This window comes from Pan troglodytes, chromosome 7 (assembly GCF_028858775.2).
Source record: "Pan troglodytes isolate AG18354 chromosome 7, NHGRI_mPanTro3-v2.0_pri, whole genome shotgun sequence".
NCBI classification, from domain to species: Eukaryota; Metazoa; Chordata; class Mammalia; order Primates; family Hominidae; genus Pan; species Pan troglodytes.
In genome coordinates, this window is record NC_072405.2 from 20805895 (window position 1) to 20950073 (window position 144179).

At 44.8% G+C, this 144179-nt stretch overlaps 2 protein-coding genes, 1 non-coding gene and 2 pseudogenes across 6 annotated transcripts; 2 read left to right on the plus strand and 3 right to left on the minus strand.

Moving 5' to 3' along the window:
• The first annotated feature begins 10106 nt into the window (after positions 1–10106).
• LOC104008110 (small ribosomal subunit protein eS1-like) lies at positions 10107–12265 on the plus strand (annotated as a pseudogene).
• Positions 12266–14486: 2221 nt separating this feature from the next.
• LOC129135667 (RNA-binding motif protein, X chromosome-like) lies at positions 14487–114921 on the minus strand. 4 transcript variants are annotated; one of them, XM_063816164.1, is made up of 3 exons: positions 108795–114919; positions 48572–48652; positions 46669–47644 (listed from the first exon to the last, which is right to left on the minus strand). In XM_063816164.1, the coding sequence occupies exons 1-2, from the start codon at positions 109277–109279 to the stop codon at positions 48607–48609; spliced, it is 531 nt and encodes a 176-aa protein (XP_063672234.1). In that variant the 5' UTR covers positions 109280–114919; the 3' UTR covers positions 46669–47644; positions 48572–48606. The 4 variants fall into 4 exon arrangements, with proteins under 4 accessions (XP_054512537.2, XP_063672233.1, XP_063672234.1 ...); XM_054656562.2 differs by lacking the exons at positions 46669–47644; positions 48572–48652 and adding an exon at positions 14487–15518 and having other exon boundaries at positions 108795–114912; XM_063816163.1 differs by lacking the exons at positions 46669–47644; positions 48572–48652 and adding an exon at positions 40611–43838 and having other exon boundaries at positions 108795–114921.
• LOC100610056 (small ribosomal subunit protein eS1-like) lies at positions 79036–81469 on the minus strand (annotated as a pseudogene).
• On the plus strand, positions 87127–87274 carry MIR548I-5 (microRNA mir-548i-5). Its single transcript, NR_035889.1, has one exon. It is a non-coding gene; the product is annotated as a microRNA mir-548i-5 (primary transcript).
• Positions 114922–133048: 18127 nt separating the features above from the next.
• Positions 133049–136260, minus strand: LOC738829 (putative gustatory receptor clone PTE01). Its single transcript, XM_016960183.3, has 2 exons — positions 136137–136260; positions 133049–134303 (listed from the first exon to the last, which is right to left on the minus strand). Exons 1-2 carry the CDS (start codon positions 136258–136260, stop codon positions 133366–133368), a joined length of 1062 nt encoding a protein of 353 aa, XP_016815672.1. The 3' UTR covers positions 133049–133365.
• Positions 136261–144179: the final 7919 nt, after the last annotated feature.

The window sequence follows — 144179 nt, forward strand, 5'->3', positions numbered from 1 at the left end:
TGGCCAGGTTGGTCTTGAACTCAGGTGATCCACCTCGGCCTCCCAAAGTGCGGGGATTACAGGCATGAGCCACCATGCCTGGCTGGAATTCTGTGTCATTCTGGATACTTATCATGACTCCAAGCATCCAGGACTCTGTCCTGGGTATCCTGAGCCGGAGTTTTTATGTGTGTCCAGCTGGCTTGGAGGTTGTCTACAGGCAGGTTGAACTTGGCCTCTGAGTGCATGGCAGCCTCATGTGGGAAATACCACGAAGGAGCCTCATCGTGTGCTTTTAGGAGATAGTTTCTATTTAGTCATTGCTGAATCTGTTACAGACAGGGTCTCGATTTCTTGCAAGTCCTGTATGAGGTCGGTGCTGTGATTATCCCCATTTTCACTTGCTCTCTCTGGCCTCTTTCAGGCTCTTGCACTTCCTTTGTTCTTTTCCTGCCACAGGGTCTTTGCACATCCTGCTCTTTCTGCCTGGAAAAATTTTCCCTCTCCCTGCTTCTTCACCTGGTCACGGTCTCATCTGACACTGGAGTCACTACATCCTCAGGGACGTCTGGCCACACTGACTCAGTCACAGCAACCCCCTGTTATCTGCTTTCATGACACCAGGTGCCTCTCTGTGGTAGCCACTATCTCAGCTACGGCTTCCTATGTCTGTGCGTGTCATCCTTCCCCTTCAAGACTGTGGTCACCATAAGGGCCAGGGCCATGCCTGTTCTGATTCTCATTTGTGTCTCTGGTGTTTAGTATATGCTCACCTAGAATTTGATTAATGAATGACAACATACCCATTTTACAGATGAGAAAGTTGAGGTTCGGGAACATTATGTAACTTGCTCGGTATTAGATAGGGATGGTTTGTAGCCATCTGGCCGGTCGCTGGGTGCACACTCTTAACCACTTCACTGTGGTTCTTCTCTCATGGTAGTTCTCCAACAGCAGGAGTGAGAGACAACTTTAGGACAGGTGTAACCAGAATCCCAGGGGTTATCCTAGAAGGTGGTGTCAGGAACATACTTGCCTATGGGCCTTCTTACTGTATTGCATAAAATACCCAGTTTTTCTGACTCACCCTTAGTAAAGACCTTAGCAATATTTGAAGCACAGTTGTCAGTAGGAAAGGGTGGATGTTTATACTTTTTTAAAAAGGAGTCTGTATCATATTTATCTTGTGGTCTGCCATGCTCCCCGCTCTTCTTCAGCTTCAGTTATGCAAAATTCACACTTGTTCTCTTGACTGCCTCTCTCTTACCTGTTCAGTTTCTTTTCTGTGTTCGAGATTGCTTAGAATTTTTCCCCGTTACTACAGCCTGCTTCCCAACTGCATCCCCCACGCAGCTTGTTCTGGATTTTGTCAACAACAGTTCCAGCGTTTAGTGAGGGCTGGATTGAAGGAAAGCCTTGGAAAAGGCTGTGTGATGAAAGTTGAAGACACTTAATGGGCAGGCAGTCATCAGGGTTAATTCAAAGGCTGGAAGAAGGGCTGACCTGGAGGACTGGAAATGTCTTTGAGCTGAAGGTCATGTGCAGGTGGAACGAAGAGGGTTAGCCTTTTGGGGTGAACTGCAAGTATTTGATAATATCCCTGTCCCCATGGTTGGGGAAGTCTTGATAAGCATCCTTAATGTGATGGAGAGATTAAGGAACCCCTGGTTCTACCTGCCCAGCATGACAGTAATATGACAGAGCCAAATTATTGATTATTGGTTGCCCAGCTGTCATCAGCTCCACATCTTCTGTTAGTTATAGCTGCAATTTCCATTAGTTATCAATGCCAGTTTTGACTTTCCTAGTCAATAAAGTGTTCTGAGAGTGGTGACTAAGGCTGAGCACTACCTATAATCATGAGTATTACAGAGGCAAGCCCCCTTGCCCACTACCTGCAGGTGACGAGACACCCTAGGGAAATCACTCAATTCTTTGGAGGAACCCGAATAAATGCCCAAGTGTATCTGTTCATCTGTCCATCCATGCATCCACCCTTCCTTCCTTCCATCCGTCCATCCATCCATACAGACATGCGTACATCCACCCACCCACCCATCTATCTACCCACCCACCCATCTATCCATACAACCCACTCTCTTATACACCCAGCTATCATCCACCTACCCACCCACCAACCCATCTATCCATCCGCTCACCCATGCATCTATCCACCCGTTCACTCAACTAACCATCTATCCACCCACCCATCCATCCATTTATCCCTCCAACCCCTCACCCACTCATCCATTTCTCCACCCACTCAGCCATCCCTTCACTGACTCAACCATCCATTCATTCGTCCACCTGCCCGCCCACCCATTATCCACCCATCCACCTATGTATCCATCCATCTGTTGTCCTTCTGTTCATTTATTCCACAAAGACTCCTTAACCACCTGCTAGATTCTGGAGAGGTACCTGCTCTAGTAATTGAGAACATGACCTCTGGAATATGATTCCCTGGGCTCAAACTGAGCTGCCTCCTAGCTAGCTGCTTGGGTAAGTTATAGAAACTGTGCTTTGACTTTCTTATCTGAAACTTGGCTATTAATAGCTTCTACTTTTGCAGATATAGTGAGGATTAAATAAGATGTCACATTAAAAGTGCATCATCGACACTCAATAGAGATTAGGTTTTACCATTCATTATTATTCTTGGCAGATGCTGCAGATAACGTGGAGAGAATACGAAAGACACATGTTTGAACAAATAGTGACATACAGGTGCTAAGTTCTGCAGTAAGGGAAGGTCAGACAGCCATGGAGAGGGCCTGGCCCAATCCTGGAGCCTCAGAAAAATGTTCCCCCTTGAATTCCTGTTTTAGCTGAGACTTGTGGGATGGGTAGTAGTTGGAGATCCCAGACAGGATGTGACCGAGTTAGCCAGGGAAAAATTGGGTCCTGGCACCCATGGCAGAATTGATTGATCAGTTCTTCTGTTTCCTGTGTTTGGAAGTCCACTAGGTCTGGGAATGTCAAGTTGGGGGAGGGCGCTGACAATGATCATGACCTTCACCTGTCCTCACATATCCTCTGTGTATCTGCAAAGCCTCTGCCTCAGTCTTCTCTTTTGGAAAGTGGGATTGGAAACCACATCTGCTTCTCTCCCAGGACTGCTAGGAAGACAAGATTAGATGGCAGGTGAGAGCTCCTTGAAAATAAAAACATTCTACTATTTGAATGCAAAGTGTTCTTCTTTGCCTGTGATGTTTCCCAATCTGTGAAATCATACTGCACCTCGAAGCTGTCTATTAAAAAAATAGCAAAGTGGCTGGGCATGGTGGCTCATGCCTATAGTAGTTCTAGCACTTTGAGAGGCTGAGGGGGGGGTGGATCATTTGAGGCCAGGAGTTCGATACCAGCCTGGCCAATATGTGAAACCCCATCTCCACTAAAAATACAAAAATTAGCCAGGTGTGGTGGCATCTGCCTGTAGTCCCAGCTACTCGGGAGGCTGAGGCACAAGAATCATTTGAGCTCAGGATGCAGAGGTTGCAGTGAGCCAAAATTGCACCACTGCACTCCAGCCTGGGCAACAGAGTGAGGCTCTGTCTGAAACAAGAAAAAAAAAAGCAAAGTTAACACTTCCTCCATCTCTCCCCTGGAGGAGGCAATTTGTCAAAGATTGTTGTTGGATTTTACACAAAGGGAAATCTAAGGAAGGTGTGAAACCAGACCAGGACTCCAGACTCTCGTCTCCCTGTTTACAGAGTCTTAAAACGGGGAGCCACTTTGGGTTCTTTCCACAAGATTGCTTTGTTAAGAAAACAAGAAGCAAACAAACAAAACACTCAAAAAAAAAAAAAAACAGCCCTGACCTAAATATTCACAAGGGACCTTAGGCAATATCTGCAAACAAAAGTGAGTGATGGGTGGAATCTGTCGTCTTTACAACTAAGACAGCTCCAGAGTTGAAGCAAGTGGAAATATCTCTAGAGACAGAGATGTGGGCAGGTTTTGCCAGTTACAAGCTATGAGAACCTGGGCAGGTTTACCTCTCTGAGCTTCTGTGACCTTGTAAAATAGGCTGCATTGCGCTAAACTTGCAGGAGGAATCCCAGCATCCTCCTGTGCACAAGGCTGGTGCACAAGATTTTCCAGGTGGGTGTGGTTGAAGGCAGGGAAGAACGCGTTTAGGAGCACATTACAAGAAGGTGACTGTAAGGTCCAGGCTGCGCAGGAAGGTAAAGCAAGAAGGAGACATGAGGTTGTGAAGAGAAGTTTAGAGGGATGAGTAGGCAGGAGAGGTGAACAGTTACAGGATTTAGCTAGAGTGGTGATGTTAGATCTTGGGGCCAGAGAGCTTTTCAATGATGATGAAGATCAAAGGGCATTAGAATCAAGCTATAAAGAGCCACTGTTTGATGTTGGGATGTGAGGATGCTGCAGGTGGATGTCTGCACATTGATGTGAGAAGATGGTCATCCTGGCCCTGCTGGGTCTTTGCTAAAGAGACTGTGCTCTGTTTTTGGGGCCGTTTTCATCACCTGATTAGAGCAGTGGTCCCCAAATGGTGTTCTTTGGACCATCTGCATGAAATGTTCATAAGTCAAGGATAAAATGGAAAAACAGAGACAATGTCACAGAAATGTGCCCATTGTTGAAAGACCACCAGCTGTCCTTTTTGGAGGATTGTTCTTTATTCTAAAAATGTGTATATTCTATTCTATTACAACATTTTTTATTTGTAATTTTTTCTCTCTTATGAAATGCCATGGGGTAGAAATTTGTAATGTATCCAGTTCTCCTGTCTCCATGCATTGCAGTGTGGTGGGGGAGGGGGTGTGGCTAGTACTGGCCAACAGGCTGGGGGCAGAGGTGCAATGTGAGACTTCTGGCCTGGAGCATTTAATTCTTAGTACAAGGCTCTCTAGCATTCTTCTCCCTCTGTTTCCTGCTTGGTGATACTCGAGGTAATGCAACCCCCATTAGCCTTAGTCTTAGGGCAAGTTTGATGGAAAACAGAGCACCCCACACTTCCCTGCTGATGTAGCATGAGTGAGAAAAACAACTTCTGATGTTTGAAGTTACCAAGATTTAGGAGTTGTTTGTTACTGCAGCAAAACCTAACCTATTCTGACCAATCATGGTGGAATTTCTGTGTGTGTGTGTGTGTGTGTGTGTGTGTGTGTGTGTGTGTGTGTGTAACTGGTAGTTTAAAAAAGTTCCTTCTTACCAAAAAGAAAAAAAAAATAACAACCTTATGTTGGTTCTCAAATTTAAAAATAAATATTTTTACTTGTTTATAAAATAGAAAAATCTGAGAATCTGTAGCTTAGAGAACTCAGTGTGGGATGTCTGTAAAGACCAGGTTATTTTATCAGCTCCTGACACCACTTTATAGAAGCTTAGCCAAGACTTGGATTATTTCAGTCTTTCCCATTCCACATTCCATGGACTCTTGAAGAGACATTGATGAAACAGTGCAGCCATGAACCACCCTAACTCAATCCTAGTGGCAGAATCCCCCTTTTACTGCAGAATGAGCTTGTTGCTACAGTGATACTTGAACCCCTTAGATATATTCTGTACTGATTGTATGAAAACATGACCAATGCTTTTGCTTTGTTGTCCCCCAAATTAAACACCTTAATCATGAGAACCCAGATAATTGGATTTAGTGTGACTGATTCCCAACTTTCAGTAAGAGCATAATTAGATTATATTTTTCTCCAGTTCAAATAAAAGAAAATTGACAATAAAATGCTGATCAGTATGTATAGCTCAGGAGGTAGAGCCTGCTTTGAGATGCAGAAGTGTTTGTTTTTTTTAGATCTATATTCTTGAGTAAAGAAAAAATCCATCTCTCTTTCCTAGAGGGGAAGACTTTCAGAGCTGGGCTTGGCAACAGCCTATCAGAGGCTGAATTAAACCAATAGGTACCTCCCTGGAGTGAATAGTGCATTTCTCCTGTTCAGAAGACTGTGCTTTTATGGTGGAGTTTGCTTACTGTCTTGGTCTCCGGATGTGTGTATCTGTGGGTGGATGTCTGCATGTAAATGGCAGTGTATACCTGTGTGGGTGTGTACAAAATTCCCATGTGAATCTCAGCTTTGTGGGGATCTCCAGGTCTTGAGCCCAGCAGAAGCCATTTGAAGAAAAATCACTTGAAAATTAGACAGAAAGAATGGAAACTAAACCCTAGCTCTAAAGGCACCAGGCTGACGAAAAAAAAAAACTCTGGATTTTCTTTGTTTTGGACTCTACCTGCCTCCAAATGACATTTCTGTTTCCTATGCAATGATCAGAATGAAAGAGATCCTGAGCACGAAAGAGCAGATACTGTGTGATTCTGTGTATGTCAGCGTTTCAGCTGTGACACTTCTGACGTTTTGGCTCAGCAATTTCTCTTTTGTATGTGTGGGGGTTTCCTTTGCATTTTAGTATGTTGAGCGGCATCCCTGGATCCCTGGACTCACTGGATGCAGTAACACAACTCTCCCCAAGTAGACACAACCCCCAGTGTCTCCAGATATTGCCTAATGTCCCCAGGGGGCAAGATAGCCCCCAACTGAGAACTGCTGCTTTCATAAAGTACACTGTCAGGTGAAATAGGTGGAGGCTGTTTGTAGTCAGGGGATTGTAGAGATGGAAGAGACCCCAGGAATATCCTGGAAGGGGCTGTAATGTTCTGTTTCTTGAATTGGGTGTCGGTAATATGGATATGTTCAGGTTTTTTTTTTTTTTTTTTTTTTTTTTTTCCGAGGCAGGATCTTGCTCTGTCACCCAGGCTGGAGCACAGTGGCACCGTCATGGCTCACTGCAACCTCTGCCTCCTGGGCTCAGGCAATCTTTCCAGCTCAGCCCTCCCAAGTAGCTGGGACTACAAGCATGTGCCACCACTGTTGCCTAATTATTCATTTATTTTTTGTAGAGAGGTTTGTCTCACTATGTTGCCCATGCTGGTCTCAAGCTCCTGGGCTCAAGCAGTCTGCTCACCTCAGCCTCCCAAAGTGCTGGGATGACAGGCATGAGCCACTGCGTCTGGCCAGTATGTTCAGTTTGTAAGAAAAGCACTGTGTTGGCCTCTTCTATGTGCACATTTCTTTAAGTAATAATTCATTAAAGCCTTTAGAAAAATTGGTCATAATAGGAGTGATTTGTAGAGTGATTGGCATGAAAGCTGATCACCTTAATTTGAACTACTCTGAAATGAGCACCAGGGGCCACCAAGGAGAGCCTTTCAAGGTGTCATAGCCAAGGAGAGGAGTGTGTTGTGTACATCTCTGCATAAAGGATTTGCTGGTTACATGGAAGGATGAAGTCTCCTTCTGAGGACAGAGGCAGCAAGGCAAGTGGAAGCCCAAAGCATTGAGCTTTCCAAATGGACTTTGCTAAAATCTTGTGGATGACTCATGCTCTTAACATACACCCATGTACATATTGTCCATATAAACATTAATTCTGTAACAAGGCTCATACATAAGGGTTTTTTTTTTTTCTTTGGGCCAGTCTTGCTTTATTGCCCTGGCTAGAGTACAGTGGCATAATCTTGACTCACTGCAACCTCCGCCTCCTGGGTTCAAGCAATGCTTGTGGATCAGGCCCCCGAGTAGCTGGCACTACAGGTGCACAACACCATGCCTGGCTAATTTTTGTATTTTCAGTAGAGACGGGGTTTCACCATGTTGACCAGGCTGGTCGCAAACTCCTGACATCAAGTGATCTGCCCACCTCAGCCTCCTAAAGTGTTGGGATTACAGGTGTGAGCCACTGCGCCTGGGCCCACACATAAGGTTTGAGTTGAGATAGAGAAAACTCTGGCAGGACTGAGGGATTGGGCCACTGTCTCTGGGTAATATGCACAATTTCTGGAATCTTCTCTACTTCCAGAGTTCCCACTTTCTATCTGTCTCCTGTTTATTCAACAAATTTGTATCAAACCACAGTGTGTCTAGAACTTGCCAGGTGTGGAGGATAAAAAGATGATTGAGGTCGGGCATGGTGGCTTATGCCTGTAATCCCAGCACTTTGGGAGGCCAAGGCAGGGAGATCACCTGATGTCAGGAGTTTGAGGACAACCTGGCCAACATGATGAAACATCTCTACTAAAAATACAAAAATTAGGCAGACATGGTGGCATGCACATGTAGTCCTAGCTCCTTGGGAAGCTGAGGCAGGAGAATCGCTTGAACCCAAGAGGCAGATGTTGCAGTGAGCTGAGATCACACCGCTGCATTCCAGCCTGGGAGACAGAGCGAGATTCCATGTCAAAAAAAAAGATGACTGAGATACAGACTCCATCAAGGTTGACTCTAACACAAATTAGGTAAGAGCCCAAGGTCTGGCTGGGCAAGCAGCTGGATCGGCTTCATCCTGCAGCCTCTACTAGAATGAAGAACACTTTTTTCTTTATCCATGAAAATGTTTTGTGCTTCATACCTACAGGGGCAATTTGTGTTAATTCTGCAAAATTTGCCGCATAACTCTGCCTGTATTCTTAGCATTTTTCCTTTGAGAGATTTCTCAGTACATTATCTTTGGACTTTGAGGAATTGGAAATTTACTTAGAGTCAAAAACAAGTACTGGAAAGTCAGTCCTTAAGAGTTAAGTTTTCAAAGATAGTGGATAAAATAAAAAATTAGTACAGTCAAGATTATACATGCAAATCCCCTCATCATTCATAAAGTTTAGCAGTCAGTCTTACCGTGGCTCACCAGGTCCAATCCACACTTCTTCCTCCACGATTGGAGCAGAGGGTAATTTTTTTTATGAGCAACTGATGAAGTCATTTAGAGACCATTTGCAGTAGGAGCCCTGTGTACTAGAGACCAATCAATGTGCCCTCATGGCTCCATTTCTGCCTCTCTCCCTCTTTGTTCTTGCCAAGTACCCATAGTTCATTTTCCATAGATTAAAAGAGCCCAAGTTGGGCCTATACCTAGGAGTACAATTGCTGGGTCATTTGGTAACTCTATGTGGAATTGTTTGGGAAGTTTTCAACTGTTTCTCACAGTGGCTACACCATTTTAATTCCCACTAGCAGTGTATGAAGGTTCTAGTTTCTGTGCATCCTCAACACTTGCTATTTTCTGTATTTTTTTGTTTGTTTGTTTTTGAGACGAAGCCTTGCTCTGTCACCCAGGCTGGAGTGCAGTGGCACAATCTTGGCTCACTGCAACTTCTGCCTCCCAGATTCAAGTTACTCTCCTGCCTCAGCCTCCCGAGTAGCTGGGATTATAGGCACCCACCACCATGCCTGGCTAATTTTTGTATTTTTTTAGTAGAGACAGGGTTTCACCATGTTGGCCAGGCTGGTCTCAAACTTCTGGCCTCAGGTGATCCGCCTGCCGCGGTCTCCCAAAGTGCTGGGATTACAGGCATGAACTACCGCACCAGGCCAATTTTCTGTATCTTTGATTCCAGTCATCCTTATGGGTGTGAAGTGGTATCTCATTGTGGTTTTGATTTCTGTTACCCTGATGATGAATTTCATTGAGCATCTTTTCATGTGCTTATTGGCCACTTGTATGTCTTCCTTGAAGATGTGCCATATTTTCATATTCAAAAATGAAAGCACAGGTCCACACAAAAATTTGTACATGAATAATTACAGTAGCATCACTCCTAATAACCCAAAGATGGAATTAATCCAAATGCCCACACCAGATGAAGAGGTACACCGAATGTTGTCTACTCAAATGGTGGAATATTATTTGATCACAAAAAGGAGCAAAGTACATATGCTACAGCATGGATGAACCTTCAAAACAGATGAAAGATCACATTCTACATGATTTCATTCAGATGGTAATCTATAGAAATAGGAAGTCGATTAGTGGTTGCTTAGGGCTGGTAGGGGCATGGGAGGATGGGGGTCTTAGCTAAAGGGTATGAGGTTTCTTTTTGAGGTCATGAAATGTTCTAAAATTGACTGGTAATGTTTCTGTATATCTCTGAATATATTAAAAAACCATTGAAATGTAAAAAATGCAAAGAAAAAACAGCCCAAGTTGCAACTTTATTCAACACTTGATTGGCTTTAAAAATAGATTCCAGGCTGGGCATGGTGGCTCACACCTGAAATCCCAGTGCTTTGGGAGGCTGTGGTGGGAGGATTGCTTGAGGCCAGGAGTTCCAGGCCAGCCTTGGCAACATAGCAAGACCCTGTGTCTACAAAAAAAGAAAAAATAAATATCAGCTGGGTGCAGTAGCTCACACCTGTAATCCCAGCACTTTGGGAAGCTGAGGTGGGCAGATCACCTGACATCAGGAGTTCAAGACCAGCCTGGCCAACATAGTGAAACCCCATCTCTACCAAAAATATAAAATTTAGCCTTTTGGTTCTCTAAGCAGCACTATGGCGTTTGTTAAGAACAAGTGCCTTATGAAAGGTGGCAAAAAGGGAGTTAAGAAGAAAGTAGTTGATCCATTTTCTAAGAAAGATTAGTATGATGTGAAAGCACCTCCTATGTTCAATATAAGAAATATTGGAAAGACTTGGTCACCAGGACCCAAGGAACCCAAATTGCATCTGATGGTCTCAAGGGTCTTGTGTTTGAAGTGAGTCTTGCTGATTTGCAGAATAATGAAATTGCATTTAGAAAATTCAAGCTGATTACTGAAGATGTTCAGGGCAAAAACTGCCTGACTATCTTCTATGGCATGGGTCTTACCTGTGACAAAATATGTTCCATGGCTGAAAAATGTTCAACAATGATTGAAGCTCATGTTGATGTCAAGACTACGATGGTTACTTCTTTCATCTTGTTTTGTGTTGGTTTTACTAAAAAACGCAACAATCAGATATGGAAGACCTCTTATGCTCAGCACCAACAGTCTGCCAAATCCAGAAGAAAATGATGGAAATCATGACCTGAGAGGTGCAGACAAATGACTTGAAAGAAGTGGTCAATAAATTGATTCCACACAACATTAGAAAAGATGTAGAAAAGGCTTGCCAATTTATCCTCTCCATGATGTCTTCATTAGAAAAGTAAAAATGCTGGAAAACCCTGTGTTTCAAAGGCATGGAGATTCGTGGTGAAGGTAGTAGTTCTGGAAAACCCACTTGGGACGAGACACACGCTAAAGTTGAATGAGCTGATGGATATGAACCACCAGCCCAAGAATCTGTTTAAAGTTCAGACTTATAATAGTGGCAAATAAAAAGTCCTACTTGTGAAAAACAAACAATGAACAACAGTGAAAAAAGCAAAATTAGCCTGGTGTGGTGGTGCATGCCTGTGATCCTAGCTACTCAGGAGGCTGAGGCACAAGAATCACTTGAACCCGGAGGCAGAGGTTGCAGTGAGCCAAGATTGCACCATTGCACTCCTGCCTGGGAAACAGAGTGAGATTCTCTCCAAAAAGAAAAAAAAAAAAAAAGGATCTGGGCTTGGTGGCATTCACCTGTAGTCTCAGCTACTCTGAAGGCTGAGGTGGGAGGATGGCTTGAGGGCAGGAGTAATTTGAGGCTGCAGTGAACTATGATTGTGACACTGTACTCCAGCCTGGACTGCAGAGCAAGACCCTGTCTCTTATACATACTTACATACACACACACATGCATACATACCCAGGCTCTACCTCCAGTGATTCTGACTCAGTAGGGTGGGGTATCCCCTAGGGATCCTGCTGTTCAGCCTGGTCTGGGATCCACTTTTCATTGGGAACTGAGACACTGGCTGTGAGCCTTTCTGTCCTGTGACGTAGAGGTCATGGCGACGCAGGTTCAAGCTTAAGGAGAACTGACTGCTTTAGGTATTGTTCTGAACATCATCTCTTACTCTCACAGCAACATCCTTAGAAGGTCGATGTGTCCCCGCTCTACAGATGAGCAACTGAGCTTTCAGAGGAGTTTAGCTTGTTCAAAACTTATTCTTCCTATTGGAAACTTTGTATCCTTTGACCAGTGTCTCCTATCCCCTACCTTTCCTCCACCCTAGCCCCAGATAACCACTGTCCTACTCTCTATTTCTGTGAGTTCAACTTCTTTAGATTCCACATATAATAAAATCATGCAGTATTTGTCTTTCTGTGCCTGGCTTATTTCACTTAACACAATGTCTTTCAGATTCATCTATGTTGTTGAAAATGACAGGATTTCTTTTTTTTTTTAAGGGTTAATAGTATTTCCTTGTGTGTATATAGTACATTTGCTTTATCCTTTCATCCATTGATGGACACTTAGGTTGATTCTATATCTTGGGTATTGTGAATAGTGCTGCAGTGAACATAGGAATGTAGGGATCCCATCGACATATTGATTTCGATTTTTTTTTTTTTTTTTGTCTATACCCAGAATTTGGGTTGCTGGATTATATGCTTTGAAATCAATAGCACAGCAGTGTGACTATAGTCAATAATAATGTATCTTTCAAAATAACTAAGAGGGTACATTTCAAATGTCTCATCATAAAAATTGTCAGTAAATGAGGGGATGGACAAGTTAATTAGTTTGGTCTAATCATCCCACATTGTATACACATATCAAAACATCACATAAATGTGTACAATTATTATTTGTCAATTAAAATAACATTAGTTAAAAAAATAAGTAACTTGTTCAAAGCCCCAGTTGGGATTGATGGAGCCGGGACACGCACCAAGGTTGTTGCTCTCAGGCCCGCAGAGTCCTTGGTCCACGAATGTTGAAGCCCTACCTGAGATTTCTACTGAGATCAGCGTAGGGATTCAATGTCTCAGAATCATCCCATCCTCCAGGGCCCACAAGTCCATGACCGCTGCCTCTACCGCCGACCCTACTGACCTGAAATGTGGCCCCTGCTTTCATTTCCAGGAGCATACAACACTTACACCAAGCATTGATGGGTTTTGTTGACATCATTTGAGATGTGGGGCCATGGAGAGTGGAGAGGGTCCCATGATCCTTGCTTGGTGTTGGCCAACTCATTGACTTCTCTCATTTGACTTCACCCAGCCCATTTCTACTCACCACCTCTGTGATGGATTGCTCTGGGAATTCTGAGCCCTAGTTCCTTTATTTTGCAGATAACCTGCACTCTTCTCTGCAACGAATCCCAAAAGTATGTAGTTGAGCTGACTGCAAGGTGCTTGACACGCAAGAGATTCCACAAATGGGATTTGGCCTCTGGAAAGTGGTGGTAGTTCCAGATTTATGTGGATGTTACTTTGTATTTCCCTATAAAATATATTCTTTAAACTATCAAGCTCTTGGCTCCTGGATGCAGTCCTTTGCTGGTGGCAGTGGGCTGGGTACTGCCTCCGGGGAGAAATGCTGCCCACTTAGAGAAAGAGAAAATGGTTCTCTTTAAGAGGCAGAGGGAGGTTTCCAGTGCCAGTTTGTTTGGAGGCAAAATGGCTGTTGTATTAAAATTGCCCAAACTTGGGCTGGTGCCTTGTGTGTTTAGAGCTCAAAGCCACGATTGTTTTCATCTTTTTTTTTTTTTTTGGTCGGTTTTCCATCCTATTCCTTGGCAGGTTTCTGCTAATAGCTTCAACCTCAAGGGTGCCAATATACAGATACTAATATCACCTACTATGTGTCAGTCTGTAGTGCCTACTATGTGCCAGGTATTGGAGATAATATAATGATGAACAAGATAAACATGGCACTTGGAAAAGAGAGTCTAGTTCCCACTCTCAGCCCACCCCAAAGAGAGGCCAGAATTGGGCTTCCAAAGATCTCAGATGTCCTTGCATCATCTCCCTGAAAAGGGCGGGTGAAGCTTTGGTGTCTGAAGAGAATTTGGCTGGACAATCCCTCAGGTTTGGAACGATGGGAAGGAGCTGCCATCTGTGTTTAAGGTGAGAAGCAGAGGAGTGGCTGGATGTCAGAGGATGCCAAGATGAAGAGAAGGTTTTGTGAGTTCCTATGCATAGTGGAGACCTGTTACAGTGAGGGTCCCTGGGGCTGAGCCTGTGGGTCAGTGGAATGATGCTGTGAGGCAGGTCTTGTTATAGCAGATGGCCCAAAGGATGTTGACGGATCATGAGCAGCTGGAAGAATGGAGAGTTCGGGGGATGTAGTTCCTACCTGGCTTTCCAACAGTGTGTAAGCCCAGAATTCTTACATAAGCCCATGGAGAAGGGAAAGGAATGCTCGTAACGACAAGATTGCATTCTCCACCTGCCAGGCATCCAGGGACTCAGAGTAGATTTAACTGCAGTTACAGAGATAGGAATGTGACATTTCCTAAATTTGGGTGTGCTGGAGCAAAATGGATTCTCTCTCTAGTTTGTGGGGAAGGAGAATGCTAACAGACAAGACTCCAGGTTTTAGCTCTTAAACCTGGTGCCTAGAAATGCATTTTCTACTGAATGCAGACAGAAGCTCCATATAGACGTATTCATCGCTGCATCTCTCATGCCTTGTGTTCTCCTAATTTTCCCTTTTTAACCCACAGAGGAAGAAAGTTCCAGCATCACTTCTGGCCTCTCAAGACTGAGTTAGGTGGCCAGGTGGGGTTATTCATGCCTGTAATCTCATACTGAAGGGTTGGCCTGCCCGTCCACACCTGTGGGTATTTCTAGTCAGGTGGGATGAGAGACAGAAAAGAAATAAGACACAGAGACAAAGTATAGAGAAACAACAGTGAGCCCAGGGAACCGGCGCTCAGCATACCAAGGACCTGCACTGGGACCCGTCTCTGAGTTCCCTCAGTTTTTATTGATTATTATCTTCATTATTTCAGCAAAAGGGAATGTAGTAGGAGGGCAGGGTGATAATAAGGAGAAGGTCAGCAACAAATATGTGAGCAACAGAATCTATGTCATAATGAAGTTCAAGGGAAGGTACTGTGACTGGACAGGCACGTAAGCCAGATTTATGTTTCTCTCCACCCAGACATCTCAGTGGAGTAAAGAATAACAAGGCAGCATTGCCGTAAACATGTCTCGCCTCCCACCATAGGGCAGTTTCTCCCATCTCAGAATTGAACAAATGTACTTTTGGGTGTTATATAGAGACATTCAGTTCCCAGGGGCAGGCAGGAGACAGTGGTCTTCGTCTTTCTCAACTGCAAGAGGCTTTCCTCTTTGACTAATCCACCTCAGCACAGACCCTTTATGGGTGTTGGGCTGGAGGATGGTCAGGTCTTTCTCATCCCACGAGGCCCTATTTCAGACTATCACATTGGGAGAAACCTTGGACAATACCCAGCTTTCAAGGGCAGAGGTCCCTGTGGCTTTCCACAGTGCACTGTGCCCCGGGTTTATTGAGACTAGAGAATGGCGATGACTTTTACTAAATAAACTGCTTGCAAACATTTTGTTAACAACGCACGTCCTGCACAGCCCTACATCCCTTAAACCTTGATTTCATACAACACATGTTTTTGTGAGCTCCAGGTTGGGTCGAAGTGGTTGGGGCAAAGTGGCTGCAGCAAAGCTACAGATTAACAACATCTCAGCAAAGCAATTGTTTAAAGTACAGGTCTTTTTCAAAATGGAGTCTCTTATGTCTTCACTTTCTATGTAGACACAGTAACAGTCTGATCTCTCTTTCTTTTCCCTACATATCTCCCTTTTCGTTTGGACAAAACCACCATCATCATCATGGCCCCTTCTCGCTGGTCGCTGTCTCTCTGGAGCTGCTGGATATACCTGTAGACTAACAATAGAAAAGACAGACATACAAGGATTAATACGAAATTTGCAATAGTGGAATTTCCGGTAGTTTTAACCCAAGTGACAGTGGTCAAGAGGACGGTGTGGGTGCTGCGGCACCCGGGCAGTCTCCCACCTCCTTTGTGTCTTAGTTGCTGTTTCTCATAGTTTTCAGTCTTTCTCCTCACCTGCTGACTCGCGCCTTTTATCTCTTTGTCTCCCTTCTCTTATGGTCTCTCTCTCTCTCTTTTACACTCTCTCTCTCCCCAGTCTCACTTTCTATGTCTGTCTCTGTTCTCTGTCTCTTTTTCTTTCTATTCCTCACCCTGGCTCTCCACATGTGCCATTTTCTTGGTGGATGGCAACTTCATCGGTTCTGATATCACCATTTTGTTCGCCCTGCGAGTCGATGATGCTCGATTGCGGGTTTTCTGTCTCTACGAAGGCACTTTCATTTGCATCTCTGATGGGTTCATTGTAGAACTTCAAATGTCTAGTGGGTATCCAAACAGGAAGCTGATTTTCTCCAGGTGAAACAGAAGCAAAACCTCTCCCCCATGTTATCACTTTACCTATTTCCCACGTTTTGTTTTTGTTGTCTTTCCACCAAATCAGTTTTCCCTCATGTGGGCTATTCTTTTTACCAGTAAAATGTTCTGCAGAAGTAGTGGTCTGATTTCTATGTATGCCTAGAAAATCTAAAGTATAGAGTGTTAGATTAAGTTGCATCTGGGGAGTGTTATACTCCTTACTGTCTTTTTCCTTTTTTTGTTTAACCAATTGAGCTTTGAGTGTTCTAAGCAGGACAGGTAAGATCTGCATCTGGCACAGCCAGCCAGGTCTCCTTACCCTCTGCTTCCCTTTCTGCCTGTGACTGAATGGATATGTCAGGGTCTAGTAGAGGATCCAGGAAGAGGAAGCCTCATTAACTTCTATTCTGCAGCAATTGATGGCCACCCAACTTGAACAGTGAGGTTTTATCACCTCATGTACTAAGACCAGAGATAGCTGATGCCAAGCTTGGCTAAATTAGTAGCTTGAGATATTAGGTTTTTCTTTTGAGGTTTCTATGCTGCTATTGTCTTCTGCTCTTGGTCACAGAGGCTGCCACAATCCGCATGTCAAGTCCTCATGTGGCAATACCCAGAGACAGAAAGGAAGAGGTACAGTGTATTCCTGCATGTTTCTTAAAAAAATATTTTCGATAGAGAATAATTGTACACATTTTGGGGTTCCATGTGAGGTTCTGGTACATGCATGCAATGAGTAATGATCAAATCAGGGTCTTTAGGATATTAATCACCTCAAACATTGATCATTTCTTTGTGTTGGGAATATTTCAAATCTTATTGCTATTTAGAAATACACAGTAAATCTATTTATCAGGATACAAAATCCATGTACACATATCAGTAGCAGTGCTATACACCAACATCTACCAGGCTGAGAATCAAATCAAACCCTTTTATAATAGCTGTAAAAATAAAATACTTAGGAATATACCTAACCAAGGAGGTGAACGACCCCTACAAGGAAAACTACAAAACACTGTTGAAAGAAATCATAGATGACACAAACAAATGGAAACACATTCCATGCTCATGGATGGGTAGACTCAATATTGTGAAAATGACCATACTGCCAAAAGCAGTCTACAAATTCAATGCAATTCCTATCAATGTATCATCATCATTCTTTATAGAACTAGAAAAAAAATGCCAAAATTCATTTGGAACTAAAAGAGTCTGCAAAGCCAAAGCAAAACTAAGCAAAAAGAACCAATCTAGAGGCATCACATTACCCAACTTCAAACTATATTACAAAGCTATAGTCACCAAAACAGCATGGTGCTGGTATAAAAATAGGCACATGACCAATGGGACAGAGTAGAGAACCTAGAAATAAAGCCAAATACTCAACAGCCAACTGATCTTCGACAAAGTAAACAAAAACAAAGTAAGAAAAGTACACCCTATACAACAAATAGTGCTGGGATAATTGGCAAGCCACATGTAGAAGAATAAAACTGGATCCTTATCTCTCACCTTATACAAAAATCAACACAAGATGGATCAAAGACTTAAATCTAAGGTCTGAAACCATAAAAATTCTAGAAGATAACATTGGAAAATGCTTCTACACATTGGCTTAGGGAAAGAGTTTATGACCAAGAATCCAAAAGCAAATGCAACAGAAACAAAGATAAATAGATGGGACTTAATTAAACTAAAAGCCTACTGCACAGCATAGGAAGTAATCAGCAGAGTAAACAGATCACCCACAGAGTGGGAGAAAATTTTCAGAAACTGCATTTGACAAAGGACTAATGTCCAGAATCTACAGGGAACTCTAATCAGCAAGAAAAAAATAATCTCATCAAAAAAATGTGCCAAGGACATAAATAGACAATTCTCAAAAGAAGATATACAAATGGCCAACAAACATATGAAAAAATGCTCAACATCACTAATTACCAGGGAAATGCAAATCAAAACCACAATGCAATACCACGTGTAAAACAAACAAAAAGAGGGCCGGGCGCAGTGGCTCACACCTGTAGTCCTAGCACTTTGGGAGGCCAAGGTGGGTGGATCACAAGGTCAGGAGTTTGAGACCAGCCTGACCAATATGGTGAAACCCAGTCTCTACTGAAAATACAAAAATTACCCGGGCATGGTGGCAGTTGCCTGTAATCCCAGCTACTCAGGAGGCTGAGGCAGGAGAATTGCTTGAACCCGGGAGGCAGAGGTTGCAGTGAGCTGATATGGCACCATTGTACTCCAGCCTGGGCGACAGAGCCAGACTCCATCTCAAAAAAAAAAACAAAAACAAAAAAAGCAAAAATTGATGTTGGCACAGATGTGGTGAAAGAGAACGCTTTTACACTGATGGTGGGAATGTAAGCTAACACCACCACTATGGAAAGCAGTATGGAGATTCCTTAAAGAACTAAAAGTAGATCTATCATTTGATCCAGCAATCCCACTGCTAGGTATTTACCCAGAGGAAAAGAAGTCATTATATGAAAAAGATACTTTTGCACACATGTTTACAGCAGCAAAATTCACAGTTGCAAAACTATAGAACCAGCTCAAATGCCCACCAATGAATTAGTGGATAAAGAAAATGTGTTATATATGTATATATACACCATAGAATACTACTTAGCCTTAAAAAAGAATGAAATGTTGGCATTCATAGCAACCTGGATGGAGTTGGAGAACATTATTCTAAATGAACTAACTCAGGAATGGAAAACCAAACATTGCATGTTCTCACTCGTAAGTGGGAGCTAAGCTATGATGATGCAAACGCACAAGAATGAAACAGTGGACTTTGGGGGCTCAGGGGGAAGGTGGGAGGGGTTGAGAGATAAAACACTATACATTGGGTAAACTGCTTTGGTGATGGGTATGCCAAAATTTCAGAGATCACCACTAAGGAACTTATCCATGTAACCGAATACAACCTGTTCCCTAAAAACTATTGAAATTAAAAATATACATATACAATAAATTGTTATAGTCACTTTCTGTGATAATGAACACTAGATCTTATTCCTTCTATTATATATTTTTATACCCATTAATCAATCTTTTTTCAAACCCCTCCTATTCCCAGCCTCTGGTAACTATCATTCTACTCTTTATCTCCATGATATCAATTTTATATAGCTCCAGGGCACACAAGTGCATAACTACAGCCTCTATCCCTGACCCTACTCACCTGAAACATGGCCCCCTCTTTAATTTCCAGGAGCATAAACTGCTCATATAAGTGAGAACATGCAATAGTTTTCTTTCTGTGCATGGCCTAGTTCACCTAACATTATGACCTTTAATTCCATCCATTTAGCTGAAAATGACAGGATTTCATTCTTCTTTATGGCTGAATACTATTCTATTGTGCGTATATTCCCGTTTTCTTTATCCATTTATCCATTGATTGACACTTAGATTGATTCCATATCTTGGCTATTGTAAATAGTGCTGCAGTAAATATGGGGGTACAGGTATCCCGTTGATACACTGATATCCTTTTTTTTGGATGTATAGCCAGGAGTGGGATTGCTGCATCATATGGTAGATCTGTTCTTAGTTTTTTGAGAAATCTCTGTACTTTTTTTCATAATGGCTGTACCAATTTACATTCCCACCAACAATAAACAATAATTTTCTTTTCTTCACATGCTTGCCAGCATTTGTTGTGCTTTGTCTTTTTAATAATAGCCATTCTAAAAAGTGTGAGATGATATCTCATTGAGGTTTTGATTTGCATTTCCGTGATGATTAGTGATGTTGAATATTTTTTCATAAACTTGGTGATTTGTATATCCTCTTTTGAGAAATGTCTATTTTTTGATAGTTTCTTTTGCTGTGCAGAAGCTCTTCCATTTAATTAGATCCTATTTGTCAATTTTTGCTTTTGTGGCAATTGTGTTTGGCATCTTCACCATGAACTCTTTGCCCATCACTATGTACTGGGTGGTATTGCCTAGGTTGTCTTCCAGCGTTTTTATAGTTATGGGTTTTACATTTAAGTCTGTAGGCCATTTTGAGTTAATTTTTGTGTATGGTGTAAGGGAGGGGTGTTGTCTTTTCACTCTGTTGATTGTTTTATTTGACATGCAGAAGGTACTTAGTTTAATATAATCCCATTCGTCTGCTTTTGTTGCTTGTACTTTTTAAGTGTTAGCCATACAATGCTTGTTCTCCAACGTTTCTCCTGTGTTTACTTCTAGTAGTTTTATACTTGTGGCTGTTACATTTAAGTTTTTAATCTATTTTGAGTTTATTTTTGTAAGTGATGAGAGATAAGGGTCTAGTTTTATTCTTCTGTGTTTGGATATCTAGTTTTCCTGGCACCACTTAATGAAGAGGGTGTCCTTTTTTCAATGTATGTTCTTGACAGCTTTCTTGAAAATCAGTTAGCTGTAGATATGTGGATTTATTTCTGGGTTCTTTAGTCTGTTTCCTTTGTTTTCATGTCTGTTTTAATACCAATACACGCTGTTTTGGTTACTATCGCTTTGCAGTAAGTATATATGTATGTATGTATATATATATATATATATATATATATATTTTTTTTTTTTTTTTTTTTTTTTGAGACGGAGTCTCGCCTTGTCACTCAGGCTGGAGTGCAGTGGTGAAATCTCGGCTCATTGCAAGCTCCGCCTCCCAGGTTCATGCCGTTCTCCTGCCTCAGCCTCCCGAGTAGCTGGGACTACAGGTGCCCACCACCACGCCCGGCTGATTTTTTGGTTTTTTTTTTTTTTTAGTAGAGACGGGGTTTCACCATGTTAGCCAGGATGGTCTCGATCTCCTGACCTCGTGATCCAGCCACCTTGGCCTCCCCAAGTGCTGGGATTACAGGCGTGAGCCACCACGCCCAGCTGCTTTGCAGTATATTTTTAAATCAGGTAGTGTGAGGCTTCTAGCTTTGTTCTTTTTGCTCAGTATTGCTTTGGCTATTTGGGGTCTTCTGTGGTTCCATATGAATTTCAGGGTTTTATTTTTTTCCTGTTTCTGGGAAGAATGTAATTGATAGGGATTATACTGAATCTCTAGATTGCTTCGGGTAGTATGGTCATTTTAACAGTATTAGTTATTCCAACCCACGAGCAAGAGATGCCTTTCCATTTGTTTGTGTCTTCTCAATTTATTTTATCAGTGTTTTGTGGTTTTCATTGTAGAGGTTATTTTTTTCCCCCCATCCTTGGTTAAGTTTATTCCTAGGTATTTTATTTTTGTAGCTATTGTAAATGAATTTCTTCCTTGGTTTCTTTTTTAGCTAGTTTGTTACTGGTATATAGAAACATTACTGATTTTTGTATGTTGATTTTGTGTCCTGAAGCTTTACTGAATTATACATCTGTTTTTTTAAAAAATTTTTATCTTTAATTTTTTGAGATAGAGTCTCGCTCTGTTGCCCAGGCTGGAGTGCAGTGGTGCAATCTTGGCTCACTGCAACCTCCGCCTCTCAGTTTCAAGTGATTCTCCTGCTTCAACCTTCTAAGTAGCTGGGATTACAGGCACCTACCACTAATGCCTGGCTAATTGTATTTTTAATAGAGACAGGATTTCATCATCTTGGCCAGGCTGGTCTCAAACTCCCAACCTCAGGTGATCCGCCCATCTTGGCCTCCCAAAGTGCTGGGATAACAGGCACGAGCTACCATGCCCAGCCTAATTTATCCATTTTAAGAGTATTTTGGTGGAGTCTTCAGGTTTTTCTGTTTACAAGTACAAGATTATGTCATCTGCAAAGTGAGACAATTTGACTTCCTCTTGTCTAGTTTGGATGCCTTTTATTTCTTTATCTTGTCTGATCACTCTGGCTTCGATGTCCCATACTGTGTTGAATAAGAGTGGTGAAAGTGGGCATCCTTGTCTTGTTCCAGTTCTTAGATGAAAAGCTTTTCAATTTTTCCCAGTGAGTATGATGTTAGCTGTAGGTTTGTCATATATACCTTTTCTTAGGTTGAAGTGTTCCTTCTATGCATAATTTGTTGAGAGTTTTCATCATGAAGGAATGGTAAGTTTTACTGAGTGATTTTTCTGCATCTGCTGAGATGATCAGATAGTTTTTGCCTTTCACCTTGTTAATGTGATGTATCACATGTACTGATTTTGTGTATGTTGAGCCATCTTTGCATTCCTGGGATAAATCCCACTTGATCATGGTATATTATCTTTTTCATTCATCATTAGTTTTGGCTTGGTAGTATTATGTTGAGAATTTTTCCATCTGTGTTCATTAGGAATATTGCCCAATAGTTTTCTCTTTTTGTTGTGTCCTTGTCTTGATTGGATATCAGGGTAATGTTGGCCTTATACAATGAGTTAGGAAGAATTCCCTCCTCTTCAATTATTGGGAATAGTTTGAGAACAATTGGTGTTTGTTTTTCTTTATAAACTGTGTAGAAATCAGCATAAAAACGTAGTCTGGAGCTTTCCTCTTTGGGGAGACTTTTTGTTACTGATTCAAACCTGCTATTAATTTTGAGTCTGGTCAGGTTTTCTGTTTCTTCCTAGTTCAATCTTGGTAGGCTGTGTATGTCTGGGAATTTATCCCTTTCCTCTAAGTTTTCCAATTTGTTAGCATATGGTTGTTCATAGTAGCCTCTAATGATCCTTTTTATTTCTTTGGTAAAAGTTGTAATGTCTCCTTTTTCATTTCTGATTGTATTTATTTGGGTCTACTTTCTTTCTTTTTTTTTTTTTTTTTTTTTTTTTTTTGGTTAGCCTTACTAGTGGTTTATCAATTTTGTTTAACTTTTCAATAAACCAACTTTTCTCTTGTTGATTCTTTGCATTTCTTTTTTGTCTCTGTTGCATTTGGTTCTGCTGTTATTTTTCTTTCTTTCTACTACTTGTGTGTTTGGTTTTTTCTTGCTTTTTGAGTTCCTTGAGGTGCATTATTAGGTTGTTTATTTGAGATCCTTCTACTTTTTTGGTGTAGGCATTTATTGCTATAAACTTTCCTCCTAGTACTGCTTTTGCTGTATCCCATAGGTTTTGCATGATGTGTTTCCATTTTCTGTTTAAAAAATTTTTTTTGATTTCCATCTTAATTTCTTCATTGACCCAATGATCATTCAATAGCACATTTAATGTCCATGTATTTGTACAGTTTCCAAATTTCTTCTTGTTATTGATTTCAAGTTTTATTCCGTTGTGGTCTGAGAAGATACTTGATATGATTTTAATGTTTAAAATTTTGTTGAGCCTTGTTTTGTGTCCTAACATATGGTCTATCCTGGAGAATGTTCCGTGTGTTGATGAGATGATGGTGTATTCTGCTGCTGCTGGATGAAATATTCTGAAAATATCTGTTAGGTCCATTTGGTCTAAAGTGAAGCTTAAATCTAACGTTTCTTTGTTGATTTTATGTCTAGATGAACTGTCCAATGCTGACAGTAGGATATTGAAGTTCTCAACTATCATTGTACTGGACTCTATCTCTCCCTGTAGATTTAATATTTGCTATGTGTGTCTGCATGCACTTGTGTTGGTTGCATGCATATTTAGAATTGTTATAATGACCTTCTTTGTCCTTTTTACTATTTTTGACTTAAAGTCTGTTTTATCTGATGCAAGTTTAGCTACTCCTGATTACTTTTGATTTCTGTTTGTGTGGCATATCTTTTTCAATCCCTTCACTTTCAGTCTGCGTGTGTCTTTACAAGTGAAGTGAGTTTCTTGTAGACTTGTTGGGTCATTTTTTTATCCATTAAGCCTGTCTCTATCTTTTAGGTAGGTAATTTAACCCATATTCAAAGTTATTATTGATAGGTGAGGACTTATTCCTGTCATTTTGTTTATTGTTTTCTGGTTATTTTGTATATCCTTTTGATTTGGTTTGGCTGTGTCCCCACTCAGATCTCATCTTGAATTCCCATGTGTTATGGGAGGGACCCAGTGGGAAGTAGTTGAATCATGGGGGCAGGTATTTTCCATGCTATTCTTTTGATAGTGAGTAAGTCTCATGAGATCTGATGGTTTTAAAAGGACGAGTTTCCCTGCTCAAGCTCCTGTCTTTGCCTGCTGCCATCCCTGTAAGATATGACTTATCTCTCCTTGACTTCCGCAATGATTTAGAAGCCTCCCCAGCAATGTAGAAGTGTAAGTCCATTAAACCTCTTTCTTTTGTAAATTTCCCAGTCTTGTATGTGTCTTTATCAGCTGTGTGAAAATGGACTAATACAGTAAATTGGTACCAGAAGTGGGGTGTTGTTGCTAAAAGATACCTGAATATGTGGAAGTGACTTTGGAACTGGGAAACAGGCAGAGGTTGGAGGGCTCAGAAGGAGACAGGAAAATGTGGGAAAATTTGGAAGAGATTTCCTAGAGACTTGCCCAAAATGCTGATGGTTATATAGACAATAAAGTCTAGGCTGAGGTTGTCTCAGATGGAAATGAGGAACTTGCTGGGAACTGGCACAAAGGTGACTCCTGTTATGTTTTAGCAAAGAGACAGGTGGCATTTTGCCCCTGCTGTAGAGATTTGTGGAATTTTGAACTTGAGAGAGATGATTTAGGGTATCTGGTAGAAGAAATTTCTAAGCAGCAAAGCATTCAAGAGATGACTTGGGTACTGTCAAAGGCCCTCAGTTTTATAAGGGAAGCAGAGCATAAAAGTTTGGAAGATTTGTGCCTGACAATGCGATAGGAAACAAAATCCCATTTTCTCAAGAAAAATTTGATCTGGCTGCAGAAGTTTGTTTAAGTAACAAGGAGTCAAATGTGAATCCCCAAGACAATGGGGAAAATGTCTCCAGGGCACGTCACAGGTCTTCATGGCAGCCCCTCCCATCAAAGGCCCAGAAGCCTGGGAAGAAAAGATGGTTTTGTGGGCTGGGCCCAGGGCCCCCCTGCTGTGAGTGGCCTCGGGTGCCTGAGTCCTAGCCACTCCAGCTGCAGCTAAAAGGAGCCAAGGTACAACGTGGGCTGTAGCGTCAGAGGGTGCAAGCCCCAAGCCTTAGCAACTTCCACATTGTGTTGAGCCTATGGGTGCACAGAAGTCAAAAATCGAGGTTTGGGAACTGCTGCCTAGACTTCAGAAGGTGTGTGGAAATGCCTAGATGTCCAGGCAGAAGTTTGTTGCAGGGGCAAGGCACTCATGGAGAACCTGTACTAGGGCAGTGCAGAATGGAAACGTGGGGTCGGAGCCCCCACATAGAGTCTCTACTGTGGCACCACCTAGTGGAGCTGTGAGAAGAGGGCCACCATCCTCCAGACCCCAGAATGGTGGATTCACTGACAGCTTGCACTGTGTGCCTGGAAAAGCTGCAGACAATGCCAACCCATGAAAGGAGCCAGGAGGGGGTTTATACCCACAAAGCCACAGGAGTGGAGCTGTGGCCTTTTCTCTCCGAAAGCCATGGGAGCCCACCTCTTACGTCAGCATGACCTGCATGTGAGACATGGAGTCAAAGGAGATCATTTTGGAGCTTTGAGATTTCACTGCCTCACTGGATTTTGGGCTTGCATGGTGCCTGTAGCCCCTTTGTTTTGGCAATTTTCTCCCAATTGGAATGACTGTGTTTACCCAATGCCTATACCCCCATCATATCTAGGAAGTAACTAACTTGTTTTTGATTTTACATGCTCATCGGCGGAAGAGATTTGCCTTGTCTCACATGAGACTTTGGACTGTGGACTTTTGAGTTAATGCTGAACTTAGTTAAGACTTTGGGGGACTGTTGGGAAGGTGTAATTGGTTTTGAAATGAGATTTGGGAAGGGCCAGGGGCAGAATAATATGGTTTGGTTGTGTCCCCACCCAAATCTCATCTGGAATTCCCACATGTTGTGGGAGGGACCTGATGGGAAGTAATTGAGTCATGGGGGCAGGTCTTTCCTGTGCTGTTCTCATGATAGTGAATACGTCTCACAAGGTCTGATGGTTTTAAAAAGGGTAGTTTTCCTGCAGAAGCTCTCTCTTTGCCTGCTGCCATCCATGTGAGACATGACTTGCTTTTTCTTGCTTCCAACACGATTGTGAGGCTTCCTCGGCTATGTGGAAATGTAACTCCATTAAACCTCTTTCTTTTGTAAATTGCCCAGTCTCAGTCAGGTATGTCTTTATCAGCAGTGTGAAAACAGACTAATACACCTTTGTTCCTTTTTTCTCTCATTATTTATTGTTGCCGTTTGGTGGTTTTCTTTAGTGGTGACGTTTGAATCCTTTCTCCTTTGTGTGTCTGCCCTACAATGAGTTTTATACTTTCACGTGTTTTCATGATGGTAGATATTGTTCTTTTCTTCCGAATGTAGGACTCCCTTAAACATTTCTTGTAGGACCACAATAAACAAGACACAAACAGTGTTTTGCTTATCTGGGAAATATTTTTTTCTCTCTTTTTTTTTTTTTTTTAAGCAATGGAATCTCACTCTGTCACCCAGGCTGGAGTACAGTGGCATGATTATAGCTCACTGCAGCCTTGAACTCCTGGCTCAGATGATCCTCCTGCCTCAGCCTTCTGAGTCTCTGGAATTGCAGATGTGAGCCACTGTGCCAGTCTCCTTCATTTGTGAAGGATAGCTTTGCTGGGTATAGCAATTTTGCCTTACTTTTTTTTTTTTTTTTAACTTGTAGTATACATCCCCTTTTCTCCTAGCCTGTAAGGTTTCTGCTGAGAAATCCCCTGTTAGCCTAATGGAGATTCTCTTATAAGTGACTTGATGCTTTTCTCTTGCTGTTTTTAGCATTTTCTCTTTGTCTTTTGACAATTTTACCATAAAGTCCTTGGAGAAGACCTTTTTGAGTTGTGTTTATTTGGTAATCTTTGAGATTCCTTTATTTGGAAGCTTTCAGGAAGTGTTCAGTTATTATTTGATTAAATAGGTTTTCTATGCTTTTACCCATCTCATCTCCATCCAGAACTCCCAGAATTTCAGTTTTTGGTCACATATGTGTCCCATATGTCATCTAGCCTTGTTTCATTCTTTTTTCTTTCTTTTTGTCTGACTGGATTATTTTAAAAGACTAGTCTTCAGGTTCAGAAATTCTTTGTTTTGCTTGATCTAGTCTATTGTTAAAGCTGTCAATTGTCTTTTGTATTTCTTTCAATGATTTCATCTCTTCCAGGATTTGTGTTTGGTTCTTTGTTATGCTGTCTATCCCTGTTGAATTTCTCATTCAGATCATGAATTGTTTTCCTCATTTTTTTGTATTCATTATCTGTGCTCTCTTATATCTCCCTGAGTTTCTTTAATATCATTATTCTGATTTTTTTTCAGGCATTTCATAGATTTTCTTTTCATTGAAATCTGTTGCTGGAGAATTATTGTGCTTCTTTGGAGATCTTCTGTTTCCTTTTTCATATTTCTTGCGTCCTTATGTGACTATCTGTGCCTCTGACATAGCAGTCACTTCTTCCAATTTTCTGGGTTGGCTTTTATATGGGAAAGACCTTTTCTTATAGCTGTATCTACAGCGTTCATTGGATATGACACTTTGGCTTTGATTCTGGGTGGGTACAGTGGTATAGGCTGCATATGATTTCTTCAGCTGTAATTGGCATGAGTGGTGTCTGTGAGTTATTCAGTGGCTTAGACTGCAGTTTTTTTTGTTTGTGTGTTTGTGATTGAGATGGAGTCTAGCTCTGTCACCAGGCTGGAGTGCAGTGACACAATCTAAGCTCACTGCAACTTCTGCCTCCCAGGTTCAAGGGATTCTCCTGCCTCAGCCTCCTCAGTAGCTGGGACTACAGGCACCTGCCACCACGCCCAGCTAATTTTTGTATTTTTAGTAGAGACGGGGTTTCACCACGTTGGCCAGGCTGGTCTTGAACTCCTGACCTCGTGATCTACCTGCCTCAGCCTCTCAAAGTGCTGGGATTACAGGTGTGAGCCACTGCACCCAGCCAGACTGCAGTTGTTATTGGGGGCTGTGATGAGGCTTTGCTGAGGATGGGGATGCCTTGAAGTCTTGTCCTTCAGCATCAGTGGTAGTGGTTGTAGACCAGGTGTGTCAATACTAGGGACCATGGGCAGTGTATGTGGGCACTGATGATAGCCTGTCTGCATGGGCCAATCCCTGGGCCTCCAGGTGGCTTCTTTGGTTGCTGGCAGTGGCAGCACTGGGCCAGGTGGGCAGGTGCACCACTGGGCTCCTGGGTGGTGTGTGTGGCAGGCTGATCTCTAGTTCTCCAGGTGACCTATACAGGTTCTGGTGGTGGGTAGGCAGGTGTTTCCTCAGGCCTCTCAGTAGTAAGTGTGAGCGCTAGCTCTGGAGGCAGTGTGAGTCAATCTCCAGGTCCCCAGATGGTACATTCAGGCACCAGCATATTCCTATGCATTTCTAGATAAAAGTATTTTTCAGAAAACCTGAGCATATGTCCTATTAATACAACTTACCCTCATCAGCTCTGCATGAGAAGAAGGGAGATTTCTCTCAGTAGAACAGTCAGAATGGAATCACAGACTTGTTTTGAGCCAGTCACTGGTATGTGGGGGTAGGCTAAAATGATAAGCTCAGAATCTAAACCTTAGACTAGGAAATGGCTAACTTTTTCCATAAAGAAGCAAACGGTAATATTTTAGGCTTTTGGTCTAAATAACCTCTGTTGCAGTGACGCAGTGGTGCCATCGTAGTTTAAAACATATGTAGACAAGGCATAAATGAATGGACCTGGTTTTATTCTAGTAAAACTTAATTTATACAAAGAGTCAGAGGGCCAGATTTGGCCCTTGGTCTATAGTTTGCCAACCCTGTTTAGACCAGTCACAATTTATTCCCTGGGGCTGGGCCAATTTTTTCTAAAAAAAAAAAAAAAAAAAAAAAAAAAAAAAAAAGAAAGCAACCCACTGTCAGAATAAAATAGGGTTTCTATTTAAAAAGAAGAAGAGGCTGGGTGTGGTGGCCCATGCCTATAATCCTAGCACTTTGGGAGGGTGAGGAAGGAGGACTGCTTGAGGCCAGGAGTTTGAAACAAACTTGGGCAATATAGTGAGATCCTGTCTTTGCTAAGAATAAAAAAATTAGCCAGCCATGGTGGCACATGTCTGTAGTCTTAGCTATGCAGGAGGTTGAAGGGGAAGATCAGGGGAGCCCAGGATTTTGAGGTTACAGTGAGCTGTGACTGTGCCACTTGTACTCTAGCCTATGCAAAGAATAAGACTCCGTTTCAAAAAAAAAAAAAAAAATGGTTCGTTGGGGTGGGTTGGAGAAGAAAGGATTTCTGAATTTCTGGGTAGGTAACTGGTAGTGTCAGGGCAAACTAGCTCTACACTCTTATTCATTATAAATAAAGGCAACTAGAAGATCTCCATCTAGCTATTAAAAATTGGTTAAAATCTACAGAGATAAAGGATGGTGACCCTTGTATCAGTTAGTTATTGTCACAAAATGCTGCATACCAAGTCACTCCAAATCTCAGTGGCTTAATACAACAGTCATTTATTTTCATGGATCTATGGGTCAGCTGAGGATTGGTTAATCTACCATAAGCATGTCTGGGAAGCTCGACTTTGCTCTTGGTGTCTCTTATCTTCTGCTGGAAGCAGCAGGCTGGCCTGGGCTTGTTCTCATGGTGATAGCAGGAGTGAGTGAGCACAAATGAATTCACACTTTCCAAGTTTTTGGTCATGCAGATTAATATTCCAGTGGCCAAAGCTAGACACATGACTAAACCCAACATTAGGGGCTGGAGAAATATACTCTGATTCTTCAGTGGGAGGAACTGCAGAGACAAATGGCAAAGTCTTGGATACAGGGAGGACTTGGATCCATTAATGTACCTTAATCAACAACAACCTTCTAACCACCAATACAATTAAATAAGTATTTGTTGAATGCACCTGTGCCTGAATGCTTCTGGCTGCAGCCCAGGCAATGGGGGCCTGACTGGGGAGGGACCATGGCAGGGACTCGATGTCCTGCAGGTCTGCATGTAATTGTGTACAGCCGACTCCACATTGGTCATGGCTGATTTGCTTTGTCCTGCGACCCCAAGGGGCAACGATTGGCTGATTTTATTTCTGAACAGTTTTGACAAAGTTGTTTTCAGGAGCCCAGGAAGCAAATCAATTGTAGATTTGAATTTTGCAGGGGGTCAGAACTGTTTAATATATATATAGTCTTTTACATGCTGATAATTATTTCCATACCACAAAGAAGGCTAGCTATCAGGAGGTTGCTGTTCAGTTCCTTTGCCCCGTGAGCTCATGAGCTGTGTCTATGTGGGGGGCACTCACTTGTTAGAGATATTTCCCTTCAGAATAACATTAACCAATATTCTAAATAAATGCAGGAAATTAAATAGTCTTCCCCAGACAGGTACTTTGCCCTTCTAAACTGAATTACACATTCTAAAATAAAACACAGTCACATTAAAAAACCAAAAGGTCTTTGTGTTAGGTTGTTCTGGCATCAGCAAAGATATTTTCCTCCAGAGTAGAGGATCCTTGTAACGCATGATATTGCGTGTGGCAGCCCCACATCTCGTTTCCTTTTTTTTGTTGTTGTTGTTTTTAACTAAAAGAGTTGACAATTTTATTTTCACATTTCCCAATACAAATGAAAACTGCATCTTTTTTGGTCCCACTTCTCCCCTCCAAAACTATTCTCTTTGATAGGGCAAGGGAGCAAGTCTTCCTTATGCTGTTAAGAAAACCCGGCATCACAGCAGCATGATCTCCTGGTGAAGGGAGCAGGTAAATATAAAACTCATATAGGCCGGGTGCAGTGGCTCACACCTGTAATCCCAGCACTTTGGGAGGCTGAGGCGAGCGGGTCACGAGGCCAGGAGATTGAGACCATCCTGGCCAACATGGTGAAACCCTGTCTCTACTAAAACAACAAAAAAAAAATAGTCGGGCATGGTGCGCACGCCTGTAGTCCCAGCTACTCAGGAGGCTGAGGCAGGGGAATCACTTGAACGCGGGAGGTGGAGGTTTCAGTGAGCTGAGATCGTGCCACTGCACTCCAGCCTGGGCGACAGAGGAAGACTGTGTCTCAAAAACAAAACAAAACATTACAAACAAAGAAAACACAACAATAATAACAACAAAACAACACTGATGTAATGAGGCCTCCCCTCTATCCTTATCTGTCTGGTTGAGTCATTCTGGGCTGACTGGGCACCATCATGAGATGGGCAGGAGGTCTCATCATTGGGCACCCAGGCATCATGGGCATGTGGCCTTCCATGGGTGGCCTCATTCCAGGAGCAGGTCCCACTGGCATCATCCCAGGAGGAGGAGGGCCCATCATTGGCATCATGGGAGGGCCCCCCATATGGGGTGCTGCCATCATTCTGAGATGTGCTAGAAGTGTCAAATACACATTAGATTGTGAAGACTTAATATAAAAAGAAAGCAAAGTATTTTGTTAATGTTAAAATATTTTATACTTGTAGACCTGGTATTTCGGATAGATTTGTTTAAATCTGTGATATAATTCCAATTACCTTCACTTCTTTTGTTTTACTTTTTTAAATGTGGTTACTACAAAATGCAAAAGTAAATATGTGGCTTGCATCATATTTCATCACATTTAGTGTGGACCCTGAGGATCTAGGGGAGTTATGAGCCTTAAGTTGAGGGTGACCCAGGTCAACATGAATTGCTCTGAAAGAGAAGCAAAGGGCATAAAGAGAACGTATAAATGGAGAGAGGGAGTGAGGAAAGGCTTTCTTTCTTACACAGTCTGGCACTTCTTCAAAAGCTAAAACCCAGAGTTCTATGACCCAGCACTTCCACTCCAGTTTATGAAAGAAATGAAAATATATGTCCGTGCAGAAACTTGTACACAAATGCTCATAGCAGCATTATTCATAATAGCGCCAAAGTGAAAACAACACAAATGCTTGTCTACTGATGAGTGGAGAAATAGAACATGGTTTGACCATGCAATGGAATATTATTCAGTCATCAAAGGGAATGAAGTACTAACACGTGTTACAACACGGATGAACTATGAGAATATTATGCTAAGTAGAAGAAACCAGTCACAAAAGGTCACATATTAGATTTCATTTATATGAAATGTCCAGAACACGCAAATCTATGAAGACAGAAACCCTGTCTCTACTAAAAACACAAAATTAGATGGGCATGGTGGCATATTCCTGTAATCCCAGGTACTCGGGAGGCAGGAGAATTGCTTTAACCCCGGAGGCGGAGGTTGCAGTGAGCCGAGATTGTGCCACTGCACTCCAGCCTGTGACAGAGACTCTATCTCAAAAAAAAGTAGATTGTCAGCACTTAGTGGGAGGAGGAAATGGCAGGCACCTGCTCATGGATACAGGGTTTCTTTTGGAGTGATGAAAATGTTTTAAAATTGATCATGATGGTGGTTGCCGAGCTCTGTGAATGCACTGAAACTATTGATTTGTTTACTTTAAATTGGCAAAACATATGGTACCTGAATTATATTTTAATAGTTATATTAAAAAAGTAAAATCTTCCTTGAAGAGATGACACTTAAGGAGAGGCCTAGGGGGTGGAATGAGTTCACTATGTGGAGAAATGAGGAACAGCATTTCAGGGTGAGGAACGGCATAGTGAAGTCCCTGAGGTTGACAGGCATAGAGCAGATTTAAGGGACTTTTGTTTTTGAGACGGACTTTCACTCTTGACGCCCAGGCTTGGGTGGAGTGGTGTGATCCTGGCTCACTGCGACCTCTGCTTTCTGAGTTCAAGTGATTTTCCTGCCTCAGTCTCCCGAGTAGCTGGGATTACAGGTGCCATCCACCACACCTGGCTAATTTTGGGATATTTAGTAGAGATGGGGGTCCACCATGTTGACCAGGCTGGTCTCGAACTCCTGATCTCAGGTGATCCAGCCGCCTCAGCTTCCCAAAGTGCTGGGATTACAGGCGTGAGGCACTGCGCTCAGCCAGATTTAAGGGACTTTCAAGAAGTTTGTGTGGCTGAAACCTGCAGGGCAAGCGAGAGAATCAGGAAATGAGGCTGGAGAAAGAGAGGGGCTAGGTCATGGAGGGTCTCACATTAGGGTGTGGAAACTTCACACGAGTGGTCCCACCTTGGGCATCCCACCTAACTACTCTGTGTCCCAGCTTCCCCGCTGGTGAGATCAAGGGCTGATGTAGGGTTGGACTGAGGCAGTGTGTACTCAGTAGAGGTGACCTTTTATCATTGTTCTTTTTTTTTTTTTTGAGATGGAGTCTCACTCTGTCGCCCAGGCCGGAGTGCAGTGGCGCTATCTCGGCTCAGTGCAAGCTCCACCTCCCGAGTTCACGCCCGTCTCCTGCCTCAGCCTCCGGAGTAGCTGGGACTACAGGCGCCCGCCACCACGCCTGGCTAATTTTTTTGTATTTTTATTAGAGACGGGGTTTCATCGTGTTAGCGAGAAGAGTCTGAATCTCCTAACGTTGTGATCCGACCGCCTCGGCCTCCCAAAGTGCTGGGATTACAGGCGTGAGCCACTGCGCCCGGCCGAGCTTTTATCATTGTTAACCCACACAGCAGTGGGAGCCACGGAAAGTTGAGTGATCTGTTTGGATGCACCTTCTGAAGTGATTGCTTTGGTCCCTGTGAGGAGTGCAGATTGTCACAGGGCCAGGGAAAAGCAGAGGCCAGTCTGGAGGCATTTGCAGTCAAACAGCTGGAGGTGATGGTGGCTTGGTTTATGATGGTGTCAGGAGAGTGGCTGAGCAGTGAAGGATATGAGAAAGATTTAGGAGGTAAAACCCACGTGACTTGGTCACTGAATATGGCTTGTGTGGGCTGGAGGGAAGGTAAGAAAGAATGAGAAGAAAAACTTACTCAAGTTTTGTAGGCTGTACAGGGAGCATGACACTGACATCTGCTGAGGTTCTGTGGAGGCCTCAGAAAACTTACAATGATGGCAGAAACTGAAGTGGGAGCAAGAGAGTGACGAGGCAGGTGCTACACACTCGTAAACAACCAGATCTTGCAAGAACTCACTCACTTTTGCAAGGACAGGACCAAAAGGATGATGCTAAATCATTCATGAGAAATCCACCCCCATGATCCAATCTCTTCCCACCAGGCCCCACCTCTAACACTGGGGATTCCATTGCAACATGAGATTTGCGAAGGGACACATATTCAACCTGTCAGCTGCTTTCATTCTATGGGTGACAGAGCTGAGTAACTACTATAAGAGACTGTATGGCCCACGAAGTCTAAAATATTTACTATCTGATGCTTTCAAGTAAAAGCTTGCAAACCCTGATCTTGAAAAGGAAAGGAAGGAAGAGGAGAGGAGGAAGGCTGGAAGGAGCAGAAAGGGACACGGGGCTGTATTCAAACATCTGTTGTTAAGAAAGAGAAATTCAATTTATTTGGCATGGTCCAAGTTATCAAACTAGGAGCACTCCATTGAAGTTTCAGGACAAACACTGTGCTGAATATAAGGATGACCCCATCTGTAATGCCTAACCTCATTTTTATTAACTTTGTTCTTAGACTTTCCTTTTCTTTTAATCACTTAGCCTTGTTTCTACCTGAATTGACTTTCTTTTAGCTAAGAGAGCTAGACAGACTTTATCTTGGCTTTTTCACTGGCAGCCCCTTCCTCAAGGACTTAACTTGTGCAAGCTGACTCTTAGCACATCTAAGAGTGCAATTAACTGATAAGATACTGTGGCGAGCAATATCCACAGTTCCTAGGAATTTGTCCGATTGATAATGCCTAAAGCCCCACGTCTATCACTTTGTAATAGTCTTAAAGCCCTTAGACCTAGAACTGTTTACTTTCCTGTATCAATTTATCCTTTTAACTTTTTTGCCTACTTTACTTCTGTAAAATTTTTTTAACTAGACCCGTTTCCCCTTTCTAAGCTGAAGTATAAAAGAAAATCTAGCCCCTTCTTCGGGGCCACGAGAACTTTAAGAGTTAGCCATCTCTTGGCCGCCAGCTAAATAAACAGACTTAATTCATGTCAAAGTGTGGCATTTTCTCTAACTCGCTCAAGTACAACATTTGGAGGCCCGAATGAGAAACGCCACCAGGCAAGAGCCGGGCTCGCTCCGGGCTCCCCCGGAAGGACGGCCGGCTTGTGGGGGGGTGCCATCTGAAAAAAAATTGCAGGTCCCCGAAAGGTGACGGTCTTCCAGAGGAGAGCGGATCGACTACCGTGTGGATGATTAGGACAGTTTCTTCCTTTTTTTTTTTTTTTTTTTTTTTTAGACAGACAAAGGGAGGGGGTTCCTGTGATGGGATAAGTCAGATGCCTGCCTTGCTGCTCCCCCTGAGGGCACTTGGGCTCCTCTTAGCATTGGCAGGCCGGTATAAACTTCCAGCTCAGATCAAGCTATGCCTGATGCTGCCTTAAGCCTTATGAGGTCTCCACGGAACCGCAGGTGAGGGCCCACTTGAACTCCGTAGCTTTCGATGTGGAGCTACAAACTGCAGGACAAGCGCAAGCCCTTGTCCTCCCTCATTCATTCATTATTCACACAGAGTATATAACAGTTTTTTTTCTTTCTTGGAGAGTCTTCAAGAAACTTGAACAAGAGAAAGATCAGAGATGGAAAAAGAGAGAGAGAGTGACAGGTCTGCCAGAAACCAGGACTCAGTCCTCCAGCATCCTGGGATGTGAACTGAGTCAAGGGAGGGCCCCTGTCAGGGCCACTTCCCTCCTAGAAAGAGACACAGAGGTGCCTAACAGAAAACCAGGGCTCTACCTTCTAGCGTCCTAGAGAAACAGGCAGAGTCGAAAGAGGGACACCCTCATCAGAGCCGCTTCCCTCTTACTAGAACGGAAGTCAAATCTGACCTACCTGACCTCGGGGTCAGAAGTCGAGGACTCAGAGGTGGAATTTTTATGGGCACCCATATGGTAGTCGATCCGCTCTCCTCTGGAAGACGGTCACCTTTCGAGGACCTGAAGATTTTGTTTTAGGTGGCACCTCCCCAAAAGCTGGCCATCCTTCTGGGGGAGCCCGGCTCTCGCCTCATGGCGTTTCTCGCTGGGGCCTCCAAATGTTGTACTTGAATGAGTTAGAGAACATGCCACACTTTCACATGAATTAAGAGTCTGCTTATTTAGCTGGTGGCCAAGAAATGGCTAACTCTTAAAGTTCTCTTGGCCCCGAAGAAGGGGCTAGATTTTCTTTTATACTTCAGTTTAGAAAGGGGAAACGGGTCTAGTTAAAAGAATTTTACAGAAGTAAAGTAGGCAAAAAAGTTAAAAGGATAAATTGATGCAGGAAAGTAAACAGTTCTAGGTCTAAGGGCTTTAAGACTATTACAAAGTGATAGACGTGGGGCTTTAGGCATTACCAATCAGACAAATTCCTGGGAACTGTGGATATTGCTCGCCCCACAGTATCTTATCATTTAATTGCATTCTTTGATGTGCTAAGAGTCAGCTTGCACAAGTTAAGTCCTTGAGGAAGGGGCTGCCAGTGAAAAAGCCAAGATAAAAGCTGTCCCCAGTGTTAGAGGTGGGGCCTGGTGGGAAGAGATTGGATCATGGGGGTGGATTTCTCATGAATGATTTAGCATCATCCTTTTGGTCCTGTCCTTGCAATAGTGAGTGAGTTCTCGCAAGATCGGGTTGTTTACGAGTGTGTAGCACCTCCCTCCTTACTCTCTTGCTCCCGCTTCACCTTCTGCCATCATTGTAAGTTTCCTGAGGCCTCCACAGAACCTCAGCAGATGTCAGTGTCATGCTCCCTGTATAGCCTACAAAACTGCGAGCGAATTAAATCTCTTTTCTTTATATATTACCCAGTCTCAGGTATTTCTTTATAGCATGAGAGAACAGCCAAATCCAGCAGCCATAGACATTATGTAGCAAATGTGCATGGCTGTGTTTCAATAAAACTTTATTGACAAACACATGTGCAAGCAGGTCAGATTTGGCCCATGGGCCATAGTGTCCCAACGTCTGCTCTGGAATATTCTGTTCAGCCTGGATGGACATCTCTAGGTTGTAGTTGTTGTTTTTTTTTTTTTTGAGACAAAGTCTCATTGTTGCCCAGGCTGGAGTGCAGTGGTGCAATCTTTGCTCGCCACAACCTCTGCCTCCTGGATTCAAGCAATTCTCCTGACTCAGCCTCCCAAGTAGCTGGGATTACAGGCACCTGCCACCACACCTGTCTAATTTTTGTATTTTTTAATAGAAATAGGGTTTCACCATGTTGGCCAGGCTGGTCTCAAACTCCTGACATCAGGTGATCCACCCACCTCAGCCTCCCAAAATGCTGGGATTACAGATGCCCGCCACCACACCTGGCTAATTTTTGTATTTTTAGTAGAGATGTGGTTTCACTATGTTGCCCTGGCTGGTCTCGAACTCCTGATCTCAAGTGATCCACCTGCCTCGGCCTCCCAAAGTGCTGAGATTACACCTGTGAGCCACTGCAGCTGCCCTCTAGATTTTTTTTTTGACCTTTGCTTGTTTGGTTTGACTTTCATTTTCTTCCCCACTGTGGTAGCCATTTTCTGAATGCCTGTTAGTTTGTCCATCTCTCTCCTCTGTAGTCCCTAGAGTCAGATGAACTCCTCTGCAGGTGCAATGGTGTAACACCCTCTAGTGCTGAATTTTGAGCAGGAGAAAGAGAGCAAGAGTGACCAGTACCTTTGGAAACTCTGGCCTCCTGAGAATTTGGTGTCTCCTCTGCAAAGGTTGCAAACCTGTTAACCCACAGACAGGAGAGAGAGACAAGCCAGAAGCACGATCTGTTGAGCTTGAGTTTAATATTTGATGCACAGAGATCACTGAGTTTTTTGATAAGAATTAGAGGGGGAAGAAATGGCCACAGAGAACAATTTCTATCTCCAGGTGAGGATTCAGGAGATAATTCTGTGAACAGAACTTCCTGAGAACTGAGATGGGGAAATCGCTGGTATTAGAAGAGTGAAAAGGTCAGTAATTAAGGCTACGACTGTGCTCTTAGAGACAAAAGAAGAAAATGAGACTGCCAGGCATGAATAATGAGAAATCTTTGATGGAATTAGCCATGCAGAACAGATACTAAATGCATCCTCATTCTTCTCATAGTCAAAAGTTTTTGCTTAAGCTGGATGGGAAAAAGAGAATCCCATTTCATTAAGTATAAAAGAGGGGATTTTAGAGAAGGTCTCAGAAGAAAGAGATGTGGGGGTTTGGTGAAACTCACCAGAGGCTGAACCCTCTCCAGCATAACACAGGGATTGGGAGGAGTGGGGCGGCATTAGGCCAGGTGCATAGCCCAGTGCCGCTCTCTCTGGACTTTCTGCTCTCTCTAGACTTGTTTGCTAGCTGAGCTTATCCATTTGCATAATTTTCAGTGCCATTTCTCAGCTGATGAGTCCTGAACTTTTGTCTTGAGGCTAGACTTCTCCTTCAAACAGCAGTCTTAAACACTCAACTTCTTTCTTGTTTTTTCCACTTGTCAACTCATGAAGACCTCAACCTTGTTACATCCAAAGCCAAACTCATGGCTTGGAGTGGTAGGTGATGGCTGTAATCCCAGTGCTATGGGAGGCTGAGGTGGGAGGATTACTTGAGGCCAGGAGTTTGAAGCCAGCCTGGAAAACACAGTGAGACTCCCTATCTACAAAAAAAAAAAAAAAAAAAAAAAAAAAGCTAGGCATGGTGATGTGCATCTGTAGGATCTGTAGTCCTGCTACATGGCAGGCTGAGGCAGGAGGATCACTTGAGCCCAGGAGTTTGAGGCTGCAAAGAGCTATGATTGCACCAATGCACTCCATCCTGGGTGACACAGCCAGAGACCCTGTCTTAAAAAAAACACCCAAAGCCAAACTCTCTTTTTCCTCCTCCTTCTCCATGGGCTCTGTCCATGCCATCTCTGTTCTGTAAACGGCACCACCCCCTGCTGAGCTGCTCAAGGTGGTCATAACTCATGTGTTGTGCTAACTCTGCTTTTGCCCTCTTCCCCAGTCAGCAAGTCCTGTGATTCTAAACTTTATCCAACTTGTCCACTCTCTGTAGCTTCACTGTCATTATCTTTGCCTAGGACACTGCTATCTCAGCTGGGCTACAGCAGCCTCCTAACTGGTCTTAAGTGGTACTCTGCACCTGCTCTCCATGCTCAGCAATCCATTTCCTACCTGGCAGCTTCAGTGATCTTAAGGCGTCCATTGAGTCTCATCCCTGCTTTTCCTGCCCATGGTACATAGAATAAAATCGAGACCCCAAGTCTTCTGCCTGTTCCCGCCACCTCTCCAGCCGTCTCCTATCTCCTGCCCTTGGCCTACTCTATTTCAGCCACTATGGCCTTCTTTTGTTTTCTTGGACTTTCAAACCTTTTTCCACAACAGGGCCTTTGCACTTGCTGCTTCAGCCTGGAATGATTTTCCTCTACACCTCCCCAAATTAGACCATCCTTTAGGTGTCAGCTAAAATGGTGCTTCCACAGACAGCTCTTCCCTGACCCCTTTATAAAGTGGACTTCCCTGCTCTTCTCCACCTTAACGTCGTATTGTTTCTTGTTGTGGGAAGTCAGGGACCCCAAATGGAGAGGGACTGGCTGGAGCCATGGCAGAAGAACATAAATGGTGAAGATTTCATGGACAGTTATCAGTTCCCAAATAATACTTTTATAATTTCTTATGCCTGTCTTTAATCTCTTAATTCTGTTATATTCATAAGCTAAGGATGTACATCACCTCAGGACCACTGTGATAATTGTGTTCACTGTACAATTTGATTGTAAAACGTGTGTGTTTCAACAATATGAAATCAGTGCACCTTGAAAAAGAAGAGAATAACAGCAATTTTTAGGGAACAAAGGAAGACAACTATAAGGTCTGACTGCCTGCAGGGTTGGGCAAAAAGAGCCATATGTTTCTTCTTGCAGAGAGTCTATAAACGGATGTGCAAGTAGGAGAGATATGGCTAAATTCTTTTCCTAGCAAGGAATATTAATAGTAGTACCCTGGGAAAGGAATGCATTCCTGGGGGAAGTTCTATAAATGGCCGCTCTGGGAATGTCTGTCTTATGCGGTTGAGATAAGGACTGAGATACGCCCTGGTCTTCTGCAGTACCCAAAGGCTTGCTAGGGTGGAGAAAAACTCCGCCCTGATATATGTGTGGTCAGCCTGGTTCTCTGCTCTTAAACCCTGTTTTCTGTTGTTTAAGATGTTTATCAAGACAATACATGCGTGAATGAACATAGACCCTTATCAGTGGTTCTGCTTTTGCCCTTTGCTTTGTGTTCTTTGCTGGACACTTATCAGTAGTTCTGCTTTTGCCCTTTGTCCTGTTCCCTCAGAAGCATGTGATCTTTGTTAGACCCTTAGTAGTAGTTCTGCTTTTTACCCTTTGAAGCATGTGACCTTTGTACCTACTCCCTGTTCCTACACCCCCTTCCCTTTTGAAGCCCTTAATAAAAACTTGCTCATCTGAGACTCAGGGGGCATCACGGTCCTACTGATGTGTAATGTCACCCGCAGCAGCCCAGCTGTAAAATTCCTCTCTTTGTAGTGTCTCTCTTTATTTCTCAGCTGGCTGACACTTATGGAAAATAGAAAGAACCTACATTGAAATATTGGGGGCAGGTTCCACCTATACTTCTTTCATGGATTTACTTACTTTTTGTTTGTCCCCCTCTGTATCCTAGAAACTCCTGGAGGGCAGAGGCATGCCTGCCATCTTCATCATTGCATTACCACCACCCAACATTATCGGGGGACCTGCCCTGATAATCAGGTAGGTTCTTTTCTATTTTCCTAAGCGTCGACTGGCTTGAGAAATAAAAGGACAGAGTACAAAAGAGAGAAATTTTAAAGCTGGGTATCCGGGGGAGACATCACACATTGGTAGGATCCGTGATGCCCCACAAGCCACAAAACCCAGCAAGTTTGTATTAGGGAGTTTCAAAAGGGGAGGGAGCATATGAATAGGTGTGGGTGACAGACATCAAGTACTTAACAGGGTAATAGAATATCACAAGGCAAGTGGAGACAGGGTGAGATCACAGGACCACAGGACAGAAGTGAAATTAAAATTGCTAATAAAGTTTTGGCACCATTGTCATTGATAACATCTTATCAGGAAACAGGGTTTTGAGATCAACCCTTCTGACCAAAGTTTATTAGGCGGGAATTTTCTCTTCCTAATAAGCCTGGGAGTGCTATGGGAGACTGGAGTTTATTTCACCTCTGCAATCTCGACCATAAGAGACAGGTAGGCCCTGGGGGGCCAGTTCAGAGACCTACCCCTAGGTGCGCATTCTCTTTCTCAGGGACGTTCCATGCTGAGAAAAGGAATTCAGCGATATTTCTCCCATTTGCTTTTGAAAGAAGAGAAATATGGTTCTGTTCTGCCCGGCTCACCGGCGTTCAGAGTTTAAGGTTATCTCTCTTATTCCCTGAACAATTGCTGTTATCCTGTTCTTTTTTCAGGGTGCCCACATTTCATATTGCTCAAACACACATGCTGTACAATTTGTATAGTTAACGCAATTATTACAGGTCCTGAGACGATATACATCACTCTCGACTGACAGGATTAAGAGATTAAAGTGAAGACAGGCATAGGAAATCACAAAGGTATTGATTGGGGAAGTGATAAGTGTCCATGAAATCTTCACAATTTATGTTTAGAGATTGCAGTAAAGACAGGCATAAGAAATTACAAAAGTATTAATTTGGGGAACCAATAAATGTCCATAAAATCTTCATAATCCACGTTCTTCTGTCATGGCTTCAGCCGGTCCCTCCGTTTGGGGTCCTGACTTCCCGCAACATCTCTCCCTCTCTTTTTATATAAATGTGCCATGGCGATGAAGGCTTGTTCGTTCTCTCAATTTTGACACAGGATTATTTGACTGGTACAGCACACTAAAAGCAAGCCGGTTAAGCAGAGAAACATAATTCCAAAATTTACTACAGTGGAGCCCCCAAGAGACTTTATCCAAGTTGTGGGGTTTAATCCATAAAGATTTTCTGCCACCTGATCTAACGCCTGAGCTCCAGGAACGATGGATAAGTGAGCTTGGGAGGCTTCAAAAATTTGTTTTTTTAATTTAGTTGTTTTCAATGATAAATTATCTTTTCTACCTAGAAGGTGTCCTTTGACCATTTCCCATGAATGATCAGTCTCGTTATAGGAATAGGGGTGATGCAGAAATCCAAAGTATTCCAATCGCACTGCATTTGCATGCGATGTTCTAGACTCACTACCCGATCTCCAAGCCAAATAATAGACTGTCTTAAATCATTAATTTGATTTGCCAATTTTTGATCGATGCCTTGTTGAGAATTCCACATTTGGGTGGAATTGGCTTGCCAATCATTAACAAAATGAGCCGTTTGAATAGACTGGTGTAATGCCATTCCGGCAGTGGTGGCCATTGCAGTGACTGTAATTAGGCCCATGATAACAGCGATTAAAGTGAAAACAAGTATCTTAGGTCCTTTTAAAACTCGTTGTACCACTTCATTAATTAAATGTATTGAGGGGGAGGATTCCCAAGGTCTAGGTAAAGTTATCGGAATCCAGATTCCTTCTCGAGCTCGAACCAACATTACACTTTTCCTGGAGTCAAAATGGGAGTTAATACAAGTGTATAGATGACAATTGACGCATTGGACAGTTTGATTATTCATCCAAATTTTGATATTTCCTACCAATAGCATGTAAGGAGGCTTAACACAACTCTGTATGGGAACAGTCAGGTTGGAGGTAAGTAAAGCAGAATGTCTGGGTCTACGTTGATACTGAGAGAGTGGGACGGTAGTGGGAAAAACAGTCAAAATAGTTTTTCCTTCCCATACTCACAGTCCAGACATGGCAATAGCCAATTTCCAAAGTTCTGGGTGTTGTGGGCTCAGAATAGGGAGTATCATAGGAGGGTTGGGGGCGGGGTAATGCCTTTATCTTCCCATTTTAAGGGAAAGAATGAGCTGATCCTTATATGCAAAGTAGAATGATGATTCTCTTTCTCCTAATAAGAAATAAAATAAGTAGCCTCCAGGCATTCCCTTCCACAGAGGAGCAATTGTTTTTTAAATAGCCCTTTGGTGCCCAGTCTATTACTAAACCATATGAGTCATTTTTTAATATTACTGCATGTGAGTTAACACAGTCTTCCCAAATTAAAGTTTTAGATGGGCCCTCAAAATGTTTAGGGCATGGTTTTCCTGCAGGTTTATATTGAAAGTATGGGGTACCTCCCATTACTCCTCCTTTCATTTGTTGTAAAGGAGAAAGGGAGAGGCCAGAGACCAAATGTCCCATTTTATCTGTAGCTGATGTTTCTGAAAGATAAGCAGCCCAGAACTGAGTTTCTAGATGGATGCAACCAGGTGCATGTCCGAGGCACAGAGGGGAGTATTTATAACCCATGGTAACATTAAATGCAGTGCCTCCTTCTCCTGGTTGAGCAGGGCAAGGGTCGTCTATGGCTCCAGGCATCCACACACTATCGTTAGTGTAGATTTCTGCGGGAGCATCTATCCAGGTGAGAGGGCGAATAAGTGGAGGAAAAGGCACCTAAGCCCAAGAAGAATAATTATGTGTAGCAGGTAAATCAGTGTGAGAGGAAACTGGTGAGACAGAAAGTATAAGAAGGAGAATCATTAAATAAAACCGAGTGTAAGCGAGATGGAGTGCTGAAGGAGAAAGAGAAGAACAGAGGGATGTTATTTTCAGGCTAATAGAAATGGTGAGATATTTAGGTTTGTAAGGAGAAAAAGAAAGGTAATCAGGAGAAGTGTGATTAGTTAGATGGGTCTCCACTGTCATCAGGGAGGATTGATTTACACCCATTGTGATTTGGTGTGCCTGTTTCTGAGGAGTCGGCACAGATCTCACCACATCTGAAGGCAGTCTCTGACACAGACGTCTCTTCACTGTGGTTTTGATTGTCAGTATTCACAAGAAGCTTGAGTCTTCTGGTGGGTACCCAGACAGGGGATTGATGATCTCCTGGTGAAACACAAGCATATCCTCTTCCCCACGTTAAGTAGAATAAGAGACAATATTTAAAGGTTTGGGGAAATCCTGTAAGGCAGTAATCACAGCAATTAACTCCGCCTTTTGAACAGAAGTATAAGAGGTAGAAAGAAGTTTGTCTGCAGGACCCATATAGCCAGCATTGCCATTACTAGAGCCATCAGTGAATACTGTAACGGCCTCAGGAATGGGTTGATTTTTGGTTAATCGAGGAACCACCCAAGACGTTATTTTTATAAAATCAAACAATTTGTTTTTTTGGATAATGATCGTCAATAACACCAATAAAATCAGCCAAGTGAATTTGCCACAGTACAGAATGTTGAAAGGCAGGTTGAACTTTGAGCTGATTTAAAGGAACTACAATTACACTCGGATCAAATCCAGAAAATTGAAGTATTCTGCACTGAACCTGTCCAATTAATATGGCTATTTGTTCTAGATAAAGTTTTTGACACAGAATGAGGAAGAAAACACCATTCCACTAAATCATTATGTTGAACTATTTGTCCAGTAGGAGAGTGTAATGAAGCAAAAACCAGAAGCTGAAAAGGCTGAAATGTCTGTACTCTAGATAACTGGGCAGTCTGCATTTTTTCCTCTACAGATTCCAGATCCAGTAAAGCCTCAGGGGTCAAAGTCCTAGGGCTGCGGAGATCAGAATCTCCCCGCAGCATAGAGAACAAGTTAGACAGGGCATAGGTCGGAATGCCTAAAGTAGGTCTTAAATAATTAATGTTACCCAAAAGTTTTTGGAAGTCACTTAAAGTTTGTAAAGAATCTCTCCTAATTTGAACTTTTTGAGGTTGAATACATTGTTTATCGACCACCATTCCAAAATATTGAACAGGAGTGGTCTGTTGAATTTTATCCTGAGCAATGTGTAATCCAGCCTCTGTAACACAGCGGCTCAAAATTTGGTAACAGTCAATTTTTTATCAGTGGGGGCAGAAATTAAAATATCATCAATATAATGAAGAATATAGGCCTCGGGAAATCGGGCTCAAACTGGTGAAAGCACTTGTCCAACATAAAGCTGGCAGATTGTAGGGCTATTTAGCATTCCCTGAGGAAGTACTTTCCATTGATAATGAGCTACAGGCTCCTGATTATTGATAGATGGTACAGTAAAAGCAAATTTTTCACAATCCGATTTATGTAAAGCGATATGAAAAAAAAAAAACTCTTTAAGATCAATAAGTATGAGAGGCCAATCTTTAGGTATTAAAGCAGGGGCAGGCATGCCGGGTTGGATGGCCCCCATAGGTTTAATTACAGCATTAATGGCCCTTAAATCGGTTACCCTCCGCCATTTGCCTGATTTCTTTTTTACTAGAAACACAGGAGAATTCCAAGGGGAAAGAGAAGGTTCCACATTTCCAAGTTGTAACTGCTCAGAAACCAATTGATTAAAAGCCTCCAGTTTTTCTTTAGAAAGCGGCCACTGCTGAATCCCAGGGCCAATTGTCTTATCTCCTTTGTTTAAAAGGATATTAGGTAGTAAAAGCAATTGAGCTTGTTTAACAGTAGTAAAAGAAACAGGAGCTTGGGCTGGGGAGTGTAATTTATCCCAAGCTCTCATACACAGTTTTGTTACTTGTTCTGTGGGAAGAGTATCAAAGTTTAATTGGGCATAAGCATCAGAGAAACTATCGGAGCCTGTGAGCTGAACCTGAGTAATTAGAATGTCATTACTCCGATTTAGCTGAGCCTGTAAACAGGCCTCCTCTGACCACCAGGCTGAGATGGACTTAGAACAGCTTTTTGCCAAAAGATCACAGTCTAAACGAAGCAAAACGACCTCAGTATAAAAAGTTTGCAGTACCATTTGAACATAAGGAAACGTAGGACCATACTGAGTACAAGCATCCTTAAATTGTTTTTAAAAAGGTAAGATTGAGCGGCGCATATCGACGCAGACTGGTTGAGGAACTGAAACGACAGGAGGGTGAGGGGCTGTAGTGGATGGAGGAGGGCCTGGAGAATGACAGGTAAATTGTAGTTTGGTCCCAGAGCCATTATTTGATGCTGGAGGTTTGAAGAGAGAAGAGTTAGCATATTTATGGTACCGGGCTTTGTGAGTCACAGCCACAGGAGTTTGAAGTACTGGCTTTTCGTGAGAAGAAGTAAGAAAAGTAGGGGGTAACTTTAAGCCAAAGTTACCAGAATTAGAAATCGAATTTTCAAAATCGTTAGGGAGGGGAGGAGTAGCTGAAGGGAGAGTCTGAACGAAGGCCATGTGGGAGAGGAAGGTTGAGAAAAAGGCAGAGAAACTGAGGAAAAGGCAGAAAACTGTGGCAACTGCAGGGGTTCACGAGATTGGCAAGCCACAAAGATGGCACGCACCAAGCACCCCAAACAGTGATGGGAACATAATACCGGGCCGAGACCAGTTTTCGGAATGCTTTACGTACACAATCACACAATTTTATATACACCGTTCCGTTTTCAGGAAACCAAGAACAGTATTTTTCTACAGCCCTGAACAGAGTGATCATATTTTTCATGGTTACCGGTTTTAACAGGAGTTTGTTAGATTACACATGAACCATAGTTAACCAAGACCACACACAGATTACTCACTACTCGTCGGGCAGTTGAACACGCTTATCTGTGGACCAAGCCGATTGACGTTTCACCGCACCTACCAAAGGGAATCCGGTTCCCTCAAGCACTTAGGAAAAAAGAAAGACCACGTGGGCTCCAGATATCGGGGGACCTGCCCCGATAATCACGTAGGTTCCTTTCTATTTTCCTAAGCGTCGACTGGCTTGAGAAATAAAAGGACAGAGTACAAAAGAGAGAAATTTTAAAGCTGGGCATCTGGGGGAGACATCACACATTGGTAGGATCCGTGATGCCCCACAAGCCACAAAAACCAGCAAGTTTTTATTAGGGAGTTTCAAAAGGGGAGGGAGCATATGAATAGGTGTGGGTGACAGACATCAAGTACTTAACAGGGTAATAGAATATCACAAGGCAAGTGGAGACAGGGCGAGACCACAGGACCGAAGTGAAATTAAAATTGCTAATGAAGTTTTGGCACCATTGTCATTGATAACATCTTATCAGGAGACAGGGTTTTGAGATCAACCCGTCTGACCAAAGTTTATTAGGCGGGAATTTTCTCTTCCTAATAAGCCTGGGAGTGCTATGGGAGACTGGAGTTTATTTCACCTCTGCAATCTCGACCATAAGAGACAGGTATGCCCCGGGGGGGCCAGTTCAGAGACCTACCCCTAGGAGCGCATTCTCTTTCTCAGGGACGTTCCATGCGGAGAAAAGGAATTCAGTGATATTTCTCCCATTTGCTTTTGAAAGAAGAGAAATATGGTTCTGTTCTGCCCGGCTCACCGGCGGTCAGAGTTTAAGGTTATCTCTCTAATTCCCTGAACAATTGCTGTCATCCTGTTCTTTTTCCAGGGTGCCCACATTTCATATTGCTCAAACACACATGCTGTACAATTTATGTACTTAACGCAATTATTACAGGTCCTGAGACGATATACATCCTTCTCGACTGACAGGATTAAGAGGTTAAATTAATGACAGGCATAGGAAATCACAAGGGTATTGATTGGGGAAGTGATAAGTGTCCATGAAATCTTTACAATTTATGTTTAGAGATTTCAGTAAAGGCAGGCATAAGAAATTACAAAAGTATTAATTTGGGAAACTAATAAATGTCCATAAAATCTTCATAATCCACGTTCTTCTGTCATGGCTTCAGCTGGTCCCTCCGTTTGGGGTCCCTGACTTCCCGCAACACAGCACAGTGCCTGGCACAAAAGAGTTGCTCAATTAATAAATCAGGATGAATAGATAAATACACGGATAGGCACTTTAAACTACAGATGAGCTTAAATACTTTGTGTTTTTCTTAGTCAAACATGTGCAATGAAGCATGTGATAAATGTTGTGATGACCATACCTGTGTCTTGCCTGATGTTCTTTGCAATCACTAAATGAAGTCAATTGTGCCTGTTTTGACAGTTCTATTTTCAACCTAATGATCTGTTTATTTTAACTTCTGACTGTTGGTTTTGTTTGGGTTTGTTAGCCTGACAAAGTGGTAGATATTGGTATTTTCTCTTTTGTTTAAATGTCACGAACTTTAAAAATGCCTTTGCTTTTGGTAAGAATTCCTAGTTAGGACACCCTAACGGTCAGGACGATTTGGGTTCTGGTGCAGTAACAACAATCCCCAAATCTCAGTGGCCTCATGCAGTGAGGTATTTGTTTGTTTGTTTTTGAGACAGGGTCTCACTCTGTCACCCAGACTAGAATGCAGTGGTGCAATCTCAGCTCACTGCAACCTCTGCCTCCCAGACTCAAGTGATTCTCCTGCCTCCTGAGTAGCTGGGATTACAGGCCCATGCCACCACTGTCTGGCTAATTTTTGTACTTAGTAGAGACAGGATTTCACCATGTTAGCCAGGTTGGTCTTGAACTCCTGACCTCAAATGATCCACCCGCCTTGGCCTCCCAAAGTGCTGGGATGACAGGCATGAGCCACCATGCCTGGCCAGAGTGAGGCTTATTCTTGGTCACGTTGCATGTCTGGGCTGTGTTAGGGCATTGTGGGGTGGTCTGTTCATTGTGTTCACTCAGGGATCCAGGCTGACAAAAGCCCCATCTCTGCATGTGTCCTTGATCACTTCAGGGGAAAGGGAATGTGGTGGATCATAGAGCCTCTTAACACTTACACCTGCAGGTGACTCAAGTTGCTGCTGCTCATGGTTCATTGGACAAAACGGATCACAGAGTCATGGGCAACTTCTCTGTGCCTGGAAGGGGAAACAAACTATGAATAGCCACATTGATTTTCCCTAGATATTACACGGAAGGCCTCATTTAAACACAGTTACTTATTTGTGTTTTGAAGCTAATTGTAGTCCATCAACCTTCACAGAAGATATGTGGACTTCCAAGCTATTATTAAGCACAATTTTTTTTTTTTTTTTTGAGACAGAGTCTCACTCTCTTGTCCAGGCTGGAGTGCAGTGGCATGATCATGGATCACAACAACTTGTGCCTCCTGGGTTCAAGTGATTTTCATGCGTCAGCCTCCCAAAGTGCTGGGACTACAGACACCCACCACCACGCCTGGCTAAGTTTTGTATTTTTAGTAGAGATGGGGTTTCACCATGTTGGCCTGGCTGGTCTGGAACTCCTGACCTGAGGTGATCCACCTGCCTCGGCCTCCCAAAGTGCTGAGATGACAGGCGTGAGCCGCCGCGCCCGGCCTTGAGTATGATTTTTGATTGGGAAGGTCAGAGTTAGGGTTTTAGTCTGAGGACTGTATAATGTGAAGGTGAAAACAGAGCGTGGCTGTGAGTTTGCTGGGATTCCTGTGCTGCTTCTACAGTTCTTTGGCTGTGTGACCATCACCTTTGGCAAGTTTCTTTACCTTTCTATGTGTTGGTTTCCTCATCAATAAAATGGAAAAAATAATCATAATCATAATAACTATTTGTGTTGGGATAGCCCAGTGGTTGACACATAAGGACTCAAACATACTTTTTTTTTTTTTTTTTTTTTTGAGACGGAGTCTTGCTCTGTTGCCAGGATGGAGTGCAGTGGTGCAATCTCGGCTCACTGCAACCTCTGCCTCCTGGGTTCAAGCGATTCTCCTGCCTCAGCCTCCTGAGTAGCTGGGATTACAGGTTCCTGTTACCACTCCCAGTTAATTTTTGTATTTTTAGTAGAGACGGGGTTTCACCATGTTGTCCAGGATGCTCTCGATCTCTTGACCTCATCATCCGCCCACCTCAGCCTCCCAAAGTGCTGGGATTACAGGTATGAACCACCGTGCCCAGCTCAAAATTACTATTATTAATTTTGGGGGGCAGTTATTATATTTTGTGAAAATCAGAGTACAGTACCTTGTAACACTGAGTTGGGATCTATCCCTGAAGGAACAGGCTTCTAAAGAGGAAGGCATCGAGACAGGGGCAAAATTTTAGTGGACGCTGTAATGACTTTAGGTATATGGACCTGGGGCAGAGTTGTAGCTGGGGCCACCAGGTAGCAAGGTGGACTTTGCTAAATTCTATCACTTTCCTGAGCCTCAGACTCACTTGTTACAAATGAGGTTAAAGCATCCCTCTTTCAGGGCTAAGATAAAGATGAATAAGTAAGAGGGAATGAAACAACTTCCATCAATGGTCAAAAGTATTCATTTAACTTCTTTTATTTATTTATTTATTTTTTTTGAGATGGAGTCTCTCTCTGTTGTCCAGGTTGGAGTGCAGTGGCATGGTCCCGGGTCACTGCAACCTCCACCTCCTGGGTTCAAGTGATTCCCCTGCCTCAGCCTCCTGAGTAGCTGGGACTACAGGTGCGTGCCACCACGCCTGGCTAATTTTTGTATTTTTAGTAGAGACGGGGTTTTACCATGTTGGCCAGGATGGTCTCGATCTCCTGACCTTGTGATCCACCCACCTTAGCCTCCCAATATGTTGGGATTACAGGCATGAGCCACCATGCCTGGCCCATTTAACTTCTATATTACTTTCCTGTTGGTGGATTTACCAGTGCAAACTGAGCAGCTTAAAACACCATCCAGTTAACACCATCCAGTTATTATCTGTTTCCATGAGCCAAGGGTCTGGGAAGGGTTTAACTGGGTCTTCTATTCAGGGTCACAATACTGCAACCAGAGTGTCAACTGGGGTCTCATCAGATGCTCAGTGTCCTCTTCCAAGCTTATTCAGTTTGTGGACTGAATTCAATTTCTTGCAATTGTTGAACGAAGGCCCTCAGCTCCTAGAGCTGCCACCTCCATAGACAGTTCACAGCATGGCCATTTATGTCTCCTTGGAGGCTAAGAGTTGAAACTCTGAAACCTCACCTTTAAAAGACTCGCCTGATTAGGTCTGGCCCACCTAAGATCATCCTGCTTTGGATGAACTCAAAGTCAGCTGAGCAAATGTGTTTAACAAAGCAAGTGTGACCATAATGACATTTGCAAAATTCCTTCCCCTTGGCCAAATCACAAGCCCTGCACACACTCAAGAAGAGATGATACAGGGAGCAGATATAAGGGAGTGGTTCTCTTGGGGGTGACCTAGAACTCTGCCCATTACAACTTCCTTTCTCGAGGAACAGCAGGCCTGGGGAGAGATGATCACAGATGAGAGCAGCCCACAGGTTGTGAGCACCAGGTGCTGGAGTAGGATGCAGGAGGCTGACAAGCAAGTATGAAAAGCCTTATCTGGACGGGGTGGAGTGGCTCACACCTGTAATCCCAACACTATGGGAGGCCGAGGTGGGCGGATCAAGAGGTCAAGAGATAGAGACTATCCTGGCAAACCAACATGGGGAAACCCCGTCTCTACTAAAAATACAAAAATTAGCTGGGAGTGGTGGCACAAGTCTCTAACAACCCAGCTCCCCAAGTGAGCAATTCCTGTCCCTTTTAAGGGCTCACAACCCTAAGGGGGTCCACGTGAGAGGGTCATGATCATGAGAGAGTCGTGATCGATTGACCAAGAAGGGAGTACGTGACTGGGGGCTGCATTCAGCAAACCCCATCTCTACTAAAATAGCAAAATTCAAAGTCTCAGGATAAAAATCAATGTGCAAACATCACAAGCATTCGTATACACCAATAACAAACAGAGAGCCAAATCATGAGTGAACTCCCATTCACAATTGCTTCAAAGAGAATAAAATACCTAGGAATCCAACTTACAAGGGATGTGAAGGACCTCTTCAAGGAGAACTGCAAACCACTGCTCAATGAAACAAAAGAGGATACAAACAAATGGAAGAACATTCCATGCTCATGGGTAGGAAGAATCAATATCGTGAAAATGGCCATAGTGCCCAAGGTAATTTATAGATTCAATGCCATCCCCATCAAGCTACCAATGACTTTCTTCACAGAATTGGAAAAAAACTACTTTAAAGTTCATATGGAACCAAAAAAGAGCTGGCATTACCAAGTCAATCGTAAGCCAAAAGAACAAAGCTGGAGGCATCATGCTACCTGACTTCAAACTATACTACAAGGCTACAGTAACCAAAACAGCATGGTACTGGTACCAAAACAGAGATATAGACCAATGGAACAGAACAGAGCCCTCAGAAATAATGCCGCATTATCTACAACTATCTGATCTTTGACAAACCTGACAAAAACAAGAAATGGGGAAAGGATTTCTTATTTAATAAATGGTACTGGAAAAACTGGCTAGCCATATGTAGAAAGCTGAAACTGGATCTCTTCCTTACACCTTATACAAAAATCAATTCAAGATGGATTAAAGACTTAAATATTAGACCTAAAACCATAAAAACCCTAGAAGAAAACCTAGGCAATACCATTCAGGACATAGGCATGGGCAAGGACTTCATGTCTAAAACACCAAAAGCAATGGCCACAAAAGCCAAAATTGACAAATGGGATCTAATTAAACTAAAGAGCTTCTGCACAGCAAAAGAAACTACCATCAGAGTGAACAGGTAACCTACAGAATGGGAGAAAATTTTTGCAATCTACTCGTCTGACAAAGGGACCTATGACTTTCTTATAACCAAGAGAATATGGCAGAGGTGATGGGATGTAGTGATTATGTTAGATAGGATGTTAAGTTGTCTTGCTAGGAGGCTATCTTGCTGGCTTTGAAGATGTGAGCTGCCATGTCATGAGTGGCCAAATGGAGAGGCCGATGTGGCAAGAAGCTGAGAACAGCAAGAACCTAGGGCCCTGAGTCCAGCAGCCTGCAAGGAACTGAATGCTGCCAACAACCAGATGAGACGGGAAGCAGATCAATCACCAGTCAAGCCTCCAGATGAGAACTGAGCCCTGGCTGACTCTATGGCTGCAGCCTTGCACTGAACCCAGCTGATTCAAGCCTGGATTCCTGACCCACAGAAACCATGTAGTGATAACTGTGTGCTGTCTCAAGCCACAAAATTTGCAGTAATATTGTTGTACAGCAATAGATAACTAATATAAAAACTGTCCTACATCATGTACATTACTGAGTGAAATGTAGAACCTGGATTTAAGCTCTGATTTCAGAGTTGTGGTCTCAGTCTCCCCAGGGAGACCTCTCCTGGGAGACAGTTACGCCAGGCTGTGATGCTGTGATGATTGTTCTCTTCCTACCCAGAAGCTTTCAATAGGCATGTCAAGCATGTGACCCCAGCTACATATACCAAATGTATTTCTGACGAAAGCCAGAACATCGTGAGCTTTCTTGTTTTACTGAGAGCTCCATAAGGGAAGGATCATCTCTGTCTTTTTTTTTTTTTTTTTTTTTAAGAGTCTCACTCTCACCCAGGCTGGAGTGTAGTGGTGTGATCTCGGCTCACTGCAGTCTCTGCCTCCTGGGCTCAAGGGATTCTCCAGCCTCAGCCTCCTGAGTAGCTGGGATCCAAGGTGTGCATCACCGCACCCAGCTAATTTCATATTTTTGCTAGAGACGGGGTTTACTCATGTTGGCCAGGCAGATCTTGAACTCCTGGCCTCAAGTGATTCGCCTACCTCGGCCTCCCAAAGTGCTGGGATTACAGGCATGAGCCAATGCACCTGGCCTGTCTTTTTTATGTTATGTCCATGTGAAACAGCCCAGTGGTCAGCACACAAAGGGATTCAAAAGTGAAAGGAAAGGGCAAACACAGGGGAAACCTAGGGGTGTTCAGAAATAGTTCCCAGGTCACTGCCTGTTTCAATATGTACAGTCCTGGGCCCCACGCACAAGATTCTGACTTGGCAGGTCAGAGTTGGAGATGGGGAGCTACCTGGTTACGAGGGATCCCAGTACATTTTGAGGCAGCTGTTTGTTAAGATTGCATTGTAAAAATTAAAACCCAAAGATGTGAACAGAAACAGAAAGACATTGGCAGGCTAGAAAACAACACAAGTAAAACATGAACAAGTTCATTCCAGAAGGAGATTCTCAACCACAGCTGCACATCAGAATCACCTGGGGAGGTTTTAAAACCCCAGTGCCCGGGCTCTGCAGCCCAGATCAATTATTACAGAATCTCTTGGGGATGAAACATGGGCATCAGTATTTTTGGTTTGTGTGTGTGTGTGTGTGTGTGTGTGTGTGTGTGGTTTTTTTTTTTTTTTTGAGATGGAATCTTGTTCTGTCACCGAGGCTGAAGTGCAGTGGTGCGATCTCAGCTCACTGCTACCTCTGCCTCCTGGGTTCAACCCATTTTCCTACCTCAGCCTCCCAAGTAGCTGGGATCATAGGTGTGCACCGCCACGCCTGGCTAATTTTTGTATTTTTAATAGAGATAGGGTATCACCATGCTGCCCAGGCATGTCTCGAACTCCCAGCCTCAGGTGATCTGCCCGCCTTGGCCTCACACAGTGCTGGGATTACAGGCATGAGCCATTGCTCCTAGCAGTATTTTTTTAATGAGGCAAAATTCACATAACATACAAGTCCCTGTATGAAACCATACACTTCAGTATCATTAAATACATTCACAATATTAAGCAATCATCCGCTCTGTCTAGCTCCAAAACATTTTCATTAACACCCCCCCAAAAAATAACCCTGTATCCATCAAGCACTCTCCATCCCCTCCCCTTTCCCCCAGCTCCTGGCAACCACTTACCTGCTTTCTGACTCTATAGATTTGCCTATTCTGGGCCTTTCACATAAATGGAATCATGCAATATATATAATAACCAAAAGGTAGCAACAACCAAGATGGCCATTTGGTTGACGAATGAACAAACAATATGTGTTGTATCCATACAGTGGAACTATTGGTGCCTACTACATGTGGATGGACCTTGGAAACATCATGCTAAGTGAGAGAGAGCCTTGGTATTGTCTCTTCTCCCCAGGAGATTCCAAGATGCAGCCAAGGTTGAGACCCACTGAGAAGCAATGGATACGATTGGGTGCAGATGAAATAAGGCAGCCAGGGGCAGGAGGGACGTCTCATTGAAGATGACTATTTGTGGATGCCTAGCAGGGGTGGGGATGAGGTATGATAACAGCAACCCCAATCCCAACACTGTGTGACCGATTTTATCTTCAGCCAGCTGACACGCCTCATGGGGTTTGGACACAGGACAACTCTGCCTCCCAGGTTCAAGCAATAACACCTGCCTCAGCCTCTTAAGTAGCTGGGATTACAGGCATGTACCACCACGCCTGGCTAATTTTTGTATTTTTAGTAGAAACGAGGTCTCGTCATGTTGCCCAGGTTGGTCTCGAACTTCTGGCCTTAAATGATCCACCCACCTCAGCCTCCCATAGTACTGGGATTACAGGCATGAGCCACAGTGGCAGCCTCCAAATTGTATTTGAAGTTTGACTTTCCACCTCCAGAAAATTCAACCTTTTCCCAAGTCACAGTGGGACACCCGGGAGATAATTTGAGAGAAATATGCTTTTAAAAACAACTCCAGGCCAGGCGCAGTGGCTCACGCCTGTAATCCTAGCACTTTGGGAAGCCGAGGCAGACGGATCACGTGGTCAGGAGATAAAGACCATCCTGGCCAACATGATGAAACCCCGTGTCTACTAAAAATACAAAAAATTAGCCGGGCATGGTGGCACATGCCTGAAAGCCCAGCTACTAGGGAGGCTGAGGCAGGAGAATCGCTTGAACCAGGGAGTCAGAGGTTGCAGTGAGCCGAGATGGCGCCACTGCACTCCAGCCTGGCGACAGAGAGAGATTCCGTCTCAAAATAAATAAATAAAACCCTCCAATATGAACAGCAAACTAGAATCATTCCACTGACTTCCCTCCGCCAATCAGGGGGAGTTATGGTGATGGTGCATGAGTGTCTATTTGCATTGAGTCTTAATGGAAAAAAAGGTTGTGTCACTCAAAGGAAAAACAAATCACAGCCCAGACTGGAGCTGTGGATGAATAACATGGCTGAGTGTTGGTACAGGCTTTCCACAGCAATATTAAAACAAAAAATCAGCAATGAAGCTCCCAGCCACATTTCTGCCAAATGATTTGGGGGAAAACAACAGAGGCACTCCTCAACTTTTCCTTCGCTGCACAAAGTGGGTTTGGCTGGAAATGCCAAGTGTACTTGTTGCTGGGATCTTTCAAATGAAAGCAAGCTGGGAGGCAACCTCCTGCAGCCGCAGGCCAGAAATGGGTTTAGACCAAACTAGTATAATAACACTGGTGCACATCTAAATAGATTTAACTCCCTCCCAGCAATCCAGATTAATTTAATATGCTTTCTTATTGGCATTCTGCATTTTTCATTAAAGCAAATAAACATCCATCCCTCTGTGATAAGTTAGGGCAAAAAAAAAAATTCATATGTTTAGGGCATAGGGAAGGAGGAGTTGTTGGCTGTTAAAAAAAAAAATACTGCAAATGGCCTTTGAAAGTCTAGACATCTTCATCATAAACACAAACATTCCTCTTCACAAAGGGACCTCAAGTAACCTTAGGCTGGAGGGCCCACTTGAGTATGTTTTTCTTCTCATTCTTTCTTACCTTCCCTCCAGCCAACCGAACCCACATTCAGTGACCAAGTCACGTGGGTTTTACCTCCTAAATCTTTTCAGATCCATTCACTGCTCAGCCACTCTCCTGACACCACCATAAACCAAGCCACCATCACCTCCAGCTGTTTGACTGCAAATGCCTCCTCACTGGCCTCTGTCTTCCCCTGGCCCTGTGACAATCTGCACTCCTCACAGGGACCAAAGCGATCACTTCAGAAGGTGCATCCAAACCGATCACTCACTTTCAATGGCTCCCTCTGCTGTGTGGGTTAACAATGATAAAAGCTCGGCCGGGCGCGGTGGCTCACGCCTGCAATCCCAGCACTTTGGGAGGCTGAGGCGGTCGGATCATGACGTTAGGAGATCCAGACCATTCTCCCTAACACGGTGAAACCCCGTCTCTACTAAAAACACAAAAATTTTAGCTGGGCGTGGTGGCGGGCGCCTGTAGTCCCAGCTACTTGGGAGACTGAGGCAGGAGAATGGCATGAACGCTGGAGGTGGAGCTTGCAGTGAGCCGAGATCGTGCCACTGCACTCCGGCCTGGGCGACAGAGTGAGACTCCATCTCAAAAAAAAAAAAAAAAAAATGATAAAAGGTCACCTTTACTGAGCACACCCTATCTCATTCCATCCCTACATCAGTCCTTTATTTCACTAGTGGGGAAGCTGGGACACAGAGTAGTTAGGTGGGATGCCCAAGGTGGGACCACTCGTGTGAAGTTTCCACACAGTAATGTGAGACCCTCCGTGACCTAGCCCCTCTCTTTCTCCAGCCTCATTTCCTGATTCTCTCGCTTGCCCTGCAGGCTTCAGCCACACAAACTTCTTGAAAGTCCTTTAAATCTGGCTGAGCGCAGTGGCTCACACCTGTAATCTCAGCACTTTGGGAAGCTGAGGCGGCTGGATCACCTGAGATCAGGAGTTCGAGACCAGCCTGGTCAACATGGTGGAACCCCATCTCTACTAAATATCCCAAAATTAGCCAGGTGTGGTGGATGGCACCTGTAATCCCAGCTACTCGGGAGACTGAGGCAGGAAAATCGCTTGAGATCGGGAGGCAGAGGTTGCCGCGAGCCAAGATCGCACCACTCCACCCAAGCCTGGGCGTCAAGAGTGAAAGTCTGGCTCAAAAATAAGTCCCTTAAATCTGCTCTATGCCTGTCAACCTCAGGGACTTCACTATGCTGTTCCTCACCCTGAAATGCTGTTCCTCATTTCTCTACATAGTGAACTCGTCCCACCCCCTAGGCCTCTCCTTAAGTGTCATCACTTCAAGGAAGATTTTACTTTTTTAATATAACTATTAAAATATAATTCAGGTACCATATGGTTTGCCCATTTAAAGTGAACAATCAATGGTTTCAGTGCATTCACAGAGCTCGGCAACCACCATCATGATCAATTTTAAAACATTTTCATCACCCCAAAAAGAAACCCTGTATCCATGAGCAGGTACCTGCCATTTCCTCCTCCCACTAAGCCCTGACAATCTACTTTTTTTGAGATAGAGTATCTGTCACAGGCTGGAGTGCAGTGGCACAATCTTGGCTCACTGCAACGTCTGCCTCCCGGGTTCAAGCAATTCTCCTGCCTCCCGAGTAGCTGGGATTACAGGGATGTGCCACCATGCCCATCTAATTTTGTATTTTTAGTAGAGGCAGGGTTTCTGTCTTCATAGATTTGCGTGTTCTGGACATTTCATATAAATGACATCTTAGAATATGTGACTTTTTGTGACTGGTTTCTTCCACTTAGCATAATATTCTCATAGTTCATCCGTGTTGTAGCCCGTGTTAGTACTTCATTCCTTTTGATGACTGAATAATATTCCATTGCATAGTCAAACCATGTTCTATTTCTCCACTCATCAGTAGACACGCATTTGTGTTGTTTTCACTTTGGCGCTATTATGAATAATGCTGCTATGAGCATTTGTGTACAAGTTTCTGGACGGACATATATTTTCATTTCTTTCATAAACTGGAGTGGAAGTGTTGGGTCATAGAACTCTGTGTTTAAGCTTTTGAAGAAGCGCCAGACTGTGTAAGAAAGAAAGCCTTTCCTCACCCTGTGAGACTGAGCTCCCTCTCTCCATTTATACATTCTCTTTAAGCCCTTTGCTTCTCTTTCAGAGCAATTCACGTTGAACTGGGTCACCCTCAACTTAAGGCTCATAACTCCCCTAGATCCTCAGGGTCCACACTAAATGTGATGAAATATGATGCAAGCCACATATTTACTTTTGCATTTTGTAATAATCACATTTTAAAAAGTAAAACAAAAGGAGTGAAGGTAATTGGAATAATATCACAGATTTAAACAAATCTATCCAAAATACCAGGTCTACATGTATAAAATTTTTTAACAATAACAACATACTTTGCTTTCTTTTTATATTAAGTCTTCACAATCTAATGTGTATTTGACACTTCTCGCACATTTCAGAATGATGGCAGCAGCCCATATGGGGGGCCCGCCCATGATGCCAATGATGGGCCCTCCTCCTCCTGGGATGATGCCAGTGGGACCTGCTCCTGCCATGAGGCCGCCCATGGGAGGCCACATGCCTGTGATGCCTGGGTGCCCAATGATAAGACCTCCTGCCCGTCTCATGATGGTGCCCAGTCAGCCCAGAATGACTCGACCAGACAGATAAGGATAGAGGGGAGGCCTCATTGCATCAGTGTTGTTTTGTTGTTGTTATTGTTGTGTTTTTTTTGTTTGTAATGTTTTGTTTTGTTTTTGAGACAGAGTCTTCCACTATCGCCCAGGCTGGAGGGCAGTGGCATGATCTCAGCTCACTGAAACCTCCACCTCCCGGGTTCAAGCGATTCCCCTGCCTCAGCCTCCTGAGTAGCTGGGACTACAGGCGTGTTCACCATGCCCGGCTAATTTTTTTTATTTTAGTAGAAACGGGGTTTCACCATGTTGGCCAGGATGGTCTCAATCTCCTGACCTCGTGACCCGCTCGCCTCAGCCTCTGAAAGTGCTGGGATTACAGGTGTGAACCACTGCGACTGGCCTATATGAATTTTATATTTACCTGCTCCCTTCACCAGGAGATCATGCTGCTGTGATGTCGGGTTTTGTTAACAGCATAAGGAAGACTTGCCCCCTTGCCCTATCAAAGAGAATAGTTTTGGAGGGGAGAAGTGGGACCAAAAAAGATGCAGTTTTCATTTGTATTGGGAAATGTGAAAATAAAATTGACAACTCTTTTAGTTAAAAACAAAAAAAGAAAAGGAAACAAGATGTGGGGCTGCCGTATGCAATACCGTGGATTCCACGGATCTTCTACTCTGGAGGAAAATATTATCTCTGCTGAAGCCAGACCAACCTGACACAAAGATCTTTTGTTTTTTTAATGTTACTGTGTTTTATTTTAGAATGTGTAATTCACTTTCGAAGGGCAAAGTACATGTCTGGGGAAGATTATTTAATTTCCTGCATTTATTTAGAATGTTGGCTGATGTTATTATGAAGGGAAACAGCTCTAACAACTGAGTGCCCCCCACATAGCCACAGCTCATGAGTTCACGGGGCAAAGGAATTGAACAGCAGCCTCCTAATAGCCAGCCTTCTTTGTGATGTGGAAATAATTATCAGCATGTAAAAGACTATATATATATTCAACAATTCTGATCCCCTGAAAAATTCAAATCTACAACTGATTTGCTTCCTGGGCTCCTGAAAACAACTTTGTCAAAATTGTTCAGAAATATAATCAGCCAATCGTTGCCCCTTGGGGACGCAGGACAAAGGAAATCAGCCATGACCAATGTGGAGTCGGCCGTGCACGATTACATGCAGACTTGCAGGACATCGAGTCCCTGCTATGGTCCCTCCCCAGTCAGGCCCCCATTGCCTGGGCTGCAGCCAGAAGCATTCAGGCACAAGTGCATTCAACAAATACTTATTTAATTGTATTGGTGGTTAGAGGGTTGCGATTGATTAAGGCACATTAATGGATCCATGTCCTCCCTGTATCCAAGACTGTCATTTGTCTCTGCAGTTCCTCCCACTAAAGAATCGGAGTATATTTCTCCAGTCCCTAATGTTGGGTTTTGTAATGTGTCTAGCTTTGGCCACTGGAATATTAATCTGTATGACCAAAAACTTGGAAAGTGTGAATTCATTTGTGCTCACTCATTCCTGCTATCACCATGACAACAAGCCCAGGCCAGACTGCTGCTTCCAGCAGAAGATAAGAGACACCAAGAGCAAAGTAGAGCTTCCCAGACATGCTCATGCTAGATTGACCAATCCTCAGCTGACCCATAGATCCATGAAAATAAACGATTGTTGTATTAAGCCACTGAGATTTGGAGTGACTTGTTATGCAGCATTTTGTGACAACAAGTAACTGACACAAGGGTCACTGTCCTTTATCTCTGTAGATTTTAACCAATTTTAATAGCTAGATGGAGATCTTCTAGTTGCCTTTATTTATAATGAATATGACTGTAGAGCTAGTTTGGCCTGACACTACCAGTAACCTACCCAGAAATTCAGAAATACTTTCTTCTCCAACCTGCCCCAACCAGCCTTTTGTTTGTTTGTTTGTTTTTGGGTTCTCCCTCTTTGCCTAGGCAAGAGTACAAATGGTACAGTCAGAGCTCACTGTAACCTCAAAATCCTGGGCTCAAGTGATCTTCCTCTTCAGCCTCCTATGTAGCTAAGACTACAGACATGTGCCACCATGCCTGGCTAATTTTTTTATTCTTTGCAGAGAGAGGGTCTCACTATATTGCCCAAGTTGGTTTCAAACTCCTGGCCTCAAGCAGTCCTCCTGCCTCACCCTTCCAAAGTGCTAGGATTATAGGCATGAGCCACCACACCCAGCCTCTTCTTCTTTTTAAATAGAAACCTTATTTTATTCTGACAGGGAGTTGCTTTCTTTTTTTTTTTTTAAGAAAAAGTTGGCCCAGCCCCAGGGAATAAATTTTGACTACTCTAAAGAACTATAGACCAAGGGCCAAATCTGGCCCTCTGACTGTATAAATTCAGTTTTACTGGAATAAAACCAGGTCCATTGATTTATTCATTGTCTACATATGCTTTTAGGCTACGATGGCACCACTGCATCACTACAAAAGAGGTTATCTAGACAAAAAGCCTAAAATATTACCGTTTGCCTCTTTATGGATAAAGTTTGCCATTCCCTAGTCTAAGGTTTAGATTCTGAGCTTATCATTTTATCCTACCCCCCCTCACCAGTGACTGGCTCAAAACAAGTCTGTGATTCCATTCTGACTGTTCTACTGAGGGAATTCCGCCTTCTTCTCATGCAGAGCTGATGAGGGTAAGTTGTATTAATAGGATATATGCTCAGGTTTTCTGAAAAATACTTTTATCTAGAAATGCATAGGAATATGCTGGTGCCTGAATGTACCATCCGGGGACCTGGAGATTGACTCACCTTCCTCCAGAGCTGGTGCTCACACTTACTACTGAGGGGCCTGAGGAAACGCCTGCCTACCCACCACCAGAACCTGTATAGGTCACCTGGAGAACTAGAGATCAGCCTGCCACACACACCACCCAGGAGCCCAGTGGTGCACCTGCCCATCTGGCCCAGTGCTGCCACTGCCAGCAACCAAAGAAGCCACCTGGAGGCCCAGGGATTGGCCCACACAGACAGTCTATCATCAGTGCCCACAAACGCTGCCCATGGTCCCTAGTATTGACACACCTGGTCCACCGCCACTACCACTGATGCTGAAGGACAAGACTTCCTGGCATCCCCATCCTCAGCAAAGCCTCACCACAGCCTCCAATAACAACTGCAGTCTGGCCAAGTGTGGTGGCTCACGCCTGTAATCCCAGCACTTTGAGATGTCGAGGCGGGTAGATCACCAGGTCAGGAGTTCGAGAGCAGCCTGGCCTACATGGTGAAATCCCGTCTCTACTAAAAATACAAAATTTAGCTGGTCATGGTTGCATGTGCCTATAGTCCCAGCTACTCAGGAGGCTGAGGCAGGAGAATTGCTTGAACACGGGAGGCAGAGGTTGCAGTGAGCTGAGATTGTGCCACTGCACTCCAGCCTGGTGACAGAGCTAGACTCCATCTCAACAACCACAAAAAAAAAAACACTGCAGTCTAAGCCACTGAATGACTCACAGACACCACTCATGCCAATTACAGCTGAAGGAATCATATGCAGACTATACCACTGTACCCACCCAGAATCAAAGCCAAAGTGTGATATCCAATGAACACTGTAGATACAGCTGTAAGAAAAGGTCTTTCCCATATAAAAGCCAATCCATAAAATTGGAAGAAATGACTGTTATGTCAGAGGCACAGATAGTCACATAAGGATGCAAGAAATATGAAAAAGGAAACATAATGTCTCAAAGAAGCACAATAATTCTCCAGCAACAGATCCAATGAAAAGAAAATCTATGAAATACCTGAAAAAAATTCAGAATAATGTTATTAAAGAAACTCGGGGAGATACAAGAGAACACAGATAATGAATACAAAAAAAAAAAAAAAACAGGAAAACAATTCATGATCTGAATGACAAATTCAACAGAGATAGACAGCATAACAAAGAACCAAACACAAATCCTGGAAGAGAATAAATCATTGAAATAAATACAAAAGATAATTGACAGCTTTAACGATAGACTAGATCAAGCAAAACAAAGAATTTCTGAACCTGAAGACTAGTCTTTTAAAATAACCCAGTCAGACAAAAAGAAAGAAAAAAGAATGAAGCAAGGCTACATGACATATGGGACACATATGTGACCAAAAACTGAAATTCTGGGAGTTCTGGATGGAGATGAGATGGGTAAAGGCATAGAAAACCTATTTAATGAAATAATAACTGAAAACTTCCTGAATGCTTCCAAATGCAGGAAGCTCAAAGATTACCAAGTAAATACAACTCAAAAAGGTCTTCTCCAAGGCACATTATGGTAAAATTGTCAAAAGACAAAGAGAAAATGCTAAAAACAGCAAGAGAAAGGCATCAAGTCACTTATAAGAGAATCTCCATCAGGCTAACAGGGAATTTCTCAGCAGAAACCTTACAGGCTAGGAGAAAAGGGGATGTATATTACAAGTAAAAAAATAAAAATAAAAAAATGTAAGCCAAAAATCCCCTACCCAGCAAAGCTATCCTTCACAAATGAAGGAGACTGGCATAGTGGCTCACATCTGCAATTCCAGAGACTCAGAAGGCTGAGGCAGGAGGACCATTTGATCCCAGGAGTTCAAGGCTGCAGTGAGCTATGATCATGCCACTGTACTCCAGCCTGGGTGACAGAGTGAGACTCCATTGCTAAAAAAAAATAGTAATAATAAAAGAGAAAAAAGTATTTCCCAGATAAGCAAAAGACTGTTTGTTTGTGTCTTGTTTGTTGTGGTCCTACAAGAAATGTTTAAGGGAGTCCTACATTGGGAAGTGAAAGAACAATATCTACCATCATGAAAATACATGAAAGTATAAAACTCACTGGTAGTTCAGACACACAAAGAAGAAAGGATTCAAACATCACCACTAAAGAAAACCACCAAACTGCAACCATAAATAATGAGAGAAAAAAGGAACAAAGGTGTATTAGTCTGTTTTCACACTGCTGATAAAGACATACCTGACTGAGACTGGGCAATTTACAAAAGAAAGAGGTTTAATGGACTTACACTTCCACATAGCTGAGGAAGCCTAAGAATCACGTTGGAAGGCAACAAGAAGCAAGTCATGTCTCACATGGATGGCAGCAATCAAAGATAGAGCTTCTGCAGAGAAACTACCCTTTTCAAAACCAACAGACCTTGTGAGACGTATTCACTATCATGAGAACAGCGTGGGAAAGACCTGCCCCCATGACTCAATTACTTCCCACCAGGTCCCTCCCACAACATGTGGGAATTCAAGATGAGACTTGGGTGGGGACACAACCAAACCATATCATTCTGCCCCTGGCCCTTCCCAAATCTCATATCCTCACATTTTGAAACCAATCATGCCTTCCCAACAGTCCCCCAAAGTCTTAACTAAGTTCAGCATTAACTCAAAAGTCCACAGTCCAAAGTCTCATTTGAGACAAGGCAAATCCCTTCTGCCTATGAGCATGTAAAATCAAAAACAAGTTAGTTACTTCCTAGATACAATGTGGGTATAGGCATTGGGTAAATACAGTCATTCCAAATGGCAGAAAATTGCCAAAACAAAGGGGCTATAGGACCCATGCAAGCCCAAAATCCAGTGGGGCAGTGAAATCTCAAAGCTCCAAAATGATCTCCTTTGACTCCACGTCTCACATGCAGGTCATACTGATGTATGACCATGGCCTTGGGAGAAAAAAGGCCACAGCTCCACTCCTGTGGCTTTGTATGGTTTAACCCCCCTCCTGGCTCCTTTCACGGGTTGGCATTGAGTGTCTGCAGCTTTTCCAGGCACACAGTATAAGCTGTCAGTGAATCCACCATTCTGGGGTCTGGAGGATGGTGGCCCTCTTCTCAAAGCTCCACTAGGTGGCGCTGCAGTAGGGACTCTATGTTGGGGCTCTGACCCCACATTTCCCTTCAGCACTGCCCTAGTAGAGTTTCTCCATGAGTGCCCTGCCCCTGCAGCAAACTCCTGCCTGGATATCTAGGCATTTCCATACACCTTCTGAAATCTAGGCAGCAGTTCCCAAACCTCAATTTTTGACTTCTGTGCACCCACAGGCTCAACACTATGTGGAAGCTGCTAAGGCTTGGGGCTTGCACCCTCTGAAGCCACAGCCCAAGTTGTACCTTGGCTCCTTTTAGCTGCAGCTGGAGTGGCTAGGACTCAGGCACCCTAGGCTGCTCACAACAGGGGTCCCTGGGTCCAGCCCACAAAACCATCTTTTCTTCCTAGGCCTCTGGACCTTTGATGGGAGGGGCTGCCATGAAGACCTGTGACATGCCCTGGAGACATTTACCCCATTGTCTTGGGGATTCACATTTGACTCCTCGTTAACTTAAACAAACTTCTGCAGCCAGATCGAATTTTTCTTGAGAAAATGGGATTTTCTTTTCTATTGCATTGTCAGGCTGCAGATTTTCCAAACTTTCACGCTCTGATTCCCTTATAAAACTGAAGGCCTTTAACAGCACCCAAGTCATCTCTTGAATGCTTTGCTGCTTAGAAATTTCTTCTATCAGATACCCTAAATCTCAAGTTCAAATACCCTATCAGTTACCCTAAATCTCTCAAGATCAAAATTCCACAAATCTCTACAGCAGGGGCAAAAAGCCACCAGTCTCTTTGCTAAAACATAACAGGAGTCACCATTGTGCGAGTTCCTAACAAGTTCCTCATTTCCATCTGAGACAACCTAAGCCTAGACTTTATTGTCCATATAACCATCAGCATTTTGGGCAAGTCTCTAGGAAATCTCTTCCAAATTTTCCCACATTTTCCTGTCTCCTTCTGAGCCCTCCAAACTGTTCCAACCTCTGCCTGTTTCCCAGTTCCAAAGTCACTTCCACATATTCAGGTATCTTTTAGCAAGATCCCACTTCTGGTACTAATTTACTGTATTAGTCCATTTTCACACAGCTGATAAAGACACATTCAAGACTGGGAAATTTACAAAAGAAAGAGGCTTAATGGACTTACAGTTCTACATTGCTGGGGAGGCTTCAAAATCATTGCGGAAGTCAAGGAGAGGCAAGTCACATCTTACAGGGATGGCAGCAGGCAAACAGAGAGCTTGAGCAGGGAAACTCCTCCTTTTAAAACCATCAGATCTCATGAGACTTATTCACTATTAAAAGAATAGCATGGGAAATACCTGCCTCCATGATTCAACTACTTCCCATTGGGTCCCTCCCACAACACATGGGAATTCAATATAAGATCTGAGTGGGGACACAGCCAAACCATATCAAAAGGATATACAAAATAACCAGAAAACAATGAACAAAATGACAGGAATAAGTCCTCGCCTATCAATAATAACTTCGAATATGGGTTAAATTACCTACCTAAAAGATACAGTCAGGCTTAATGGATAAAAAATGACCCAACAACGTCTACAAGAAACTCACTTCACTTGTAAAGACACACACAGACTGAAAGTGAAGGGATGGAAAAAGATATACCACACAAACAGAAATCAAAAATAATCAGGAGTAGCTAAACTTACATCAGATAAAACAGACTTTAAGTCAAAAACTGTAAAAAGGACAAACAAGGTCATTATATGGTAATAAAGGGATCAATTCAGCAACAAAGTATAACAATTCCAAATATGCATGCAGCCAACACAAGCACATCCAGAGACATATAGCAAATATTATTAAATCTGCATGGAGAGATAGAGTCCAATACAATGATAGTTGAGAACTTCAATATCCTACTCTCAGCATTGGACAGTTCATCTAGACATAAAATCAACAAAGAAACATTAGATTTCAGCTGCACTTTAGACCAAATGGACCTAGCAGATATTTTCAGAATATTTCATCCAGCAGCAGCAGAATATACAATCATCTCATCAACACATGGAACATTCTCCAGGATAGACCATATGTTAGGACACAGAACAAGGCTCAATAAAATTTTAAAAATTAAAATCATATCAAGTATCTTCTCAGACCACAATGGAATAAAACTTGAAATCAATAAGAAGAAGAAATTTGGAAACTGTACAAATACATGGACATTAAACATGCTATTGAATAATCATTGGGTCAATGAAGAAATTAAGATGGACATCAAAAATTTTTTTTAAACAGAAAATGGAAACACATCATGCAAAACCTATGGGATACAGCAAAAGCAGTACTAGGAGGAAAGTTTATAGCAATAAATGCCTACACCAAAAAAGTAGAAAGATTTCAAATAAACAACCTAATGATGCACCTCAAGGAACTCAAAAAGCAGGAACAAATCAAACACACAATTAGTAGAAAGAAAAAATATAAATAACATAGCAGAACCAAATGCAACAGAGACAAAAACAAATGCAAAGAATCAACAAGATAAAAGTTGGTTTTTTGAAAAGTTAAACAAAATTGATAAACCACTAGTGAGGCTAACCAAAAAAAAAAAAAAAGAGACCCAAATAAATACAATCAGAAATGAAAAGGAGATATTACAACTGTTACCAAAGAAATAAAAAGGATCATTAGAGGCTATTATGAACAATCATATGCTAACAAATTGGAAAACCTAGAGGAAAGGGATAAATTCCCAGACATACACAGCCTACCAAGATTGAACTAGGAAGAAACCGAAAATGTGAACTGACCCAAAATGAATAGCAGGTTTGAATCAGTAACAAAAAGTCTCCCAAAAGAGAAAAGCCTAGACAAGGCTTTTATGCTGATTTCTACCCAATTTATAAAGAAAAACAAACACCAATTCTTCTCAAACTATTCCCAAAAATTGAAGAGGAGGGAATTCTTCCTAACTTATTGTACAAGGCCAGCATTACCCTGATATCCAATCAAGACAAGGACACTACAAAAGGAGAAAACTACAGGCCAATATTGCTAATGAACACAGATGGTAAAATTCTCAGCATAATACTACGAAGCCAAATCTAATGATGAATGAAAAAGATAATATACCATGATTCAGTGGGATTTATCCCAGGAATGCAAAGATGGCTCAACATACGCAAATCAATACATGTGATACATCGCATCGACAAGATGAAAGGCAAAAACTATCTGATCATCTCAGCAGATGCAGAAAAATCACTCAGTAAAACTTACCATTCCTTCATGATGAAAACTCTCAACAAATTAGGCATAGAAGGAACACTTCAACCTAAGAAAAGGCATGTATGACAAATCTACAGCTAACATCCTACTCACTGGGAAAAATTGAAAAGCCTTTCCTCTAAGAACTGGAACAAGAGAAGGATGCCCACTTTCACCACTCTTCTTCAACACAGTATGGGACATCCAAGCCAGAGTGATCAGACAAGACAAAGAAATAAAAGGCATCCAAATGGACAAAAGGAAGTCCAATTGTCTCACTTTGCAAATGACATAATCGTGTACCTGTAAACAGAAAAACCTAAAGACTCTACCAAAAAACTCTTAAAATAAATTAGGCTGGGCATGGTAGCTCATGCCTGTAATCCCAGCACTTTGGGAGGCCAAGGTGGATGGATCACCTGAGGTTGGGGGTTTGAGACCAGCCTGGCCAACATGGTGAAACCCTGTCTCTACCAAAAATACAATTAGCCAGGCATGGTGGTAGGTGACTGTAATCCCAGCTACTTGGGAGGCTGAAGCAGGAGAATCGCTTGAACCCGAGAGGTGGAGGTTGCAGTGAGCCAAGATTGCACCACTGCACTCCAGTCTGGAAAACAGAGTGAGACTCTCTCACAAAATAAAAAATAAAAACTAAAAAACATTTTTAAAAAAGGATGTATAATTCAGTGAAGCTTCAGGACACAAAATCAACATACAAAAATCAGTAATGTTTCTATATACCAGTAACAAACTAGCTAAAATAGAAATCAAGGAAGAAATTCTATTTACAATAGCTACAAAAATAAAATACCTAGGAATAAACTTAACCAAGGATGAGGAAAAAAAACCCCAAAAAACCTCTACAATGAAAACCACAAAACACTGATAAAATAAATTGAGAAGGACACAAACAAATGGAAAGGCATCTTATGCTCGTGGGTTGGAATAACTAATACTGTTAAAATGACCGTACTACCCGAAGCAATCTAGAGATTCAGTATAATCCCTATCAGTTATATTCTTCACAGAAACAGGAAAAAAAAAAAAAAACACTGAAATTCATATGGAACCACAGAAGACCCCAAATAGCCAGAGCAACACTGAGCAAAAAGAACAAAGCTAGAAGCCTCACACTACCTGATTTAAAAATATACTGCAAAGAGGCCGGGTGAGGTGGCTCAAGCCTATATCCCAGCACTTTGGGAGGCCAAGGCGGGTGGATCACAAGGTCAGGAGATCGAGACCATCCTGCCTAACACGGTGAAACCCCGTCTCTAAAAAAAAAAAAAAAAAAAATTAGCCAGGCGTGGTGGCGGGCATCTGTAGTCCCAGCAGCTACTCGGGAGGCTGAGGCAGGAGAATGGCATGAACCCGAGAGGAAGAGCTTGCAGTGAGCAGAGATCACGCCATTGCACTCCAGCCTGGGCGACAGAGCAAGACTCCATCTCAAAAAGAAAAAAAAACCATATATATATACACACACACATATATATGTGTGTGTATATATATATGTGTATATATGTATATATATGTATATATGTATGTATGTATATATGTATGTATGTATATATGTATGTATATACGTATATATGTATGTACGTATATATGTATGTATATACGTATATACATATATACGTATATATGTATGTATATACGTATATATGCATGTATATACGTATATATGTATACATACGTATATACGCATATATATACGTATATATGTATACATACGTATATACGCATATATATACATATATATGTATATACATATATATGTGTATACACGTATACATATATGTACATATATATGTATATGTACATATATATGTATATGTATATATATGTATATGTATATGTATATATGTATATGTACATATATAAGTATATATGTGTGTGTGTATATATATATATACATATATATATATATAACAAAGCTATAGTAACCAAAACAGCGTGTATTGGTATTAAAACAGACAGAAAAACAAAGGAAACAGACTAAAGAATCCAGAAATGAATCCACATATTTACAGCTAACTGATTTTCAAGGAAGCTGTCAAGAACATGCATTGAATAAAGGACACCCTCTTCATTAAATGGTGCCAGGAAAACTAGATATCCAAACACAGAATAAAACTAGACCCTTATCTCTCATCACTTAGAAAAATAAACTCAAAATCCGTTAAAGACTTAAATGTAACAGCCACAACTATAAAACTACTAGAAGTAAACACAGGAGAAACGCTTGAGAACAAAGATTGTATGGCTAACACTTAAAAAGTACAAGCAACAAAAACAGACAAATGGGATTATATTAAACTAAATGCCTTCTGTATATCAATTAAAACAATCAACAGAGTGAAAAGACAACACCCCTCCCTTACACCATACACAAAAATTAACTCAAGATGGCCTACAGACTTAAATGTAACACCCATAACTATAAAAACGCTGAAGACAGCCTAGGCAATACCACCTGGTACATAGTGATGGGCAAAGAGTTCATGGTGAAGATGCCAAACGCAATTGCCACAAAAGCAAAAGTTGGCAAATGGGATCTAATTAAATGAAAGAGCTTCTGCACAGCAAAAGAAACTATCAAAAAATAAACAGACATTTCTCAAAAGAAAATATACAAATCGCCAAGTTTATGAAAAAATATTCAACATCACTAATCATCACGGAAATGCAAATCAAAACCACAATGAGATATCATCTCACACTTGTTAGAATGGGTATTAAAAAGACAAAGCACAACAAATGCTGACAAGCATTTGAAGAAAAGGAAATTATTGTATATTGTTGGTGGGAATGTAAATTGGTACAGCCATTATGAAAAAAAGTACAGAGATTTCTCAAAAAACTAAGAACACATCTACCATATAATCCAGCAATCCCACTCCTGGGTATATATCCAAAAAAAGATATCAGTGTATCAACGGGATACCCGTACCCCCATATTTACTGCAGCACTATTTACAATAGCCAAGATATGGAATCAATCTAAATGTCAATCAATGGATAAATGGATAAAGAAAATGGGAATATACGCACAATAGAATAGTATTTAGCCATAAAAAAGAATGAAATCCTGTCATTTTCAGCTAAATGGATGGAATTAAAGGTCATAACGTCAGGTGAACTAGGCCATGCACAGAAAGAAAACTATTGCATGTTCTCACTTATATGAGCAGCTTATGCTCCTGGAAATCAAAGCGGGGCCATGTTTCAGGTCAGTAGGGTCAGGGATAGAGACCACAGTTATGGACTTGTGTGCCCTGGAGCTCTATAAAATTGATATCATGGAGATAAAGAGTAGAATGATAGTTACCAGAGGCTGGGAATAGGAGAGGTTTGAAAAGAGGTTGATTAATGGGTATAAAAATATATAATAGAAGGAATGAGATCTAGTGTTTATTATCACAGAAAGTGACTACAACAATTTATTGTATATTTCTTTTTTTAATTTCAATAGTTTTTAGGGAACAGGTGGTATTTGGTTACATGGATAAGTCCCTTAGGGGTGATCTCTGAAATTTTGGCATACCCATCAGCAAAGCCGTTTACCCAATGTGTAGTCTTTTATCTCTCACCCCCTCCCACCTTCGCCCTGAGCCCCCAAAGTCCACTGTTTCATTCTTGTGCCTTCGCATCATCATAGCTTAGCTCCCACTTACGAGTGAGAACATGCAATGTTTGGTTTTCCATTCCTGAGTTACTTCATTTGAAATAATGGTCTCCAACTCCATCCAGGTTGTTATGAATGCCATTATTTTATTCCTTTTTAAGGCTAAGTAGTATTCTATGGTATACATATATATAACACATTTTCTTTATCCACAAATTGATTGATGGGCATTTGAGCTGGTTCTATAGTTTTGCAACTGTGAATTCTGCTGCTGTAAACATGTGTGCAAAAGTATCTTTTTCATATAATGACTTCTTTTCCTCTGGGTAGATACCTAACAGTGGGATTGCTGGATCAAATGGTAGATGTACTTCTAGTTCTTTAAGGAATCTCCATACTGTTTTCCATAGTGCTGGTACTAGATTACATCCCCACCATCAGTGTAAAAGCGTTGTCTTTCACCACATCCATGCCAACATCAATTTTTGTTTTTTGTGTTTTTTTTTTTTTGTGTCTTTTGTTTTTAGTTTTTTTGAGATGGAGTCTCGCTCTCTCGCCCAGGCTGGAGTACAATGGTGCCATATCAGCTCACTGCAACCTCTGCCTCCCGGGTTCAAGCAATTCTCCTGCATCAGCCTCCTGAGTAGCTGGGATTACAGGAAACTGCCACCATGCCCAGCTAATTTTTACATTTTCAGTAGAGACTGGGTTTCACCATGTTGGTCAGGCTGGTATCAAACTCCTGACCTCGTGATCCGCCCACCTTTGCCTCCCAAAGTGCTAGGATTACAGGCAGGAGCCACCGCGCCCGGCCCTCTTTTTGTTTATTTTACACGTGGTATTGCATTGTGTTTTTGATTTGCATTTCCCTGGTAATTAGTGATGTTGAGTATTTTTTCATATGTTTGTTGGCCATTTGTATATCTTCTTTTGAGAATTGTCTATTCATGTCCTTGGCACATTTTTTGATGAGATTATTTTTTTCTTGCTGATTAGAGTTCCCTGTAGATTCTGGACATTAGTCCTTTGTCAAATGCAGTTTGTGAAAATTTTCTCCCACTCTGTGGGTGATCTGTTTACTCTGCTGATTATTTCCTATGCTGTGCAGTAGGCTTTTAGTTTAATTAAGTCCCATCTATTTATCTTTGTTTCTGTTGCATTTGCTTTTGGGTTCTTGGTCATAAACTCTTTGCCTAAGCCAATGTGTAGAAGCATTTTCCAATGTTATCTTCTAGAATTGTTATGGTTTCAGACCTTAGATTTAAGTCTTTGATCCATCGTGTGTTGATTTTTGTATAAGGTGAGAGATAAGGATCCAGGTTTATTCTTCTACATATGGCTTGCCAATTATCCCAGCACTATTTGTTATATAGGGTGCACTTTTCTTACTTTGTTTTTGTTTACTTTGTCGAAGATCAGTTGGCTGTTAAGTATTTGGCTTTATTTCTAGGTTCTCTACTCTGTCCCATTGGTCATGTGTCTATTTTTATACCAGCACTATGCTGTTTTGGTGAGTATAGCTTTGTAATATAGTTTGAAGTTGGGTAATGTGATGCCACTAGATTGGTTCTTTTTGCTTAGTTTTGCTTTGGCTTTGCAGACTCTTTTTTAGTTCCAAATGAATTTTGGCATTTTTTTTTCTAGTTCTATAAAGAATGATGATGGTACATTGATAGGAACTGCACTGAATTTGTAGACTGCTTTTGGCAGTATGGTCATTTTCACAATATTGAGTCTACCCATCCATATGCATGGAATGTGTTTCCATTTGTTTTTGTCATCTATGATTTCTTTCAACAGTGTTTTGTAGTTTTCCTTGTAGGGGTCGTTCACCTCCTTGGTTAGGTATATTCCTAAGTATTTTATTTTTACAGCTATTATAAAAGGGTTTGAATTGATTCTCAGCCTGGTAGATGTTGGTGTATAGCACTGCTACTGATATGTGTAAATAGATTTTGTATCCTGATAAATAGATTTATTGTGTATTTCTAAATAGCAATAAGATTTGAAATATTCCCAACACAAAGAAATGATCAATGTTTGAGGTGATTAATATCCTAAAGACCCTGAGTTGATCATTACACATTACATGCATGTACCAGAATCTCACATGGACCCCATAAATGTGTACAATTATTCTCCATCAAAAACATTTTTTTTTAAAGAAACATGCAGGAATACACTGTACCTCTTCCTTGCTGTCTCTGGATATTGTCACATGAGGACTTGACATGCGGATTGTGGCAGCCTCTGTGTCCAAGAGCAGAAGGCAATAGCAGCATAGAAACCTCAAATGAAAAACCTAACATCTCAAGCTACTAATTTAGCCAAGCTTGGCATCAGCTATCTCTGGTCTGAGTATATGAGGTGATAAGCCCCCACTGTTCAAGTTGGGTATCTATCAATTGCTGCAGAATAGAAGTTAATGAGGCTTCCTCCTCCTGGATCCCCTACTAGACCCTGACATGCCCATTCAGTCACAGGCAGAAAGGGAAGCACAGGATAAGGAGACCTGGCTGACTGTGACAGACGCAGATCTTACCTGTCCTGCTTAGAACACTCAAAGCTCAATTGGTTAAACAAATAAAGGAAAAAGACAATAAGGAATATAGCACTCCCCAGATGCAACTTAATCTAACACTCTATACTTTAGATTTTCTAGACATACATAGAAATCAGACCACTACTTCTGCAGAACATTTTACTGGTAAAAATAATAGCCCACGTGAGGGAAAACTGATTTGGTGGAAAGAAAACAAAAACAAAACATGGGAAATAGGTAAGGTGATAACATGGGGGAGAGGTTTTCTTGTGTTTCACCTGGAGAAAATCAGCTTCCTGTTTGGATACCCACTAGACATTTGAAGTTCTACAATGAACCCATCAAGATGCAAATGAAAGCGCCTCTGCAGAGACAGTAAACCCGCAGTCGAGCATCATCGACTCGCAGGGTGAACAAAATGGTGATATCAGAAGAACACATGAAGTTACAATCCACCAAGGAAACGGCACATGTGGAGAGCCAGGGAGAGGAAGAGAAAGAAAAAGAGACAGAGATCAGAGAGAGACACAGAAAGTGAGACTGGGGAGAGAGATAGTGTTAAAGACAGAGAGAGAGACCGTAAGAGAAGGGAGACAAAGAGATAAAAGGTGCGAGTGAGCAGGTGAGGAGAAAGACTGAAAACTATGAGAAACATCAACTAAGACACAAAGGAGGTGGGAGACTGCCTGGGTGCCGCAGCACCCACACCGTCCTCTTGCCCTGTCACTTGGGTTAAAACCACCGGAAATTCCACTATTGCAAATTTCGTATTAATCCTTGTATGTCTGTCTTTTCTATTGTTAGTCTACAGGTGTATCCAGCAGCTTCAGAGAGACAGCGACCAGCGAGAAGGGGCCATGATGATGGTGGTGGTTTTGTCAAAACGAAAACGGGGATATGTAGGGAAAACAAAGAGAGATCAGACTGTTACTGTGTCTACATAGAAAGGGAAGACGTAAGAGACTCCATTTTGAAAAAGACCTGTACTTTAAACAATTGCTTTGCTGAGATGTTGTTAATCTGTAGCTTTGCCCCATCCACTTTGCCCCAACCATTTTGACCCAATCTGGAGCTCACAAAAACATGTGTTGTATGAAATCAAGGTTTAAGGCATGTAGGGCTGTGCAGGACGTGCCTTGTTAACCAAATGTTTGCAAGCAGTATACTTGGTAAAAGTCATCACAATTCTCTCATCTCAATAAACCAGGGGCACAATGCACTGTGGAAAGCCGCAGGGACCTCTGCCCTTGAAAGCTGGGTATTGTCCAAAGTTTCTCCCCATGTGATAGTCTGAAGTATAGCCTCGTGGGATGAGAAAGACCTGACGGTCCCCCAGCGCAACACACATAAAAGGTCTGTGCTGAGGTGGATTAGTCAAAGAGGAAAGACTTGCAGTTGAGATAGAGGAAGGCCACTGTCTCCTGACTGCCCCTGGGAACTGAATGTCTCGGTATAAAACACGATTGTACATTTGTTCAATTCTGAGATGGGAGAAAAACCACCCTATGGTGGGAGGCGAGACATGTTTACAGCAATGCTGCCTTGTTATTCTTTAGTCCACTGAGATGTCTGGGTGGAGAGAAACATAAATCTGGCTTACATGCACGTCCAGTCATAGTACCTTCCCTTGAACTTCATTATGACATAGATTCTATTGCTCACGTTTGTTGCTGACCTTCTCCTTATTATCACCCTGCCCCCTACGACATTCCTTTTTGCTGAAATAATGAAGATAATAATCAATAAAAACTGAGGGAATTCAGAGACCTGTGCCAGTGCAGGTCCTTAGCATGCTAAGCGCAGGTCCCCTGGGCCCACTGTTGTTTCTCTATACTTTGTCTCTGTGTCTGATTTCTTTTCTGTCTCTCATCCCACCCGACAAGAAATACCCACAGGTGTGGAGGGGCAGGCCACCCCTTCAGTATGAGATTACAGGCATGAATAACCCCACCTGGCCACCTAACTCACTCTTGAGAGGCCAGAAGTGATGCTGGAACTTTCTTCCTCTGTGGGTGAAAAAGGGAAAATTAGGGAGAACAGAAGGCATGAGAGATGCAGCGATGGATATGTCTATATGGAGCTTCTGTCTGCATCCAGTACAAAATGCATCTGTAGGCACCAGGTTTAAGAGTGAAATCCTGGAGTCTTGTCTGTTAGCATTCTCCTTCCCCACAAACCAGAGAGGGAATATATTTGCTCCAGCACACCCGGATGTAGGAAATGTCACATTCCTATTTCTGTAACTTCAGTTAAATCTGCTCTGAGTCCCTGGATGCCTGGCAGGTGGAGAATTCAATCTTGTCGTTACGAGCATTCCTTTCCCTTCTCCATGGGCTTATGTAAGAATTCTGGGCTTACACACTGTTGGAAAGCCAGGTAGGAACTACATCCCCCGAACTCTCCATTCTTCCAGCTGCTCATGATCCATCAACCTTCTTTGGGCCACCTGCTATAGCAAGACCTGCCTCACAGCATCATTCCACTGACCCACAGGCTCAGCCCCAGGGACCCTTACTAGAACAGGTCTCCACTATGCATGGGAACTCACAAAAACCTTCTCTTCATCTTGGCTTCCTCTGATATCCAGCCACTCCCCCACTTCTCATCTTAAACACAGATGGCAGTTCCTTCCCATCGTTCCAAAACTGGGGGACTGTCCAGCCAAATTCTCTGCAGACACCAAAGCTTCACCCGTCCTCTTCAGGGAGGTGCTGCAAGGGCATCTGATTTCTTTGGAAGCCCAATTCTGGCCTCTCTTTGGGGTGGGCTGAGAGTGGGAACCAGACTCTCTTTTCCAAATGTCATGTTTATCTTGTTCATCATTATATTATCTCCAATCCCTGGCACATAGTAGGCACTACAGACTGACACATAGTAGGTGCTATTAGTGTCTGTATAATGGGACTCTTGAGGTTGAAGCTATTAGCAGAAACCTGCCAAGCAAAAGGATGGAAAACCAACCACCAAAAAAAAAAAAGAAAGAAAAGAAAAGAAAAAGAAAACAATCGTGGCTTTGAGCTCTAAACACACAAGGCACTAGCTCAAGTTTGGGCAATTTTAATACAACAGCCATTTTGCCTCCAAACAAACTGGCACTGGAAACCTCCCTCTGCCTCTTAAAGAGAACCAGTTTCCCTTTCTCTAAGTGGGCAGCATTTCTCCCCGGTGGCAGTACCCAGCCCACTGCCACCAGCAAAGGACTGCAGCCAGGAGCCAAGAGCTTGATAGTTTAAAGAATAGATCTTATAGGGAAAAACAAAGTAACATCCACATAAATCTGGAACTACCACCACTTTCCAGAGGCCAAATCTCATTTGTAAATTCTCTTGCATGTCAAGCACCTTGCAGTCAGCTCAACTACACACTTTTGGGATTCGTTGCAGAGAAGAGTGAAGGTCATCTGCAAAATAAAGGAACCAGGGCTCAGAATTCCCAGAGCAATCCATGACAGAGGAGGTGAGTAGAAAAGGGAAGGGTGAAGTCAAAGAGAGAAGTCAATGAGTTGGCCAACACCAAGCAAGGATCATGGGACCCTCTCCACGGCCCCACATCTCAAATGAAGTCAACAAAACCCATCAATGCTTGGTGTAAGTGTTGTATGCTCCTGGAAATGAAAGCAGGGGCCACATTTCAGGTCAGTAGGGTCGGCGGTAGAGGCAGCGGTCATGGACTTGTGGGCCCTGGAGAATGGGATGATTCTGAGACATTGAATCCCTACACTGATCTCAGTAGAAATCTCAGGTAGGGCTTCAACATTCGTGGACAAAGGACTCTGTGGGCCTCAGAGCAACAGCCTTGGTGCATGTCCCGGCTCCATCAATCCCAACTGGGGCTTTGAACAAGTTACTTATTTTTTTAACTAACGTTATTTTAATTGACAAATCATAATTGTACACATTTATGTGATGTTTTGATATGTGTATACAATGTGGGATGATTAGATCAAACTAATTAACACGTCCATCCCCTAATTTACTGACAATTTTCATGATGTGACATTTGAAATGTACCCACTTAGTTATTTTGAAAGATACATTATTATTGACTATAGTCACGCTGCTGTGCTATAGATTTCAAAACATATAATCCAGCAACCCAACTTCTGGATATAGACCAAAAAAAAAATCAAAACCAATATGTCGAAGGGATCCCTACATTCCTATGTTCACTGCAGCTCTATTCACAATACCCAAGATATAGAATCAACCTAAGTGTCCATCAGTGGATGAAAGGATAAAGCAAATGTACTATATACACACAACGGAATACTATTAACCCTTAAAAAAGAAAGAAATCCTGTCATTTTCAACAACATAGATGAACTTGAAAGACATTGTGTTAAGTGAAATAAGCCAGCACAGAAAGACAAATACTGCATGATTTTATTATATGTGGAATCTAAAGAAGTTGAACTCACAGAAATAGAGAGTAGGACAGTGGTTATCCAGGGATGGGGTGAAGGAAAGGGAGGGGATGGGAGTCACTGGTCAAAGGGTACGAAGTTTCCAATAGGAAAAATAAGTTTTAAACAAGCTAAACTCCTCTGAAAGCTCAGTTCCTCATCTGTAGAGCACGGATACATCATTAACCTTCTAAGGATGTTGCTGTGAGAGTAAGAGATGATGTTCAGCACAATACCTAACGCACAGTCAGGTCTCCTTAAGCTTGAACCTGCATCGCCATGACCTCTACATCTCAGGACAGAAAGGCTCACAGCCAGTGTCTCAATTCCCAATGAAAAGTGGATCCCAGACCAGGCTGAACAGCAGGATCCCTAGGGGATACCCCAACCTACTGAGTCAGAATCACCAGAGGTAGAACCTGGGTATGGATGTATGTGTGTGTGTGTGCGTGTGTGTGTGTGTGTGTGTGTGTGTGTGTGTGTGTGTGTATGTATGTACAAGAGACAGGGTCCTGCTCCGCAGTCCAGGCTGGAGTGCAGTGTCACAATCATAGCTCACTGCAGCCTCAAATTACTCCTGGCTTCAATCCATCCTCCCGTCTCAGCCTTCAGAGTAGCTGAGACTACAGGCGCATGCCACCAAGCCCGGATACTTTTTTTTTTTTTCTTCCTTTTGGAGAGAGTCTCACTCTGTTGCCCAGGCTGGAGTGCGATGGTGCAATCTTGGCTCAATGCAACCTCTGTCTCCCGGGTTCAAGTGATTCTCATGCCTCAGCCTCCTGAGTAGCTAGGATTACAGGCATACACCACCACACCAGCCTAATTTTGCTCTTTCATTGTTGTTTCTTGTTTGTTTTTCACAAATAGAACTTCTTATTTGCCACTGTTTTAAGTCTGAACTTTAAACAGATTCTTGGACTGGTGGTTCATATCCATCAGCTCATTCAACTTTAGCATGTGTCTCATCCCTAGTGGGTTTTCCAGAACTACTACCTTCACCATGAAGCTCCATGCCTTTCAAATCCAGGGTTCTCCAGCATTTTTACTTTTCTAATGAAGACATCATAGAGAGGATAAATTGGCAAGCCTTTTCTATATCTTTTCCAATGTTGTCTGGAATCAATTTATTGACCACTTCTTTCAAGTCATTTGTCTGCACCTCTCAGGTCATGATTTCCATCATCTTCTTCTGGATTTGGCAGACTGTTGTTGCTGAGCATAAGAGGTCTTCAGTATCTGATTGTTGTGTTTTTTAGTAAAACCAACACAAAACAGATGAAACAAGTAACCATCGGTAGTCTTGACATCAACATGAGCTTCAATCATTGTTGAACATTTTTCAACCATGGAACATATTTTTTCAGAGGTAAGACCCATGCCATAGAAGTTAGTCAGGCAGTTTTTGCCCTGAACATCTTCAGTAATCAGCTTGAATTTTCTAAATGCAACTTCATCATTCTGCAAATCAGCAAGACTCATTTCAAACACAAGACCCTTGAGACCATCAGATGCAATTTGGGTTCCTTGGGTCCTGGCGACCAAGTCTTTCCAGTATTTCTTATATCGAACATAGCAGGTGCTTTCACATCATACTGATCTTTCTTAGAGAATGGACCAACTACTTTCTTCTCAACTCCCTTTTTGCCACCTTTCATAAGGCACTTGTTCTTAACAACCGCCATGGTGCTGCTTGGAGTACCAAAAGGCTAAATTTTATATTTTCGGTAGAAACGGGATTTCAGGATGTTGGCCAAGCTGCTCTTGAACTCCTGATGTCAGGTGATCTGCCCGCCTCTGCCTCCCAAAGTGCTGGGATTACAGGTGTGAGCCACTGCACCCAGCTGTTATTTATTTTTTCTTTTTTTGTACAGACAGGGTCTTGCCATGTTGCCAACGCTGGCCTGGAACTCCTGGCCTCAAGCAATCCTCCCACCGCAGCCTCCCAAAGCACTGGGATTTCAGGTGTGAGCCACCATGCCCAGCCTGGAATCTATTTTTAAAGCAATCAAGTGTTGAATAAAATTGCAACTTGGGCTGTTTTTTCTTTGCATTTTTTACATTTCAATGGTTTTCAATATATTCAGAGATATACACAAACATTACCAATTTTAGAACATTTCATGACCTCAAAAAGAAACCTCGTACCCTTTAGCTAACATCCCCATCCTCCCATGCCCCTACCAGCCCTAAGCAACCACTAATCGACTTCCTATTTCTGTAGATTTCCATCTGAATGAAATCATGTAGAATGTGATCTTTCATCTGTTTTGAAGGTTCATCCACGCTGTAGCGTATGTACTTTCCTCCTTTTTGTGATCAAATAATATTCCACCATGTGGGTAGACAACAATAGGTGTATCTCTTCATCTGGTGATAGGCATTTGGATTAATTCTCTCTTTGGGTTATTAGGAGTGATGCTACTGTAATTATTCATGTACAAAATTTTGTGTGGACCTGTGCTTTCATTTTTGAATATGAAAATATTGCACATCTCCAAGGAAGACATACAAGTGGCCAATAAGCACATGAAAAGATGCTCAATGAAATTCATCATCAGGGAAACAGAAATCAAAACCACAATTAGATACCACTTCATACCCATAAGCATGGCTAGAATCGAAGATAGAGAAAATTGGCCTGGTGCGGTGGCTCATGCCTGTAATCCCAGCACTTTGGGAGACCGAGGCAGGTGGGTCACCTGAGGCCAGGAGTGTGAGACCAGCCTGGCCAACATGGTGAAACCCTGTCTGTACTAAAAAAAATACAAAAATTAGCCAGGCATGGTGGCAGGTTCCTATAATCCCAGCTACTCGGGAGGCTGAGGCAGGAGAGTAACTTGAATCTGGAGGCAGAGGTTGCAGTGAGCTGAGATTGTGCCACTGCACTCCAGCCTGGGCGACAGAGCAAGACTTTGTCTCAAAAAAAAAAAAAAAAAAAAAAAAAAAAACAGAAAATAACAAGTTTTGGTGAGGATGCAGAGAAACTAGAACCTTCATACACAGCTGGTAGGAATTATAATGGTGTAGCCACTGTGAGAAACAGTTTAACAACTTCCCAAACAATTCTACATAGAGTTACCAAATGACCCAGCAATTGTACTCCTAGATATAGGCCCAACTTGGGCTCTTTCAATCTATGAAAAATGAACTGTGGGTACTTGGCAAGAACAAAGAGGGAGAGAGGCAGAAATAGTGCCATGAGGGCACATTGATTGGTCTCTAGTACACATGGCTTCTACTGCAACTAAATGACTTCATCAGTTGCTCAGAAAAAAAAATCACCCTCTGCTCCAATCGTGGAGGAAGAAGTGTGGATTGGACCTGGTGAGCCACGGTAAGACTGACTGCTAAACTTTATGAATGATGAGGGGATTTGCACGTATAATCTTAACTGTACATCAAATCTTGATTTTTTATTTTATCCACTGTCTTTGAAAACCTAACTCTTGACTAAGAACTGACTTTCCTGTACTTGTTGTTGACTCTAAGTAAATTTCCAATTCCACATAGTCCAAAGATGATGTGCTGAGAAATCTCTCAAAGGAAAAATGCTAAGAATACAGGCAGAGTTATGCGACAAATTTTGCAGAATTAACACAAATTGCACTTGTGGGTATGAAGAACAAAACATTATCATGGGTAAAGAAAAAAGTGTTCTTCATTCTAGTAGATGCTGCAGGATGAGGCCAATCAAGGTGTCTGCCCAGCCAGACCTTGGGCTCTTACCTAGTTTGTGTTAGAGTCAACTCTGAGGGAGTCTGTATTTCAGTCATCTTTTTTTTTGACATGGAATCTTGCTCTGTCTCCCAGGCTGGAATGCAGCGGTGTGATCTCAGCTCACTGAAACATCTGCCTCCTGGGTTCAAGCGATTCTCCTGTCTCATCTTCTCAAGTAGATGGGACTACATGTGCATGCCACCATGCCTGGCTATTTTTTGTATTTTTAGTAAAGACGTTTCATCATGGTGGCCAGGCTGTGCTCAAATTCCTGCCCTCAAGTGATCCGCCTGCCTTGGCCTCCCAAAGTGCTGGGATTACAGGCATGAGCCACCATGCCCGATCTCAGTCATCTTTTTATCCTCCACACCTGGCAAGTTCTAGACACACTGTGGTTCCATACAAGTTTGTTGAAAAAACAGGAGACAGAAAGTGGGAACTCTGGAAGTAGAGAAGATTCCAGAAATTGTGAATATTTCCCAGAGACTGTGGCCCGATTCCTCAGTCCTGCCAGAGTTTCTCTATCTCAACTCAAACCTTATGTGTGGGCCCAGGCACAGTGGCTCACACCTGTAATCCCAACACTTTAGGAGGCTGAGGTGTGCAGATCACTTGAGGCCAGGAGTTTGAGACCAGCCTGGCCAACATGGTGAAACCCCGTTTCTACTAAAAATACAAAAATTACCCAGGCATGGTGTTGTGCACCTGTAGTGCCAGCTACTCAGGTGGCTGAGGCACAAGCATTGCTTGAACCCAGGAGGCGGAGGTTGCAGTGAGTCACGATTATGTCACTGTACTCTAGCCTAGGCAATAAAGCAAGACTGTCACAAAAGAAAAAAAAAACCCTTAAGTGTGGGCCTTGTTACAGAATTAATGTTTATATGGACAATATGTACATGGGTGTATGTTAAGAGCATGAGTCATCCACAAGATTTTAGCAAAGTCCATTTGGAAAGCTCAATGCTTTGGGCTTCCACTTGCTTTGCTGCCTGTGTCCTCAGAAGGAGGCTTCATCCTTCCATGTAACCAGCAAATCCTTTATGCAGAGATGTACACAACACACTCCTCTCCTTGGCTATGACACCTTGAAAGGGTCCTCTTGGTGGCCCCTGGTGCTCATTTCAGAGTAGTTTAAATTAAGGTGATCAGCTTTCATGCCAATCACTCTACAAATCACTCCTATTATGACCAATTTTTCTAAATGCTTTATTGAATTATTACTTAAAAAAATGTGCACATAGAAGAGGTCAACACAGTACTTTTCTTACAAACTGAACATACTGGCCAGACGCAGTGGCTCATGCCTGCCATCCCAGCACTTTGGGAGGCCGAGGTGAGCAGATTGCTTGAGCCCAGGAGCTTGAGACCAGCCTGGGCAGCATAGTGAGACACTCCTCTCTACAAAAAATAAATAAATAAAAAATTAGGCAACAGTGGTGGCACCTGCCTGTAGTCCCAGCTACTAGGGAGGGCTGAGGTGGGAGGACTGCTGAAGCCCAGGAGGCAGAGGCTGCAGTGAGCCATGACGGTGCCACTGTGCTCCAGCCTAGGTGACAGAGCAAGATCCTGCCTCAAAATCAACAACAACAACAAAAAAAACTGAACATCTCCATATTACTGACACCCAATTCAAGAAACAAAATATTACAGCCCCTTCCAGGATATTCCTGGGGTCTCTTCCATCTCTATTAACCCCTGACTACAAACAGCCTCCACCTATTTCACCTGACATTGTACTTTATGAAAGCAGCAGTTCTCAGATGGGGCTATTTTGCCCCCTGGGGACATTAGGCAATATCTGGAGACACCGGGGGTTGTGTCTACTTGGGGGGAGTTGTGTTACTGCATCCAGTGAGTCCAGGGATCCAGGGATGCCGCTCAACATCCTAAAATGCACAGGGAGCCCCCACATATACAACAGAGAAATTGCTGAGCCAAAATGTCAGCAGTGTCACAGCTGACACCCTGATATACACACTATCACACAGTATCTGCTCTTTCGTGCTCAGGATCTTTTTCATTCTAATCATCTCATAGGAAACAGAAATGTCATTTAGAGGCAGGTAGAGTCCAAAACAAAGAAGATCCAGAGTTTTTTTTTTTTTTTAATCAGCCTGGTGCCCTTAGAGCTAGGATTTAGTTTCCATTCTTTCTGTCTCATTTTCAAGTGATTTTTTCTTCAAATGGCATCTACTGGGCTCAAGAACCGGAGATCCCCACAAAGCTGAGATTCACATGGGAATTTTGTACACACCCACACAGGAATACACTGCCATTTACATGCAGACATCCACCCACAGATACACACATCCGGAGACCAAGACAGAACGCAAACTCCACCATAAAAGCACAGTTCCCCAAACAGGAGAAAAGCACTATTCACCCCAGAGAGGTACCTATTTGTTTAATTCAGCCTCTGATAGTCAGGCTGTTGCCAAGCCCAGCTCTGAAAGTCTTCCCCTCTAGGAAAGAGACATGGAATTTTTCTTTACTCAAGAATATAGATCTAAAAAAAACAAACACTTCTGCATCTCAAAGCAGGCTCTACCTCCTGAGCTACACGTATTGATCAGCATTTTATTGTCAATTTTCTTTTATTTGAATTGGAGAAAAATTTAACTTAATTATGTTCTTACTGACAGTTTGGCATCAGTTACACTAAATCCAATTCTCTGGGTTCTCATGATTAATGTGTTTAATTTGGGGGACAACAAAGCAAAAGCATTGGTCGTGTTTTAATATAATTAGTACAGGATATATCTAAGGGGTTGCAGTATCACTGTAGCAAGAAGCTCATTCTGCAGTAAAAGGCAGGTTCTGCCACTAGGATTGAGTGAGGGTGGTTCATGGCTGCACCGTTTCCTCAATGTCTCTTCAAGAGTCCATGGAATGTGGAATGGGAAAGACTGAAATAGTGCAAGTCTTGGCTAAGCTTCTATTAAGGGGTGTTAGGAGCTGATAAAATAACCTGGTCTTTATAGACATCCCACACTGTAGTTCTCTAAGCTACAGATTCCCAGTTTTTTCTATTTTATAAACGAGTAAAAATATTTTTTTAATTTGAGAACCAACATAAGGTTGCTATCTTTTCTTTTCTTTTGGGTAAGAAGGAACTTTTTTAAACTACCAGTTACACACACACACACACACACACACACACACACACACACACAGAAATTCCACCATGATTGGTCAGAATAGGTGAGGTTTTGCTGCAATAACAGACAACTCCTAAATCTTGGTAACTTCAAACATCAGAAGTTGTTTTTCTCACTCATGCTTCATCTGCAGGGAGGTGTGGGGTGCTCTGTTTCCCATCAAACTTGCCCTAAGACTAAGGTTAATGGGGGTTGCAATACCTCGAGTATCACCAAGTAGGGAACAGAGGGAGAAGAATGTTAGAGAGTCTTGTACTAAGAATTAAATGCTCCAGGCTAGAAGTCTAACACTGCACCTCTGTCCCCAGCCTCTTGGCCAGTATTTGCCACATCCCCTCCCCCACCACAGGGCAATACATGAAGACAGGAGAATTGGATACATTACAAATTTCTACCCCGTGGCATTTCATAAAAGAGAAAAAAAATGCCAATACAAAAATGTTTTAATAGAATAGAATATATACATTTTTAGAATAAAGAACAATCCTCCAAAAAGGACAGCTGGTGATCTTTCACCAGTGGGCACATTTCTGTGACATTTTCTCTGTTTTTCCATTTTCTCCTTGACCTATGAACATTTTATGCAGATGGTCCAAAGAACACCATTTGGGGACCACTGCTCTAATCAGGTGATGAAAACGGCCCCAAAAACAGAGCACAGTCTCTTCAGCAAAGACCCAGCAGGGCCAGGGTGACCATGTTCTCACCATCAATGTGCAGACATCCACCTGCAGCATCCTCACATCCCAACATCAAACAGTAGCTCTTTATAGCTTGATTCTAATGCCCTTTGATCTTCATAATCACTGTAAAGCTCTGTGGCCCCAAGATCTAACATCGCCACTCTAGCTACGTCCTGCAACTGTTCACCTCTCCTGCCTCCTCAACCCTCTAAACTTCTCTTCACAACCTCATGTTTACTTCTTGCTTTACCTTCCTGCTCAGCCTGGACCTTACAGTCACCTTCTTCTTGTAATGTGCTCCTAAACTCTTTCTTCCCTTCCTTCAACCACACCCACCTGGAAGATCTCCATACCCCATTGATGACTTGCCTCGCAACTGCCCAAGGGCTGCTGAATGATACTGGAAAGAATCACAACATGGATCTGGTAGTTCCACTAAATAATCTCACCATCCAACTCCAGGGTAGACTTCACTTCTGTTCAGCAATATTTTTAAGCATCACAAATAAATTCCAAACCATATTTGCTATAACAATTGACTTTAAACCTCTTCCATATCTCAAAGCCCCCCAAACCCATCCCTAGGGGTATCAGAGCCCACAGTTGAGTTCTCTCAACTCACTTCCATCTCACCCCTAGATCACTGTATCTTGATCCTTTTCCTCTGCCTTTCCCATGTTATAAGGAGAAGCATCCTTCTCCTTTCCCAAGCTACCTTCTCCACTTGTGCCTCATTTGAGACCTGCCTTTATCACCTGTTCCCTTGGAACTCCCATGACTCACCACCTTCACTTGTCATTTCACTCATAAATATTTTGCACCGTGTATGTGCCAGGTGTTTAACATATAATCATGCTTAAGTCTCCACATGCTAACAAGAAAAACCTTCATTATCCCTGCTATGCCCTCAAGTCATTAACCTCCCCACTCCTTTCCTGTGTTCCCAAACTTTGCTGATCTTCATCAATCCCTCTGATGCAGATGGCTCCGAAGTTTGCATCCTATTAGGTTGGTGCAAAAGTAATTGCGGATTTTGCCATTAAAAGTAATGGCAAAAACAGCAATTCTTTTTGTAGCAGCCTAGTATCTTTTCTCCTTCTACCAAACTTTGTCCCTGAGACATCTCATCACCTATAACTACCCCTCCATGCAGTTGATTCCCAGATCTGTATTATTCTACTGAAAGTCCATTCCCCAATTTTCTCGGCTAGAATAACAGAAGCCCAATTAGAATTCATGCTACCAGTTTCCCACCATCACCATCACCACCTCCGTCGCCCTGCCATTGTTAGCAAAACCATCTCTTGAGTGGAGCTCAAAGATTTGTAATCTCCCACTCCCCAGAAAGATAACTTCAGACTCAGCCTAGAAGTAAAGATCCTCCAGATATGGCCTCAACTACTCTCCAACCCATGTCCCCAGTGCATCCCGTTGATGCCCCCTTCAGTGGAGTTAAAATGGAGTGTTTTTCTTTTCACATACTCCTGGTGTTCTTCCACAAATACAATTTTCACCTCTTGAATATTTTCAAGGATTCTCCATGCTACACATAGAGAAATCCAAACTCCCCATCAGGACTCCAGTCTTCCCAAACCCTCTTTGCACTTTTCTGCCTCCATGCTTTTCCTTGGGTCATCCTCTTCTCTAATATAACCTTGTGTATTATTCTAGGTTCTCCAGAGAAAGAGAAGAGAGACAGAGGTAGAGCTATACACATAGAGAGAGACAGATTGATTTGTTGTAAGGGATGACTCACATGGTTATGTAGACTAAGGAGTCCTGGAGTCTGCAGCCAGCAAGCTGGAGACCCAGGACAGCCAATGATATACTTCCAAATCGAGTCCACATCTAAAGTCAGGAGAAGATTGATGTCCCAGCTCAAATATAATCAGGTAAAAAGAGCAAATTCTCTGTGACTCTACCTTTTTGTTTTGTTCAGGCCTTCAATGGATTGGATGAGGCTCACCCACATTGGGGAGGACAATCTGTTTATTAAGTCTACCAATTAAGGGTTATCCTCATCCAGAATACCTCAGAGACACACCCAGAATAATGTGTAGCCAAATATCTGGGCACCCCACCACCCAGTCAAATTGATACATAACACTAACCATCATGTCTTGCTTCTACTCTCTAGCCATTTCTGCATGGCCAAATCCTTCCCTTATTTCAAGGCCTAGTTCAAATGTTACCTCTTAACTAAGCCTTCCCTGCTAACCCCAAATATTAATAGAATTGGTTTCTCCCTTCTCTGATGTCTCAAAATACATTGTGTTTCTCTTTTACTGTATTTATTACAAACTCCCTTATAAATCAAGACAGTGATTCCCAGAAAAATTATCACAAGAGTATAAAAGAAGTCTTCTTTGAGTGTGAAATATCTCATGGAATATAGCAAATGGCCTCTTCATGAAGAAACTACTGGGAGAGAAAAAGACAAGCTGGAAGAGGCCAGGGAAAGGGGGTCAGTACAAAGCACAATGAGGCTGGGCTCATACAGTGGCTCACACCTGTAATCGCAGCACTTTGGGAGTCCAAGGCCGGTGGATCACGAGGTCAGGAGGTCGAGACCATCCTGGCTAACACGGTGAAACCCCGTCTCTACTAAAAATACAAAAAAGTTAGCCAGGCATGGAGGCGGGCGCCTGTAGTCCCAGCTACTCGGGAGGCTGAGGAAGGAGAATGGTGTGAACCCGGGAGGCAGAGCTTGCAGTGAGCCGAGATTGCACCACTGCACTCAAGCCTGGGTGACAGAGCAAGACTCCATCTCAAAAAATAAAATAAAATAAAATAAAGCACAATGAAATGTCAGTGGATGGGTGCCTATAATTTCTAAGGGAAATAGAGTATAATCCAAGAATTTTATAGCCAGCTAAATTATTGCCCAATCAAAATAGGCAAAAGACACATGCTGAAGAACTTAAAGAATACAGTATTTCTGGGCTCTTTTAAAAAAAGTCTTCATAATATAATTTAGTCAGCCAAGAAATTAAAAAATAAGCAACTTCTGAATTGAATGACCATGACAAAAGGATAGTGATAGGACTATGACTGCAGAACAGAAAGAGAAGGTGGTCAACCTTAACAACATAAAACAACCTAGAAATAACTAGTTTCCAGAGGTAAAGAGAGGGACTGTAGGAAGTCGAAGTGCTAATGCCCTTTATTAAGTCAATTAATCAGGTCTAAAATTGAAACGTGGTTTTAAATATATAACTTCTTGTTTATTTTCCTCCCTAACTACCTGAGGATCAACCACCATCATGAATGACACAGTGACTACCTGGACCAGGAAGTTCATGACCAATCGACCGTTCCAGAGGAAACAAGTGGTCACCAATGTCCTTCACCCCGGAAAGGCAACAAAATGTACAAGACCACAATGGATGTCATCTTCATATCAATAGTTGGACTGAGAACCCATTTTGGTGGTGGTTAAACAATCGTCACCCACATTGGAGTGCAGTGGTATGATCTCAGCTCACCAAATCTCTGCTTCCCAGGCTTAAGCAATTCTCCTGCCTCAGCCTCCACCGCAGCTGGGATTACAGGCACGCACCACTACTGCCTGGCTAATTTTTATGTTTTTAGTAGAGATGGGGTTTCACCTTGTTGGCCAGGCTGGTGTTGAACTCCTGACCTCAAATGATCCACCCGCCTTCGCCTCCCAAAGTGCTAAGATTACAGGCATGGGTCACCGTGCCCAGCCTTTTCTGTATTAAATTTTTAAAAACACAACATTTAAAATAATCAAGTCATTCTTTTTGAATCTACTTTGTATTATAGGTATCCAAATACTCACCTATTCTCTCTCATATGATGACAAACTCGTTGAAATGTCATTTCGTTTTGTGGCTCCAGCCCCAGGGATTCTGACTCTGATTCTAAAGGGCCTGCATGCGAGCGAGCAAGCCGCCTGGATGATTCTCTTACAGGTGTTTTAAGGGCAGCAGTTTGAGACACCCTGATGCAAAAGAACGAACCCTCTAGGAAGTTGGCTGTACATGTATTTTCCTTCCTAGCACAGGAAACGACAGAAAGATTATCCAATAAGTACCACTCATAGCACCTGATTATATATGTATGAGGAATTCAGAAATGGTTTGATCAAGGTTGAAGACCTAAAAAGTAGCTTTTCTCTCGGACACCAAGTCCCCATCTCATGCGTGGATGAGTTAGTAGAAACTGAGGATGATGCTTCTTCCTCCAGCATTGGTATCCTATGGTTTTTGTTGTTCAGTAAATGAAGTACCTCCATCCCCCAACATCCCGAAGCTCAATTCCAGTTTCCTCACATACACTTTTTTTTTTTTTTTTTGAGACAGAGTCTCGCTCTGTCACCCAGGCTGGAATACTGTGCAGTGGTGCAACCTCAGCTCACTGCAACTTCCGCCTCCCGGGTTCAAGTGATTCTCCTGCCTCAGCCTCCCGAGTAGCTGGGACTATAGGCACCCGCCACCACACATGACTAATTTTTGTATTTTTAATAGAGACAGGGTTTCACCATGTTGGTCAGGATGGTCTTGATCTCTTGACCTCATGATCCGCCTATCTTGGCCTCCCAAAGTGCTGGGATTACAGATGTGAGCCACCACGCCTAGCCTCAGACTTTCAAGTAAAGCCACAATGGACCACAGAGCTTAGACATCAGGGCTAACATGGAATCTCTGTCATTACATCTTGAGATCTTATTATCTTTGGTCAAAGAAAAAAATAATCACAAATGACATTTTGAGGACAAGACATCTGAATGTAAACTTGATCTTAGAGGATATTAAGGAATTACTGGTAATTTGATTAGGTATGATAATGATCATATAAAAAATGTCCTCATGTTTTTAGAGGGAAAGTAAATTACGTAGGGGTGAATATCATGATGCAATTACATAACTACGGTAAACTATTTTGTAAATACTTCAGAAAAACAAATGGAGTAAATATTGCAAATGTTAATAGTTTTTAAATCTATGTGATGGGTATATGATAGCTCATTAAACTGCTGTCTCTACTTTTATGTTTACTGAAAAGTTTTTGTAATAATAATAATAAAAAAAAAACCTTGGTCAGGCACAGCAGCTCATGCCTGTAATCTCAGCACTTTGGGGGGCCGAGGTGGATAGAGGACTGGTTGAGCCCAGGAGTTTGAGACCAGCCTAGGCAACATGGTGAAACCTCATCTCTACGAAAAATAAACAAATTAGTCAGGCATGGTGGTGTGCACCTGCAGTCCCAGCTACTCAGGAGGCTGAGGTGGGAGGATCACCTGAGCCCAGAAGGTCAAGGCTGCAGTGAGCCAAGGTCACGCCACTGCACTTCAGCCTGGGCGACAGACCCTGTCCTAAACAAACAAGCAAACAAAAACCCCCTTGATCCCATTTCCCAAAAAAATGATTTTTTTTGAGATCTTACCATCTCCTGGCTTGGTTCAGAGTACAGGAAATCGAGACAAAGTACAACACACAAGGAATAAGGAGGGAGGGAAGCGTAGGGGAGGCTGACACCGTGGACTCTCCCAGCTCAGTCGACCCATGCGCCTTGCTTCATGGAAGAAAGGAATGGAAGACGAGTCATGCCTTCAGCACACAGAGACCTTCCTGACTAGTAAATGCGCCTCCAGAAGTGTCCAAGAACTCAGTGCCAGAGCCAGACTGGCTGCATGAGAATCACCTGCGAGGTTTTGCAAACATAGGGCCCTACTGGCTCCAAATGTATTCGTCTCTTGGAGAGGAGAGAGGCAGAACAAGGAAAAGGATGGGAAGAAACCAGCCTTGTGCACAGGAGGATGCTGGGATTCCTCCTGCAAGTTTAGCGCAATGCAGCCTATTTTACAAGGTCACAGAAGCTCAGAGAGGTAAACCTGCCCAGGTTCTCACAGCTTGTAACTGGCAAAACAAAACCCGCCCAAGTCTCTGTCTCTAGAGATATTTCCACTTGCTTCAACTCTGGAGCTGTCTTAGTTGTAAAGACAGATTCCACTCCTCACTCACTTTTGTTTGCAGATATTGCCTAAGGTCCCTTGTGAATATTTAGGTCAGGGCTTTTTTTTTTTTTTTTTTTTTTGAGTTTTTTGTTTGTTTGTTTGTTTGTTTTTAAAAAAGCAATCTTGTAGAAAGAACCCAAAGTGGCTCCTCCTTTTAAGACTCTGCAAACAGGGAGACCAGAGTCTGGAGTCCCGGTCTGATTTCCACACTTTCCTTAGATTTCCCTGTGTGTAAAATCCAACAACAATCTTTGACAAATTGCCTCCCCCAGGGGAGAGATGGAGGAAGTGTTAACTTTGCTTTTTTCTTTCTTTTTTCAGACAGAGCCTCACTCTGTTGCCCAGGCTGGAGTGCAGTGGTGCAATTTTGGCTCACTGCAACCTCTGCCTCCTGAGCTCAAATGATTATTGTGCCTCATCCTCCCGAGTAGCTGGGACTACAGGCAGATGCCACCACACCTGGCTAATTTTTCTACTTTTAGTAGAGATGGGGTTTCACATATTGGCCAGGCTGGTATCGAACTCCTGGCCTCAAATGATCCACCCCCCTCAGTCTCTCAAAGTGCTAGAATTACTATAGGCATGAGCCGCCATGCCCAGCCACTTTGCTATTTTTTTAATAGACAGCTTCGAGGTCCAGCATGATTTCACAGATTAGGAAACATCACAGGCAAAGAAGAACACTTTGCACTCAAATAGTAGAATGTTTTTGTTTTCAAGGAGCTCTCACCTGGCATCTAATCTTGTCTTCCTAGCAGTCCTGGGAGAGAAGCAGATGTGGTTTCCAATCCCACTTTCCAAAAGAGGAGACTGAGGCAGAGGCTTTGCAGATACACAGAGGATATGTGAGGACAGGTGAAGGTCATGATCATTGTCAGCGCCCTCCCCCAACTTGACATTCCCAGAACTAGTGGACTTCCAAACACAGGAGACAGAAGAACTGATCAATCAATTCTGCCATGGGTGCCAGGACCCAATTTTTCCCTGGCTAACTCGGTCACATCCTGTCTGGGATCTCCAACTACTACCCATCCCACAAGTCTCAGCTAAAACAGGAATTCAACGGGGAACATTTTTCTGAGGCTCCAGGATTGGGCCAGGCCCTCTCCATGGCTGTCTGACCTTCCCCTACTGCAGAACTTAGCACCTGTATGTCACTATTGGTTCAAACATGTGCCTTTCATATGCTCTCCACGTTATCTGCAGCATCTGCCAAGAATAATAATGAATGGTAAAACCTAATCTCTATTGAGTGTCGATGATGCACTTTTAATGTGACATCTTATTTAATCCTCACTATATCTGCAAGAGTAGAAGCTATTAATAGCCAATTTTCAGATAAGAAAGTCAAAGCACAGTTTCTATAACTTACCCAAGCAGCTAGCTAGGAGGCAGCTCAGTTTGAGCCCAGGGAATCACATTCCAGAGATCATGTTCTCAATTACTAGAGCAGGTACCTCCCCAAAATCTAGCAGGTGGTTAAGGAATCTTTGTGGAATAAATGAACAGAAGGACAACAGATGGATGGATACATAGGTGGATGGGTGGATAATGGGTCGGCGGGCAGGTGGATGAATGAATGGATGGTTGAGTCAGTAAAGGGATGGCTGAGTGGTTGGAGAAATGGATGAGTGGGTGAGGGGTTGGAGGGATAAATGGATGGATGGGTGGGTGGATAGATGGTTAGATGAGTGAACGGGTGGATAGATGCATGGGTGAGTGGATGGACAGAGGGTTGGTGGGTAGGTAGGTGGATGATAGCTGGGTGTATAAGAGAGTGGGTTGGATGGATAGATGGGTGGGTGGGTAGATAGATGGGTGGGTGGTTGGATGTATGCATGTCTGGATGGATGGATGGACGGATGGAAGGAAGGAAGGGTGGATGGATGGATGGATGGACAGATGAACAGATAGACTTGGGCATTTATTCGGGGTCCTCCAAAGAATTGAGTGATTTCCCTAGGGTGTCTCATCACCTGCAGGTAGGTGGGCAAGGGGACTTGCCTCTGTAATACTCATGATTATGGGTAGGGCTCAGCCTTAGTCACCACTGTCAGAACACTTTATTGACTAGGAAAGTCAAAACTGGCATTGATAACTAATGCAAATTGCAGCTATAACTAACAGAAGATGTTGAGCTGATGACAGCTGGGCAACCAGTAATCAATAACTTGGCCGTGTCATATTACTGCCATGCTGGGCAGGTAGAACCAGGGGTTCCTTAATCCCTCCATCACATTAAGGATGCTTATCAAGACTTTCTCAACCATGGGGACAGGGATATTATCAAATACTTGCAGTTCACCGCAAAATGCTCACCTTCTTCATTCCACCTGCACATGACCTTCAGCTCAAAGACATTTCCAGTCCTCCAGGTCAGCCCTTCTTCCAGCCTTTGAATTAACCCTGATGACTGCCTGCCCATTAACTGTCTTCAACTTTCATCACACAGCCTTTTCCGAGGCTTTCCTTCAATCCAGCCCTCACTAAACGCTGGAACTGTTGTTGACAAAATCCAGAACAAGCTGCGTGGGGGATGCAGTTGGGAAGCAGGCTGTAGTAACGGGGAAAAATTCTAAGCAATCTTGAACACAGAAAAGAAACTGAACAGGTAAGAGAGAGGCAGTCAAGAGAACACGTGTGAATTTTGCATAACTGAAGCTGAAGAAGAGCGGGGAGCATGGCAGACCACAAGATAAATATGATACAGACTCCTTTTTTAAAAAGTATAAACATCCACCCTTTCCTACTGACAACTCTGCTTCAAATATTGCTAAGGTCTTTACTAAGGGTGAGTCAGAAAAACTGGGTATTTTATGCAATACAGTAAGAAGGCCCATAGGCAAGTATGTTCCTGACACCACCTTCTAGGATAACCCCTGGGATTCTGGTTACACCTGTCCTAAAGTTGTCTCTCACTCCTGCTGTTGGAGAACTACCATGAGAGAAGAACCATAGTGAAGTGGTTAAGAGGGTGCACCCAGCATCCGGCCAGATGGCTACAAACCATCACTATCTAATACCGAGCAAGTTACATAATGTTCCCGAGCCTCAACTTTCTCATCTGTAAAATGGGTATGTTGTCATTCATTAATCAAATTCTACGTGAGCATATACTAAACACCAGAAACACAAATGAGAATCAGAACAGGCATGGCCCTGGCCCTTATGGTGAACACAGTCTTGAAGGGGAAGGATGACACGCACAGACATAGGAAGCCGTAGCTGAGCTAGTGTCTACCACAGAGAGGCACCTGGTGTCATGAAAGCAGATAACAGGGGGTTGCTGTGACTGAGTCAGTGTGGCCAGACGTCCCTGAGGATGTAGTGACTCCAGTGTCAGATGAGACCGTGACCAGGTGAAGAAGCAGGGAGAGGGAAAATTTTTCCAGGCAGAAAGAGCAGGATGTGCAAAGATCCTGTGGCAGGAAAAGAACAAAGGAAGTGCAAGAGCCTGAAAGAGGCCAGAGAGAGCAAGTGAAAATGTGGATAATCACAGCACCGACCTCATACAGGACTTGCAAGAAATCGAGACCCTGTCTGTAACAGATTCAGCAATGACTAAATAGAAACTATCTCCTAAAAGCACACGATGAGGCTCCTTGGTTGTATTTCCCACATGGGTCTGCCATGCACTCAGAGGCCAAGTTCAACCTGCCTGTAGACAACCTCCAAGCCACCTGGACACACATACACCCTCAGGCTCAGGATACCCAGGACAGAGTCCTGGATGCTTGAAGTCATGATAAGTATCCAGAATGACACAGAATTCCAGCCAGGCATGGTGGCTCATGCCTGTAATCCCAGCACTTTGGGAGGCCGAGGTGGATCACCTGAGGTCAGGAGTTCAAGACCAACCTGGCCAACATGGTGAAACTCCCTCTCTACTAAAAATACAAAAAAAATTTAGCTGGGTGTGGTTGTGGGTGCCTGTAGTCCCAGCTACTCAGGAGGCTGAGGCAGGAGAATCGCTTGTACCCAAGAGGCAGAGACTGCAGTGAACTGAGATTGCACCATTGCACTCCAGCCTGGGCAACAAAAGTGCAACTCCGTGTCAAAAAAGAAAAAAAAAAATGACACCGTATTTGCTAAAGGGGGAGAAAGGGCTTTCTTCCAAAGCTGGGCCTGGTTTCTACAGAGAGTCTTTCACATGAAAATTAAGCAGCTCTTTGCAAGCACCTCAGAGGAGAACCGCTCACCCTGATGAATCAGGCACACGGGCGGATCCAAGACAACTGGCTGCGTGCATGTGAACAAGCCTATGGTGGAAATGCAGTGCTTTATTGTTTGGGGTGGTTTAATCACCCAGGAGGGAGAAGCTTCTAAAGCAGCATTCAGAGGTGGCTGTTGCCTGGGTTTTCTGGAAGGGGGAGGCGGTGAGGATGAGGGCTTCCCTTTCATCTGCAGGCCCTTTGCAGAAGGAGCTGGGGAAAGCTTTGCAACCATCTGCACACTGTTTGCCATCTTGTCTGGCTGGGACGCCGAGCTCCAGATGGGGGCAGATGGGATAGCTCTTGCCACCGTATTTGGAGAGAGATGGCAGGGAAGTCAGCCCCCGTGGAGAAGACAGGAGCAGGCACGTGCTGGACAGTGCTGCCCAGGTCCCTGGGGCTGAAGTGTCCAACGCCACACAGCCTCTAGGTGCCACCAAAGCAGCCCGAGAGGACCTTCTCTGTCCATCTCCATCCTGGCACCTACAGAAACTTGGAGAGAGTCCTTCACATGGGAACTCACAAATGCACACTGATAACCCCCACACGAAACTCTCATACGTAGCAAGTGAAAAGACAGGATGCCAGTTAAACTTGAATTTCAGATAAACAACAAATCATTTTTTAGGGTAAGTAGGTCCCAAATATTGCATGGGATATATTGGCACAAAAAAAAAAAAAAAAAAAAAAAAGGTTAATGAGAAATTCAGGTTTAATTGGACCTCCTGTATTTTACCTGGCAAGCCTAACCCTGCATAAACACAACCTCGAGCTTGAAACTCACAGAGAAGACACGGCCGTGCTCACACACGTGCACAAACCCATATGCCTTACAGAGTCAATGGCTGCGATGAGGGTCCAGACCCTTGCACACTTCTCTGTCCTCCGTCTGGGCTCAGAGTAAACAGGGGGTCACCTGGAATCCATGTCTAAGCTGGGCTTGGAGGTGTCCTAATGAAGCAGGATGCTGACCTGCACTTCCCCAGCTCAGCTAGGACTATAGCCAGGCCTAGCTTCCAGTCTCGGGCCTAGAACACACAGCACAGCCCCAGACCTTGGCAAGAAGCCTTCATCTCAAGGGCCACTGGTGCAGGAACTATTAGAAGCCCCACTTCTTTCCTCTGTTTCTGCTGCCATTGCCCCTGTCTCTGACCCTGACACTCAATCACTCTATAAACACAGCAGGTACTAGGGGTGGCTCTGGGCTCGGCACTAAAGACACTGAACCTGGTAAAGCCACAGTCTAGCAATGACAGTCAACCACGTATCAGCAACAGCCCTGCCCCACACGTGCTGACTGCGCACAAGGCCGGTGCTGTGAACGTGCTCTCAACAGTGATCTCACTGAACCCTCATGGCAGCTCTAGGATGCAGACAGTAGCATCACATTATCCCCATTTTAGTTTTGAGGAAACTGAGGCCTGAAGAAGGCAGATGCAGGCCTCGAGATTTGCAGTAACATTGCCAGGAATGTTTGAGAAAGCAAACTTCTCCAGAGTGAGGCAGTCTGCCAGAGCTCAGAAGCCAGAGTCCCTGTTAGCAGGGGCTGGGGGCACTGTGGGGTGCGGGCAGACACGTGGGTAGGGGCTGGAACCCCCAGGACACCAGGGTGCAAACTGGTGTGAGTAAGAGAAAGAGGGGCTGTCATGCCATCATCTGCAGAAGATGATGTCTACAGAGGACAGTACCATGTGAGCCCTTGGAGAGCTGGATGACCGGATGGAATTTTGCACAGGATGCAAGTTGAGCACAGATCCCCCTCTGACCTAGACAGCCCACCTCCAGGAACATCTCACAGAAATGCAGGCACAGAGCACCAAGTGATGTGTGCGAGGAAATTCATCAGAACACCATCTGTGACTGGGAAAAGGCGGAAACCATCCAAAGACGTATCGGTGCAGGGCTGGTTAAACGAAGCAAGGTGCATCCACACGTCAGAATAACTGCTGGGAGAAGAAGGTGGTACCCAGGTTCCAACGTGAGACAATGTCAAAGACATGCTGCCTGAAAAGCAGACTTTCCAAAGAATAAATATAGCATTATTCCATTTTTACTTTTTTAAAAAGATTACAATAAACACTTATGTACAAATACATGTGCTTGCGTGCACAGAGGAAAAAGGTGTGGACAGAAACAGAAAACCAAACACGGTGTGTTCTCACTCATAAGTGGAAGTTGAACAATGAGAACACATGGACACAGGGAGGGGAACATCACACACCGGGGCCCATCGGGGGTGGGGGACAAGGGGAGGGAGAGCGTTAGGTCAAATACCTAATGCATGCGGGGCTTAAAACCTAGATGACGGGTTGATAGGTGCAGCAAACCACCATGACACATGTATATCTATGTAACAAACCTGCACATTCTGCACATGTATCTCAGAATGTAGAATAAAAAATAAAAAGAAATCAAAGAAAAAGGTGTGGAGAGGTATACCCCAACCCTTCCCGGTGTTACCTCTGAGACACAAGATCAAGAAAAGCAAATCAAGAGGTAGTTTTGCTTTTTGTTTTCTATATAATTTTTTTTTTTTTTTTTTTTTTTTTTTGGAGACATAGTCTTGCTCTATTGCCCAGGCCGGAGTCCAGGGACACAATCTCGGCGCACTACAACCTCCTCCTCACTGCAACCTCCTCCTCACCACAACCTCCTCCTCACTGCAACCTCCTCCTCACTGCAACCTCCTCCTCACTGCGACCTCCTCCTCACTGCAACCTGCTGCTTCTGGGTTCAAGTGATTCTCTTGCCTCAGCCTCCCAAATAACTAGGATTACAGGCATGCACCACCAAGCCCGACTAACTTTTGTAATTTTTGCAGAGACAGGGTTTCACTATTTTGGCCACCTGGTCTCAAACTCCTGGCCCACCCGCCTTAGCCTCCAGAAGTCCTGGGATTACAGGTGTGAGCCACCACGCCTGGCCTGCATTGCTTGAATTCTCAGACCACATGGACCCTCTCATCTGGCCCAATTGCAAGAGTCCAAGGCAGGAAAGGCAGAAGGCAGGGGCTTACCCCTCCATCAGGACAACATAGAACAGATTCAAAAAAGAAAAACATGAATGGATCAGTCAAGAGGGCCGTGCACATGCCCTCCCAGGCACCTACACCTTGCAACTTAAGCCGACAGCCTTTCAAGCCACAGAGTCTTCCTCCCCAGAGACTAGCAAGGACACAGGCCCTGGCCAGGCCCTTCCAGGAAGATGTTCTGAGGGATAAGGTGGGGGGGCACATTCAGGGGTGGCAGGAGGAAAGGGGGACACGAAGCCAAGGAAACCAGGGCACTCCATGCTTCCTGAAGGCAACTAGAACAGGGCGCCACACAGAGCCCCTGTGTACCTGTTTCTACAACTGTCTGAACACAAGGAAAAGGAAAACGAGGAAAATACACAAAGCCCAGCCTCACCAGGAGCAGGTTAAATAAAGGTGTGTGAATTTTCTTCATGTCCTTTGGAATTGGAAATCCAAGCTTCCTCTTCTGTGCCTTTAAGGTCCTGGCTGCTGCCCCACAGCTCCCTTCTCTTCCCTCCTCCTCCTGTCCTATTTTTTTTTTTTTTTTTTTTTGAGATGGAATCTTGCTCTGTTGCCCAGGCTGGAGTACAGTGGCACAATCTCAGCTCACTGCAACCTCCACCTTCCGGGTTCAAGCAATTCTCGTGGCTCAGCTTCCCGAGTAGCTGGGATTATAGGTGTCACCATGTCCGGCTAATTATTGTATTTTTAGGAGAGACAGGTTTTCACCATGTTGGCCAGTCTGGTCTCAAACTCCTGGCCTCAGGTGATCCGCCCACCTCGGCCTTCCAAAGTGCAGGGATTACAGATGTGAGCCACCATGCCCGACCCTCTTGTCCTAACTCTGCCATCTCTTTGCAGTCTCCCCCGAGCAGCTTTTCCTGGGCCCGCCCTGCCCAGCTCCAGAGCTGCACTCTCAAACCACCTCCCAATGCCCCCTGGCCCTGGCTCCTGCCCCGGGGCTCTGATCCTCAGCTGGTGAGGTCTAGAGGGTCAGAGGGAGCCAGACTCCTTAGAGAAGCTAAGGCGGGAGAACTGTGCTGGGCTGTGGGTAACCTGCCCCCTTCCAGCTGGGGCCGAATAGAAGGTGAAAGGCTGAGCCCAGAATACAGGGCCCTCAGAGGCCCTGGGGATCTGTGCTGCCAGTCAGGAGGACTGTCACCTCAGCGCAGTTGCCTGCAAGGAGGGCTGTGCAGGAAGCTGCATGTTGCTCAGAGAACAAAAAAAGGAAATGAAATGCACCATCTCGTTATTAACATGAGCTTTTGAGGCAGACAGTTAAATATTCATGCCTAGACATTGTAAAACTTGGGGGAAATGTTAATTTCAATACCGCCACTTCTTGTGCTTGCAGAAACCATTCTTTTATCTCCATTTCTAGTAATTTGGGGGCTCCATCCGTCAGAGTGGCAGCGCCAAGAGAGCTGGCCACACAGGGTTTTGTAAGCTGTGCAAAGTGAGATCCCAAGCCCTTGCCTGGAGACCCATCTTAGGAAAACGTTAGAACAGGGCAACAAGTTGCCATTTCCTCCCTCCTTTCTCTTCCACATACAAAAATCAGAAAGCACACTAGCCCAGTGCCCAGCCAGAGTGGGGAAGAAACCCCACACAAAATCCTGGGTTGTGCCCCTGATACCAAAGACCCGCAAAATTGGGCCTCGCCTGCTGCAACCCCAGCCCAGACTTCTGTACATTTCAAGGGTGGCTGGACTCATGGCCGCCTGGGACGTCAGAGTGGTACAAAGTCCTCTTAACCTAAGACTGTCAGGGTACAAGGATCAGCGTTTTTTTCCTTTATCTCGAGGGCTAGATGGTAAATAGTTCAGCTTTGCAGGCCATAGGTCTCTGTCCCAACTATTCAACTCTCCATTGTAGCAGGAAAGCAGCCACAGACAATATGCACTGAAATGGGTGTGACCGTGTTCCAATAAAACTTTATTTGTGTGAACAGACAGGGGGCTGGTTCTGGCCTGTGGGCAATAGCCTGCCTCCTCAGCTACAGGGTGATCTCCAAGGACCCATCCATCTTGTAGACCAGCAGCTGGCACACAGGAGCTGCTCAGATACTTGAAGGAGGAATGGAGAAAGCAAACAGCCCCCAGTGTGCAGATGTGAGGGTCTCCCAGCGGCACCATCCTTTGCCATCTCATGCCGAGGGACAAAGCCAGAGCAGGGCTCTCCACCAAGGCTGGCTTCTCCTCCAAGGAAATGTGATAACAGGACGGAAAGCGCTGTGGAAGGATAGGGGCTTTGGAGTCCCACAAACCACAGTTTGCAAGACCAGGAGCATCCTGCACTTCCTTGCACACATCCTGGGTGGGTGCTGGAGCATCTAGACTTAGAGTGAATCTTTTCCCCCTCCTCCCCCAACTGGCCTCCATTACACTTCCAGAAACAATGTAGTGTACACCCACAATGGAATACTATTCAACCTTCAAAAAGAAGGAAATCCTGCCATTTGAGAAAACATGGATGAGCCTGGAGGATATTATGTTAAGTGAAATAAGCCAGGCACAAAACGACAAATACCACATGATCTCACTTATATGTGAAATCTAAAAAAGTTGAACTCGGCCAGGCATGGTGGCTCATGCCTGTAATCCCAGCACTTTGGGAGGCTGAGGCCAGCAGATTGCTTGAGCCCAGGAGTTCGAGACCAGCCTGCATAACATAGCAAGACCCCATCTCTACAAAAAAATACAAAAATTAGTGGAGCATGGTGGTGCATGCCCGTACTCCCAGATACTCAGGAGGCCGAGGTGGGAGGATTGATTGAGCTTGGGAGGTCAAGGCTGCAGTGAGCCAAGATCACACCCCTGCACTACAGCCTGGGCAATAGAGTGAGATTGTCTCAAAAAAAAAAAAAAGAAAGAAAGAAAGAAAGAAAAAGAAAAGAAAAAAGTTGAATTCACAAAAGCGAGTAGAATGATGGTTGCCAGGGTGGGGAAGTGGGCAGATGCCAAAGGACACAGAATGTCATTTTTAGAGAGGAAGAATAAGTTCAGGATATCTATGGGACAACATGGTACCTATAGTTAATAATAACATATCATACACTTGGAAATCACTAAGAGAGTAGATTTTTTAAGTGTTCTCACCATAAAAAAATAAGTCTGGGAGGTGATATGTTATTTAGCTTGATTTAGCCATTTTGTAATGTATACATACTTCAATCACATCATGTTGTACCCTCTTGTACATAATTTTTGTCGATTCAATAAATTCAACAACTCCAAAAAACAAGACATTCTTTTTACAAAATAATTATTAAAAATAAAATTCAGAATTCTATTTTATTTATTTATTTATTTTTGGAAGAGTCACGCTCTGTCACCCAGCCTGGGTGAAGTGCAGTGGTGCGATCTCGGCTGACTGCAACCTCTGTCTCCCAGGTTCAAATGATTCTCCTGCCTCAGCCTCCCAAGCAGCTGGGATTACAGGTGTGTGCCATCACACCTGGCTAATTTCTGTATTTTTAGTAGAGACAGTTCCACCATGTTGACCAGGCTGGTCTCGAATTCCTGACCTTAGGTGATCCGCCAGCCTCGACCAGCAAAAGTGCTGGGATTAGAGGTGTGAACCACTGCTCCTGGACAGAATGTAAAAGATTGTTTAATTCAACTAAAACATTAAAACATAGATTATTTCTATAAGTGGTAATTGTTCTAACATGTTTTGGTCAAAATAGTCTCCTTACTCATCCACAATTAAATAGTTAATTGACATTTGATTGGATTTTGATAAAGTTTTCAAATCATGATTGACTTTTCCAATGTACAATAAAATGTGTTTGAAAATATTTCATAAAAATTAATATTTAAAAATGGTCAGGCATAGTGGCTCATGCCTGTAATCCCAGCACTTTGGGAGGCCAAGGTGGGCCGATCATTTGAGGTCAGGAGTTTGAAAGCAGCCTGGCCAAACCTCATCTCCACTAAAAATAGAAAAGTTAGTCGGGCATGGTGGCGCACACCTGCATTCCCAGCTACTTGGGAGGTTTGGGGAGGAGAATATCTTGAACCTGGGAGGTGGGCTCCCCAGGCTTAGAGCAAAACCCCCATCTTGTCTGTCTTCACTCTCATCCCAGGCAATCACAGTCATTTCCAAGCCTCAACCACTGTCTACCTGGGATGCCTCCCAAGCCCGGGTCTCCAGCCCAAACCTGCCTTCCTAGCCCCAGACCCATCTGTCCTGGCACACGTTGCCCCTGGGTCCCCAGCAACCTCAGCCAATGAGTCCAACGTCAACTTCCTGTCCTTGCCTGACACTGCCAGCCCTGAGATCAGACTTGACCATTCACCTCCAGTACCTGATAGGTCCGACAGTCGTTTGGAACATATCCCACCAACATTCCCCAAACCAGGCACCGGACTCCACACATCAACACCGTCACGTGAGTCACCAGCATCCCTGGCAGGGACCCCTGTCCCAGCCTCTAACTCATCTCCTTCCTGTCCCTTGAGTTCTGTGTCACATTCCAGAGGCCACAGTAAGAAAAATGACAACCTTAATGAAATTAAAAGAATTGAGAAGACATTGGCGTATGGTACAAAGTCTTTCCAACTGAGAAACACATATCAAGATCCAGCCTGCCATCCCTGTGGTTAAATGTTCCTGAAATAATTAAAGCCCAGGGCAACACAGCCCCCACTCCACAAGTACTCCCAGCATAGTAAGACTTGCTTCTCTGGAGGGGCTTGAAATGTCCAGTGTGTACCCTGCCCCTCTCTGTCGTAGCTAACAGGAATGTGCTCCGTGTCTTCTTCCTGCTCAAAGGACCATCCACCAACCTGCGCAGGCAGCACTTTCGGCCAGGGGGGGATGGGAGAACTTCCCACCATTTCCCACTTACGCACTGCATTCGTCAGGAGCCTGCCTCACAAATTACAAGAGCGCCACGGCAGACACACGACGTTCCAGTGGGTGGCCATGTCTTTATGTCAGCTTGAAAGATCATCACCAGGGAAATATCTATATCTCGGCAGAGAAAGCTTCAGCCTGTGTAGTCCAGCTGTGCTCAAATGGAAATCCAGAAACCCAGATGGTGGTCCAAACATCCTGTCTCGGACAGCCAGCTCTGCAGGTCCCCAGCGTGGGAGTGAACTGGGTGGGCCACCTACCCTGCATGCGCACATCCCTGCCTCCTGGAATCCTGGACCCTGAGAACCAGGGGGATGTGGTGGGCAACAGGCAAGTCTCGTGCAGAAAGCCAAGATGCCACTCAAATCCACTCTGCAGTCTAGGTGGGTGATATTCTGGTCTGCACCACACCAGTGCATGAGGGGATGGAGGATGGAGTCTAGACAAGCCAAATGTAACAAGATATTGCCCAAGTATTTTGTGCTTTGTGTGTGTTACAATGCTATGCCCAGCCCAGCGTGGTGGCTCACACCTGTGATCTCAGCACCTTGGGAGGCCAAGGCAGGTGGATCACCTTAGGTCAGGAGTTTGAGACCAGCCTGGCCAACATGGTGAAAACCCATCTCTACTAAAAATACAAAAATTAGCCAGATGTGGTGGTGGGCACCTGTAATCCCACCTACTCAGGAGGCTGAGGCAGGAGAATCACTTGAGCCCAGGAGGTGGAGGTTGCAGTGAGCGGAGATCATGACACTGCACTCCAGCCTGGGCAACAGAGTAAGACTCCATCTTTAAAAAACATAAAAATAAATAAATGCTATGCCCAGCATTTTTCATGTACTGTCTTATTATCTCAGTAAATCCCATATAACCTTCTTATGAAAGTGTATCTCATTTGTCTCCATTTTAGAGATGACAAAACTGAGGCCACTGGAATACTATTAATTTTCCAAGACCGCATTGCTCATAAAGAGTACAGCAGGGACCCAAGCTTGACACCCTCACCCTCAAACATTTCCACAAGTGTAGACCAATGGCTCTCAACTGGGGTGGTTTTGCTCACATACCACTCCCTTGCTCCATGGCATTTGAAACCGTCTGGAGGCATCTGGGGTAGCCACAGCTGGGAGGGTAGAATGGCACCTAGAGGATGGAGACCACAGATGCTGCTAACCACCCTACAATACACAGGATGCCCCCCCCCACTACCACGAATGGTCTCACCCCAAGTGTTGTGACTGTGCCAAACCTGAGAAACCCAGGTTTCTCCTCAGCAAGAAGGAAAATCCCTGCAACGTGGATGCACCTCTACAGGAGCCCCAGGTTGACAATAACCTTCCTGATCTCGTTTCAACCCTGGATGCTTTTACCTGGTCCGTCCATCAGGGATTCCAGGGACGCCAGTGAGTTATCACCCTTGAATGCTCAGTTCTGCCTGACAACCCAGAAATCCCTGCCGAGGTGCCTGGTCTTGGGGAAGGCTCAGCAAATGGTTGAGGTTGATAACTAAATACGTAGGAGAGACTTTTCTCTCCCTCCAGGAAGAGCTGTTGGTCAGACACACACTGGGATCATTCACAAGCGGTCAATAAAGGCTTGGGGAGGGCCAGGTTTTCTAGGCCTTCTCAATGGGATGAGTGTTTGTGGATACACAAGAAGCCTGTGAAACTTCTGATATTGGCAGGAAATCAATGCCCCCCCCCTCCACCCCCCACCCCGCCTCCCCATCATAAACACATGCCCTGCAGCAGGACTTGGCACTCAGGGGCTCCTGGGGTCCCGAATTACCTGCTAAAACATCCTCTAGCCACCACCGAATAAAGCAACCCCTTGCCACCCAACCACAAGAGCACAGCCTGGGAGCCACTCCAAGGAACATCAAGTCACATTAAAACCTCAGCCATCCAGAGCACCAGGCCTGGTGATGAGAAAGAACATTTTATCCTTAAAAGCATCTGAATGCCCATGCTGCTTCTTACAGAGAAAAGTCCAAAATAATCTGCTATTAAAGAACGAGGATGGTTTTGACATTTTTACCAAGCTAATGGTCTACACAGACAAAATCTCATAAAAGGGCACTCTGTTCTTCTTGATCCACTCAGACATGGCCTGTGAGTGAAGAAACGGGCTGTCCTGCTCAAAGAAATCACTGCTGATTCTCACACCAGCCTGACACTGCTTCATGGGTTCTTCAAAGAGAGTATTCCCATAGAAACTAAAAGGGAAGAGGAATGGGTCTGGTGGGCATTGTAGGCAGCAGTGGGCTTTGGGCCAAATTTTAAGTTTGAAAATCAAGATTCCCTCTTTTCGAGGGGCCGCCGGACTGAGCAGATACAGGCACCGTGAAAAGAGGGTGCCATGTTCAGATTCAGGAAACAAAGATGGTTTCTATTCAGTTCCTCCATCATCCTTCAGGTAATGCGATTCCCATTTCCCTCTGTGGACCAAACAATTCAGTGGGGTGTCTGCCTTTTAAATATTTCATTATCAACGTATCATCATTTTAGCCTCCAGAAAGCATTTTAACATGGAGATTCTGGCTTAAGACTCTTGTGGGTCTGTCTGTCTCTCTCTCTTTTCCTTGAAACGGTCTCACTTTGTCACCCAGGCTGGAGTGCAGTGGCATGATCACAGCTCACTGCAGCCCGACCTTCCAGGCTCTAGCAATCCGCCCACCTCAGCCTCCAAAGTACTTGGGACTACAGGCACACACCACCATAACTGGCTTTTTTTTTTTTTGGTAGATATGAGCCTTCACCATATTACCCAGCTGTTCTTAAACTCCTGGGCTCAAGAGATCCTCCCCCTTTCGGCCTCTCCAAGTGCTGGGATTATTGGCTTGAGCCACCATGCCCAGTCAAGAACCTTGTCTCTTGTGATGCACCCCAGAACAAAACATCACTGCAAAAACACACCAAGGCATGAGTTTTAGTCCTAAGTCCCATTTATCCACTATACACTATGCGCCAGACACAACGCTAAATGCTTCTATGGACGAGCATCCCTTAATCTCAGCAGTAACAACCCCAGACAATGGGGCCTGTTGACAGATCCATTTGCCACTGAAGACAGTAAGGCTCAGAGAGGGTAAGTGGCTTGTGCCATGTCAGCCAGCTAAGGAGGGGCAGAACCAGGATGCAAACCCCAGCCGCCTGGCTCCAGAATCGCGTTCCCAAGGTTCCACTACACTTGGTCACTCCACTGCATTCTGGTATCCTGGTCTTTGGCAGAGTCCACGTAAAAGAAGGAGGTAGAGGGAGTGAGAGGGACTTCATGCAATAAAGTTTCCCGGCGTTACACTGCCACCGTAATTGTGTCCCCGACCAGGACCTCTCCCTTCTCATCCTTTCCGTCATGGGCCCTGGAAAACCTTCCAGAGAACTGTCCTCCTTCTCCCCGGATGTCAGAGAAAATTCGCCTGAGCTCAGTGTCCAGGTGACCCAAGCTCTGAATGCGGTAACGTGCACGGGGAGATGAGGATGTCACCATGAGCAAGCCTCCCAGGCAGCATCCAGGAGCAACCCCAAGACTGGGCAGGGGGGGCTCTGATGCCACCCACGGCGAGGAGGGCTGCCCGTGCTGCCTAAATGGGTTCAGAATGAAGGCCGCCCTCTCGCCCATATGGCGCTCATTAACCACGAATCCAATTATTAAGACAAGCTCAGCTGAGCAAATGGTCAAACATAAAAACATGTGGAAGGAACAAAGAGGTCAACCCCATTATCCATCAAAAACCATCAAGGTGGCGGCCGTCACTGGGGGGTACAGCTCTCCAGTGGGCCCTCATCTGCCCTCCAAACCCATGTGCCTCCTCAGTGGAAGGCCAGCAAAGCCACACAGGAAGAGTTGGCGTAGGAAAGCAGAAAGTGAACCCCAGGAGGGCAGGCTGGCCACGGAGCCCCATCCCACACACACACAGGCCCGTTGACTCAGGGGCTCACGTGTGCAGGACACCGGGAGCTCACAGAGACAGCGCCCCGGGGGATGCAAGGAACTTTGCCTCTCTGTCTCTCTCTGTAGGGACGGAAAAAGGAGAGCGATTTCTGGGATGGAAGCCATCTGCCTCCTCTCAACTCTCGCTGCCCAACCAGAAAGGGAAGAAAAACAGGAAGATGCGGAACAGGTGAGGAGCTGGGCGAGCGCCGCCAGCCCGCAGCCCAGCAGAGCAGGGCTTGGCCAAGCCTGGCGCCAGGGACTTCCCCCCTACCCCCACCACAGGCCCCTCGCCAGGTGAGAGGCACCAACATAGTCCCAGACAGATGCCCCAGACAGGATGCCCAGCCCAACCCCCGCCCCTTCCCCTGCTAGGGGCCCCCAGGACGCGGGGTTCCCCTTCCCCTTTTGGCCAGCCGCAGAGTCCAGCGGGTCTCCCGGCCAAGGATGTCGTGGGAGAATCAGGAAGTCGAAGCCACACAGCCGAGAAGGGGCAGCTGGCGTCTCGGAGGCCATCACGAGCTGTCACTCCCCGCCCGCCGGAGTTGCCGCTCAATTACCAACTTCAACCCAGGGCCGGCCAGGGAGCCTCCCGCCGCCCCTACCCCGCGCCCCTGGCACCCCCGGACCTCCGCGCCCGCGTCACTTACTCTGCCGTCGCCACCTGTCTGGGTCCCGGTCTCCTTTCTGCCTGGCCGCGGCGCGTCCTCCCCGTCCTCGCAGTCCTCGGGCTGTGCGCTTCCCCCTCCAGCAACAGCCGCAGCCTCTTCTCTTCGGGAGGGACGTCGTCCTCCTCCCTCCTGGGCCGGCCATCCCTGCCTCGGGTCTTGCCAGTGGCTTCAGATCTGCCGGAAGGGCTGGCCATGGATCCGGGGGCTCTGCCTGCACCTGGGGAAGAGGAAGGACCGGCGCGAGTGGCCTGTCGGCGGAGCTGGGGCGTCTGACCGCGGGCTCGTTGGGTCCGCGCCGCACTGAGCTGGGCATCGGGGCCGGCGCGGGCTCGTCCGCGGGCCGCTCGTGGCTCTCTGGCGCCCTCTGCTGGCCGCTCGCTCGCACCGCGGACACGCCGGGCCCGGGCCTGCGCTGTGCTCACCTGCTCAGGCCCAAGCAGTTGTTGTCCCATGCCTGTGGCCATGTCCGCTCTGGCCAGACCCTGAACCTCCTCACTGCCCCAACCAGGTTGCACCCCGATGGTCTCCCTGCCAAAGGAGGAGAGAAGAGAAGGGACACCCCGAGAGGGTGGACATCGGCCACAGCCACCTTCTCTTTGCTCTTACCCTGTGTCTTCCATGATTTGGAGGTGGTGGGAAAACTGAGGCTGCTCAAAATTCGTGGAGAATTCCGCCTGCAGGATGACATGAATGCACCTTCTCATTGCCTACCAACAGATCTTTTTTGAGCATCACTGTGGACCAGGCGTAGTGATGGGGGAGGGGATATTGTGGTGAACATGACAAACATTCCCTTCACCCAGTGGGACTCAGCGCTGAGTGAGAAGGCATTGAGAATGGACATTGTCAATTGGGCCAAAGGAGGCCAAGGAGAAGTGCTGGGGGCATGGGAACTGAAAAAGACAGGAGGCTCAGCAGGTCTTGGAGCTGGGAGAGGGACAGCAGCAGCGGCTGTTCCAAAGGAAGCAACAGCTGAGAGAGGTCTCAGAGAGTTGTTCTCAGCCCAGTGGAGGGTGTTCATGCAGAGGGAACAGCGTGTGCAAAAGCCCAGAGGCTGGGAAAGAAGCAGAAAGAGGACTGTGGGGCTGGAGTGTGGTGGGAAAGAGGAGAAAGGTGTGGTGGGGAGACACATTGCCTGGGACCCAGCCATGCAGGGGCAGAGGAGATAGGGGATCCTTGCAGGCCCCCAGCAGGAGCTGAGGCACAGAGACAATGCAGGTGGGCAAAGGGAGGAGACGTGGAGAAATATTTTGGAGGCATGCCCTGATGAATGAGCCCAGGATGAACCCTTAGTGTCAGTGTGGAGCTCCTTCCTTGGCTGTGTGAGGAACTGAACTCGGGGGCATTTTCGGGACATTGAGGTGCTACACCCAGAGTCCAGGACAGGCTAAGTGAGCACCAACAGCTCCTGGCCCACCTCAAAAGAAGGAGAGACAGGGGAGACTAAGGAGGTTGGGGTGGGAGGGGAAGCCAGGAAGGCAGGAGAGGCCACAGAAGCAGAGGAGGCCAGGGAGGCAGTGGAGGCAGGAGAGGCTGGGGAGGCTGTGTCCTTTCCATGATTCTGCCCAGGATCCTAGGCCCCTGTACTCCCTGAGCTTCCCCACCCCAAGTGCTGGAACCATGTTGCACAATGGTCTTCCCACTAAGCTCCTGATGGCAGCCCCTACCCTGCTGTGCTCCCTATTTCAACCCTAACAGCTCTCACAGTGGGCAGCACATAGTAGGTGCTCAGGAAACACTGGTGGGAGAGCACATGGGTCTGCTTAGCACCTTCTTCTCTCCTCCAGCTCTCCCCATCATGAAATAATTCTGATAAAGACACATGGACTTTGAGACCCTCTTCTATTACTTGCCATATGCTAATCCATCTATAGCTCACAGCAGCCTTGGGGGTGGGTGCAATGAGGATGCCCATTTTACAGAGGAAGAGACTGAGTTATAAAGAGGGTAAGTGACATAGGCACACTACAGTGGCTGGGGCCAAGTGATCAGAGCACTCAATCCCCAAAGGCAAGGTGGATGCAGTTACCATAAAAGACAGCAGAGTCAAAGCTGCAACCAGAATAGCCTAACTCACAGAGACCTATGGTGCCAGCTGATCATGGCATTCCTAGAGGTGAAATAGATAAGAAGCCTGCCACATTTTTACTGGATCTGTGTTTGCAGAAGAGTTCTAGGTGAGGTGAGCAGAAGTCTAATCTGAATCATAAAAACAGTCACAGTCCCCCGTCAATTTCCAGACATAAGCCAGTTCACAGACCCGGAGTCCCTTGTCTGAATGGGAAGCCAGGTCCCCTCCAGAAAGGACTCTGCTCCACTGCCAAAAATTTATACTGTCAATCTTTCTCCCAGCCTGCCCCCAAGGGAATACACAGCCTATTACCAGGATGACTGAACAGGAGAAAAGGAACTAATGAGACCTGTGCAGGATCACTGGAGACAGGCTCTGAACTGGCACTTGGCTGAGACTAGGGTCTACCAGTCAGAATAGGCATTTTGGAGATCAGGTGAATGTTGGTGCAAGTTCATGTCATGGTAGACCCATTGGGTCCCCAAATCCATCCTCTGGTTATATACAAAGCGGCAATGCTGAGATTCAAATTCAGGGCATCCAACATAGAGGCTGGGCTCTTACTCATGAAACATTCTGACACTAGTAACCAATTTAAAAATGTAAACACCTCCTGGGGCTAGCCAGAGTCCTCCAAACAGTCATGTAAATTGGTTCTGTCAAGGATTTCCTCCCCAGTCTGCTGAGAGCCAGTTGCAAGGAGAGACTACGGAAGGGCATTGGGTAACTTTGTTGCTAAAAGCTCTTCTGGATAAAGACATTCGGGATAAGAAGCAAATAGAGTTCAGCAGAAGAGGTAAGAAAGTAAGTTTATGTTTGGCCAGGCACGGTGGCTCACGCCTGTAATCACAGAACTTGGGAAGGCCGAGGAGGGCAGATAACGAGGTGAAGAGATGGCACTATCCTGCCCAACATGGTGAAGCCCCGTCTCTCCTAAAAATTCAAAAATTAGCTGGGCATGATGGCGCACGCCTGTAGTCCCAGTTACTCGGGAGCCTGAGGCAGGAGAATCACTTGAGCCCAGGAGGTGGAGGTTGCAGTGAGCAGAGATCATGCCACTGCACTCCAGCCTGGGCAACAGAGTAAGACTCTGTCTTAAAAAGAAATTAAAATAAATAAATGCTATGCCCAGTATTTTCCATGTACTGTCTTATTATCTCAGAAAATCCCATATAACCTTCTTATGAAAGTGTATCTCATTTATTTCCATTTTATAGAAGAGAAAACTGAGGCCCCTGGGGTAGTATTAATTTTCCAAGACCGCATTGCTCATAAAGGGTACAGCAGGGACCCAAGCTCGACACTCTCACCCTCAAACATTTCCACAAGTGTAGACCAATGGCTCTCAACTGGGGTGGTTTTGCTCACGTACCACTCCCTTGCCCCACAGCACTTGAAACCATCTGGAGACATCTGTGGTAGCCATAGCTGGGAGGATAGAATGGTACCTAGAGGATGGAGACCACAGATGCTGCTAACCATCCTACAATACACAGGACAGCCTCCCTCCCCCCACCACGAATGGTCTCACCCCAAATGTTGTGACTGTGCCAAAGCTGAGAAACCCAGGTTTCTCCTCAGCAAGAAGGAAAATCCCTGCAACGTGGATGCACCTCTACAGGAGCCCCAGGCTGACAATAACCTTCCTGATCTGGTTTCAACCCTGGATGCTTTTATCTGGTGCGCCCATCAGGGATTTCAGGGACTCCAGTGAGTTATTACCCTCGAATGCTCGGTTCTGCCTGACAATCCAGATATCTCTGCCAAGGTGCCTGGTCTTGGGGAAGGCTCAGCAAGTGGTTGAGGTTGACAATCAAATACCTAGGAGAGACTTTTCTCTCCCTCCAGGAAGAGCTGTTGGTCAGACACACCCTGGGATTATTCACAAGCTGTCAATAAAGGCTTGGGGAGGGGCAGGTTTTCTAGGCCTTCTCAATGGGATGGGTGTTTGTGGATACACAAGAAGCCTGTGAAACTTCTGATATTGGCAGGAAATCAATGCTCCCCACCCTCCACCCACCCACATCGCCACCATAAACACATGCCCTGCAGCAGGACTTGACACTCAGGGGCTCCTGGGATCCTGATTTATCTGCTAAAACATCCTCTAGCCACCACCGAATAAAGCAACCACTTGCCACCCAACCACGAGATCACAGCCTGGGAGCCACTCCAAGGGACATCCAATCACATTAAAACCTCAGCCATCCAGAGCACCAGTCCTGGTGATGAGAAAGAACATTTTATCCTTAAAAGCATCTGAATGCCCATGCTGCTTCTTGCAGAGAAAAGTCCAAAATAATCTGCTATTAAAGAACGAGGATGGTTTTGACATTTTTACCAAGCTAATGGTCTACACAGACAAAATCTCATAAAAGGGCACTCTGTTCTTCTTGATCCACTCAGACATGGCCTGTGAGTGAAGAAACGGGCTCTCCTCCTCAAAGAAATCACTGCTGATCCTCACACCAGCCTGACACTGCTTCATGGGTTCTTCAAAGAGAGTATTCCCATAGAAACTAAAAGGGAAGAGGAATGGGTCTGGTGGGCATTGTAGGCAGCAGTGGGCTTTGGGCCAAATTTTAAGTTTGGAAATCAAGATTCCCTCTTTTCGAGGGGCCGCCAGACTGAGCAGATACAGAGACCGTGAAAAGAGGGTGCCACGTTCAGATTCAGGAAACAAGGATGGTTTCTGTTTAGTTCCTCCATCATCCTTCAGGTAATGCAATTCCCATTTCCCTCTGTGGACCAAACCATTCAGTGGGGTTTCTGCCTTTTAAACATTTAATTATCAACATATGATCCTTTTAGCCTCCAGAAAGCATTTTAACATGGAGATTCTGGCTTAAGACTCTTGTGGGTCTGTCTGTCTCTCTCTCTCTCTTTTCCTTGAAACTGTCTCACCTTGTCACCCAGGCTGGAGTGCAGTGGCATGATCACAGCTCACTGCAGCCCGACCTTCCAGGCTCTAGCAATCCTCCCACCTCAGCCTCCCAAGTACTTGGGACTAGAGGCACTCATCAGCATACTTGGCTTTTTTTTTTTTTTTTTTTTTTTTTTTTTTTTTTGGTAGATATGAGGCTTCACCTTGTTTCCCAGGTTGGTCTTAAACTCCTGGGCTCAAGAGATCTTCCCCCTTCGGCCTCTCAAACTGCTGGGACTATTGGCTTGAGCCACCATGCCCAGTCAAGAACCTTGTCTCTTGTGATGCACCCCAGAACAAAACATCACTGCAAAAACACACCAAGGCATGAGTTTTAGTCCTAAGTCCCATTTATCCACCATACACTATGTGCCAGGAACAACGCTAAGTGCTTCTATGGACGAGCTTCCCTTAATCTCAGCAGTAACAACCCCAGGCAATGGGGCCTGTTGACAGATCCATTTGCCACTGAAGACAATAAGGCTCAGAGAGGGTAAGTGGCTTGTGCCATGTCAGCCAGCTAAGGAGGGGCAGAACCAGGATGCAAACCCCAGCCGCCTGGCTCCAGAATCGCGTTCCCAAGGTCCCACTACACTTGGTCACTCCACTGCATTCTGGTATCCTGGTCTTTGGCAGAGTCCACGTAAAAGAGGGAGGTAGAGGGAGTGAGAGGGACTTCATGCAATAAAGTTTCCCGGCGTTACACTGCCACCGTAATTGTGTCCCCGACCAGGACCTCTCCCTTCTCATCGTTTCCGTCATCGGCCCTGGAAAACCTTCCAAAGAACTGTCCTCCTTCTCCCGGGATGTCAGAGAAAATTCGCCTGAGCTCAGTGTCCAGGTGACCCTAGCTCTGAATGTGGTAACGTGCACGGGGAGATGAGGATGCCATCATGAGCAAGGCTCCCAGACAGCATCCAGGAGCAACCCCAAGACTGGGCAGAGGAGGCTCCGATGCCACCCACGGCGAGGAGGGCTGACCGTGCTGCCTAAATGGGTTCAGAATGAAGGCCGCCCTCCCAACTTCAACCCGGGGCCGGCCACAGAGCCTCCCGCTGCCCCTACCCCGCGTCCCCGGCACCACAGCCCCCCCTGCACCTCCGGACCCCCGCGCCCGCGTCACTTACTCCTCTGCCATCGCCACCTGTCTGGGTGCCGGTCTCCTCCCTGCCCGGCCGCGGCGCGTCCTCCCCGTCCTCGCAGTCCTCGGGCTGTGCGCTTCCCCCTCCAGCAACAGCCGCAGCCTCTTCTCTTCGGGAGGGACGTCGTCCTCCTCCCTCCTGGGCCGGCGATCCCTGCCTCAGGGCTTGCCAGTGGCTTCGGAGCTGCCAGAAGGGCTGGCCATGGCTCCAGTGGCTCTGCCTGCACTTGGGGAAGAGGAAGGACCCGGCGCGAGCGGCCTCTCGGCGGAGTTGGGGCGTCTGAGCGCAGGCTCGGTGGGTCCGCGCGGCGCGGAGCTGGGCATTGGGGCCGGCGCCGGCTCCTCCGCGGGCGGCTCCTGGCTCTCTGGTGCCCTCTGCTGGCCGCTCCTGCGCACGGCGGACACGCTGGGCCCGGGCCTGCGCTGCGCTCACCTGTCTTGGCCCAGGAGGTCGCTGTCCCTTGCCCGTGGCCAGGCCCGCGCTGGCCAGGCCCTGCATCTCCTCCCCTCCCCAGCCTGGTTGCACCCCGATGGTCTCCCTGCCCAAGGAGGAGAGAAGAGAAGGGACGCCCCGCGAGGGTGGACATCGGCCACAGCCACCTTGTCTTTGCTCTTACCCTGTGTCTTGCATGATTTGGAGGTGGTGGGAAAACCGAGGCTGCTCAAAACTCGTGGAGAATTCCGCCTGCAGGATGACATGAATGCACCTTCCCATTGCCTAACAACAGATGTTTTTTGAGCATCACTGTGGACCAGTCATGGTGATAGGGGAGGGGATATTGTGGTGAATATGACAGGCATTGCCTTCACCCAGTGGGGCTCAGCGCTGGGTGAGAAGGCGTTGAGAATGGACATTGTCAATTGGGCCAAAGGAGGCCAAGGAGAAGTGCTGGGGGCATGGGAACTGAAAAAGACAGGAGGCTCAGCAGGTCTTGGAGCTGGGAGAGGGACAGCAGCAGCGGCTGTTCCAAAGGAAGCAACAGCTGAGAGAGGTCTCAGAGAGTTGTTCTCAGCCCATTGGAGCGTGTTCATGCAGAGAGAACAGCGTGTGTAAAAGCCCAGAGGCTGGGAAAGAAGCAGAAAGAGGACTGTGGGGCTGGAGCGTGGTGGGCAAGGTGAGAGAGGCGTGGTGGGCGGACAGATTGCCTGGGACCCAGCCGTGCAGGGGCAGAGGAGATAGGGGATCCTTGCAGGCCACCAGCCGGGGCTCAGGCACAGATACAATGCAGGTGGGCAAAGGCAGGAGATGTGGAGTAATATTTTGGAGGCATGCCCTGATGAATGAGCCCAGGATGCAGCCTTAGTGTCAGTGTGGGGCTCCTTCCTTGACTGTGTGATGAGCTGAACCCAGGGGTATTTTCTGGACATCGAAGTGCTACACCCAGAGTCCAGGACAGGCTAAGTGAACACCAGCAGCTCCTGGCCCACCTCAAAAGCAGGAGAGACAGGGGAGACTGGGGAGGCCAGGGCAGAAGGGGAAGCCAGGAAGGCAGGAGAGGCCAGGGAAGCAGAGGAGGCCAGGGAGGCAGTGGAGGCAGGAGAGGCTGGGGAGGCTGTGTCCTTTCCATGATTCTGCCCCGGATCCTGGGCCTCCGTACTCCCTGAGCTTCCCCACCCCAAGCTCTGGAACCATGTTGCACAATGGTCTCCCCACTAAGCTCCTGATGGCAGCCCCTACCCTGCTGTGCTCTCTATTTCAACCCTAACAGCTCTCACAGTGGGCAGCACATAGTAGGTGCTCAGGAATCACTGGTGGGAGAGCACATGGGTCTTCTCAGCACTTTCCTCTCTCCTCCAGCTCTCCCCTGTCACGAAATAATTCTGATAATGACACATGGGCTTTGAGACCCTCTTCTATTACTTTCCATATGCTAATCCATCTATACCTCACAGCAGCCCTGGGGTTGGCTTCTATAAAAATGCCCATTTTATAGAGGAGGAGACTGAGGTATAAAGAGGGTAAGTGACATAGGCACACTACAGTGGCTGGGGCCAAGTGATCAGAGCACTCAATCCCCAAAGGCAAGGTGGATGCAGTTACCATAAAAGACAGCAGAGTCAAAGCTGCAACCAGAATAGCCTGACTCGCAGAGACCAATGGTGCCAGCTGATCGTGGCTTTCCTAGAAGTGAAATAGATAAGAAGCCTGCCACATTTTTACTGGATCTTTGTTTGCAGAAGAGTTCTAGGTCAGGTGGGCAGAAGTCTAATCTGAATCACAAAACCAGAGTCACAGTCCCCCGTCAATTTCCAGACATAAGCCAGTTCACAGACCCGGAGTCCCTTGTCTGAATGGGAAGCCAGGTCCCCTCCAGAAAGGACTCTGCTCCACTGTCAAAAATTTATACTGTCAATCTTTCTCCCAGCCTGCCCCCAAGGGAATACACAGCCTTTTACCGGGATGAATGAATAGGAGAAAAGGAACTAATGAGACCTGTGCAGGATCACTGGACACGGGCTCTGAACTGGCACTAGAATGAGACTAGGGTCTACCAGTCAGAATAGGCATTTTGGAGATCACGTGAATGTTGGTGCAAGTTCATGTCATGGGAGATCCATTGGGTCCCCAAATCCATCCTCTGGTTATATACAAAGTGGCCATGTTGAGATTTAAATTCAGGGCATCCAACTTAGAGGCTGTGCTCTTACTCACGAAACATTCTGACACTACTAACCAATTTAAAAATGCAAACACCTCCTGGGGCTAGCGAGAGTCCTCCAAACAGTCATGTAAATTGGTTCTGTCAAGGATTTCCTCCTACCCACCCCACCCACCACTGAGAGCCAGTTGCAAGGAAAGACTAGGGAAGGGCGTTGGGTAACTTTGTTGCTAAAAGCTCTTCTGGATAAAGAAGAGCTTTATCCAGGAAAAAGAAGCAAAATAGAGTTCAGCAGAAGTTGCGAAAAGAAGCAAATAGAGTTCAGCAGAAGAGGTAAGAAAGTAAGTTTATGTTTGACCAGGCACGGTGGCTCACACCTGTAATCCTAGCACTTTGGGAAGCCAAGGCGGGCAGATCACGAGGTCAAGAGATCGCACCATCCTGGCCAACATGGTGAAGCCCCGTCTGTACAAAAAATTCAAAAATTAGCTGGCCATGATGGCACCCGCCTGTAGTCCCAGCTACTCGGGAGCCTGAGGAAGGAGTATCATTTGAACGCAGGAGGCAGAGGTTGCAGTGGGCCGAGATCATGCCACTGCATTCCAACCCGGTGACAGAACTGGACTCCATCTCATAAAACAAAACAAAACAAACAAAAAAAAGTAAGCTTATTTTTAAGCCTGAACAACTGTAATGATTTAGGGGTTCTGCAAACACCGCCCCAATCAGGCTACAAGATGTTCTGGCAGCAATATTTACAGCCAGTCACTCCTGGCCGGCTGAGCCACTTTTCAAAACGCCCTTGCATGGCTGTGCAGAGTGGCTGGCTCCACTGGCAGCCGGCAGAGCCATAACTCACACTGTCACCACTGCCCTCAAACCTCTTCGGTAAGCGCTTTGTTTTTTTGAGACGGAGTCTTGCTCTGTCATCCAGGCTGGAGTGCAGTGGCACAATCTCGGCTCACTGCAAGCCCCGCCTCCTGGGTTCATGCCATTCTCCTGCCTCAGCCTCCCAAGTAGCTGGGACTACAGGCGCTCGCCACCATGCCCGGCTAATTTTTGTATTTTTAGTAGAGATGGGGTTTCACCGTGTTAGCCAGGATGGTCTCAATCTCCTGACCTTGTGATCTGCTTGCCTCGGCCTCCCAAAGTGCTGGGATTACAGGCCACCGCGCCCAGCCTGGTAAGCACTTTTAATCAATGCAACAGGAATAAACATTTGCTGCAGAGCGGCAATGTGCAGGGAGGAACATGCTTCCACTCAGGATCAGAAAGCAAAACCTCCTGGCTGTTTGCATCTATGCAAGAGCTCACAGGAAAAGCCCTCTGTGTGGCTGCCAGCCTCACACACTCCCCCCAAGGGCTGAGTTTCTCTTTCCATGTTAATCTATGCTCTGACGTGCCATCTGTCAACCACCACACCATTCTCAGTTGACATTTCAAAGCATCTTTGCCCTGAGAATGGTCACCAGCCCTGCCCTGCAAGCCCCCAGGTGAACTTAAATGAGAGAGAAAACAGGTTTCAGGGTGGATTTCAGTTCAGCATCTTGGAGTCTCTGTGTGGACATGAAATCTGTCTCCCCAGCTGTGGGCTGCATCCTTGTTTGTCATCTGGTTTGGTTCTTGGGGACTTGCAAACTCGTGGGCACCTTTGCAATTTGTCAAGAAGCTGCACGGCCCTTCCAACAAAAGCAAGGAATAGGAGCAGAAGCCCAAGGCTTCAGATCAAGGTGCAACTTAAAGCAGCCTCAGTGTAAAAGCAAACAAGAGCCAGAGGGATGCCTAAGGCAGAGTCTAGACCCCAGGGCAGCTATAAGTCAAAGAGAAAGAGAGAGAGAGACAGAGACAGAAAGACAGAGAGAGATGGGAGGAGACATGAGGCACCCAGGCCTCTGGATCAAAATCCCTACAAGAGGGGCCTCCTAAAAATGCAGGAGGCTGAGGTGGGTGCACACAGAAGTTCAAGACTAGCCTGGGCAACACAGCAAGACAGTGTTTTTACAAAAAATACAAAAATTAGCCGGGTTTTGTGGTGTATATCTGTGGTCCCAGTTACCCAGGAGGCTGAGGTGGGCGGATGGCTTGAGCCCAGGAGGTAGAGCTGCAGCGAGCTGAGATAGCACCACTGCACTCCAGCCTGGGCAACCGAGTGAGACTTCATCTCAAAAAAATTTTTAAAAATTTTTAAAAAGGATCACCCCGGCTACTTGAATGGGTAATAAGAAGGTAAGAGGAGAAGCAAGGAGACCAGCAGGGACATTCTGCAGGTGGGAGTCCACAGTGACTCAGACCAGGCTGGGGTTGAAGACTGGCTGAATTCTGTATATATTTTGATGATGAAGCAACTCACCGACTCTTGAAGAGTGGGCTCTAGGAGACTGTATTTTTCACGGGCTCTCAGAGGATTCTAATGCAGGCTGAAGTTGAAGAACTGGTTTAGGTGAAGCTTCTGTTTCATCCTTGGGGAAGTACCTACTGACTTTTCTCTAAGCCACCTCAAAAGAGGTGCTAGACAAGATGTGCTCCAATGTCTGAACATGTGTGCACAGCTCTAGAGCCAACCTCAGGACACTGAGTCAAAGGTTAGGAGTACAACAGTGAACAACCACTGTCCTCTTTTCAATGAGCTTTGCATTTAATGAGATAAATGAAAAGCAAAAAAAAAAAAATCATTTTCAACTCAGAATGGTAAGAGTTATGGTGACAGTATGCCTGGGGCAATGGGAGCACATAGAAGGGGCACCCAACCGGCCAGGTACAGTTGTTCATGCCTGTAATCCCAGCACTTCGGGAGGCCAAGGTGGGTGGATCACTTGAGGCCAGGAGTTCGAAAACAGCCTGGCCAACATGGTGAAATCCTGTCTTTACTAAAAATACCAAAAAAAATAGCCAGATGGGGTGGCGGGCACCTGTAATTCCAGATACTCAGAAGGCTGAGGTGGGAGAATTGCTTGAACCCGGGAGGTGGAGATTGCAGTGAGCCAAGATCATGCCACTCCACTCCAGCCTGCATGGTCAGAGAGAGACTCCTTCAAAAAAAAAAAAAGAAAGAAAAAAGAAAAAGCCCGGAGGTGGGTGGGCGTGCAATCTATATGAGGTTGTGAGAAATCCTTCTCCACCACAGGACTCCTCAGTTGAAGATTAGAAAATGGTAGGAACTAGCCAGGTCGATAGGAGAGGTGTGGAAGATCATTCCCAGCAGAGGGAAGAACAGGTGCAAAAATCGAGACGTGAGAGGGTGAGGAGCTGAGAGATGTTCATATAATTGTAAAAAGTGACTAATATAGAGGTAAGTTGGAGCCAAATCTTAAAGGCTCTTTGTCGTGTCTATCCTGTAGACAAAGGGAGACAGTAGATGTTTTTAGGCAGGGGAGTAGTGATCCACTTTGTGCTATAAAAAGAGCAGCCTGGCTGGAGGAGAGTGGGAGGTGAGTAGACCAGGTAGGAGGCTGCAATACACCAAGTGAGACAAGATGGTTGGCTGGACCAAGGCTGTGGCAGTGAGGATGGAGAGGAGACAGTAGACTAACTTGACTGAGAAAGAGGGAGGAATGAAGGAGGAGGCCCAGGTGTTTTGGAAGCTGGGTGGATGGTGATGTGAATCTGACATGGTGAGCCCAGGCAGAAGAGGAAATCAGGAGAGGCAAGGTAAGATGAGGTCAATGCAAGACAGACAGCCAAGTGGAGATAACAACTGGGCAGTTGGATTCATCAGCCTGGAGTTATACAGAGAGCTCTGGAATGGAAATAAAGAGGAAAGGACTTTGGGAATAGGTGAATCCTCCCAGAAAAATGTGTAGAGAAAGGAGAATAGAACACAGGGGACAGAAAAAGGGAAGAGATTGGTTATTAAAACCAACCATCCATCAGACATCTTCCAATAAAACACTTGTTAGAGGTTTCCTCAGTGTGAGTTATTCAGGACCAGAGCTAAAGACCATATTCCCAATAAAATCACTGCTGGGAAGGTCTTCATGAAAACATTTAATTCTGCTTTTAAAACAACAACAACAACAAAAAGGCTTTAGCTACCGCACAGACCCTGGAGCAATGTTTCGGCAAGAGTCTATCAAACACGAATCTGATCTGACTCAAGGAGGTGTCATATCAAGTGTAAAAATCCAATTCCAATGTCCTTAAGAGCCTTTCTGCCAGGTACAAGACCCTAATCCAATTGAAGTGATTTTCTATTGATTAATAGGCTGGGAATACACAGGTTGTTTGTTTTTGAGATTTCCCTCCCTGTGCCTTCATGCCAGCTGTGAAAGAGTCAAAAGGCTCCTAACTGTCAAAATAAAAGTGACACTTGGTCACAGAGGAAACAGATTATAGGTCAATCACATTGATGACTTTTTAACTATGAGAAGCCATTAATGTTACTGAATAAGCAAATCTGTTTACATAACCAGATTTTTATAGGCTACTGGGAATAAAGGTTTTCCTAAGTGGGTGATTTGTACAACGATAGCCTTTGGGTCTCTGATGGAACAGCTCTGATGAGGAAATGTTCCTTTAATTATGTGGAAGGCGGAGACACCTGAGGCACATTAGGCTGGAGACAAAGATGTTTTAGCGAATTCAATTTAAGCTTCAACATTAAAGTTATTTTCTTGAAAAAAAACATATTGCAATAATGAGCTTGTGTATGTCAACTCTATAGTGGAGGTAATAATATCTAGAGAGAGCATGTCCCATCTCCTCTTTTTAATGCTCATTCGAGTAATACATAATGCTATAGAGAGAACCTTTCTCTAATATGTGCTTCATCTCAGGCTAAGTGTGTTTTGGGCAACTGTGCTTCATGGAAAAAAAAAAAGGTAAAGGATCTAATTGGGGAGCCATTCACAAAAGTGTTACCACTTGATGTTTTTTTATACTCTGAGATTTCTTATTCCCAGTGCCTACCAGGAAAGGACTTTCTGGAGAAGCTCAGATTAATCACTCCTTATGAGAGGTGACAGCATGCTGGCAGCCCTCACAGCCCTCATTCGCTCTCAGTGCCTCCTCTGCCTGTGCTCCCATTTTGGCGGAACTTGAGGAGCCCTTCAGCCCATGGCTGCATGGTGGGAGCCCCTGTCTTGGCTGGCCAAGGTTGGAGCTGGCTCCCTCAGCTTGCAGGGAGGCGTGGAGGGAGAGGCGTGAGCCAGAACCGGGGCTACACATGCTGCTTGCCTGCCAGCTGAAGTTCCAGGTGGGCATGGGCTTGGCGGCCCTGCACTAGGAGCTGCTGGCCGGCCTAGCCTGATCGGGCAGTGAGGGGCTTAGCACCTGGGCCAGCCGCTGCTGTGCTCGACTTCTCGCCGGGCCTTAGCTGCCTCCCCATGGGGCAGGGCTCGGGACCTGCAGCCCGCCATTCCTTAGCTTCCCCCCTCTGTGGGCTCCTGTGCAGCCCAAGCCTCCCCGACGAGCACCTTCCCCTGCTCCACGGTGCCCAGTCCCATCGACCACCCAAAGGCTGAGGAGTGTGGGCGCACAGAGAGGGACTGGCAGGCAGCTCCACCTGCGGCTCCTGTGCGGGATCCACTGGGTGAAGCCAGCTGTGCTCCTGAGTCTGATGGAGACTTGTAGAACCTTTATGTCTAGCTAAGGGATTGTAAATACACCAATCGGCACTCTGTATCCAGCTCAAGGTTTGTAAACACACCAATCAGCACCCTGTGTCTAGCTCAGGGTTTGTGAATGCACCAATCAACACTCTGTATCTAGCTACTAGGGTGGGGACTTGGAGAACCTTTGCGTGGACACTCTGTATCTAGCTAATCTAGTGGGGACGTGGGGAGCCTTTGTGTCTAGCTCAGGGATTGTAAACGCACCAGTCAGCACCCTGTTGAAACATACCACTCAGGCTCTCTGTAAAATGGACCAATCAGCAGGATGTGGGTGGGGCCAGGTAAGAGAATAAAAACAGGCTGCCCAAGCCAGCAGTGGCAACCCGCTGAGGTCCCCTTCCACACTGTGGAAGCTTTGTTCTTTTGCTCTTTGCAATAAATCTTGTTGCTGCTCACTCTTTGGGTACACACTACCTTTATGAGCTGTAACACTCACCGAGAAGGTCTGCAGCTTCACTCCTGAAGCCAGTGAGACCATGAACCCACCAGGAGAAAAGAACAACTCCAGACGTCCAGCCTTAAGAGCTGTAACACTCACCGTGAAGGTCTGCAGCTTCACTCCTGAGCCAGCGAGACCACGAACCCCACCAGAAGGAAGAAACTGCGAACACATCTGAACATCAGAAGGAACAAACTCCAGACACGCCACCTTTAAGAACTGTAACACTCACCAGGAGGGTCCGCGGCTTCATTCTTGAAGTCAGTGAGACCAAGAACCCACCAATTCTGGACACACTTATACACTTGGAACTGGGAGGTCTGTATGGAGCAAGTGAAGAAATCAGCAGAGTGAAGATAGAGGGAGAACAACATGATGGGGGAAAGCAAAGTTACTGCCATGTGGGTTTCAATTCTGCCACTCATGACTGAGACCCATGACCTCCTGTCTCTAGGACTCTGTTGTTCTTATCTGTAGAGTGGAGGAATAGAAGGGTCTTTCAAAGTATTAACATTTCCTGACCTATCTGTAAAACACTTTCATTCAAACTGATGGGAATCTTGACTACTTTGCCAAGAGGACATAATAATCATCAAGCTGAATGCACCAAACAACATTGCCTGAAACTATCTAAGCAAAAACTGAGAAAGTTACACAGGACAGACAAACCTCCTATGAGAGTAAGAACTCTTCAGCACATGCTTAGTGTGTCAAAGACAATGCTGTGTTCACACCATTCCTCTTCCTCTACATGCAGAAAGACTACATTTCCCAGCCTCACTTGCAGTTAGTTTCGAACCATGTGACTGCATTTCCACCAGTAGGAATGTAAGAAATCACTTCTGGGCCAAGGTTATCAAAGGCAAGTGTGAGCTATGTTCCCTCTCTCACTATCCATATGGCTGCAAGTGAAAAACTCTGAGATGGCAGAATTAAAAGATGGAAACCTGCAGAATCTCTGAATCACTGTTGGACAAGGGCCCCCAAGGAGAACCCCTGCCCTGCACCAGACTATGCTATGGGTGCCAAACCACTGAGAGTTCAGGGTTTATTCGTCTCAGCAGCAGTCTATTGTTACACTGACTAACATCCTAAGGTTTGAGAGATCTAGCATATTGTTAACTGAAGCTAGATTTCAATTACACTGAGAACCTTATCTATTTAAAAATAAAAACTCTCCTAAAAAAAACAAATAATCCACATTCCTTTTAACCACATGTGGAAAATTTGCAAAAAAAAAAAAAACTGGCCACATATTAGGCCATAAAGAAGTCTCAACAAAATCCACTATACGATTGACATTGTCCAGACCACATTTTCCTGACCATAATGCAACAAAATGAGAAGTCAACAGCAAGAAGATAGCTAAACACAAGCACACATTTGGAAAATTAAAAATATCCTTTCATCAGTTAAATGAAAAATCACAATAGAAATTACTAAACATTTACAACAGACCGAAAATACAACTTTATGTATATACACATATATACATATATATGTATATACACATATATACATATATATGTATATATATATACATATATATGTATATACACATATATACATATATATGTATATATATATACATATATATGTATATACACATATATACATATATATGTATATATATATACATATATATGTATATACACATATATACATATATATGTATATATATATACATATATATGTATATATATATATATATATGTATTTTTCTTTGTGAGTCTTCCAGCTTTGTTCTTCCTTTACAAGGTTATCTGGGAAATTCTGGGTTTCCTGCAAATCCTCATACAGTTTTATGCTGTTTGTCAATTTCTGTGGCTGGTTTGAACTTATCGTAGTTCTCATAGACCAGGGTTTGCATGTCGCTGTCTAGAGCCCGGATCTGCTGCACCATGTCCGTCTCACTGTCCTTCAGCTGGGCCAGAGGGCACTCTCTAGGCAGCTTGTCTAGGTAAACTTCTGGGTCGAACTGCGCCCCGTTCAGATCAGTGGGGTCCAGGGGGTCTGGACTCGCGGGGAGTCCCACCGCCTCCCCTTCCAAGAGGCCGTTGTAAAGCTTTAGCATCCTGTGCACCTTCCGCCGACACTCCGTGAGCCTCCCACTCGGGCCCTTCTGGGAAGTCCCCAGGTCCACACCCCGGGCTAGGCCCAGTGACAGCTGCCGCTGCCATAGGTCCAACTGCAGCCCATGGGCGTAATTTTTATATTTTTAAGTTGGATACATGGAGCTACTTGGCTTTTGCTTTCATCCCACTGTTGAGGAAAGAGGTGGTTGCTTATGGTACCCCTGTTTTTACTGCAACCTGTAATGGATGAGAACCTCCCTGTTGCAGAGAGCAAAACACTGAACTAAATTGTGCTGTAACACAGCTCTGTGTTGGCGGATTGGGAGTGATCATGCAAATGCTTGCAAATTTGCACAGTGACAGACACAATAGTTTGGGCAGCTGTTCACTATAGGAAAAGGCAATTGACTAAAAGTCAGTTACTGAGCTATCTCAATACTTTCATTTCATTTTAACTTTTGCAGTAGGGTGCAATTAAAGGAGAGAAAGAAAACAAAGTGATAAGTGTAAGATAATGTACACACATGTGTAAAAAAAGTGACAAGACAGGATGACTATTTGTCTCTTGGTTAGCTCCTTGGGCTCTATGTCTCCTTCCTCAGAAAACCTCGTTTTCCTTTGTCCAGATTTGTTAGGGTGGATAATCCAGGCGCCTGATCCCCCATGATGGAAGCCAAAGACGTCCCTGGAGGCGCCTCCCGCTGCATCCTTTCCTGCACTGCCCACATGGACACAACTCAGCTGATTAGACTTCCTCTCAGAACTTTAGTCTTGAGCAAAGAGATTAAAGAGTGAAGTGACTGAAGGTATGCCCTTCCAAAGTGGTACGTGAGCTAATGGCTAAAGTTTGCCAAGCCCATCCAATCACATTTTTTCGTAATTTTTATATATTTATTTTTTTGAGAGAGATTTTTGCTCTGTTGCCCAGGCTAGAGTGAAGTGGTGTGATCTCGGTTCACTGCAACCTCTGTCTCCCGGCTTCAAAGGAGTCTCCTGTCTCAGCCTCCCCAGTAGCTGGGATTACAGGCATATGCCACCATGCCTGGCTAATTTTTTTTTTTTTTCTATTTTTAGTAGAAACAGGGTTTCACCATGTTGGCCAGGCTGGTCTTGAACTCCTGACCTTGTGATTCGCCTGCTTCAGCCTCCCAAAGGGCTGGGATTACAGGCGTGAGCCACCGCGCCCAGCTTCAAAAATTTTAAGCAAAGCTCAGAGGTCTTAACCACAGGCACATCGGAGGAGCATTTTTGAAACACTTTCCAGCTTCCTCAATAGGAATGGAAGCCAAACTCCGAATTGATGACTCCTTTGAGGAAGTCGAGAGCTGTAAGGAAAGCCAGGAACAGGGGCAAGGGAGAGATGCGTCCCGAATGATCCTGTGCCAATTCTTTCTGGAATCCTTGATGTGATCTCAGCTGCCCTTTCTATACATGACACAGTGATTGTGGCACCCACTGGTCTAGCTGTGGTCTCCAAGGGACCCCCAAAGGGAAGGGCTCAGGGAGCAGGGCCATCAGCCTGAGTGACAAGGATTTGAGAGGGCAGGTTGGATGCAGGGACAGGACTGGCCAAATGCCACGTGTCTGGACTTAGACTGCCTGGTTCAAATTGGACTTTGCCCTTTTTGACTTCGTGATCTGGTACAAGCTACATGAAAATCCGTTGCGCCTTTTCTAGTCCGTAAAATCATCCTGAAATGTGCACTAATAATGTGGAGACTATGCAGATGAAATGAAACAAGCTGCATAGAGCACAGAGCTCAGAGTCTGGCCTTTAGGAAGCCCTCAGAAAGGGTTCATGATGCCATGGTGTCTGTCATCATCCTCTTTATCCTCATCATCACCTTCATAATCTCTTTGTTGTTCTTAGGGAATAGTTTAGAGGGACTGATCCCCTGCTATCATGGGTGAGATGTCTATGAAAAGGACAACTAGTGGGGGAGGAAAGCAAAATTTTGAATAAGATTTCTGAGACCCCCACCACAACCAAGAACAGAAACTCCACAGTCTGCTGAGCAGAGAGTTGCATATTGGTCTCATCCCATCCGCCCATCACACTGTCCTGTTTGTCCTGAGGATGAGGAAACAAACAAGGCTCCAGACCGTCCCTCAGTGTTCACTTGAAGGGGTGACCTGCCCCTCCACACCTATGGGTATTTCTAGTCATGTGGGACGAGAGACTGAGAAAAGAAATAAGACACAGAGACAAAGTACAGAGAAACAACAGTGGGCCCAGGGGCCTGGCGCTCAGCATACCAAGGACCTGCACTGGCACTTGCCTCTGAGTTCCCTCATTTTTATTGATTATTATTTTTATTATTTTAGCAAAAGGAATGTAGTAGGAGGGCAGGGTGATAATAAGGAGAAGGTCAGCAACGAGCATGAGAGCAATAGAATCTATGTCATCATGAAGTTCACGGGAAGGTACTATGACTGAACGTGTACGTAAGCCAGATTTATGTTTCTCTCCACCTAAACATCTCAGTGGAGTAAAGAATAAAAAGGCAGCATTGCTGCAAACACGTCTCGCCTCTCACCATAGGGCGGTTTTTCTCCCATCTCAGAACTGAACAAATGTACAATCAGGTTTTGTATCGATACATTCAGTTCCCAGCGGCAGGCAGGAGACAGCGGCCTTCCTCTCTCTCAACTGCAAGAGTCTTTCCTCTTTGACTAATCCACCTCAGCACAGACCATTTACGGAGGTCAGGCTGGGGGACGGTCATTTCTTTCTCCTCCCATGAGGCCACTTATCAGACTATCACATGGGGAGAAACCTTGGACAATAAGCCTCTTTCAAGGGCAGAGGTCCCTGTGACTTTCCACAGTGTATCTTGCCCCTGGTTTATTGAGACTACAGAATGGCGATGACTTTTACCAAGTATACTGCTTGGAAACATCTTGTTAACAAGGCACGTCCTGCCCAGCCCTAGATCCCTTAAACCTTGATTTCATACAACACATGATTTTGTCAGCTTCAGGTTGGGTCAAAGTGGTTGGTTAAAAGTGACTGGGGCAAAGCTACAGATTAACAACATCTCAGCAAAGCAATTGTTGAAAGTACAGGTCTTTCTCAAAATGGAGTCTCTTATGTCTTTCCTTTCTACGTAGACACAGTAAGTGTCTGATCTCACTTTATTTTGCCTACATTCACTGAACTGCCCTTCCCCTCTGCTGGGCCATGACCACGGAGAACAGGTCCACTGTTCTCCCTGCGTGGTGCACCATGGAGGCTCAGACTCCATCCTCAAGGCTGGCAAGAAGACAGGGTGAGACATCAGCCCCCTCATACAGGTGACAGGAGTGGAGCCCACAGGACGGCAACCTCACACTGCAGGGCTGGAGGGACAGACTATTTACTATCCTGTGGCCTGGGAGGCTCAAGGCACAGAGCTCCTCATTAGCCAAAGTCGCCCAAGTTCCCCAACCTCTAAGGATTTCCTCATAATATTGCAAGAAGAAGAAGAGAAAAGTGAGTGCCTATAGAAGCTTTGGGGCTCTTCCTCTAATCAGGAGAAAGCTGGTGGGTATTCTTCGCTTCTTTCATTTCTTTTTAAACATCCAACTGCTTCAATTTTTGTCTTCTATTATGGGAAAATATACCACGTATAAATATTAAAAATTATATATACATATTAGTTCATAGAGAATGGCCAGTATAAACATTTACAATTTCCACTCTTTTTCAGTTAACAGTTTAACCACATTAAGTACGTTCACATTGTTTAGCAACCATCACCGCCATCGTCTCCGGAACAGTTTTATCTTTCAAAATGGAAATTCCACCCATTCACCAAGCTCTCCATTCCTCTCTCTTGTCCGCCCCTGGAGGCCACCTTTCTAGTTTGCAAATCTATGAGTTTAACTACTCTAGACACTTGATAGATAAGTGGAATCATACCGTGTTTAATTTTTTTGTTTTGCAGACATAGTCTTTCTCTGTCGCCCAGGCTGGAGTGCAGTGGCGTGGTCTGGGCTGACTACAACCTCCACATCGTGGGTTCAAGCGATTCTTGTGTCTCAGTCTCCTGAGAAGCTGGGATTACAGGCGTGCGCCACCACGCCCAGCTAATTTTAGTATTTTTAATTGAGACGAGCTTTCACAATATTGGCCAGGCTGGTCTCAAACTCCTGACCTGAAGTGATCCGCCTGGCTCAGCCTCCCTAAGTGCTGGGGTTACAGGTGTGAGCCACTGAGCATGGGCCTGTTTATCCTTTTGGGATTTATTTATTTCACTAACCATAATGTCTTCAAGGTTCATCCATGTTGCGGCATGCGTCAGAAGTGCCTGTCTGTTTTTTGTTGTTGTTGTTTTTTGTTTGTTCATTTGACTTTGTTTTGTTTTGTGTTTCCATGGAGTCTCACTCTGTCTCACAGGCTGGAGTGCAGTGGCACAATCTGGGCCCACTGCAACCTCCGCTTCCTGGGTTCCAGCGATTCTTGTGCCTCAGCCTCCCGAGTAGCTGGGACTATAGGCACAGGCCACCATGCTCACCTAAGTTTTTGCATTTTCAGTAGAGACAGGGTTTCACCAAGATGGCCAGGCTGGTCTTGAATTCCTGACCTCAGTTGATCTGCCCACCTCAGTCTTCCAAGACGCTGCGATTACAGGCGTGAGCCACTGCACCGGCCAGAAGGGCCTGCCTTTTGAAGGCTGAATAGTCTTCCATTGTATGAAGGAACTGCAGTGTGCTTTTTTCATTCATCTGTCCACGAACCCTTGGGTTGCTTCCACATTTTGGCTGTTGTGAATAATGCTGCTATGAATATGGGTGTACACAAATCTGTCTTCCACTCCTGTCTTCTAATTCTTTTTGGTAGGTACCCACAAATGCAACTGCGGGAACATCTGATCATACTCTTTCTAATTTTTCCAGTAGACGCCATACTATTTTCCCTGTTCCTTCACGGTTTCACTTTCCCTCCGATCATATGCGAGCATTCCTATTTCCCTCTAGTCTCACCAATGCCTGTTTGTTTATCATATCCATCCTAATGTGTGGTGTCACATTCTTGGTTTGATTTGTGCTTCCCTATGATGAGTGATTTTGAACATCATTTTAGATGCTTATTGGCCATTGCGATATCTTCTTTAGGGACACGTCTACTCAAGTCTTCTGACCATTGTTGATGGGATGCTTTGGGTTTCTTGTTGTTTAGTTCTAGCTGTTCTTTATATACGATGGCTATCAGCCTCTTTTCAGATATATGCTTAGCAAATATTTTTCCTAATCCATGGGTTAACTTTTCACTCAGATCACTGTGTTTTTTCCTGTGCAAAAGTGTCTGTCATTTAGATGTAATCCAAGGAATCTAATTTTCTTTTGTTGCCTATGCTTTTGGTGTCATATTCCAAAGAACATTGCCCAATCTGATGTCATGAAAGCGTGGCCAATGTTTTCTTTTAGGCGTATGATACGTTTAGTGCTTGGGGTGAGGTCTTTGATCCAGTTTGTGTTAATTTTTGCACCTGGTGTGACATAGGGTCCACCTTCATTCTTCTGCATGTGGAAGTCAAGTTTCTCCAACACCATTTCTTGAAAAGGCTGCTTTTCCACCAATGAGCTTTCTTAGCACTCATGTGAAAAATCATTTGAACATATAGGTGAGAAGTTATTTCTGGGCTCCAAAGCAAACAAACAACAGACAACAGATAAGGATACAGCATGGGCCGGGCGCGGTCGCTCAGGCTTGTAATCCCAGCACTTTGGGAGGCCGAAGCGGGCGGATGATTTCAAGAGCAGAAAGAGAAGAGCTTAAAAACCATCATAATGAGAAAGTTAGGAAGCTTCTTACCAAAGCATCTGGAAATATGCAAGCAATTCTTGTGAACTAAAATTTTCATACTGTACTATCAAACACTAGCACTCACTTATTCCATCTTTCTGTATTTTGGGACCAAATTATCCACTTGTCTTCATTCCCTATCCCACCCCTTTTCTTCCTAGCGTCTGCTAACCACCTTTATACTCTCCACCTTCCTGAGATTCCTTTTGTGTGTAGGTGTGTGTGGGATGGAGTCTCTTTTTGTTGCCCAGGTTGGAGTATACAGGCACAATAGGGGCTCACTGCAATCTCCGCCTCCCGAGTTCAAGCGCTTCTTGGGCCTCAGCCCTCCGAGTAGCTGAGACTAGAGGCACGCGTCACCATGCCTGGCTCATTGTTTGTGTTTTCTGTAGAGACGGAGTTTCACCATGTTGGCCAGGTGGGTCTCGAACTCCTGGACTCAAGTGATCCGTGCGACTCGGCCTCCCAGACAGCTGGGATTACAGGCCTGAGCCACCACACCTGGCCAAGGTTTCCTTTTTTCTTCCTACATAGAAGTAAGGACGTGAAATATTTGTCATTCTATGCCTGGCTTATTTCATTTAATATAAAGACCTGGAATCTCATCCATTTTGTCTGCAGCGGAGAGAAGTTTCTTCCTTTTTAGGCTGACTAATACTTCATTGGGTGTGTGTACCACAGTTTCTTCATTGAAACTAATTTCTGAAGAGCAAATATTTTTAAAATGTCTCGGAATGTGAAACTTCAGGGATACTGTGCCTATTTTATTCTGTTCCGTTTCCCATCTTATGTATACGCAAGTGTATAACAAAGCAGCAATCAATGTGTGTATAAATCTATAACTTCAACAAATGTAAAATGTAAATGCTAAGTGGTGGCTGGGCGCGGTCGCTCATGCCTGTAATCCCAGCGACTTGGAAGGCTGAGACAGGAGAATGCTTGAATACGGGAGGCAGAGGTTGCAGTGAGCCGAGACCGTGCCATTGAACTCCAGCCTGGGCAACAAGAGTGAAACTCTGAATCAAAGAAAAAAAAAGGAAAAGAAAGAAATAGAAAATGCGAAATGGTAAGAAAAAACAGCATAATAAACATTTGTATGGTGTTGATGGACAATGCATTTGAAGATAATATTTGAAGAAATCATATTACAATTAATTTCTGTTCTTACTCATTGGAGCTTGATGCCTCTAAAAACTTCGCCATTGGAACCACCTCTGGTGCTTTAAAAGAAAAAAAAAAATCCACACACTCACACAGGTGCAAGGAAATCAGAATCTCGCGTATTGAGACCCAGGTCTCATCATTTGTAAGCTCCCCAGGTGATTTAACTCAAAGCCAAGATTGAGGAACCGCGACATGGATCTCTACACAGAACCTGCCTATATAGATTCTCTAGAAGCAGTTTATAAAGAAATTCCACATGAACTGTGGAAGAGGATATGAATTTGATGTACAGTATGTCCTCACTTAACATCTTTGAAAGTCTCTTGGAAACTCCACCCTGAAGCAAAATTATGTATAGTGAAGCCACTTATTTTTCTTCAACAGTATAACTACACAACTTTGAACAACCAATGCTGTTGGAGGACCCCCTGTACATTGTTTCCATAAAGTCAGTTTTCAGGGAATTCCAAAAGGAAGTGAGGACTTCGTGTATATAAAAAGATGGTTGTGATTCCACCTGGATGACAGGGTTATTCCTCAGAAACTAAAAGACGCCGCCTAGTTATAGAGGATTCTGTCATGAGGTTTCTGCTAAACCAAGGATCCCAGAATCCTCACCCATTCCAGTTAAAGGCATAACGAAGAAAGCAATATTCACAAAGGAAATGCGGAAAGGAATAAAAGGCATCAAGGCCACAAAAATAATGTGACTAAGGGGCAGGATTTGCAGATGTAGAGATTCAATGTGGTTGCCCTTTCTCACCCACACAAGAAAAAGGATGGAACAGATCATGAGATTCGACTGTTCTGCTGCGCAGCCTCCGCAGGGCACTTTGTATGTCCCTGTTTCTCAGGCTGTAGATGAAAAGGTTCAGCATGGGGGTGACCACAGCGTACATCACTGATGCCACCACACCATTCCTGGGGGGTGGTGACACGGCTGAAGCCAGGTACATGCCAATGACTGTTCCATAAAACCAGCAAACAACTGCTAGGTGAGAGCCATAGGTGGAGAAGGCTTTATACTTCCCATCTGACGATGACATCCTTAGAATGGAGGGGACAATTTTATAGTAAGACAAAAGGATCCCTGAAATGGGAAGAAAACCAAACATAGTACTATCGAAATATATGAATATGCTATTGATGACGCTGTCAGAACAGGCAAGGTTGAGAAGTTGAGAGGGGTCACAGAAAAAATTAGAGATTTCCACATTCTCGATGATGGTGAATTGTAACACAATCCAACTGTGCAGCTGGGAATCCAACAGGTTAAGGAAAAAGGACACCAAAACGAAGAAGACACAGAGGTGGGGATTCACTACGACTGGGTAGTGCAGAGGGCGACAGATGGCTACAAAGCAGCCATAGGCCATCACAGTCAGGAGCATGCCTTCTATACATGCAAAAAGGAGGAAGAAAGACATCTGTGTCAGGCAGCCCACATGAGAGATGACTCTGCTATGCGCCGGCATGTACACAATCACCTTGGGAACCTTGGCCAAGGTGAAACCGATGTCAGCCCAGCACAGGTTGGAGAGGAAGAAGTACATGGGGGTGTGGAGGGGGGAGTCAGAGCTGACAGCCAGGATGCTGAACAGGTTCCTCAGCACCATGACCAGATTCAGGGACAGGGACAGGGACAGCAAAGCGAGGACCGGCTGCAGTTCTGGATCCTCTGAGAGTCCCAGGAGGAGGAATTCTCAGACACCTGTGAGATTCCGTGGCTCTGTGTGTCTTGGACACCTTGAGAAGGAAAGAGGATTGGAAAAATAAAAGATAAAAACGAGCCCTTAATGCTGGATGCAAGCAATTCACAAGGAACATCTTCACACTTGCGGACCATACACCGCCAGCAATGTTTCTCAGTTGTGACAATTCCAAAAATCTCAGAATTATTACGTGATTTGCTTTTTTGCTATACAAGGCTTTCTGTACATACTACTTTAGAGAAAATCCATCGAAGAATATTAGAAGACCAAAACGTTATATATAACAAATCCATGATCTCAGTAAAATACAGCCTACTCTTTTCAGAAAAAGTATAATGCAATGAAAATGTCCTTCTCTCTTTTAGAAAAAGATATCAGTCTAATTGAAAGAAATTAAGAAGCCGTGAAATACACTCTACTTTATTCTGACACCGTGCTACAACTTCCACTGATGTAGAATATGTAAAAGGACGACACAAGAGCAAGGACCCCATTATCTGAAAACGAAATCGAAACTTATAGTTCTCAATCGGAAGACCTTTTCACAAGCCTGTTACTTTTCATATTTATTAACATCCTTCGGTTTTCTGACATCATTTCTTCATAAAAGTACACGCACACTCAAAAATGGGAGCTGTTTCCAAATGAATTGAATCTATAACTCTTGGCCCAGCACCATGGCCCACACCTATAATCCCAGCACTTTGGGCAGCCGAGGCTCATGGATCACCTGAGGTCAGGAGTTCCAGACCAGCCTGGCCAACGGGGTGAAACCCCGTCTCCAGTGAAAATAAAAAAAATTAGCCGGCCGTGGTGGCGGGTAACCCTAGCTATGACAGCAGAGTGGGTGTACACCCTGATATTATTTGTAATATCCTAGAAAGATATTGCTCCTAATATCACGGTGTCTCTACACCCTGTGATATTAATTGTAATATCCTACAGAGATATTACTCCTAATAATACAGTGGGTGTACACCCTGTGATATTATTCATAATATATTACAGAGATATGACTCCTGATATCACAGTGAGTGTACACCATGTTTGTGCACCCTGTGATCTTATTTGTAACAACTTAGAAAAATATTACAGCTAATATCAAAGTGGGTGTACACCCTGCGATGCTATTTGTATCTACTAGGTAGATATTACTCCTAATATCACAGGGAGTGTACACCATGTGTGTACAGACTGTGAAATTATTCGTAATACCCTAGGAAGATATTACTCCTCATATCACAGTGGGTGTACACTCTGAGTGATATTTTTTTCTAATATCCAGCGGGGAAGAGGATGATATTGCTTCCAATATCACAGAAGGTGTACACCCCCCAGTGATATTGTTCTTAATATACAGGGAAGGAGAGGATTACATTATTCGCAATATCACTGGGGGTGTACCACCTCCCACCGGGATATTGTTCTTAATATCCGGAGGTGGAGAGAATGATGTTACTCCCAATATCACAGGGTGTGTACACCACCCCTGTTTGTAAACACCCTTGTGATATTGTTCCAAATGGCCTATGAAAGAGTACACATGACTCCCATTATAGCGGGGGGTGTTCAGCCCTGATGATATTGTTTTCTAACATCCAGGGAAGGAGAGTATGCTATTACTTCCAATATCGCAGGGGTTGTACACCCTTTTGTGTTTTTGTGCCCAATATCCGGGAAAATAGAGGATGATATTACTCCCAATATCGAAGTAATTGTACAGCACCCCTGTGATATTCTTCCTATTATCCAGAAAGGAAAATAATGATATTACTCCCACCAGCGTAGGAAACGTATACCCGCGCTGTCGTATCTTTCCCAGTATCCAGGTGGGGAGAGGATCATATTACTTCCAATGTCGCAGGGTGTGTACAGCCCCTCTGTGATCTCGTTGCTAACATCCAGGGTTGGGGAGGACGACATTACTCCCAATATCGCAGGGGTAGTACAACCCCCGTGACCTTGTTAGTCATTTCCTGGGTGGAGAGGATGATCTTACTCCCAATATCGCAGGGGGTGTACACATCCCTGTGAAAATCTTCCTATATTCAGAGGGAGAGAGGATGATATTACTCCCATTACCGCAGGGGGTTTCCACAGCCCTGTGATACTTTTCCTAATATCCACAGGGAGAGAGGATGATATGACTCCCAATATCGCAGGGGGTGTACACAACCCTGTGATATTGTTCCTAACATCCAGAGCGAAAGAGGATGGTATGACTCTCAATATCGCAGAGGGTGTACACCCCTCCTGTAATATTGTTCTGAATACCCTGGGAGGGAGAGGATAAGGTTACGTTGAATATCGCAGGGAATGTACACCCTCCCCCTCTGATACCCTTCCTAATGTCCAGGGGAAGAGAGGAAAATTTCACTCCCAATATCACAGAGGCAGTACACCCCACCTGTGATGTTGTTCCCAATATGCAAGGGGGGACAGGATGATACTACTCTCAATATCGCAGGGCTGTTCACATCCCCAGTGACATTTTTTCCTAATATCTAGGGGAGAGACAATTCTATGACAGCAAAGGTCGCAGGGTCTGTACATCCCTTCCTGATATTGTTCCTAATATCCAGGGGGGAAGAGGATAATATCAAATACGAAAGGGGGTGTACATTCCCCACCCCTACGATATTGTTCTTAATAATCGTGAGGGGAGACGATGATATTACTCCAAATATCGCAGGGGTTGTTCACAACCCCCTGTGATATTGTTTCTCATATCCAGAGGGGGAGAAAAGCATATTACTTCCAATATTGCAGGTGGTGTATACCCCACGTGAAATATGGCACCGAATATCCGAAGAGGGAGAGGATGGTATTCACACCAGTATCGAAGTGTGTGTACACGCCCCTTGTGATATGGTTTTTAATATCCAGTGGGCGGGAGGATGATATTAGTCCCAACATCCCAGAGGGTGTGCACTACCCCTGTGATATTGACCCTAACTTGCAGAGGGGAGAGGATGATATCACTCCCAATATCTCAGAAGTTCTACATCCCCCGTGACATTGTTCGTCATATCCAGGGAGGCGCAGGATGACATTCCATTGAATTTCGCGACAGGCCTACACGCACAGTGTGATATTGTTCCTAATATCCATGAAGGGAGAGGATGATATTACTCCCAATAAAGCAGTGGGTGTACATCATTCCTGTGTTATTGTCTCTAATATCCAGGGCCAGGGGAGGGGGGGAGAGGATAATATTCCCTCAAATTTATCAGGTGGTTTGACGCCCCTTGTGGTGTTGTTTTAAATATCCAGAGGGGAAGGCAATAGTACTATTTTTGATAGTCCGATTCATCTGCTCCACCTTTCCAGAACTCTGAGGCCAGGAGGCGGCATGCAGTTTCCGTGTGATCCCCAATACCCTTGCCGTCTTCTGTACCAAGGCAGCCAAAAACGCAGGCCCATTTTCTGAGCCGATCCGTAAGGGCGGTCGAAATCTAGGAATCACATCTCAAAGAAGCACAGGGGTTACTTCACGAGCTTTCTCAGTTCGTGTTGGATAGGCCTCCACCCACCCAGAGTAGGTATGCCTAAGAACTAGTACATACTTGTTACCGCCACACTTTGGCATCTCTGTGAAGTCCACCTGGAGACCTTCAAAGGGGGCTGCTCCATAAGCTCGTATGGCGGGCGGAACGGCTGGACCTTGCCTCACCTCATGCTGTCGCAGGTAACACAGCGCTGCCTCACCGTTTTGGCAAGGGCTGAGAAAGGCGAGATGTAGAAATACCGGCCTAACAACTTTTCCAGTGACTCCTGACCTCGATGGGTGGTTTCTTGCACAGCCAGTACAACTGCAGCTCCTAGCAGCTGTGGCACAGCTACTCTCCCATCTGGTAACCGAATCCATCCTTCCTCCATCACTTGTCCTTCCCACTACCTGGAGAAAGTCCTTTTCTTCTTTAGAAGAAGTATGTCCAAAATCAGGTGCTTGAGGAAGCACTGATGCCCAGAAGGGGGCAGATGCTGCTTTTCGAGCCTCTGAGTCAGCGCGGGAATTCCCCAAACCCAGCAAGGTGGAAGCTCGCTGGTGTCCTCTGCAATGCATAACTGTCACCTTGTGGGGTTTCCATACTGCTCCTAATCATTGCAAGATTTCTTCTTGATATTTTCTGTCTTTTCCCCCAGAGTTCAGTAGGCCCTTTTCTTTCTATCACGCTCCATGCACTTGAAGGGTTAAAAAGACATACCAAGAATCAGTGTAAATGTTGACAGTCTCACCCTCAGTGGGTTCTAAGGCCCGAATGAAAGCAATGAGTTCAGCTTTCTGGGCTGAAGTGGCCTGGGGCAACGATCTGGCTTCAACAACAGTGTCCAGGGTTATCACTGCATACCCTGCACCTCTCTCTCCTTGGGGGTTGAAGAAGCTGCTCCCATCCACATATAGTTCCCAGTCTACTGATGCCCAAGGCTGGTCCCGGAGGTCAGGTCTGCTAGAGTCAATTGAGTCCAACACTTCTACACAATCAGGCTTGACAGGGCTCTCTGATACCGGGAGCAAGGTGGCGGGGTGTAGGGTGTTACAAACTTCAATGGTTATACGGGCATTTTCGCAGAGCAGTTTGGTACTTGGTGAGTCTGGCATTCGTTAGCCAATGATGTCCTTTAGTACTCATTAAAGTCACCACAGCACGGGAGGCCTTTATGTTCAGATTTTGCCCAAGAGTCAGCTTATTTGCTTCTTATACTGGCAGGGCAGTTGGTGCCAAGGCCCTCAAACAGGGGGGCCATCGTTTAGAAACCCCGTCTAGTTGTTGAGAGAGGTAGGCCACCGGCCTCGGCAAGGGCCCCACAGTTTGGGTTGAAATTCCAGCTGCCATCTTTTCTCTCTCTGATGCATACAATAGAAAAGGCTTTGTCAGATCGGGTAGCCCCAGGGCTGGCGCTGCCAGAAGTTTTTCCTTTAACTCATGAAAGACTTGCTGTTGTTGGGATCCACATTCCAAAGGTTCCCTGTCCCCACCCCCTTTGTGACCTCATACAAAGACTTGGCTAATAGTGCAAAGTTTGGGACCCACAGTCTACAAAACCCCACAGCTCCTAAGAATTCTCTCACCTGCCTTCTGCTCTTAGGCTTTGCTAGATGGCAAATGACCTGCTTTCTTTCTGATCCCAGGCTGCGTTCCGACCCCTGTCGGATAGTAAATCCCAAGTAACGTACCTGCTATCAGCAGTTCTGAGCTTTCTTCTTGGACACCTTCTACCCACAGTCCTCCAGGTGCCGGTGTAGGGCATCTGTTCCCTTGGCACACCCGACTGCCATGGGGTGTCCCAGCAGAAGGTCATCAACCTACTGGAGCAACACGCAGCCTAGGTCTCTGCTGGGAAACTACTGGAGGTCTCGAGCCCATGCCTGCCCAAAGATGGTGGGGGAGTTCTTGAACCCTTGGGGAAGCTCGGTCCAAGTGTACTGAGTAGTGACACCTGACTCCGGAACTTCCCACTGAAAGGCAAACAGCTTCTGCCTCTCAGGGGCTAATGTGATAGGAAAGAAAGCGTCTTTCAGGTCCAAGCAGGTGAACCAGCTGTCCTCACCTGGCGGCAACCCCAACAATGTGGACGGGTTAGGTACTGTTGGATGTAAAGTCAGTGTAGCTTAATGAAGCAAGCGCAAATCCTGTACCAGCCGGTAGTCCTTGGTCCGTGGCTTGGGAACAGGCAGGAGGGGAGTGTTCCATGGAGACTGACAAGGAACAATCGTTCCAAAAGTTCTTAGGTGCTTGAGATGGACCTGGATACCTTGAAGGGCTTCTCTGGGGACCGGTTCCTGTTTTTGCCTCACTGGCAGGGCCCCAGTCTTAACTGGCCAATCCCGGAGGGTTGTCTTCTGCCCGTACTCTTGGCCAGAGCTGGTCTTCTCTCTTGGCCCAGCTCAGTTCAGAAAAATCTCCATTCCACCTTTCGGGGGACCGTAAGGGTCATAATGACTCCCGTTCTGGGTAACCTTAGCAGCGAAGAGGCGTGCGCTGTCAAACAGATAGTGGTTCTCAGCTTGCTGAGCAAGTCCCTTAACGAAAAGGTCAAGGGACAGTCAGGCGTGTACCAAAACTGATGAATGACTTTATGCCCTCCTACAGTACAAGTCCGAGGCAAGCAGAAAGCTTGCTTTGCTGCAACCCCCTTGGCTCCAATGACGTCAATAGTCTTTTTGGATAAAGGGGTGACCGGGGCGGTTACTATCGAATGTTCAGCACCGCTATCTATAAGAAAGTCAATGTCTCCACCCCCGACTGTCATTCTGACCGGAGGCTCTTTGGGGACACTTGAGCCCGGTCTCCCTCAGTCCAAGAACCCTTCTGCCAGGTTTAGCAGGGCCCCCTCTTCCTTGTCCGGGGCGTCCTGCTCTGAGTCACCTTGTTTTCTTTTCAGCTCAGGGCATTTGTTCTTCCACTGTCCTATTTCTTTAAAATCAGCACACTGGTTACGCTGCAAACTCTCACAGCCAAGCTGAGTTTCTTTCCCAGGGCCCTCCTTCCCTTGCCTCTTTGAGGGGGAGCCCTCTGATTGATGCAGCTGACACACAGGTCGGCGTGTCGCCGGGCCTGACTTCCATTCTCTTTGTCGTTTTCCTTACGGCTTACTGCATCCCTGTTTACAAACACCTGGCTAGCTATTTCTAGTAATTGGGATGGATTCATCCCTGCAAGCCCAGCCTGTTTCTGCAGTTTTCTTCTCATGTCTTCTGAGCTTTGATGGACTAAAGCCATGTGAATCATGCGCTGATTTTCAGGGCTATCGGGATCAAAGGGAGTATACATACGATAGGCCTCCAACAATTCTCTCTCGTAGAATTGTGCTGGACTTTCTTCTTCTCCCTGAATGACCTCAGAGACCTTGTTAACATTTGTGGCCTTCTGAGCTCCCCTCATTAATCCTTCCAAGAGAGCTTCCCTGTCTCGGTTTAGCCTTGGCATATCCTCTCTTCCATGTGGGTCCAACTGGGGGTCGGTTCCTGGCAACTGGGTCCTTCCATACTCTTGGGGGTTTTGATAATCAGCTGGTGCATGTTCCTCTAGCCACTTAGTTGCTGCTTGGAGGACTCTCCACCTTTCTTAGCTGTTAAAGAGGAACATGAGCCACTGGTGCCAAACAGCCCAGGTGTGGTTTTGGGTCTGGATAACAGCTCGGAGCAAATCAATTAGGGATTGTGGCTTTTCGGTACAGGGCGGTGTATTGTTTTTCCAGTTGAGAAGGTCGACGCAGGTGAAGGGCTGGTACCCAAAAACACGCCTCTCCACCACGTGACCATCCTCATCTATCCCAGTCTACCGCTGCTCTCTCAGGGGAATTTGTGTCCCCGTTTAGGGTCATAAACGAGCTGCCGAGGGAGGGGTGCAATGGCGCAATGCGACCTACCGCAATTAATAATCTCAATTATTAATTCACACTAATATTTGTCAATATTAATAACCCATAGTATAATTTTTAAAATCAATACTGATAATGATAATTAATATTAAATATTTATGCTAACGATAATAATACACGGTTACCATTAATGACTAATGAGGCCTGATATTAATAACTTGATTTTATCCATTAGAAAACATTAATAATAGCTCCTAATAATTCGTGTTAATATTAATAATCTGAAAACTATATTAGCAATTATTTCTTAATATTAATATTAATATTGGTCATTCATATTGATGTTAATAATAAATGAGGTATAATTCATGCTCATATTACACCCTAATACCTGAGTGGGTGTACACCCACCTGCGATATTGCTCCAAAAGTCCAGTGAGGGAGAGAGTATGATATTAAGTTCAATATCGAAGTAGGTGTACACACAGCCGGTGATATTGATCCGAATATAATCTCCAGGGGGTGGAGTATGACGTTATTCCCAATATATCACTGGGTGTGCATCAACCCGTTGATTTTGCTCCTAATATTCACTGAAGAAGAGAATGCTATTACTCCCAAAATAGCAGAAAGTGTACACCCCCGAGTGAGATGGTCCTTAAAAATATTCCAAGGCGGAGGGGGTGATATGACGACATATACGGCAGAAAGTGGACACCCCCAAGGATATTGTAGGCATGATCCTGGAGGGAAGAGAATAATATTACTTTCAATATCACAAAAGGTGGACATGCCCCCAATGATATTGTTTCTAATTGCAACGTGGCACAAGAGGACATGACACCCGATATCCCAGGGAGTAGAAACAGCCCTGAGATACTGTACCTAATATTCAGGGAGGAAGAAGATGATATGACTCCCAATACAGAGGAGTGTACAACTTCTGTACATCCAGGGTGTACACAGGTCTGTGAAACAGTTCATAATCTGCAGAAGGGGAGATGATATTACTCACAATATGATAAACAGGCTGAGAGACCACCGCGGATCCTAAGAGCCAGGGGGGCAAGAGGGGCTGGCTCTTACTCCCCGCGTCGCGGGGGGCGCCTCCCCCCCTGCGACGGGGGTCCTAAAAGAGCCAGGGGGGCAAGAGGGGCTGGCTCTAACTCCCCGCATCGCCGGGGGCGCCTCGCCCCCCTGCGACGGGGGTCCTAAGAGAGCCAGGGGGGCAAGAGGGGCTGGCTCTTACTCCCCGCATCGCGGGGGGCGCCTCGCCCCCCTGCGACGGGGGTCCTAAGAGAGCCAGGGGGGCAAGAGGGGCTGGCTCTTACTCCCCGCATCGCGGGGGCGCCTCGCCCCCCTGCCATGTGGATCGTCATATCCAGGAGGCGAGAGCGGGGTGATATGGCTCCCCGCGTCGCGGGGGGCGCCTCGCCCCCCTGCCATGTGGATCGTCATATCCAGGAGGCGAGAGCGGGGTGATATGGCTCCCCGCATCGCGGGGGCGCCTTGCACCCCTGCCATGTGGATCGTCATATCCAGAAGTCGAGAGCGGGGTGATATGGCTCCCCGCGTCGCGGGGGGCGCCTCGCCCCCCTGCGATGTGTATCGTCATATCCAGTAGGCGTGAGTGTGGTGATATGACTCCCCGCATCGTGAGGTGCTCCTCGCCCCCCTGCGATGTGGTTCGTCATATCTAAGGGGGGTAGTGGGGAGTGATATTGCTCCCCGATTTTTCTTTGGATTCTTTCTGTACTGCCACCCTCGTTTCACGCCCTGGCCCATTATCTTCCACATTCTAGCAAGATGCGGCTGCTAAAGTCGCAGGGGGTATACACCATTCAATATTTTTCGTAATTTTGTTGGGGATTGTTAAACCTGATATCACAGGACTCTTTACACTGTGATGTTATTCCCAATATCCTAGCGGGTCATTAATAATAATGTCACATTGTGTGTACACTTTGTGATGTTACTCTTGTTCTCCTAAGCGGAGGTTACTTTTATTGTCACATAGGGTATGTTCCCTTTGATAGTATTCATAACATCCTAGAGGGATGTCACTTCTTATGTCACAGGGTTTGTACACCTTGTCAAATTACCCGTATTATCCTCATAAGATGTCACTGCTCATATCACAGAGGGTGTATACTCTGTGATCTTGTCATCATATTCTAGGGACATGTTACTTTTAATGTCACAGAGGGTGCGCCCCTTGTGAAATTATTCGTTATAATTTTGTGGGATGTTACCTCTAATGTCACACGGTGTGTACACACAGTGATGTTTCGTGCAATATGCTATGGAAATGTTACTCGTAATTCACAGGTCCTGTACACCCTTTAATATTCTTCGTAATCTTCTAGGAAAATGTTACTTTTAATGTCACAGGGCCTGTAGACCCTGTCATAATATTTGTAATATCCTAGCGAGAGTTCACTACTAGTTTCACAATGCGTGTACACCCTTTGATATTATTCGTAATGTCCTGAAGAGATGTTACTACTGATGTCCCA

Coding starts and splice junctions, on each gene's coding strand:
- LOC129135667 (XM_054656562.2), bottom strand. CDS start 109,279: ATGGCCACAGGCATGGGACAACAACTGCTTGGGCCTGAGCAGGTGAGC. Junction 15,519..108,794: donor AGACAGGTGGCGACGGCAGA/GTAAGTGACGCG, acceptor TTCTATTGTTAG/TCTACAGGTATATCCAGCAG.
- LOC738829 (XM_016960183.3), bottom strand. CDS start 136,260: ATGTCGTCCTCCCCAACCCTGGATGTTAGCAACGAGATCACAGAGGGG. Junction 134,304..136,136: donor GGAAAGATACGACAGCGCGG/GTATACGTTTCC, acceptor TGGGACTCTCAG/AGGATCCAGAACTGCAGCCG.